The sequence below is a fragment of the Peromyscus maniculatus genome, chromosome 12 (assembly GCF_049852395.1).
Source record: "Peromyscus maniculatus bairdii isolate BWxNUB_F1_BW_parent chromosome 12, HU_Pman_BW_mat_3.1, whole genome shotgun sequence".
Lineage (NCBI taxonomy): Eukaryota > Metazoa > Chordata > Mammalia > Rodentia > Cricetidae > Peromyscus > Peromyscus maniculatus.
Window position 1 is genome coordinate 1,253,781 of NC_134863.1, and position 144,179 is coordinate 1,397,959.

The 144,179-nt window shown below is 41.0% G+C and overlaps 1 long non-coding RNA gene across 3 annotated transcripts; it reads left to right on the forward strand.

Annotated features, from left to right (window-relative positions):
* The first annotated feature begins 6,618 nt into the window (after positions 1 to 6,618).
* On the forward strand, positions 6,619 to 71,966 carry LOC143267994 (uncharacterized). 3 transcript variants are annotated; one of them, XR_013043577.1, is made up of 3 exons: positions 6,619 to 6,809; positions 7,460 to 7,600; positions 31,659 to 31,993. It is a non-coding gene; the product is annotated as an uncharacterized LOC143267994 (long non-coding RNA). The 3 variants fall into 3 exon arrangements; XR_013043575.1 differs by lacking the exon at positions 31,659 to 31,993 and adding an exon at positions 71,420 to 71,966 and having other exon boundaries at positions 6,620 to 6,809; XR_013043576.1 differs by lacking the exon at positions 31,659 to 31,993 and adding an exon at positions 71,431 to 71,966 and having other exon boundaries at positions 6,620 to 6,809.
* The last annotated feature ends 72,213 nt before the right edge of the window (positions 71,967 to 144,179 follow it).

Consider the following 144,179-nt stretch of genomic DNA (forward strand, 5'->3'; position numbering starts at 1 on the left):
ACCAAGAAAAACAAAACAAAACAAAACAACTATTACTAGGAAGCAAAGCAAGCTGCCAAGAAATATGTTTCTGTCACTATTAAGAATGCTTGGTTACTGAACAAGTCAACAGTGGGAGTCTAAATAAACTATCCTGAATCAATTAATAACATAAACCAAATCCCTTACTCCCATTGGTGGGGCTTAGATTGCTGCTATCCTAAAACTTCAAGTAATCTTAATTAGAATGACAAATTAAACAGAATATTGCCCCCTGTGTTCTCTGCTTCATTCCTAACAGCTCAAGGCTTTTGTTTTCCAAATTGGCATATAAAGTATCTGCATACTGTCCCAAACATAGAATCTGAAGCTCAGCCCCCAATTGAGAGCAAAATCAGCTACTGCTCTCTGTGGCCCCTTAACCTCTGATAGATGGCCATGTACAGGAAGTGAGTGGCAGTGTTTCCATATAACCCGATTCTCCTACAATGCCCTTCACCTCCACATCCGTGTCCTCTCACTTTGCATGTTAGTGCTCTCTTAGTTCCTGCCCAATGTTCTTTCCTTCTTATACCAGACTCAGAATGCTTGGCCTCTGGGGCTGGTCCACTGGGCATCCAAAAATGCACTGAACTTTAGTAGTCCTCCCCAATGGTCCCTCTGCTTTCATGGCCTATATATTTAAATCCAGATGCCACATGTTTAGTCCAAACATATTCCAAAATGTTTAGTCTTTCTTTCCCCATTCCTCACTCTTGTTTCCCTCCTCCTTCTTCTTTCCAATCCTTCCCTCTTCCTTATAGCCCTCCTCTACCCTTTCCTTTGTCATGTACACACACACACACACACACACACACACAGACACACACACACACACACACACACACACACACACACACACACACACATTTTTCTGAGTCTAGCTTTATAAATTTTTACTAGGTCTTTGAATATTTCATAAAATATATTTTGACCATATTTACCATATTTACTCCTTCCCATATAGCTTCTTTAGCTTCTTTTAAGAATTACTTTATTGTTTGTTTATTTATTATTTGGTATGCCACAGGTCAAACCCAGTTGTCTGCTGTATCATCCTGCCACAAGATACCTTATTTTGATTAAAATGGTGATCTCCATTCTTGTTCATTTTCCTTACATAATTTCTTTCTCCTTTATGACTAAATAGAATTCCACCATGTATATATATAATACATTTTCTTCATTCACTCACTTGTTGGTCCCCTGACTTAGTTATTGTCAAGAGCACAGCAGTCAGGTGGATGTGCAAGTGTCTCTGAGGTGTGCTTGCATAGAGATTTCTACATGGTACAGTGATGTCATATGGTAGATCAATTTTTAGTTTTATTTTAAAATCTCCATGCTGATTTCCATATCCATAACTTTAACTTTCATTTGTTTCCTAAAATAATAAGACAGATTCCTGCATATTTAATAAATGGTTGATAAAGGACATACATAGCGTATCTGTATTACATTTTGGAAATTACAGTCATAGTAACTGGTAACATTTCAAGTTAACTAATAAAGCCCTCACAACAGGCCTTGGGATTTCTTCCAGATTAAGATACATCAGGTTTCACCAGTCAAGACCCCCTGAAAGGTCTCCAATGACACCATGGCCCAGATGATCCAACATCCAGAGTGGTTTCAAGGCAACTGGTTCACACAATACAGCCTCATGGACTACCCCATAGGCCTAAAATTTTCTTTGTGTCCCCATAAGATACAGCGCCCCCTCCAGCAGGAAGTAGCAAGAGATGCTACGCTCAAATTCCCAAATATACCAAGCTGGCTTTAGAGGTGGAATTGGCTCACTCCCCCTCTAAACCCAGACATATTGTTTAAAAAAAAAAATGGTTAAGAGATTCTTGTGTCCCAAATATTTCCAATAAAAAAAGAGAAAAGAAATAATAGATGAAGGGATTGGGATGGAAGAAATAATAGAAAGAATATACATGAACACATACATACAAAAGATTATCTTGTTCTTTTTAAGTTTTACAAACCATGTGTGATTTATAAAAAAAATCATAATATGTTCTGACTCACAAGAAAATGATACTTAAAAGTTGAAGATCAAGGAACCCAGAAGGAATTGAACTTTTTGCCACAGACATAAAATGGTAAGATAGTGGTACCAATTGAAGTGTATGTATCATGAATTAGCAATCACTACAAAAATTATTCAAGAAACACTACCAGTAAATTAAGTGGGAATCAAGAAGTACTTAGTACAAGCAGTACTAAGTAACTTACAGAACAGAAAGAAAGAATCACAGAGGGAAACAATAAAGGTGGCACATTTAAGTATTTACAAGCAAACATCCACCTTGAATGTCAATTTTCTAAATATTTTAATCATAATCATAAATATAAGTTAGTAGACTACACAAAGAAACATTACCAACTAAATGCTGGTTGCTTTTCTTTTTTTAAAATTTAAAAAATATTTATTCATTTTTATTTTATGAACATTAGTGTTTTGCCTGCATTCATGTCTGTGTGAGGGTGTTGGGTCCCTTGGAACTGGAGTTAGAGAAAATTGTGAGCTGCCATGAGGGTGCTGGGAATTGAACTCAGGTCCTTTGGAAGAGCAGTAAGTACGCTTAAACTCAGAGCCATCTCTCCAGCCACCCCCACCCCACCAGGTGCTTTTCTTACACTAAACACAGAACATTGAAAACAGATGTATCAATAACAGAGTGACTTTAAAGACCAATTGTATCTATATTTGTATTGATAAAATAAACTTTAAAACAAAGAAAATCATAGAAACACAGAGAGATAATCTCTACCGATAAAATACCAAAATACAAGACACAACTGAAAGAAATATTCACATCTACAAAACTACAGTTGATGGTTTCAGTAGCCCCACAGCAATGACTGATCGCACTTCAAGACAGAAATCCAGAAGAAACAGGACCCAACAATGATGCCAACCAGCAGGTCATGACTGACATGCACAGAGCATCCTGTGTGACATTAGGATAGGAAACTTTTTCAAGTATGTTTGGTATGTTTTCTTATGTTGGGTAAAACAACAACAATAAACTTAGAAACATGAAAATCATACAGAACACCTTTCTTAGCCACAATAAAATCAAACCACAAATGAGTAACAGAGACATCAGGATATCTCCTAATAAATTTCTAAAGTATTCATGAGTTGAGAAGGATGTCTCAAAGGAAATTTGAGGTGAAAACATGGTATAAGAGAGTACAACCAGAAGAATATTTATCAGAAAAAAATGGGATGCAGTTAAAGTAGTGGTAAGGGAATACAATTCACTAAATTCTTAGAAATAACCAAAGACTCAAATTCCTCCCTCAAAAAAACTAGAAATAATAGCACAATAAATTTAAAGAAACGAGAAAGAAATAATGTAATAGCAGAAACCAATAAAGCTGAAAATATTTTACTGTTTTCAGGAAAGAAAAACAAATGAAACAAAATTCAACAAAAAAAACCCTTAATAATCATAAAGCTGACAAACAATAAAAAAGAATGGCAGTAGGAATTTAGTAACAAAATCGGAGGTCTCTCTGCTGACCTTGCTGTCACTATAAGGTAATAAGGGGACACTATGACAAGGCTTACACTCACAAATCCTTAAAGTTAAAACCACATGCTACACAAACTCAGCCTACATAAAAAGGATCATCTGAATTGTTCTGTAGCCATTAAAGTCATTAAATTCATAATTAAAGCACTACCATGAAGTTAATTTTAAGCACAATGGTTTTACTGGACTAGAGAATTCTACCAAAATTAAATAATACTAATTTTCCACAATCTCTTCCCAATAATGAAGTCGAAAGGAATATTTCTAAACTTACATAATAACACAGGCAAGTTCAAACACAGAGAAAAGGGAAGAAAAGAACTGCATGCAGAAATAATGAAGTTGAGTCTAAAAATCCTCAATAAAACATTAACAAATTAAGTCAACTACATATAAAAAAGTTTATAAGCCATGGTCAACTGAGTATGTAAAGGTGGTTACCTCAGCCTTTGAAAGGTGGCTGGTATATTCCCTCTGCTCAGCAAGCCAATAAGAAAAGTTGCATTAATTGATGCTGAGAAGAAATTTCAAAACCATTCATGATGAAAATAGAAATTAGAAATGGAAGAATATTACTAGACATAAACCAGTAGCTACCCAAACACTCACAAGATTTTACATTTCACATTTTTACTCTGTGTGTGTGTGTGTGTGTGTGTGTGTGTGTGTGTGTGTGTGTGTGCTCCTGTACCACAATTAAATTACGTCATCAGGCTTGTTAGCAAATGTGCTCACCTACTGTGACACCTCACTGGACCCAATATAATACTTAGTGCCAAAAGACTGGATATTTTCCCACCAAGATGGGGACACACTAAGGTTCTGTTCACTCTTATTTGGCACAATTTTAAAAGTTCTAGCCACTGCAAAAGAGATAAAGAAATAAAGGACATGGGTATTGAAAAGAAGAAAAAAAAGGCTATATTATCACATTATACAATTTATGAAGATTACCCAAAGGAATCTACATAAAAAAACTCCTTGAATAAATTAAGTTCAATAAGACCACAGGTATAAGACCAGTCTATAAAAATCACTTGCAATTCTCCCCAAAATGAACATTCAGTGATTGAAATAAAACTCAAATTACTATTTATAATCATACAAAGAAAGAAAAATACTTAAACATACATCTAGCAAAGAATTTCCAAGAACTCTATGGTGCAAATTACAAAATGTTGATGACGGAAATTAAACACACACATATCATGTATTAGAAGGAGACTATTGAACAGTAGAGAAAAAGTCAACCTCTGTAAACACTTTTATAGGGTAAGGACCTGGACAGTGAAACATTTGGCTCAGATAGTGATAATGCTTGCTTGCTTTCTGCTTTTGATCCTTGAGACAGGCTCTTGCTCTCTAGTTTGCCCTGAAAATCGCTAGATTCACTGCCACTGTCTTTGTCTCCAGGGTGCTAAGGATTACCAGAGACAGCCACCTTACCATGTTGGGGCAACTGCTTTGAAAAGGTGCTTGGGTTCCTTTTAGATTCTCAGTCAACTAAGCCACCACAGTAATCCTAAATAACTGGAGATTCCTCCTTCTCCTGTCAAAGCATGTAAGGCCAGGCCTGTACTAGCTCTGAGGAAAGAGACTCTAACCAGCCTCATTGCCACTGATTTTTATCCTGTCTCCATATCAAGCAGATCAGCTAATAGCCAATTTGCACAGTCAGACCCAGATTCTTTCCATCACTGTTCACTCAACTTTTAGCAAATTCATCAAAATATAGCCTGTGGGAAGAAAATGCACAAGCTCTGTGAATCCAAAGTACCAGTCTATTGCAAGGGTTTTGTGACTGAACCTTTAAAACAGATAGCTCTGATGCAGTGACACAGGAGAATTCTTTCCAAGGAAAATATCCCTGAAATCCAGAGCAGGACTCAGAATGCCTTGGCACACGTCAAGAAAGTCACAGGAAGCTGCAGTTCTGAAATCATCCCCGCCCCTCCCCCAGTACCAGGGCCTCCAAGCCGGCGGGACATCCCACCTCTGTTCTCCCAACTGGGCCCTCAGGGGTGCATACCCTTCTTCTGCCGCTTTTCCTTAATAGATTTGCACAAAGCCAGTCCTTACTTGACTGGTAGGGAAGTCCTGCCCTTATCCTAGGATGATTCCCTTAGTAGAAGTTTCTAGATGCGGCTGTTTAAATGGCTTGTTGCTGAACTGGAAACGCATCTATCTACATTTCATTTTAATTATTGGTGGTGACAGTCCAGGCTCTGCCATCATTTTGAATTTTCCCTCTCCACCGGCCATGTCAAAACAATTTTGTCACGGTTTTATAGTTGGCTGATTTCTACTTTCATGAACGTTCTGAAAGGGAAAGGCTTTAAGGGCTCAACCTGGCTGGAGTGGATCCCACAGCTCGGGTAAAACCGGGAAGACCCCAAATCACGGCCACGCCCAAGAAAGCCCAGAGCCCAAGGACGCAGCCTGCGAGCCTGGGCACACAGCATGAAGACCGTTGTTGAGTAGGCAAGTCCAACATTCTGCACAGAGACTCACACATGCCCTTAGCATCACGAACAGAAAACGCATCTTGTTTCCAATTCTGCTGTAGATAATGAAATTAGCTCCCAAATTACCAGAAACTGGAACAAGTAAACACACAAAGGCGGGAGCTGGGTTGCCAGGCTTCCCCTCCCATGCCCAGAAGAGATGGGTTGTGGCTTTGAGGCTGTTTAAATTCAAAGCAACGCTTCTGTTTTCCTAAGTCGCAATGCTGACCCTAAGCAGATAAAGGGCGCTCAGTGACATGGGGTTCAGAGAGGCTGTGTTCCTGCAGGGCAGCTCTGTTTACATCAGGAAATCCAGCCCCGGCGCACGGGGGCAGCGCGGAGGCGGCCCGGGCGCCGGCCTCCCTCGCGCTCGCCGGCGCGCTGCGCTGGCCCCTGGCGCTCCGCGGCTGACTCCATCCAGATGTGCCGCGGCTCCAGAGTGGCTGCCGCGCGCAGTAAATGGGCATCCGAGGCTCGTCAATCCCGGCCAGAGCAATTGCGGTCTCGCGGGCCGTCCCGCTGGCACGCGGAAACGCGCGCTCCAAAGGGGACCGTTGCAGGGGGGAGGGAGGGGGAAGCGCACCCCGGCTCAGAGGCGCGCTAATGACCGACCTGGGAAATGTGCCTAATGCATTTGTACATTTCCTTGTAAATGTTTTACACTTTGAAAGAAAGTAGAATGCTGAATATCAGTTGGAGATGTTGGCTGTCTAAAGGTCCCTGTGGATATCACGGGGTTAGTACCGCTTGTAACAAGAGAAAGAGAAACATAAAAAAGTTAGGAAACACAGCCAATTAGTCATTACCGGGAGACTGTAAAAACAAGAGAAAGAGAAAGAGGAGGGAGGAAAATGAATCAAAGAAGAAAATGTCCCAGGGGAAGAAAAGAGAAGAAACTAGATGATTTGGGGCGCGCGCGGGGGTGTGGGTGGGTGGGTGGGGGTGTTCTCGGAATTGAATGGGGAAGCAGAACAGCTGGTGGCCTTCTAATCAGGAGCGACCTGCAAACTAGCAAGTTCCAGGGCGCAGAGGCCCCACCAGCCTGGAGGCGGGGCTGAGACTTCCCAAACTATACCTATTTGCTGTCCCTGTAAAACTTGAGCTGGGTCAGTGGGCAGGCAGTGCGCTTTGGAGCGGAACCCAATTGTTCAAAATCCAAGTCAGACATTTATTTCTGATCTCCTGCCGTCTACACAGTCGTTACTAGCTGAGTCGTAATAAAAAGAAGACAGGAACCATTTTTTACAACCCTAAACTCTCACCAATCAGCCCCTAGCTCAAGCGGGCAGTGGGGCTGTGCCATGCTTGCTAGAACTGTTTTTAATTTTACAGTAATTCTGATAGTTGATCTTTTTTTTTTTTTTTTTTTTTTTTTTTTTTGGTCAGACTCAAGAATCTAAGAACTTACAGCATCACAATTTGAACAGGTCTGGTCGAGCCTTCCGGTTCTCCAGTAACTCTATTGACCAATCTCAATACCCACAAAACTTTCAAGTTCAAAAACAGGCTTGCACTGCTTCTTCCAAGGTATAGTAGCTGAACCTCCCTGGGAGTGGTAGAAACAGGTAGACTGGAAGCTGGGCCTGGTCCCCAGGGAAAGAGGCAAAAGTTTCTCCCTGCAGAACTACTTATCTCTTCAACAGGAGGGGACTCTGAGCCAGTCAGGCCTCCTTCAGCACTGAGTGATCTCAGTCCCCACCTCATCTGAGTCAGAACTGACTGCCACATGTGTCTCAGATCCACTTTCTGGCAAGGGTACAAGTTTGCTAATAAGCTAGGGTTCTTTCTAGTGTCTGGCCACAAGTCAGTAAGGGCACAGCTCAGCCTTAGCAGTACAAAAGATCTTGCATAAGACCTGCTTCAAAAATGAGCAGACAAGAGACAAGTGTGTGTCCTCTCTCTTGAGCACAAAGCACTCTTGCAGGTGAGCATGTGGAGGCAAAGTGTCCCAAGGAATCATCTCTGAGGTTCAGCACTTCAGGGATTGGATAGAAATGAACACAGATAAGTTTCTTATCTGGCAGCAACTTTGACCTTTTTAAGGAGGATTTGAAGTTGCCTGACTGATGGGAAGGCTACAGTCAGAGACAAACTGGAAAATTCCTGTGACCTGCAACCTTAATTTACCCACTCACATTGTCCATAACCTGGGCACATCTGACATTTGATAGTGCCCACCACCATTGTCTTGTCTCTCCAGAAGACTCAAAACATACCATCCAGCTGTTGGTGACAAGCCTGTTCTAGTAGATGGCATTACTGGGTGGGTTTTTCTCTCTGCAGAGTTCATCCTCCATCTCTGGCTTTACTTGCAGCTCACCTCTCTCCTTCAACTCTACCTGATCCTGGTTGAACCCACTGTCTGAGGCTTTGACTCTACTGCTCTCTATAAGTGTTGTCTTGGCATTGTCTCTCTCCTGATAGTTTTTACTAATAACACAGGATCTAAAGGTTAGACAGACAAAATCAGTACACTCTAACACTGCTATTAACATTTGCAAAGGAACTTTACACCCTCCTTTTTTAACCCTCCTGGCAGCAATAAGGATATTCTGAAGAGAAACATTTGTGCCTCTCTTCCTATCAGAGTTATTAAAAAATGGTCTCAGAGGAGTTGTAATGTTCCCCAAAGAGTCTGGTGGAAAGGGAGACGCTGAGAGAAAGGAAAGGGTAGACCTGGTGCCAGTCAGAAAAGGAATTTATTCCTCGGGAAGAGATTTCACACACTTCAGTGTGTCAGACCACCTTACAGGAAATACTAGAGCCAAGATGGTGATGGGTCAGTGCTGAGGGACCCACACCTTAATAACTGCTTAGTGATGCATACTTCCTACCTTCCATTTAAATAAAGCTTCATGTTATTAGCCTACAGATAGACTGGAGGTTAGAGGGTTTCTCTTCCCATCTTGTTATTTGTTTCTCTGACCAACATGGCCACATTGAATAAACCTGCTTCCTCAGCTTTTTGTTATTGTTAGTCTCTATAATTGGCATCTTGGGGCTGCCAGGGCCCAGGCTCTAGCAACTCAGATAATACTTGGAAGCTCAGTGTTTTGGCAAGCAAATGTATCCTCTTCCTTCCCAAACTGAACTTGTTTGCCCCCCCTGTCCTTCCAGTGTCTACCAAAGACAACATCACTGTCCTATCTCAGATGAATATCTGCAGAATTTCTCTTTAATTGATTTCCCTGTCTCATCACTCCTATGATAGCTCCCATAACACACCTCTAGGGATCAGACCCTATCTCTGGCTCTGAGGATACAACGGTGAAGAAGGCAGCTCACAACTACCCATGACTACTTGGCACAAACTCATCATGTCTACTACATAGCTTCATGCTATATCGTAATTTCCTTGCTCAGAGCCTGGCAGTTCTCTATCTTTGCTTTATAAAAAACCTTGTGCTCACAGACATTGAAATTTCCATATTCAATGCTTTCTTTCTCTTCTATTATGACTGTCATTGTCCAAAGCCTTCCTGTGAAGAGGCTGTGTCTTCCCTATGTCCTGCCTGCTGAGGATATTATACTATCATCCTGGAGAGTCACTCTTACTATAGATGGTGATTTCTAGAAGGAAGTTTGAACTATTCTTTACTCTCTAATAGTAAAATCTAATCAAACCTTAAACCACAAATCAAGTCTATAATTCACTGAGGAAGACCAGCTTTGATAGGGACCCTACATTCCAGTGAGATCTCACCATATTCTGAACCACCAATTATTAATATCATCAGGCATCAGGTCTTCCACTGTCTACCAGCTTTCAGCTTTCAAGCCTACAAAATTTTTAGACTTCCAACATAAAAATCTTCCTTTTTTTTTTTTTTGAGACAGAGTTTCTCTATGTAGCCTTGGCTGTCTTGGACCTCACTGTATACCCAGATGGCCTCAAACTCACAGAGATCCACCTGCCTCTGTCTTCCGGGTACTGGGATTAAAGGTGTGTGCTGCCACTGCCTGGCATCAAAAGCCTTAAAATCTAACTTTCTGCCTTTTCCCCTAAGTCTCTTCCTTCTTTCATAATTCTCATTAACTGTGGTAATATTATATTCACACTCAAATCAAAACTTGAGAATAACCCCATATTTTTTCTTTTCCTTAACTCTAAAGTATAGCCAGCAACTAAGCCCTGTCCTCTATGTCTTAGTGATGACTGAATGTATCCTTCAGAGGTTCATGTGTTAGAAGCTTGTCTACATGTATTTATTTGTTAATTTACATTCATTTATTAATTTAACCACCAAGATTCCAATCCCTGTTCCTGATCACTTGAACAAATACACTTACTAATTCAAGAATTACACTATGACTGGGTGGAAGCTTCTCTGGCTAGAAAAAAAAGCCCATTACAGTGATTCAGATGGAATGACAGGTCAAACCCATCTGAGACAAAGAAGTGTGGTCCTGAACTCAGAAGCAGCATTAAAAGTAGGACTGTTGTGTCCTAACTTTCCCAGCATTACAGACACAGAGAAAGGAAGACCTCAAGCCTGAGAGCCCTCTCCTTCCTTGTCTTAAGGACCTAGCAGCTACATTACAATTCTGTCTTCTGCAGTCCTTTCTAGTCACAGATCCTATTCTCCAACATTCATTTCCATCTTCCAGATACAATGAAGAAAGGTCCTGTTGCTGGAGGGCTTCTCTCCAGGTTCCCCAAGCCCCGCAGTCCCACAATCCACGTATAAAATAATCACTCAGACGCTTATGTTACTTATAAACTGTATGGCCGTGGCAGGCTTCTTGCTAACTGTTCTTATATCTTAAATTAACCCATTTTTATAAATCTATACCTTGCCATGTGGCCAGTGGCTTACCAGCGTCTTCACATGCTGCTTGTCCTGGCGGTGGCTGCAGTGTCTCCCCTCAGCCTTCTGCTTCCCAGAATTCTCCTCTCTCATTGTCCTACCTACTTCCTGCCTGGCAACCTACTTCCTGCCTGGTCACTGGCCATCAGTGTTTTATTTATATAGAGCAATATTCACAGCACTTCCCCTTTTTTTCTTTTTTTTAAAAAGGAAGGTTTTAACTTTAACATGGTAAAATTACATATAACAAAACAATTACCTAGCAAGAATTATAGTTACAATATTAAAGATGTCCTATCTATCTTATATTTGTGAGTTTAAGGTTTTATATCTAACTTATCTTTTATCATAACTGAGGAAATTACAACTATCTAGTTTTCAACCACATCAAAGACCTGAGAAGGAACATAATGGTACCTGAGAAATGGTAGATGGATGCAAGCAACTTTCAGGAATCTTGCAAAAGTAGACCAAGACAGCTGGCAGCCTGGACAGTCACCTAATGTTTCTCAGCATGTTGGTGCATTCAAATTGGCTAAAGGCCTACAATATATGACAGACCATTTTCAGAAGCAGGAATTCTGAGAGACCATCTTACCCTGTCTTGGCAGAGTACAGTGGTTGCTTTCCTTGTGTCCCGCTTGTCCAGAAAGGACAGCATTGCATTTGTACTGTCAGCCATCAAGGCAAGGGCAGTTCTTTGCCCAGTAGGCCATTTTGTGCCAAGAAGACAAACTTCCAAATGGAACTGTCTTAGAAGCCCAACATTCTCTCGGGATCAAATTGGTGCAGCCAGGAGCAATTGTGTCTCACGTCAACAGAATTTTAAGTTATTTAAATGCCATATTCTCTAGGTCTATGAAGTGTTTGAATATTAACTCTCTATCTGAAATATATCTCTGTATACCTAGAAGATTTAACTAACATGGCTACAGATATGCTTATCATAGATGACTAACTATTAATCTATTTTTTAATTATCCATTACAATTTTAAATGAGTTACATAAACATAATACCTCAAACAAGAATAGAAATATTTATATATATATACAGTATAACAAAATTAACTTCAAGTTTGTATCAATAAACTAAAATTTATACCAATGTAAAACATTTTAAACATAAACTAAAATCTATACCAATGTAAAACCTTTTAAACAAGTTGTTCTTTAAAAGTAGGTTCATTAATCTACCCTTTTATCTTATCATCTCCATATCCATATATATATATATATATATATATATATATATATATATATATCATATCCCCTTTTCTTTTTTAGAAAGAGATCACATTTATAACCAACCTGTTTTAAATAAAAATATTGGTTTTTCTCTGTCCCACACAAGAGGGCTCTTCTGATTTGGGACACAAGAATCTCTTAACCATTTTTTTTAAAGCAATATGTCTTGGTTTAGAGGGGGAGTGAGCCAATTCCACCTCTAAAGCCAGCTTGGTATATTGGGAATTTGGGCGTAGCATCTCTTACTACTCCCTGCTGGAGGGGGGCACTGTATTTTATGGGGACGCAAAGAAAATTTTAGGCCTATGAGGTAGTCCGTGAGGCTGTATTGTTTGAACCAGTTGCCTTGAAACCGCTCTGGATGTTGGATCATCTGGGCCATGGTGTCATCGGAGACCTTTCAGGGGGTCTTGGCTGGTGAAACCTGATGTATCTTAATCTGGAACAAATCCACAGCCTCTGGCTTTCTGTGGAAACAAAAGCAGAACCTCTTTTCCAAAGCAACATATCCTGAAATCCAAATTTTGAAGTCAAGGTAGCTTTAAAATATACATTTTGGCATAACTCAACAGCTTTTGCAATCAAATGTTTTTCTTTAGTTACGAATATCAAAGACAACATAATCCAGATTTTATGTGTGATAGCCATCTTTATGTGGCTTATTACCTTCACTGTTTTTTTTAAACACTTTATTTTTAGATACTATTTGTTTATTTTTTAAGCCTACGTACATTTTTGCATGCATTATAAACTATTTCATCTGATTCAGCCTTATTGCAAACTTATTGCTTTAAACTGTGGCCTTTTAAGCCTGAAACGGTGCTGTGGCTGCTGGCTCCGCCCACTTCAGCTTCCCAACATGGCGGTGGTAGTTTTCCACCAGTTCTGTGAGACATCAATTCTCAGAAATAGTGGGTCTATGCTTCTTATCAAAGCAGGGTGTAGCCCAGAAACCTCTTTTTAAAAAAAATACTAGTAAAGACTAAGTCTACCACACAGCATAATGTGCCGCTGGCAGATGCCTCATTTCCACCATACTGCCGGTCAAACCCACATGCCAGGAACCCGCCAGTGTTCAAACCTGCGTTTTGCGGTGTCTAGCTGCCCCTATGAGACAAGAAGCAGGAACCTGGTTTTGGCTCTGTTTAGAATTGGTTATTAAATATTTTCAGGTTTAAGGTGGAAACTCGAGCCGTTGGGCGCCATTTGTTGCTGGAGGGCTTCTCTCCAGGTTCCCCAAGCCCCGCAGTCCCACAATCCACGTATAAAATAATCACTCAGACGCTTATGTTACTTATAAACTGTATGGCCGTGGCAGGCTTCTTGCTAACTGTTCTTATATCTTAAATTAACCCATTTTTATAAATCTATACCTTGCTATGTGGCCAGTGGCTTACCAGCGTCTTCACATGCTGCTTGTCCTGGCGGTGGCTGCAGTGTCTCTCCCCTCAGCCTTCTGCTTCCCAGAATTCTCCTCTCTCCTTGTCCTACCTACTTCCTGCCTGGCAACCTACTTCCTGCCTGGTCACTGGCCATCAGTGTTTTATTTATATAGAGCAATATCCACAGTAGGTCCCCAGTCTACAAGAGGGAGATTAGTGTCACATCAATTTAGGGAGCCCCCCCCCAAATGGAAAGCTTCACCAGAAGGGAGCTCCCTGTGGATGAAGATGTCTCTCGGTTCAGTTAGCCCCCAGTAATAAGAGAATGGCTAGGTCAATAACAAAGCTCTGCATCTCCCATCCCCTCCTTCTGGTCCTCAACGATAGTAATGTCTGCACACTTGGATCTGAGAGAATTAGTAGCACAAATGACATGCCTGAGGCTCAATAACTGAAACCTCTATAAAAATGGTAGAGAGGCCCAGTAAGGCCTGGCACTGAAGTTATGGCTCATAAAGTATTGGGGTGGGGACTGGTGGGTGGGGGAATTTCCTGATGCATTCTATACAGATGTTTTTTGTTTGTTTGTTTTTTATCAGCATGTATCACAATCTACTAATTTTTGTGTTTGTATTCGAATGAACTTGTAGATTCAAAACAAAACCCATTTGAAACCTGCTGCATAAAACGATGTTATCTCTCTCTTTGCAACTCAGGACAATTCCTAGCTGCCTCTTCCCATACTGGATGGAAGGGATAGCAAGGCCTTCCCAGAACTAACACCCTCCAGTCTCAATCACACCAACAAAAAGAGACTTACACAGGAGCACACATTAACACACACATGTGAGTAGACAAACATTTATATGTGCAGATACACAAGGATACAGAGACATACACCAAAGACTTACACATCCAAACACGGGTAGAGAAACACAGACACATACTCTTAAATATACAAAAACAGATCTCCTTAGAAAGACACATAGCACGAGTATGTACAATCACAGTGACAGTGACAGAAGCAGTCACCACCAGTCTACAGGACACCGTTGATTATTGAAGGGTCAGCTTCTTTGACTTTATTCCTTTGACCTCAGTTCAGCCCCTAGGGAAAGGAGGATTTTGAGCACTGTAGACTTCTAAGAAGCCTGGAAGAAAGAACATGAACCACATGGTCTTGATGGGACCATCAAGTACTCTACCTATTCTGAGCCCCCCACCCTCTTTTTGGTATTTATTTCTGTTGGGTCCAGGGTCACACAATAATGAGGGACAGACCACCAAAGTCTATTAAACTAGAAGCAAACTTTATTCCAGGAAAATTAAAATTAAACATCAGGAAGAGAGGCTAAAACCTTTTTAGATTATGGATTAGCCTATAGAAAAATGTCTGTGGTAAATCAAACAGTGAAAGGGAAGATGAATAGTAATCTCACTTACACAACGTTAGTAAAACATAGCTCTCTGAACAGATGAAGATAGGTCTCTTCTGTATCCCAGAATCGAATCAATATTTATGTGTATAATTCAGCTACCACTTGGCTTAAAAGTACTTATTGGGAAATGTTATCATTTTTACTATTTTCTGCAGGGTAATTATTTTCCAGTTTCAAATAACCCTGGACTTTTTAATTATAACCTGTTTTTATGTTCAAAAAATAAAATAAAACACTGCAGGGCACAAAAGCTTATCAGCTAGCTGAGACCACAGCCATTGTTGGAATTCTGGGGCTGTGGCAATGGAGGCAGTTGCTGGGTCCCTTTTATAGTGTCAGGCACAGGTACTGATACTATAAAAGTCACGTAGGACCATCAGCCATGAGATGCATGCTAGAAATCACATAGAAACAACTATTAAAAATTAACTTTGGTCCAGGCAGTTGTTGGCTATAAGGGGCAAGGGGGTTAAAAGTTCACCCCTGGCTGCTGACAGAGGAGCTGGCTGTAAAGCCCTTGTCAGCAGTTAACCGTTAGAGCTGATGACTGTCAGTTTTTATCTCTTAAGCTTATAATTTTATATTTTTATATTCCTGGACCCTTCAATTCAATTCAAGGGAGACAGTATACAGAAGTGTTGAGGTTTCGATGTGGTGGGGGTAGGGTGTGTGTTACAGAGTGAGCTTTTTCAAACAGCAAGGGAAAAAGTCCAATCAATGTACCCTTGAATATTCAGACCTGTTCTCAAAAAAGCTGGAATTAATTGTTCTGGTTTGTTTTTTGTTTGTTTGTTTGTCCGTTTTGGTCAGCTATGCCACACTGTGCAGCCTTTTTATTTAGTGTTTTTAATTCAAGGGATTCCATCATGAACTCTTTCCTTCTCCTACCCCACGCATGGCCAGCTTGGGGCCCTGAAATCACAATCTCATATCAACCTGAAGAAGCTGAAGATTCAAATATGTAACCCAGTGGTTCTTGGTTCCATATTACAACATTCCCCAGACACATCAGCAAAATCTGGATATATTTGAGGTTGCCATGGGTCTAAGGGATATGTGCTATTTGCAGATAGTGAGTAGAGATCAGGCTGTTTTTCCTATACCCTATAACACACAGGTCATTTCTGTCACTCCAAACACAGAATGATCTGGCCCTGAGCATCAGTGGTGCCAAAGCTAGAAACCTCCTTTTTAACTTGCCCACCAAAAGCTTTTCAATGCAGCTGTCCCACGGTGTTCTCTGACTTCATACCACAGCAAGAGTCACTGTGGAACCCACAGCTTCCTGGCAGGCAAACCCAGCAATCACGACTATTAGCCAAAGCTAGAAGTCAATGCACACTACACAAGGCAAGAGCTTGAGTACAAACCTCCTGCAAAACTAAATTGAAATAAAATCAATGTCATCCTCAGACTATGGTCACCTTCTGCCAAGCAGTTAACAAAAATTACAGGCATATGATTTAAAAACAAAACCAAAAAAGAAAAAAGAAAAAAAAACTGAACAACTTTATCTGGTGTCTTTCATACTAAAGGATAGGAGGGCATCTTGCCCGTGAAGTAGTCCATTTGTGGTCTGTTTTGGATTTCCTTGGACAAAATGCAGAGCTGTCAGGACTCTGAGGTCAGGATGAATGACAGCTATGGCCATAGCCATCCCTGGACCCTGCTTGTACTGCACAAGCCTTTACTGACTACAGACTGGGAACAGAACTGGGGGCATTTCTAGGGGGAAAGGCAAAGGTCTTTCTTGGACTAGCAGCAAGCTGTCTGCAGTTTCTTGTCCTGCTGCTGACTTTGTGTGACTTATGAGCAGGTATCATGTTTAGGAGACAGTGTGGACAAGCTGCATTGGTGACCTTGGATAAGCTTGTTTCCTTCTGTACTTCAGTTTCTTCACCTGAGCTGCAGGCTGTAATATGCAAAAGGTAGTGAGCAAAGGAGAGGACTTGGCATGTGACAAGTGTTGTCTAGGTAGTTTTCACATGCCAATCTGATCTATCCCGACAGCCCCTGATGATCACTTATACTACAAACAAGGAAACCAAGTCTCAAGAATGATTGTACTCGGGGCACACAGATGGAACTAAAGTTTTCATGTTTTTAACTGTTATGTGTTTAACTGTGGTTCTTGGCTGAAACAAATGGTGTGATATTTGCATTATCTTTGAAGAAGTTTTAAGCTTTTAAAAGCTTAAAAGCTGGCAGCTGTCCTATAGGCCAAGCACTTGGTTTGCTTTTCTGGTTCTTTACGAACAAGTCTAGAGGGAACTGAAGGACCCATGTTCACACCAGAGAAGCACACAGTGGGTCCATCTTTTTGTTTTGTTTTGTTCTGTTTGAAACAGGGTTTCTCTGTGTAGCTTTGGTGCCTGACCTGGATCTCGTTCTGCAGACCAGGCAGGCCTTGAACTCACAAAAATCCACCTGGCTCTGCCGCCTGAGTGCTGGGATTAAAGGTGTATGCCACCACCGCCTGGCTAGTGGGTCCATCTTTAAGTGTAGCCACTTTGCACTCTGCAATTTCCTTGGAGGCTTAGCCTTTAGAAGACTGATAGAGCTGAAACTCTGTAAGTAGTGATAATTATGACTGAGTTTTTGTAGGGAAGGAGTCCTTCCAATGGTCTACCCTGACCCTAGAAAAACCTTAGTCCTTGGATGCTGACTCTCTAGTAGATTTGAGGAGCCCCACCCTGAGTGCCCATGGTTGTCACTCTCAAGTAGATTGTCTTCTTCACTTGCAATTTATGGCTAATAGACCTGCTGCATTTGGAACTAGATTACGGGTTCACATAGGAGCTGAGAGGAAAGCTCCAAATTCACCCCTGACTGTTGACGTTGGTGGTGACTCCTAATCTGTAATATTGGATACCCCATAGATATCTGTTAACTAAATTAGAGGCAAGGAAGTATATAGAGTGAAACTCCAGTGTATTGGTAGAAATACTTCTCAAAGAGCAGCACACAGGGTTTCACAATTTTCTCCCATCAAATAACTTACTTGGTTGCATGATTGCACATTGCCCATTGTCACAGAATCTATTGCTTCTCTGGATCCACAATGTGGAAACAAGCCCTCCATACACAAAGGTTAGGTAACTGCACAGGGTGACACAATTAGAACCTGACTTCCCATCAGTGGTGTCATCCTCCCAGTCTGGATTGTATGTGGTTTGTTTCCGGCATCATAAACCCACTGGTTGGGTTTTTGTTGTTCACCATTACTGGGCATAGAGCACAGCCACATCTATTTTTGATGCTTCCAACACCTGTAGAGGAATCTTATGAAATCTGCAACTACAATATTAAGCAATGCAATCAGTAAGTGTCAAAAACATCCTGTTCTTCCCACAGTATTTCTCTCTGTATTCACACATAATTGCAGTTGAAAAATAGCAATAATAATAAGAGCACCTGTGGCCGTGCCAGCCACACACAGCCTTGTTTATATTCTCAGTCTCTTCTGGTCAGAAAGCCTTACTTCTAACACACTTGACTAGAGACAATAAATAATTTATAGGGTCTATCAAAACAGTGGAGTAAAACTATGCATCTTATGAACACATGAACATAAAAAGAATTATCTTTGTGTGGTTTTGACTTTGAAAACCTCACAGTTTTCTTTTTATCTTTAACATCAGTGAACATCTACTGGACAATAAGGAATAAGCTAAGTGAACCCCAGGTGAATCAAGCTTGCTTTTTCACTTGTCTACACTTAAAAAGTCCCGGTATGGAGCAAAGGCCTTCCCACATGCTTTATCCAATGGAAATGGGTGTCTATCTAGAGCCACGGGATTCTCAATCAAATACAGTGGACTTCTGGCCAGGCCAAGGCTTTCTGGTGGCCCATGCACATTTATTTCCTTGTTCCTTATAGTGTGGAAGTCAAGGACTTCATTTTCAAGAATGAGCAAGTCAACTCCTTTTTTCTGGTGCAGGGAGTTTCTTCCTGATGCTTCTAGCATTAAGCACATTTTTATTTCTAGTTTCAAAAGCATTTCCCATAATTTCAAGTTGCCAAAATCCTGACTCCTGGATAATGAAATACTGTTATATTTCACATGTATGTATCTCATAACCACCATAAACCATTCACCCAAGTTCATGACATATTTTTGAGTACCTATTTGGACCAGATATTGTCCTAAGCACTTGAGAAAAACATTAACAAGACAGAAAATGTCTCTTTCATTATAACTCAGGGCTCATGTTCTGGGAAGTGGGAAGTAGTCAATGCATGAGTGAGTGAAGCTGCATGTAAGCAGAGTATGTGTGTGGGGGGTGGAATGGATCCTAAGAAATACTTGAAAACTAAGTTCTATGGTGGAGCATGTGCTACTTAAGCTGAGGCATGAGGGTACCTAAGGCTGACATATAGCACCTTCCAATGGAGTACTTGAGCTTTTTGTTCACATTTCATAAGCACCAACTGTGTGCTAAGACCACATGGAACTCAGAGGCTGCAAAATTAAACATGGAGCTAGTCTTTCGATTGTAAGCAAAATGTAGAGCTGCCAAGCCTCTCTCCTAGCTGAAGAGAGATTGTCCTGTCATCATGATATGCTTTTGATCAGGCCAGTATCCTTAAGGAGGAGGTTGATCCAGAGTGAGCTGTCTGTGCACCCTCTCTGCAGCTCAGCTAGAATCTTTACCCCAGATGGCCAAGTCCACGGCCTCCTTATCCTTTCAACAGGGCAGTGCTCTGCCAGCTCTGCATAAGCTGCATCTATACTTAAAAGGGATCATACTTGTTCCATGCATCTGGTGCAAAGATGTTCTTAAAACAGTGAAGGGACCACGCTTATAAGATTCACAAAGACAACTAGCGAGAAGCTTAGGAGAGGCCTCTTTTTGCCATCTCTGAGCATTAAAATAAGAGAGCAAGTACTCCCAAACTCACTGGGCCTGCCTTGCCACACCTCTGCATCCTGGATACTCCTTTCACTTTCTGCAGAAGAAGAGCAATGCAGTATTGCCATCAGCTGCACAGCTGCCTCTGAGGCCAGCCTTGTTGCCAAGAGAGAAACAGCAAAGGTCTCTCCACAAAGATCTGAAAATATGTCTGAAGAACAGGCCTTATGGAAATGAGCAAGGACATGAGAGCTAGAAGGAACGGTCCTCAGATGATTGCATTGGTCCTGTCTCTCCAACGTTGCTAGGCAGTGGTTCCTGAAGCCTAATACTCTCACAACATGGACTTAGCAAAGTAGGGGTGGGAGACAGTTGCAGAAGGCTTTCCATACCTAACTTCATATGTAGAGCATACTTGTGGCGTCAATGTTATCCCCATTCATAGACCTGAACGCTGAGGGTGACTTGCTGTGACTGGCATCTGATGTAAAGTAAGATAAATTACTTGCTGAATTCAAAAGCCTAAGCTTTAGCAAGTAGAATGGAGCCATTTAAAACCTCCACCTACAATGCTTCAGCAGCCTTCCTACTCACCATCAACACAAAACTGGCCTCCACTCCTATGGGTGATACCCAGGAAATCAGATCCCCCTCTTGGGCTTCTTAGTATCATTAATACAAATAAAAAAAAATAGGAACAGAGTCAAACAGAAGCTCAAGGACAATTTTATTAGTATGTAGAAGAAAAGCCCCAGAGCAGGCAGGTTTAAAATCTCTGGCAGCTGCCCAGAGGAGGAAGATAGGGAAGAAAAGAGAAAGCCATACCATTTGAGTTAAGGGTAGCCACATGTCAGGAAGCAGCGCTGTAGGAAAGAGTAAAGAGACCCAAAGTGCCATAGAAAGTATACTTAAACTCTGGGTAGTATCTGAAAGGAAGAACCAGAGTGAATGAATGAATAAACAAACAAACAAATAAAAATAAAAAGGTGGGCCGACATAGCTGAACTTAATTGCAGCTAGTAAGGAATGCAATGTGGAGGATTCTGAGGAGGAAAATTACAGTGTCTCAGTGAAGAGCTAATTATTCCTATCTCTTTAAAGTTTAAGGTGTGCCTTCCTGAGGATGGCTATGGCTGGCCAGTCCAGCTGAATTAACTCTTAAAGGAGGAGACTGGCAGTTTTCCACAAAAGGTAGATTCTATTGTTTTGGCAAAAGCTTTCCTTTGAAGGGCCCTCAGTACTAGTCCAGCACTGAGCCCTTGCTGGACCCAGTCATTTCACTGAAGTCTCTCCTGCTTTGCCCATTTGTGTTACAACCTTAGGCATTTGCCCAAGCCCAAGACTGAAGTAGGTGATAAGCTCTTGCTGGACAGATATACTGGAAGCAGAACCATTAGGAGGCCACCAACCACCCAAATCCTGTTCTAGAGCTTTCTGCACCTATGTTGTGCACCTGAATTTGCATAGGTACTCTGACTGTAGCATTGAGGACATTGTTAACCTGTTCATGTCCAGCAGACCCACTGCACTGCCAAATTTATCAAAAAGCCACTATCCTAGAACACTGTACCCAAGCTAGGCAATGTGGTTATAACTGGGAACACACAAAAGCTAGCAATTCATTTGTCATTCTTTTCCACACTGAGGAAGGAACTGGGGCCTTATACAAATTGTACAGATGCCTACCCGAGACTCACCCCAAGTCCAGCATGAGAGAGATCTGGGTACATTCAAGTTAAATTTGGGGCTTTGAATTAAAGTAAACATAATTCATTTTCAAGGACCACAAAGTAAAAGTATTTAATGTAGAAGAAATTGTTCCTTGAGCTATCAACAAACGCCTTCACACTAATGTTTCAAGTCAGTGGTCATCATATCTGTGAGCCTTAGGCTCCAAGCCAATATTCATTTCCCCCAAATCTTTCTTATGTGGAAGGCTGGTATTTGATTAAAATTAATATTGAATAAAGAGACCTCAGTTCTGTTATTAACTCTGGCAATTCCTTTCTTGAGACTTGCCTTGTAATGAAGCATCCATATAGGGATGCCTGTTTGGTGTTCCTCTCCTAGACCTACTTCCTCCCCCTTTCCCCCTTTGTATGCTTCTCTATTGTCTCTCTCTCTCTCTCTCTCTCTCTCTCTCTCTCTCTCTCTCTCTCTGCCTTTTGATTATAGTGTGATGCTCTTCTTCTATGAAGCGTAACTTGCTGGTGGCTAGTTTTATGTCAGCTTGACACAAGCTAGAGTTATCTGTAAAAAAGGACTTTCCATTGAAAAAAAAATGCTTCCAGATGATTTGATTGTAGGCAAATCTGTAGGACCTTTTATTGACTATTGATTGATATAGGAAGGCTCAGCCTACTGCAGGGTGGAGTCTCCACTGGGCAGGTTGTCCTGAGTAGTATTATAAAAACAGAGCAAGTCATGCAGAGTAAGCCAGTAAGCAGCATTCTCCAAGGCCTTGCTTCAGTTCCTGCCCGCAGGTTCCTGCATTGACTCCTTCAGTGATTGAGTGTGACCTAAGAGTTGTAAGTTGAAATAAACCTTTTCCTTCCCCAAATTGCTTTTGCAAGATGTTTTGTTATACCAGTAAAAAACCCTGAGTGAAACACACACCTTCCATGAGGGCCATCAAATATATCCACACAGATAAAATACATCATAACAGATTAAAATGGCTAATCAGAGAGAGAGAGAGAGACAGACAGACAGACAGACAGACAGACAGAGAGCTGAGACTTTAAGACAAGCTAGGTAGGTAGGTGTGTTCTTCAGCAAAGCAAGACTTTTGCCCTTTGTGTGCCCATAAAATTACTTTGTAAAAATTGACTCAAGCTGGTCATAAGGATAGATACCTTTTCTCAGCTACATCAGAGGCTAAAGTTAGAGATGGCCTGAGTCCAGGTGTTCAAGGCCAGCCTGGATAACATAGCAAGACTGTCTCAAAAAAACTATTTTCACTGTTTAATCAGTAAGGATGGTGAGGGAAGTCGGAAATAAAATGAAAACATGCACACACACACACACACACACACACACACACACACACAAATTCTGTCTAAATAGTTGTTAGTCAACAAAAACGACCTCTGCTCTGTTCCATTAATAGAATTTTGAAACCTTTTCAATAAACTCCATTCTTACAACCACAACAGAAAAAAATCAGTCCCACTGCTCTCTTCCAAAATAGCTTCAGATCTGTTTCCCTATATGTGATCCCAGGAAGGAAGATGGGGTGGGCAGAAGGAATAAGAATGAGAGCAGGGGAGAGAGCAAGAGAAGAGAGGAAGGAATGTATCTGTTTTCTTTAGAAGAAAAGACGCTTTTCCCTCTTAGGATCTTGTGCCCTTTAAGTACTCAACACCCCTAAGCATTTGAAGTCAGGAAGAGGGATTTGGGAGCCTTATTGTCCTGCACATTTTAGCATATTCCCCTAATCTTACTTAATCAGACAACCCAGAGAGCAAGCCTGACTACTCCCACAAGAGCATTTGCGGCCCTCATTTCTATGATGTGGCTTGTTGACAAATACTTCCTGCCGTCTGGGGCCTTGAGCAGCTTTTGTGTTCCACCTGGGACTGCTCTCTGAAACCAGGTCACTCTGAAAAGCTGTAGGGTATCTTGTAAACACTTCAGGCCAGCAGTCTGTGGCCTGATAAAGAACAGAAGCGCCATTCCAGGGAACTCCTGAGGAATTTCTCCTGTTCTGGAAGAGGATGGATAGCCATGTGAGCCTCTGGAAGAACAAAAAGACACGCCCTTTTGAAGACAACAGGAAGGTCCATTCTTGAAAGGCCTTCTGAGAATGTCTGCTCCAGGCACAGCTTGGCTGGTGATTGAGTAGATGAAGACAGGGTACTGTGTTCCCTAAGATTTCCTAAGGGCGAAAAGTCAGGGGGCATAAAATAGAACTGCTAATCTTTTTTTCCCCTCTATATGGATTTATTAGTTCTTGAAGAGTATACCTAAAGAACAAAGAGTAAGGCTATGTGTTTGTTTTCCTAGCAGGAAAATAAGGGCTGCACGGAGGCTTTGTTTATGTGTATGTGCTTTGTGGGAACAAGAGCTTCGTGGCCACTTGGATGATGTGAGAACCTCAGACAGTCTACACCCAACACCAGATGAGGAGACGGAAAACATGGCACATGTATAAAGTGGAATACACAAAGAATTGAGTTTCAGACAATCTGCACCCATCACCAGATGAAGAGACACAGAAAACGTGGCACATGTACACAATGGGATACACAAAGAAGTAAGTTTTGTCATTCATGGCAATGTAGATGAGAGGGTCTTTCATGATCTAGTATCCTTATATGGCAGACATGACCAAAGAACACAGACAATAAGCACAGAATTACCCTGGGGGACCATCTCAACACAGCCCCACAAGATGGCAGAAGAAATGTTTGAGAGGCCTTTATGATTTTTATGAGTGTATTTTAGTTTCACCATACCCAAAATACCTGACAGAAGCAACATACAAAACAGAAGGTTTGCTTTTGCTTAAAGTTCTAGAATCTGAGGTCCATGACATGTTAGAGTGCATGCCACCAGGCATGATGCCACCAGGTACATGGGACTGAGGTTCCTCACGTGATGGTAGAACAAGAAACATAAATATGGGGTTAGAATCAGATGTAGTCTTCAAAGTCCACCCCTAATAGCATACTTCCAGCAGATGGGCCATACCAAGAAGTGGGACCACCAGCTAGCATCGTCAACTGGGGAACAATTGTTTACACATGAGCCTGTAGGGGGACAGGTCAGACTCAAACTATAATGATGACAATCTCATAATCAAAATTTCTAAACACAAAGAAGTTTCTGTCATGAATGATTAGCAAATAGAAACAATAAATCCCAGGAAATTTAAGTAATAAAACAATAAGAATGACATGAATTATAAAAATTATTAGATTATTAAAAGGTAAAGAGTTTCTATAAGAAAGATAAGTCACTTTAATCCCAGCACTCAGGAGGCAGAGGCAGGCATATCCCTGTGAGTTTGAGCCCAGTCTGGTCTATCTACAAAGCAAGTTCCAGGACAGCTAGAGTTGTTACACAGAGAAACCCTGTCTCAAAACATTAATTTTAAAAAAAAGAAAAGAAAATTTATTTTAAAGGAAAATAGGTAGCTGAGAAAAAAATTTAAATTTCAGAGAAGAACAATAGCAATAGTTACTAGAATTAATAATTTTAATAAGTAGGATATTATTACTAATAACATTAATAATAATTCATATTTGCTTACAACTCACATTAGATATAAGTGAAGAAGAAATGCGTATTTGAAGAAGTCAGACCGAAAGGGGAATGACACGAAAGCATTACTGAGAGACAAAAGATGCTGTTCAAAGCCACTCACACAGGCAGGTCCTGCCTACCAATACCATCCTGACATCTTGACTACAGAGTACTGATTTGTTTGGGGTGACATTATTCCCACTAGAAAACAAAAAAAGATTTCCTTGTTTCCCAGGGCAAAATGGTTACCCAGATGACATAGTTATGTCCAATAAAATAGATGCAGCAATTTCCAAGTCAAGTTTTGGAAGTTCATCTCTTTCCTTCCCAGTTCTCTGTGTGGAACATGGACAGAGTACAAATGTTGGAGTTGCTATACAAAAAGGAGGGAGCTAAGAGGTCTTCAGGCTGTGAGAAAACATAAATAAATAAATTAATAAAGAAACAAATCTCTCTTATTTATTCAGTTCACACTAAGTTGTGTTTTCTATGTGATGTGGCTGCATGTAATGCCTTTAGTTGATAAGCTGTATAAGAGGAGTATGACAGGGGAAGACAGAAGCAGAGTGAGATAATATTTAAGTAGAAAGTCCCTAAGAAACTTCCAAATCAAATGAAAACACTCCAAATGAAGAGTCTCCTCCTTTCAACCAGAAAGTTTAAAAATAAATCTGTGCTGAGACACACTCAAAACGCTAACAGGCGAGAGGAAATCATAAAACTACCCACAAAGAAAACATGCTCAGATTAAAAGCAGATTCCTCCTCAGAAGGAGGCCAGAGACAATGGAATAATTTCTTCGTGTTGAGAGGAAATCATTGCTGGACAAAGTTTTATACTTAGCTAATTATTGTTTAAAAGGAAGAGAAAGACTCTCAGATAAAGAATTTGTTGTCACAGACCTACAATAAAATGTGTTGGTCAGGAGGAAGACTAGAGGCCCAGCCAACAAGACACCACGGAGCATGTGCATAAACCTGAGCAGCCAGTCTGCTAAATGTCCAGGGCCAGTTTGTAATAGAAAGATTGTCTGGAAGGAAAGATGCAAAGCACTGTCAGGTGCCAATTTTTTTAAGCTCTAGACTCTATTATTTTACACACAGACCTCCAAGCCTGTCTCCATTCATTTCCTATTAAGCACACTTTCCCATCACACAGAGAACAATGGACTTTCCTTGTGTTTCTTGGAGTTCCCTGGAAATCTCTGATAATTGACATGATTTTTTTTTAACTTTTTATTGATTCTTTGTGGATTTTACATCAAGCATCCTGATCCCACTCATCTCCACATCCCATTCCTTCTGCCTTCTGTCCTTGCAACCCACCCCCCAAAAAATTAAAAAGTGAAACCAACCAAGAAACAAACCAAACCAAAAAAGAAATCTCTCAGAGTGGAAGCTGTAGTGTGGCCCAGTGAGTCATACAGTATACCGTTTAGACCATAAAGTTTTCCTTCTAAGTGTTCACTGCAATGAGTCACTGGTCTAGTACGAGGCCTCTGTTTCTGTTACACTATTGATATTGGTCCTTCACTGGACTGGTCTTGATCCTATTGTTGCCTTGTGGCATGGAGATCATGGAGCTTTGAGTCTGCAGATCTGTTCCCTTCACATGCTACAGTGTTTATATATGAGGTGGATATTGGGATGGGCTATCTTGTTGTCCTGGTTCTGGGCCTGTGTGGTAGCTCGGTTGGTCACCCTGCCAGCTTTCCTTCATTGTCGCACCCAGGCAAGCTCTCCAGCACTTCCCGGGCTACTTCACCCAATGTAGTAGACAACAAGGAACTGGGCCAGTTCTCCTGCTCTTACACCTCAGGTTCAGCCCACTGGCACTCACACCACCATGGCTAGCTCTACTGTTTTGCCTAAGCAAGGTGCAGGACCTGGTCTCCAGATTGGTGCACTTGGTTAGGGGTTGTAGATGGAGAGTTTCTCTTTGGGTCCTGCCAAGCCCCGCAGTCCTGCAGCCCACTTATAAAATAATCACTCAGATGCTTATATTACTTATAAACTGTATAAGTAATACAGCTTCGTGCTATCTAGTTCTTTTATCTTAAATTAACCCATTTCTATAAATCTATACCATGCCATGTGGCTTGTGGCTTACTGGTATACATACATCATGTTTCTCATCCTGGTGACTAGCAGCATCTCTCTGCCTCAGCTTTTCACTTCCCAGCCTTCTTCTCTCTCTTTGTCCCGCCTATACTTTTTGCCTGGCTATTGGCCAATCAGCACTTTATTTATTAACTAATCAGAGAAACACACTCAGAGCACACAGAATATCCCACAGCAAGGGGCAGGGCCAGCTCTTCTGTTCTCATGTCCCCAAGGCTGGCTTTCCTGCCTGTCCCAGGTGACAAGGGGTGGGAGAGGAGGGCATATTTCCCTTATGTTTGCCACCAGTGACAAAGGAGGGAAAGGGTGGGGCAGCTCCCCTGTTCTCACACCCACAGGCCCAGCTTACCTGTGCCCCCACCATCAGGGTCAGCTCTAGTGTGCTGCCCAGGCAAGATGCCATGCCTACTCTCTGGTGTGCTGAAGCTGGTGAGGGGCAGGACCTGTTCTCCCACTCTCATGGCCCCAGGGTCAGCTGTCTCACCTGCTGCAGGTAGCAAGGGACAAGGGGAGGGATGGCTTCTTTTTCTCACCCATGCTACCACATAGCAGACAATGGGGTGGGGGTAGGGAACTGATAAGATTTTACTTTACAATTTCAGGCAGGAAAGGAATATATTTAGTTTGTATAGCATAAGCAATTTGTTCAAATGCCTACCTGATCCCATTTATTCACCAAATGCCACCTCCCCCTTGAACATTACCATTCTCACCATCTCACCTCCATTCTGTCAAGGTTTCTTTCACTTTCCCAACACTAAGACAGAAATGAGCTAGCCCTGCCCCTAACCAAGTACACAGGGAAGAGTACTGAATTTCATTAGGACAAGTGTTGCCATCATAGCACCTAAGAGTGTACATTGACAGTGTGTAATAATTTAAGAAGCCATTTAGTTCTATTTGTTTGATATTCTCCCTTTGTGTTGAGATTTACTTAATTGACTTTCCTTAAACAAATAAATCATCCAATTCTAATCATGTAATATTAAAAACTCTTCCTAGGTTTTCAAAAATTGAAATTTTGAAGTAAGGGAGAAATATTTTGCTTTTCTTTTTTTAATTTTGCTTTCCTTATGATTGATTTTCTTTAGTCTAACTATTTAAAAAGACATCTATGAATTTCTCTGACATTTGTCAGAAAATTCTCAACCCCAAATCCAGACCAAGTCTAGCAACTTTGCACAGAATTTGATAACCTTGCATTACAAATTTCTTCTTTCTCCTTCCCAGATTAGAGACTTTGAATTATTGAACTCATTAGAGAAATATACTAGGAGTTGACAAAATATTCCTGAGAGGAAGACACACATACACACACACACACCACCACCACCACCACCAACAACAACAACAACAACAACAACAAGTTATTCCTTTCCATCCTACACAGCATGGGAACAGAACCTATTCCCCAATGCACCAGCTCCTAGTGGTCACATTCTTTCTCAAGCCTGGTTGATGAGGTGGTCTGGGAAGCATTCTGACTGGGAGGGATCACATTGCTGAAAGGCATGCAAAAAGGAATGTGGTTTCCAAAAGGTTTCCAGCAAGTACATGAGAATGAGGCTCTTGAAAGAGCCTCAAACTGGAACTTCCCCTTCTGAGAAACACTTCCAGTCCCCACAGAGCCAAGTGTAATAACAGTCCTGACATTATTACGGAGGAAAAAATCATTCATGCAAACTTAATGCTGTAATTTGGATATTTATAAGCCATACCCGCTTTGCAACTTTACAGTTCCTAGGTCCAAAATGGAGCCCACAGAAAAGCAGGACCACGAGTCAAAGTCATAAGGCAGTTAAGGTCCAGTTTTTGAGGGTGTCAGGCAAGAATAGCTATTTTTAAGTGTTTTGAGGTGATTTAAAAAACTTTGCCTCTTTTTTTCTACATGATATACATATATATACATATCACATACACACACACATTATATATATATATATATACATATCACATTGTTTTTTACAAAAATTTTCCCCTTTGACCACAAGATAGAGTTCCAGACATGGACAAAGAGCCCCTGTAACCAAAGCTCATGGTTAGGGGAATTTAATACAATAATCATGTGTTCAGGACAAGGTTTTGCAACTGCAGCTCTTTTTTTTTCCTTTGAGTGGATCTGCTTTATTTAGAATGAGCCAGTGGCTCCCATTAGCCCCCATGGCCTCCCACCAGGCCCATGTGTCATCAGTTATGCTTGGACTGACTTCCTCAGTGGTCACAGACAGAATGCTACTTCAGCAGACTCCATCTCATGCATTGACATGGCAGTTCCTGTGTAACAACATGACGATTATTTTAAAGACTGTAATAGAATGTATATAACATAAAACTTATCATTTTAGCTATTGCTACGGACATGGTTCAGTGGCATTAAATACATTTGAATTGCTGTACAGACAGCCATCACTCTACCCATCTTCAGAGCCACTAAAACCCTTTCCCTGTCAAGCACAAGGCCTGTCTCCCTCTTCCTCTGGTCCTTGGCAATCACCGCTGTTTTCTGTTCATAAATCTCCTGTTGAAGATGCTCCATCTAAGTGCGGGTTGTGTATCATTTGGACTTTTTCATCTGGAATATTTCAGTCAGCCTGACAGCTCATGTTCACTCAAGTTGTAGCATGTGTCTGAATTTATTTCCTTTTTAAAGTTGAATAATATGCTATTTTGTTTATTCATCCACCCACCATTTATACACTTAGGTTGTTTCCATCATTTGCTATTGTGAGTAATGATTCTATGAACATGTACAAATATCTGAGTCACAGAAAGAATTATGGCTCATGTGATGAATCTATGTAATTTCTCAAATAACTGCCATATTCTTTTCACTGCATTTGTGTCATTTCGCTTCTCCACCAGCTACCATCAGCATTCCATTTCCATATCTTCACTAATGCTTGCCATTTCTAGGTTGTTGGGTTTTTTCTTTCTTTTTAATTTTAAGGTATGTGTGAGTACTGGCACACACGTGACTTGGCATGTGTGTGGAAGTCAGAGGACAACACCAAGTGTTGGTCCTTCCTTTTCAATGAATGAGACCAGATCTCTGGGTGCTTCCTGCTGAGCTGCATACAGGCTAGCTGGCTGGGGATGCTCATTCTCTAACACTAACCTCTTCATAGGAGAAGAGCACTGTGATTCACAAGCTCTGGTGCCTGGTTTTAACAGGTGCCTGCATTCAAACTCAGATCCTCAGACTTGTGTAGCAAGTGCTTTATCCACACAGCTTCTGATATGTAGCAATAGGGAGCATTTTTTCACATACATTGGCTATAAATATTATCTATTCAAGTCTTTTACCTGTTTTAAAACTAGGCCATTGGTTATAGAATTATTTTCTCTTTAGGTGACTGCTTTTGGAGCCAAATCAAGAGATTATTGTCCAATCCAACCATGAAGTTTACTCCCTATCTTTTCTATCAAAATATGTTTCAGTTAATTTTCAATGAGATATGGAGTACAACATAATTCTACTGTACACGCAGGCCCCATTTCTCTAGCACTCTTTGTTGAACAAAATGTCCTTTATCTTTTGAAAGGTCTTGATGCCGTTGCTGCAAGTATTTAGGCCTTATGTGGGGATTTATCTCTGCATTTTTGAACATATTCTATTTGTCCATGTGGGTGTCTGTCTGTAAGCTCACACCACACAGCTAGGATTATTGTAGCTTTATGATAGGCTTTGGAATCAGGAACTGTCAATGTCTCCAATCTGTACTTTTTTTCAAGGTTCTTTTTCTAACAGTTTTATGTTTCTTGAAAAATATTATTGGTGTTTTGATTGATGCTGCACTAAGTATCACTTTGAATGGAACTCTCTATTTTGCTATTAGCTATAAATTAAATTAACAAAACCAAATCTTCTAATCTATGAATATGTGACACACTTTCCTTTATTTCTGACCTAAACATGTTTTTACAATATTCATAAGTTTTCTATGGATAGATACTTGGTTACATTTTATTTCAAAGTATTTTTCTTTCTGCTGTTATTATAATGTCTATTTTTTCTTCATTTCCCCTTCAGCTTGTTTATTGTTTCTATTCAGAAGCATAGCTACATTTCTGTTTATTAGGATGACTTCCTTTTAAGTATTAAGAGATTAGGTATCACCTAATTTTAATTAGAAGCAAATTTTAAAATATGCTATAATCACTTTATTTGTTGGTATGTATATTTATTTCCTCAGAGCTTTGATGATAGAACTGTTGGAGAACAAAGAACTGAAGGAAGATTTTTTTTTAAAAAAAGCTATCCTACATGAGAACTCATATGGGACAGGCAGGGTGGCACATGCTTGTAATTCCAGAACTTGTGAGGAATAGGCAAGATGATCAGGAGTTCAAGGTCATACTCAGCTTCATAGTGAGTTTGAGGGCAGCCCGGGCTAAGTAAGATATTGCCTCAAGGGGAGGACAAAGAAAAGATAGACAAGCTGTCTCTGTTTGAGGAAATAACCATGAAAAATTCCTTTTCACTTACTAGACTACATTGTATCTCAAACTTTGTGCAGAGGCTTCTGCAAAGCATGAAGTTCATCAATAAGCTTCTAGCCTGGAAGGAAGAATCAAAAGCCACAAACAACTGTGTAAAATGTAGGATATGGGGCTGAGAGATGGTCAGTGTTAACAATACTGGCTGCTCCTCGAGAGGACTCTGATTTGATTCCCAGCCACCCATATGGCAGCTTACAACAGGCTTTTAACTCCAGTTCCAAAGGGATCTGATGCTCTCTTCTGGCCATTAGGCACTGCACACAGGTGGTGCCCAGACATCCATACACATAAAATAAAAATAAATGTGGTGGTATTATAATTATACTGAAATGTGATTTTGATTGTATGTTAATAAATAAAGTTGCCCGGGGGTCAGAGCTATTAGAGCCATAGACAGAGTGTGGCGGTGGTGGCACACGCCTTTAATCCCATAGATCTCTGTGTGTTCAGGGATACAGCCATCATTGGAGACATATGCCTTTAAGACCTGGGGGCTGTACATACAGACAGTGATGAGGCAGTCATGTTTTTGGGTTTACAACCAATGAGAAGGCAGAACAAAAGACTATGAAAAAATGGACAGACAGGAAATATGTCTCTATCGGGAAGCTAGGAGCACGCAGGAGGAAGGGTGAGATTTTAGCCCTGAGCTCTGACCCCTCGGCTTTCTCTTTTACATTGGTTCTGTGTTTCTTATTTAATAAGATGGTTGGTTACATCTACAAATAAATGTCAAACAAAACAAAAACTTAAGAAAAGTAGAATATGTTTTCTACACTATGGAAACAACAAAGTAAAAGGGAAAACTGGAGTATACTTGCCAGAGGGCTAGGGGTCACCAAGAAAACAAGGCCCTCTAAATCAATATGAACAAAGCTCATATGAACTCATAGAAAATGAGGCTGCATGCACAGGACCTGCACAGTTCTGCACCAGGTTGTCTGTGTATATATTATGGCTTCCAGTTTAGGGCTCTTCTGGGATTCCTGTGTGTGTGAAGGAGAGGGTATCTGATTCTTGTGTCTTCTCTTAGATTCTTTTCCTCTTGTTGGTTTTTCTTATCCAGCTTTGGCTTGGTAGTTTTTGTTTTATTTTATTTAAAAAAAAAATGAATGAATGAATGTAAACCTAGCCACTAGGGTTAACAACTTAACTGTTTTGCCTGTTGAGTGAGGGAAAATCAGCTTTCTGCAATAGAGTAACACTGGGTACATCAACCACTCCAGGGCAGGCCTCATGTTCAGCAGTACTTAACCAACATATAATGGACTCCACAGTTTTTTGCTTGCTTTTATTTGGTTACAGTTTGGTGTTTTGTTTTTTGTTTGATTGTTTTTTTGTTTTTTTGGGGGGGTTGTATTTGTGGTAGTATTGTGTTCCCCAAAATATTGTGCACCCTAATAAACTTATCTGGGGTCAGAGACAGAACAGCCACTAGATACAAAGGCTAGAAAATGGTGCACTCACACCTTTAATCCTAGCACTCCAGAGGTAGAAATCCCTCTGGATCTCTGTGAGTTCAAGGCCACATTGGAAATGGCCAGGCATGGTGACACATGCCTTTGATCCCAGAAAGCGAGCCTTTAATCCCAGGGAGTGGTGGTAGAAAGCAGAAAGATATATAAGGCGTGAGGACCAGAAACCAGAAGCATTTGGCTGGTTAAGCTTTTAGGCTTCTAGCAGCACAGTTCAGCTGAGAGCCATTTGGATATGAGGACACAGAGGCTACCATTCTGAGGAAACAAGACTAGCTGAGAAGTTGGCCAGGTGAGGTTAGCTGTGGCTTGTTCTGTCTCTCTCAGCTTCACCCCAATACTTGGCTCTGGGTTTGATTTTATTAATAAGACTCTTTAAGATTCCTGCTACATGTATTAGAGTCACAGAAATTATGGAATATATATATATATATATATATATATATATATATATATATATATATATATAGAGAGAGAGAGAGAGAGAGAGAGAGAGAGAGAAGGAGAGAGAGAGAGAGCGATATCACCAAGAGCTGCCCTAAAGAATCTCGTATACTCCAGACATAATCTTTCTTACCTCCATTGTAGAGAGGCAATCCAATTTCCCAAAGGTAATCTGGACATTTCACCCCTCCTAACACTGTTATTCCTTCATAGCCTGTCGGTTTAAGGGCATTAGAAGCCCAAAGTGACTAGGGAAAGTCTTAAGTTTTCAGTTCAATAAAATGTTTGTTGTGGCTCCTAGCAGGAGCACTCTCCCCTCTGGAACCAAAAATCCCATCAGAATGTAGGGTTGCAGAAACAGGAAGCAAAAACTTTCCTTAATCCAGCGCCTTAGACCTCTCAGCCACGCTACCAATGCAAAAAACTTTCCTAGTGGGTCACTAAGGGTGATGATAGTGAGTGGAAATATTCCCTTTTCCACCCCTTGATTCCTGAACCCATGGATCCTGGCTATGGGAGAAATAGTACCATATAGTGGATGCTTATTCAAAGCATATACAGCCTTCTGGAGAAATCTGCACCAGCCCTCCATGCTGCTGCCGCCTAACTGGAGCTGTAACTATATCTTCAAAAGGCCATTCCATCTTTCTATCAGGCCAGCTGTTTCATGATGGTGGGGAACATGGTAAGACCAGTGGATTCCATGATCATGGGCCCACTCTCACTTCTCTGTCTGTGAAGTGAGTTCCCTAGTCAGAAGCAATACTGTGTGGAATATCATGTTGGTGGATAAGACATTCTATAAGTCCACAGATGGTTGTTCTAGCAGAAGCACTACATTCAAAAAAGGTAAATCCATAACCAGAATAAGTATCTACTCCAGTAAGGACAAAGCATTGTCCTTTCCACTGAGGAAGTAGCTTAAAGTAGTCAACCTGCCACCAGGTTGCTGGCGGGTCACCCCGGGGAATGGTGCCATATCTGGGGCTCAGGGTTGGTCTCTGATACTGGCAGATCTGGAATTTAGCAGCAGCTGTAACCAGGTCAGTCTTGGTAAGTGGAAGTTCATGTTGTTGAGCCCATGTATAACCCCTGTCTCAGCCACCATTACCACTTTGTTCATCAGTCCATTGGGCAATGTCAGAAATGGCTGGGGAAAGAAGCTGACAGTCCACAGAATGAGTCATCCTATCTACTTGATTATTGAACTCCTCCTCAGATGAAGTCACCTTTTGGTGAGCATCTACATGGAACACAAGTATCTTCACATCCTTTGCCCATTTGTAGAGATCTAGCCACATACTTCTTCCCCAAATATCTTTCTTACCAATTTCTCAATCATGCCCTTTCCAAGTCCCTGAGCATCCAGCCAATCCACTGGCTACAGCCCATGAATCAGTGAATAATCAAGTATCTGGCCATTTCTCCTTCCAAACAAACTATAATACCAAATGTACTGCCTAAAGTTCTGCCCACTATGAAGATTTCCCTTCACCAGTATCTTTCAGGATTGTCCAGAAAGGGGTTGTAATGCTATAGCTGTCCACTTTCTGGGTGGTGCCTGCATAATGTGCAGAACCATCAGTAAACCAGGCCCTAGTTTTCTCTTCCTAAGTCAGCCAATCAAAAGGAACACCTCATGAGGCTATAGGTGAATACTTGTCAGCAGATAGCATTGTAACAGGAGCATAAACCATAGGCACTTGCACAAATTATTCATGTCGCTTGCTTATGCCTTCAGGACCTGCTCAGGCCCAATCTCATATATACCACTTCCATTTGCTAATAGATTGCTGCTGTGCATGTCCTCATTTATGAATTGGTGTGTCAGATAACACCCAGCTCATGATGGACAGTTCAGGCCACATGGTAACTTGGTGGCTAATTGTCAAATGTCCAGTTTCCACTAAGGCCCAACAGCAGGCCAAGAGTTGTCTTTCAAAGGGAGGAGAATTCTCTGCAGATGATGGTAGAGCCTTGCTCCAACATCCCAAGTGTCTCTTCTGTGATTCACCTATAGGGGCCTGCCAAAGGCTCCAACCAGCATCCCTATCTGTCACTGACACCTCAAGTATTATTGGGTCTCCTGGACCATACGGTCCAAGTGGTAGAGCAGCCTGTGCAGCAGCCTGGACCTGCTGAAGAGCCTTCTCCTGTTCCAGACCCCACACAAAGCTAGCAGCTTTCTGAGTCATTTGGAATATAGGTTGGATATATAGGATAGGGAATTTGTTGTCTCCAGAATCCGAACAGGCCCAGTAAACATTGTGCTTCTTTCTTGGTGGTTGGAGGGGCCAACAACTTATCCTTTACCTTATACTGAATATGTCTGTAGGCCCCACACCACTGGACTCCTAAGAATTTCACTGAGTAGAAGGTCCTTGAATTTTGGTTGGATTTATTTCCCATCCTCTGATACCCATATTTATTACCAATGAATTCAAAGTGGTTGCTATCTCCTGCTCATTTTGTCCAATCAGCATAATATCATCAATCAATATGGTGTACCAATATAATATTTCATGGAAGAGACAGACAAACAAGATCACTTCTAAGTGAGTTATGATACAGGGCAGGAGAGTTAATATATCCCTGAGGCAAAAGTGTGAAGGCATACAATTGGCCTTGCTAACTCAAAGCAAATTGCTTCTGATGGTCCTTATGGAGAGGTACCAAGAAAAAGGCATTTGCTAAATTAGTAGTTGCATACCATGTACCAGAAGATGTGTTAATTTGTGTAAGAAAGGACACTACATCTGGTACAGCAGCTTCAATTGGAGTTTTCTGTAGTCAATTGTCATTCTCCATGATCTGTCTTCTGCACTAGACAGATAAGAGAGTTAAAGGAAGATGTGGTGGGAACTACCACACCTACATCTTTCAAGTCCTTGATGGTGGCACTAATTTCTGCAGTTTCTCCAAAGATGCAATACTATTTCTGATTCACTATTTTCTTTGGCAAAGGCAACTCTAGATGTTTCCATGTAGTCTTTCCAACCATAATAGCCCTCACTCCACAAGTCAGGGAACCAAAGTGAGAATTGTGCCATCTTCTAAGTATATCAATCAAAATTATATATTCTGGAACTGAGGAAATAACCATAGGATGAGTTTGGGACCTACTAGACTTACTGTGAGTCAGATACCAGTCAAAACTCCATTAATTACCTGGTCTCCATAAGCCACTACTTCAACTGGAGGGCCACAATGTTTCTTGAGATCTCCCAGAATCAGTGTCAATTCAGAATAAATATTCAACAAACCCCAGAAAGATTGTTTCAGTCCTTTCCCCCAGTGTACAGTTACCTTTGTAAAAGACCTTAAATCTCTCTGGGGAAGAACTGAAGAAAGGCTAATTGTAAAACTCTTAGGTATTTTACAGGGTCCTTCCTCGGGGGAACCTGGCAATCCCTTCATTCAAGGGGTTCTGTGTCTGCAAACTAGCTCAAGTCTGGAAATTGATTCATGGGCCAAGACTGTCTTTTGCCATGATCCAATTCAGCCTTTCTTTTCATTTGTTAGAGAATTTTTTTGGCTTATACAGATCAAACACAAATGCAGTAGGTTTCTTACATCTTCTATTTCATGCTTGAAACCCCACGATTGATTATCCAGTCCCAAAAGTCAATACAAGTCATTGACTTGTGCTGACCATTACAGGGCAGGCCATTATGAATATTGTCTTGTCTATGTTACCCATTGTGCATTATGATAATTATGATCACCTTGCCTCTTGTGATCCAATTCTGCCACCTGGCCCCTGTTACCTCAGGCCCAATTAAACCCATTGCATTTAGTTTGTCCAAATGAGCATCATCATCTCCAATCTTAAGGTCTGGCACAAGGAAAAGGGTGACAACAAAACTCTTTAAATGTGCCCCTCTCACCATTTTGCATCTTATAGGATTTGTGAAGGGCATGTCTTCTGGGCCTTCCCATTGTGGAGGATTGGGTTTTACAGTACCAAGTCTAGCATTGCAATTTCCCTGAGCCTTAAAAATCCCTCCATCAACACTAAGGCAAAAGACAGCAGGCATCTCCAGCTCCTTTTCAGTAGGCCATCTTTTGATAAACGCTTGGGCCCACAGACCTTTGACACCTTTCCTACCTGTATGATCTTCCATATTAAACCTAGAATCACCACCCAGAGGGCCCATATCAATAAATTCAGCCTGATATATTTTAATGTTCCTTCCATCATTATCCCACACTCTTAAAATCCATTCCCACTGTTATTCCCTAGACTTCTGCTTGAATGAATTAGCAAAACCATTAAGCTCCTTAGTAATGTAGAGCACCTCCTCATGGACTACACTTTCTACCTCCCCTCTAGGAGCCTGCCTTGCCTTGAGTCTGGTTATAGGCCTAAAGACAGCAAGAGGTGGGCCTTGAGAGACATCAGTATTGTCTTGCCTGGCATTTCCTTCACAAAAAGTCACTGCTAGTTTAGCAGACACTGAAGGAATAATTTCCTCAGTGAAAGGTGAGAAGGAAAATATTTCAAGGGGTGGGGCTGAGGGTACAACTTCAGGTGAGATAAACCCTTGAGAATCTTAGGGTTCAAAGTTCTTAGCTTCAATAGGGTCCTGCCAAACATCCCCATCCCAAGTTATAGGATCCCATTCTTTACCAATTAATGTTCTTACTTTCACCACTGGTACCCTCTAAGGTTGTCTTGAATTTTTGCTATAATTCAGACAACCTTATAATGAGGACTTCGGTTTGATTTTCCACAACTCAAGGTCTGTGGCTTCTGGAGAGAAGTTTCTCTTCCAGGGCACACTTACAAACATTTAGACTGTTTATTTTCATCTGGAGCTAATCAGTTTTATCACTAAGTTCATTGTTGTCCTTCACCATATTCTAAAGTTGGTTAATTTTATATTGTAGCTCAGTTCTAGTCTTTATCAATTTTTCCAGAGATACTAAGAGCAACCAACCAGCAGCATCATTTTCCTTATTTTCCCCAAAACTATGAAAAGTTTCAAATATCAAGTCACTAAAACCAATGCCACTCATTATTGGTGAATCAAGATAATCAAAGGCATCTATCTCTTTAAGTCTGAAATATAGTTTACACCTGGGCTTTCAGTACTTTCCAAGCTTCCAGGAGAGAGTGTGACTGAAGACACTTCAGTAGTTGAAGGTGATGGTAAATTTGAAGGTGCTGGTGATTTAAAAAGTCTATTCCAGGTACTTAAAAGATTCATCCTCACACTTCTGTTTTTCTAGAACCACTCTGGTACCAAAATCTGTATTAGTCAGGATTCTCTAGTCACAAAACTTATGGTATGAATATATATATATATATATATATATATATATATATATATATATTCATGAATGTGTGTATGTGTGTGTATGCACACATACGTGCATGCATGTGTGTGTGTGTGTGTGTGTGTGTGTGTGTGTGTGTGTGTGTGTGTGTGTGTATGAATTCTTGGAATGATTTACAGACTGCAGTCCAACTAATTCAACAATGGCTACCTTTGAATGGAAAATCCAAGAATCTACAGTTGCTCCATCCCATAAGGCTGAGTGTCTCAGCTGATCTTTTGTATTTGCTAGAATCCTGAAGAAGTAGGCTCCAATGCCAGTGAAGGAATGGATGTGCTGGCCAGGCAAGGGCAAGCAGGTGAAGAAGAAGATCCCTTCCTTCTTCCATTGTCCTTATATAGGCTTCCAGCACAAGGTGTGGCCCATATTAAAGGTGTGCCTTCCAGCCTCAAGATCAGGATTAAAAGTGTGTTGTCTTCCTGCCTCAAGATCCAGATCACAAACGTACCCTCCATTTCTGGATTGTAGTTCATTCCAGATTTTGTCAAGTTGACAACCTAGAATAGCCATCACACAGGGGTATTGATTTGTTTTCTTGGTTTGGGGAGGTTTGTTGTTGTATTGGGTTTTTAATACCTTAATACCCCACAGCCTCCAGCCTCCATCTTAGTACTCACATAGCTCAACTCTTAATACCTACAGAATCTCCACTTTAACACCCACACAGCCTTCAACTTAATATCCACAGAATCTTCATCTTAACACCCACATAGCCTCCACCTTAATATCTACAGAATCTCCACCTTAACACCCACACAGCCTCCACCTTAATAACCAGACAGCCTCCACAGTCCCCTTTCTGGGGGGAGATATGTCCTGCCTACTGTTATAAATATATATATATTTTAGGGGATTGTATTTGTTGTATTTGGTTGTTGACACTGAGGGACCGGAAGGAACCAAGTGTGGAGTGGCATGACCATTTGGATATTGTGACACTGAGCATCTACTGTGTGCTGTTGCTGGTGTTGTGAACACAATCCCATTCAGTAGGGCCTACTTGCCTCAGGACACCAAGGAGTCTAGTGTGAGGAAGAAACTTTTTCAGTGACAGAAGGCAGAAACTAAATGTTCTTGGCTACCAAGTATTTCTAAACACATTAGTCAAATCTGGAGACTTTGGCTGCTGGTTGCTTAATAATGCCTGCCTACACCTTTGCTTCCCTTAAGCATTGCATTTCTCCATAGTTGCCTGTGTGAATCTGAGACTAGAATGTAAGAAAATAAGATGTTGAAGAAATCACCTCTAATTTTATTTTAGAGCTCTGAAAATGTTCATTTTGTTTGGTTAAGATAAACAAAATCAACATTATTAAATCAAATTATGACTTTTCCAAGATCACTGATTGCCAGTGTTTTCAGGGAGAACATGTACATGGTAGGGAACCAGCCTACATTCCACATATGGGGGCTGCTCTATGCATGTGTACTCAGAGAGTGTGAGAATCCAAGGATAAATGAATTCAGCACCAGGTTAATTTTAACCCACACACTCAAAATCTGAGACTGGCTAGGTCAGAAAAGACCCTGGTAGCCCTAGTCATGTTGTTCTCCTAAACAGTCTGACTGTGACTGGACAGTTGATGAGGAGTCACAGAGCACACAGTGGGTCTTCTCTTGTCTCCTTCCACCAGCCTCTGGTAACCCAGGGCAGCCTTGGGAGCAGTGCTGTCATCAGCTTTTGTCTTAAGGGTATTAAAGATCTGAAACCTTGCCTCCAGGGAACAAACACCCACTGGAATACACAGGACAGAAGGCGGCTGTCTTTCAGTAACTCTCATCTTGAACAGCCCAGCCACAGCTAATTAGGTGGGGTTGGGTAATTAAACTCATAGGCTTTGATCTTTTCTTCAGATATTTCCAGATATTCTGTGTCATTCTCCTTCAGACAACATTAACACTTCTTCCCAGTGAGCAGATGCCTCCCTTGGTGACCTTGGTCTCCCCCACCCCAAATAAGCCAGCATCCCTCAAGGGCATGGATGTAAAGTCATTCTTCACTTGCCCAGGCTGGCATCCACCCCAAAAAGCTTCATCCCTCATGTTTCTGCAGACTGTTCTGATCTTATACCTAATAGATCAGGCTTCCTGAGTATCAGAAGTTATGAGGCTGAGTCATCCACCCCTCATAGAAATTGGGTGCCTCAGACAAGAGTGGGGCACTGGCCAGATACATCCCAGCTGCACCTTGGACAGACTCATCATGTGACTCCTTTTTACAGTACCCGTCCCTAAAAGGATGAGACTCAACTAGAAAGCCCAGTACAATGGAATCTGTCATCTAAGGTGAATCTGTGAAAAATCTTTCCCAAATTACTTTATTTTTGCCTATGTCTTCCATGTATATTAAAGTACATCCATTTGTAATAATATAAAAGTTGTTATTTAAAATGTATAACAAGATACTTTCTCATGAACTTGCAAAAGTCTCACAAGCAAAGCTGAATGAGCTTGGGAAGTCTCTCAGAGATAAGAAACTAGCTCTAAATTTGTTACTTTAGTTTTTGTGGTGTTTGGAGGGTAAACCTAGAGCCTGATGCATGCTAAACAGCCGTCCAAAAGGTAAGGTGCACTCCCCACCCTCCCCTTGTATTTCTTCTTTTGAAATTTTTCTTAGGAATATATGTTATATGTTGAGCATACCCCCCAACCTACATACTCTCTTTCCTGCTTCTCCCTCCAATTACCAAATTACTTCAATTATATAGTAGATGAAGATAGAATACTGTTCCTGTTCACCAGTCCTCTACAGTCTGAAAACGACAAGCCCTTTCCTAAGGAGGATCTTGGAGGCAGCACAATTCTGTTTCCATCACCCAGGCCCCAGGGCACACTGGCGGGAAGCACACCCATAACACACAGACACACCACTGTATTCATGATGGTCTGGTTTTCAGAGCCATCCTACCCCGAGAAAAGAGGCAAAGGTCTGAGGACCCAGGCATTTCTCTTCTGGATGAGCAGAAGCATCCAGTTCCATGCCTCCTGGCAGAAGCAGCTATTTCATTGCCAGTTGCCAGCTTCTGTTGCATGACACCCCATGTGAGGCCTTACAAAATATTCAAGAGCAGTGTAGAGTTTGGAAAGAACTGGATCTTTTGAGTTCCAGGCCTTCAGTCTCTACCCCTTCTGTGCAATTACGCTGGCCAATCAAACCCTCCTGTCTCTGAGGGGGCACAGTATCCTGAAATTCAACTTCAAATGGCTGGTCAGCATGAACATTCCATCACCTCCTAGAAAAACAGCCCTTCTTCCCCTACTCAGAAAGTCAGTGAGCTCTAAGAGGAAGTGGCTACATGGGGGGTAGGGGAGGAATCGACTTAGTGAAATCAGAGCCTACTCCAGCCCTTGCTTCAGTCAATTTCCAAATCAAGCAGGAGCCTGGATGTCTGAATGTTTCTATGACTTCATCTGAGTGTACAACACAATCAGTAAATAAGACAGCCTTTGGATGTGAAGCTTCAAACAGAGGGAAGGCTGTTTCATGACTTTTCCATCTCTGATTCAGATATGGTGAAGCTCTTCTGGGATGACACTTAACAGGAAGTAGCAAACACCTCAGAAGAAACAGTCATAGAGGCTTTTCCAGGCCATTTTAGCAGTCTGTTGGAGACATTTTCACAAGTTTCTGCTGAAGACCCAAACAAGTGGATGCTTATCTGCACTAAACTAAAAACTTTGGAATTTTATACCTCACTTCTGAAAACCTTGCCGCATGCTCCAACTTGCAGCTCCCTTGGGCGCTGTCTCCTAAAGTCAGCCTCACTTTTATATACACCTGTTCCGCCCAGGCAGGGTGTTGGGAAGCCAGTGGCAACCACTCACTGCTTCCTCCTCTGACTTTGTCTGTAATTCTCCATTTCATTCTATATGGCCTGTGAAACCACCACATGTTCAAAGCAAGCCCACTGGAATGCTTCAGGGTTAGATGATCATAGGAGAGCTTTATAATAAATCCACTTAGAACAGCTCAGAACAGGTATCAGCTAGACAGACAATTAGAGCTCATGTTCTGCCAGGAAACTCTGCCAGTTTTTACCTGTTAAAGCAATTGAGAAATAGACCTGTGCTTACTGAAGAACCATACCTGTACATGCATGCATGGTGTGGGAGGCTGAGCAGGTGTTTGCAAGCCACAGTTATATCTTCAACAATGCTGTTGTCAATTTAAAAAGAATTTTGGTGCTCAAACTCCCTTACAAATGTGGAAGGAAATGAGCTCAAGAGGCTACTGGGAACACTGGTATTTCAGAATGGAAGAAAGTATTTATTTTTTTAGTGTGAATTCCACAGCTAACAAGTTCTGAAAGTTTTAGTTAGTTATTATTTTTACAGCTATCAGCCTTAGATTCTTCTATCTGACTCTTCTTTCAAATAGTACATAGAGCTAGTAAAGAAGCCCCAGAGGACACCTCTAGTCACTTCTTTACCTCCCCTGGGGGGTGGTATTTGCCCAGCAGTAGACCTTTTTCCTTATGTCCATATAAAGAGACCACTAGAGGAACAAAGAGACAAAAAAGTAATTTATTGAGTAATCTTGCTGAGAAATGAATCCTGTTTGAAGCCAAATCTAATTGCACACAGATACTAAATTAGTGGCTAGGTGATAATAGATAAAGAATGCTTTCATTATGTCACAATGTATGAGCAAGGCTCTTCAAGAGTAGGCAAAAGCTGTCTGATAATGCTCATGGAAACAGATGAAACACAAAGCATGTTTTTATAATAAAAATAATTTGCAGTTTCTTTCTCACTCCTCTAGCTCTTCCTTTCTTGTCCTAGGTTATCAGCTGCACAGTTTGGGCAAAATAGGGGATCTTTGGTTTCCCCTGCACACATGAACAGCTGCTTCCAGAAGAAATCTGAAACCTAGTTGTTAACAGACTGAGAATGCTCAGCATTCCACACAAGCCAGAGCTCAGGTGAACCCCATTCTTGTTCTCTGCTACTTTCCCAGTTCTATCAGCAAAGCCACTGTACTTAAGGAAGTTGTGGCCTGTCTATTCTTGGTGTATGGTCTGTGGTCCAGTTTATTGTGGTCAATACTGTGGTTTCTTCCTAGAGACCTGTTACATGAAAGGACCATCTCACTCAATTACATATGGCTCCTGTCAGCACTTCTCACCCCACCCTGTCCCCTAAATCTCTTCAGCCTAGGGGCTTTACTTCCCTCCCCCCAGCTTATGATGCCGTTTCAGCCCTGTGCTCTCTTGGGTGGCTCTTGTTTCTCTTGATCCTCTCCTTTTTGGTCCTCTCTTTCTTCTCCTCCTTTCTAGCTCTTCCCTTCTCTCTCTCCTTTCACGTCCTAGTTCAGTCTGGATCTTCCAAATGCCCCTCGCTGTGCCCCCTCCTACCTACAATAAAATCCTTTCCTCAACCCTACCTTGGAGTAGCCATGTCCTCATTTCATTCAAGCAGGAACTATCAACCTCGTTAACCAACCTTGACTGCTGTCCTTTGGAAATTGACTGTGTCTTTGGTTATCATTGTACTGCATGGCTTTCTAACTTTCCCAGAAAGTTTAATATTAATTAAAAAATGGCCTGTGTATTCGTAGCAACCCTGAGAGGACCTACAGTTGAGAAATCCAAGAGGATAGCTACATTATTTCCTGTAGCTTAAGACAAACATATTTATTAGCATAAAACTTAATTAGGGTCTTAAGTGGTCAGTTATAGGCAATGTTGAAAGGGAAGTATGCAAAGATACTGGTGTCTATTCCTTCCTTATATGCTTATCTCAACTCAATTCTATCTTGGACAAGCAATGTCAACTACCTTTCAGCCATCACACTCAGGCATACTGTCATCAGAGCAGCACAAAGTGTACTAGCTTCCTATTTTCTTGTCCTCATCCTACAGTTCCATGCTGTAGATAATCTACAGAAGCCCCCTTACTAAGGGAGCCAAAGTGATTAGGTTTATTCAAAATCAATAGGACTTAGTGAACATTATAAATAAACCCTTTGGAACAAAAATCTCTGTCAGCCTCCAAATCCTAACCAAATAGGGTTTGTACGTCTGGTGGGCCTTCTCACAAGTAGTTTCACAGTGTCAGTTAGTCTCAAAGGGCTTTAAAGTTTTCCATCTTTGAGGTAAGTAGGCTCATGACAGACTATCTGAATTTTGAAAGGTGCAGTGAAAACACGCTTTTGAGCCTATAGCCCTGCTGGCATTTATTGCCAGTTTCACAGTGCTCTGGATTCTTTGCAGGCATCACCACCTTTGCCCTTATGAGGCAAATGACATCTCCAGCTTAGTCTCCTGGATAAGGAAATGAGTTACTGAGGGGTGAAGTCACTGGCACTGGTGACAACAGGAAGTGGCAAATCTGACATCTGACTCCTCAGGAAGCTAAGCACTAACCCATTTTGTGGGCCCTGAGGGATTCAGGATGAACACTATAGCAGAAGTCCTGCATCTCTGGTTCCCACAAGGTAGAACACAGAGACCATGCAGATGTAAATAGGATGTTAATCATTTCAGGAAAAGCAGAAAGAACAGATTACTATGGCAACCCAAATCCTGAGGAACTGGGTAGTTTCCTTGTATGGAAGCATAAAGTGCACTCTCGGTGGGGGCGGGGGGGGGGGGGGGAGGGGAGGGAGCATACAACCAATTCATTTTCTCTAATCTGGCTTCTAATCCTTACCTGGAGCAGGTTAGATTTTAAATTAGAATACAAAGAGCTATTTACAATGCCCCAATTCTTTTTTTTTGTTTGTTTGTTTGTTTTGTTTTTCGAGACAGGCTTTCTCTGTGTAGCTTTGTGCCTTTCCTGGAACTCACTCCTTAGCCCAGGCTGCCCTCGAACTCACAGAGATCGACCTGCCTCAGTCTTCTGAGTGCTGAGATTAAAGACATGAGCCATCACCACCCAGCAACCCAAAATCTTTCATCCTTGGCTTGGTCTGATCTAAAACTCAAGAAGATCACTAGTACAAACAGCTTAATTTTTTTTTTTTTAAGAAATCTAAAAGCATCATCATTTACATTTTGCTAGGATAGTATATGTTGCTGGAGGGCTTCTCTCCAGGTTCCACCAAGCCCCACAGTCCCACAATCCACATATAAAATAATCACTCAGACGCTTATGTTACTTATAAACTGTATGGCCAAGGCAGGCTTCTTGCTAACTGCTCTTATATCTTAAATTAACCCATTTCTATAAATCTATACCTTGCCACATTGCTTGTGGCTTACCAGAGTCTTCACATGTTGCTTGTCCTGGCAGTGGCTGCAGTGTCTCTCTCTCCTTCTTCCTGTTTCCCCAATTCTCCTCTCTCCTTGTCCTGCCTATACTTCCTGTCTGGTCACTGGCCATCAGTGTTTTATTTATATAGAACGATATCCACAGCACTTCCCCTTTTCTTCTTTTTTTAAAAAGGAAGGTTTTAACTTTAACATGGTAAAATTACATATAACAAAACAATTATCGAGCAAGAATTGCAGCTACAATATTAAAGAAGATGTCCTATCTATCTTATACTTGTGAGTTTAAGGTTTTATATCTAACTTATCTTTTATCATAACTGAGGAAATTACAACTATCTAGTCTTTAACCATACCAAAGACCTGAGAAGGAACATAATAGTACCTGAAAAATGGTAGATGGATGCAAGCAACTTTAAGGAATCTTGCAAGAGTACACTAAGACAGCTGGCAGCCTGGACAGTCACCTAATGTTTCTCAGCATTGTTGGTGCATTCAAATTGGCTACAGGCCTACAATACATGACAGACCATTTTCAGAAGCAGGAATTTTGAAAGACCATCTTACCCTGTCTTGGCAGAATACAGTGGTCGCTTTCCTTGTGTCCCGCTTGTCCAGAAAGGACAGCATTGCATTCGTACTGTCAGCCGTCAAGGCAAGGGCAGTTCTTTGCCCAGTAGGCCATTTTGTGCAAGAAGACAAACTTCCAAATGGAAATGTCTTAGAAGCCCAGCATTCTCTCAGGATCAAATTGGTGCAGCCAAGAGCAATTGTGTCTCACATCAAAAGTTATTTAATGTTATTAATATTTAATGTGCCATGTTCTCTAGGTCTATGAAGTGTTTGAAGATTACCTATCTATCTGAAATATATCTATGTATACCTAGAAGACTTAACTAACATGGCTACAAATATGATTATCATAGATGACTAATTATTAATCTATTTTTTAATTATCCATTACAATTTTAAATGAGTTACATAAACATAATACCTCAAACAAGAATATATATATATATATATATATATATATATACAGTATAACAAAATTAACTTCAAGTTTGTATCAATAAACTAAAATTTATACCAATGTAAAACATTTTAAACATAAACTAAAATCTATACCAATGTAAAACATTTTAAACAAGTTGTTCTTTCAAAGTAGGTTCATTAATCTACCCTTTTATTTTATCATCTCTATGTCCTCCTATATATCTATATCATATCCCCTTTTCTTTTTAGAAAGAGATCACATTTATAATCAACCTGTTTTAAATAAAAATATTGGTTTTTCTCTGTCCCACACCAGAGGGCTCTTCTGATTTGGGACACAAGAATCTCTTAACCATTTTTTTTAAAAGCAATATGTCTGGGTTTAGAGGGGGAGTGAGCCAATTCCACCTCTAAAGCCAGCTTGGTATATTTGGGAATTTGGGCATAGCATCTCTTACTATTTCCTGCTGGAGGGGGGTGCTGTATCTTATGGGGACACAAAGAAAATTTTAGTCCTATGGGGCAGTCTGTGAGGCTGTATTGTGTGAACCAGTTGCCTTGAAACTGCTCTGGATGTTAGATCATCTGGGCCATGGTGTCATTGGAGACCTTTCAGGGGGTCTTGGCTGGTGAAACCTGATGTATCTTAATCTGGAACAAATTCACAGCCTCTGGCTTTCTGTGGAAACAAAAGCAGAACCTCTTTTCCAAAGAAACATATCCTTAAATCCAAATTTTGAAGTCAAGGTACCTTTAAAATATACATATTGGTTTAATTCAACATCTTTTTTGATCAAATGTTTTTTTGCAGTTAAAAATCTCAAAGACAACACAATCCAGATTGTCTGTGTAATATTCATCTTCACGTGGCTTTTTTATATTAATTTATCTTTTTTTTGTCTCTTTTAAGCCTACGTATTGTGAATCTATTGCTTTAAACTGTAGTATTCTAAGACTGAAACGGAGCTGTGGCTGCTAGCTCCACCCATTTCAGCTTACCAACATGGCGGTGGTACATTTTCTCCAGCTCTGGGAGTCATCAAGTCTCAGAAATAGTAGGTCTACGCTTTTATCAAAGTAGTGTGTAGCCCAGAAACCTCTTTTCTTTTTTTAATACTAGTAAAGACTAAATGTACTCAGACGCCTCATTCCGCACACACCAGGAACCCGCCAGTGTTCAAACCTGCATTTTGCGGCATCTAGCTGCCCGTATGAGACAAGAAGCAGGAACCTGGTTTTGGCTCTGTTTAGAATTGGTTATTAAATATTCTCAGGTTTAAGGTGGAAACTTGAGCCATTGGCTGTCAGTAGAGCATGAGACTCTTAATCTCAGGGTCGTGGGTTTGTGCCCCACGTTGGGCACCATTTGTTGCTGGAGGGCTTCTCTCCAGGTTCCACCAAGCCCCGCAGTCCCACAATCCACATATAAAATAATCACTCAGACGCTTATGTTACTTATAAACTGTATGGCCATGGCAGGCTTCTTGCTAACTGTTCTTATATCTTAAATTAACCCATTTCTATAAATCTATACCTTGCCACATTGCTTGTGGCTTACCGGCGTCTTTACATGTTGCTTGTCCTGGCAGTGGCTGCAGTGTCTCTCCTTCTTCCTATTTCCCCAATTCTCCTCTCTCCTTGTCCTGCCTATACTTCCTGTCTGGTCACTGGCCATCAGTGTTTTATTTATATAGAACGATATCCACAGCAAGTATATATTCCTCTAAGGTTAAATATCATTTCTCCAATGGTTAGAAAACAAAGTGACTACACATAAATGCTTTCTGTTTCATACAGTTCTTCCTTTTTAGAATTTGCTTCTCCAAAGAACATGTAGTTCTAAGCAAATAGTTTCCCTCCTATGAGATGGGAATGATACAGGGAGGTGTTGACAGTGAAATAGAAACATAAACCATAATAAGGAACCCTGATTGATCTGCTAGGCTCACCATGATACTTTAAATTGATCTGTGGAAAAGGGCATTGATCCTATTATTCAGTCTAAAACAGTTTCTGTGGTGGTTTGAATAGGTATGGCTCCCATGGACTCATGTGTTTGAATGCTTAGCCCATAGGGAATGGTATTATTAAAAGGTGTGGCCTTGTTAGAGGAAGTGTGTCACTATAGAGGCGGCTTTGAGGCCTCACATGCTTAAGCTATGCCCAGTGTGGGACACAGGTCTATTTTGCTGCCTTTGAATCCAGATAGAGAACTCTCAGCTCCTTTTCCAGCAACACGTTTGCCTACATAGCACCATGCTTGCCATCATGATGATAATGGACTAAACCTCTGAACTGTAAGCCAGTCCCAATTAAATGTTTTCCTTTGTAAGAGTTGCCATAGTCATGATGTCTCTTCATAGCAATAGAAATCCTTAGTAGGACAGTTACCTATGAACGTGAGTTAGTATACTATTCTCAAACAATGTCTGTGGTTGTATATTGAGCATGAGTCATTACACTCCAGGCAGAAGATAAGATTCTTGATATTTCCACCTTTTCAAGCAGATATTCATAGAATGCCACAGTGAGCACTCTTCCTGACTGGAATGAGCTAAATTGACATTATTCATCAATGAGTAGCTCAGCATTAGAATCTGTTAGGTTTCAAACCTGGGACAAATGGCAGAGGTTCCTGCTTAACATATCAAATCTATGCTGGCTGGATGACAGCTTGCCACTGCCCTACCTGTTACAGGGCCCTCCTGGCTGGCATACCCTACCCCTTACCCTATACTTTTCCAGCCCAGGGTTGGACTGCCCTACCCCCAGCTGTGCTTCCCTATATAATTAACCATCTTGGTTACCTGGTCCCTTTTTGTCTACTATTTGGAGCTCTTGGCACCTGGTCCCCCTCTCCTCTGTCCCTTCCCCTCCCCCTCTCCTCACAGGGCTCGGGGTAATGTCCACTTTGAACTCTCCTAGATGTCTCTGACTCTGGATATGCTCTACCACATATCTACAAAAAACCTTCTCCTCCACCATACCTAGGAGCAGTCATTTCCTTTCCTTCTTTCTTTTTTTTTTTATTCTGAATCTCCATGGAAGTTTGCTCCCTACTCTTCAGTTGGGCTATTGCATCCATAAGACTGCTCCCTTACAGAGTAGCAAGTCTCCTTTGGATCCTCAGTGACCTTGTATCTCTACAGCAGCCTCAGACAACTGACCATGGCTTAGAAGCTGTCAAAGTCCAAACTTCTGGTTCAGGTCACGTTTAAATGTACTTTTCCAACTGTGCTCTACTCCCTTTCCTGCAAGCTTATTCCCTGCTTAAATAAGCCAGTGGTCACATTGATGTTTGCCAGGAAGAATTCTCAGTGAAGCACATGGATTATATAATTTACTCCTCAGAGCAATAAATCTTTGGCCAGGGATTCTCATTATGCTCATCTTCCTGACAAGAAACTAAGACACAGAAAGAATTAACACTATACTCAAGATTGCATAGCTCAATTGTAGAGATGTTCCAGGAGTTAAGAGTACTTGCTGCACAAACATGAATATCTGAGTGGGAATCCCAGGACCCACATAAAAAATAAGGTGTGGCCATACTTGTAAGCAATAAGCAGTGTGGTCCTCTCATAAAGGCTAAATATTCCTGAACCCACCTGATCTACTGTATAGCACAAAGGAGGCCACTAAGTCAGTGAATATTTTTTCTTTATTCATTAAGATTGGAAAAAAGAATGCATATTTGCATTGACTAGAGTGGAAGAAAGAGAACATCTGGTAAATCATTGCCAGTGTAACCACCATATTTTGTGAATTTATTGTTATTAAATACATTTTGACAACTGTAGAAAGACATAAATGTGTTTGTGTGTTTCTGATCTAGTATATCTCAAATATAGATTGACTCTGTCACTTTGGGCTAGTATAATAAATTACTACAGACCATGTAGCTTCAACAAAAAATAGTTCTTGCTCTTCTGGAGACTGGACAGATCAAGCTGATGATGATGTTGATGTTGGGTGGGTTCTCTTCCCAGCTTGCAGATGGCTCACATTCTTGTTATTAACCTCATTCAACACAAAGCAGAGATAGGAAGATCTCTCCTCCTATGAGAGCATGAATACCATCATGATGCTCCACCTTTATGACTTGACATAAATCTTATTAATTCTCAAAGGCTGCATTTCCAAATACTATCATGTTTGGGGGCTTTGATACAGGAATGTGATGACTTCAGTCCTGAGCACTCACCTTCCACGAGGGTTTTGTTTCTCTACAAGGCCTTATTTTTGCTGTGTTCCATGACAATGTGTTCTGACTAACCATAGAGAAGATGCACCTTTGTTACTCAGAAGGCACTGCAGAAGGCAGGGGATTTTTCTCTTGTACCAAGAACAATATATGGTGGCATCAAGAAGAAATGCAAAATAAATATCATGTGTGCTAGATCACTAGATCTTCTCAGGAACAAGAAGACCTAATGCATTTGTGTAAAATCATGGTAGCAAGGAGGATAGAGGAACTAATTCACCAAGTGATTACTAGGCTATATCATAGCCACATTCATTTGACCTCTGTTACCAGTAAGAATGCATCTCAGAGTAAATGGACCTAGATTCAGCCCCTGGCCCCTAGATGTCTGAGTTTATGACTTTGGTCAGGTTACCCTAAGTTCTTTAAGGTTTAGTTTCTTCAGCTATATAATAGGGAGTTTAAAAAGCACTTACTCCCCCAGATTTTTTGTTGGTTGTTTTGTTGTTGTTGTGTTTCTTTTGTATTTTTGAGACATTTGTATTTTCTGTTATAACAGCTCTGGCTGTCCTGGAATTCACTCTGTAGACCAGGCTGGCCTCGACTTCACAGAGATCTATCTGCCTCTGCCTCATGAGTGATGGGATTAAAGGCATGCACCACCACTACCTGGCTCTTTTCCAAGTTTTTTTAAATGACCCCTTAATCCTTCCTTCCTTCATGGAAGACCAAGAACTCTATTAACATCAATTTCTCTCACAAATCCATAGCTATTAAAAAATAAATAAATAAACCACCACTAAACTACAGTGAAATAAGACAAGACCCCAAGTCCCAGATATCCTGGATTATTAGAAAAGGTCTATTTCCAATTATTTTTTCAGTTACCTTTTTGAGAACTGATGAGTTCAGTGATTGTTAAAAACCTCAGGAAGGAAACATTCATACTAAATGTAAATAAGTTTCAGCCAGGGTTAACCTGAGTAGACATTTTATTTTCATGTAGGTCTTTTCCTCCAACATTAGAGCTAATGAAAATAATCAAATATGCTACAATCTCCTGCTGCCCAGTGACCTGGCTCCATGATAGTCCTGTGATGTGTGGTTCTAATGCTGTATGATGGAAGGTAAAGTGTACTGCCTTGCTCTCTCATGGCAATTCAGTAATAGGGTGGAGCCAGCAATGATGAAATCATGAATAAAATAGAAGTAATGTATGAAGACATATTAATTTTCCATCCTGTTTCACAGAAATTGAGAATAGCTGAACCCCAAATTTTGTGGGGCTTCAAGACAGTGTGAATTTCCACAAATAATGCAGAAATGAACACATTCTTCTAGGCAAAATCACTTGCACAAGAAGAACCCTACATCACCTCCAGGTCAGCACAGGCATGGCTACCCATGAATGCTTCAAACCAACTATAGGGGTTTGGTAGCTGAAGGCCAATAGATCATCCACGGACATGGTTGGAGACTTATAGTCACCAATTTCTGGCAGGAACCTGTCTTATAGAGGGGGACTCTTGAGAATGACAGAGGAAACTGGTAAAAAAAAAAATCACCCAAGGGTGACATGGTAATCCACACATTGCATTAAGTCTTCACAATCATTGCATTTAACCCTCACAAACATTTTTACATATGTAAATGGGCTGGTATTTCTGAGAAAAGACACAAAAATATTCATCTATTGAAGAATGAGTTTCAGATGACCTTGATATTCTGGAGTCAGATACCTAGTCGAAAATTTAGGAAGACATGAGAGAATTCAAAACATTTCCACTAAAATCAAGAACAAGATAGGGTGCTCACTCTTTCCACACCTGTTCAATATAGCAGTTGGAATATTAGGTGCAGCAACAAGACAACTGAAGGAGATTAAGGAGATACAAATAGAAATAGAAGAAATTGGAGGATATTTATTTGTTTATGATATGATTGTATACATAAATGATCCTAAAAACTCTACAGTCAATAAACACTTTCAGCAAAGTAGTAAGATACAAAGTTAACATGCAAAAATCAATAATTCTCTTATATACGAATGACAAACAAACTGAGAAAGAAATCATGGAAACAATATCTTTCACAGTAGCCTCAAAAAATATCTTGGGGTAGCTCTAACCAAGCAAATGAAAGGCTTTTATAATAAAAACCTTTAAGACATTAAAGAGAGAAATCAAAGAATAAATCAGAAAATGAAAAAGATTTCCCATGTTTATGTATTAATAATGTATTAATAGGATTAATATGGTAAAAATGGCTATCCCACCAAAAGCAATTTACAGATTCAGTGAAATCCCCATGAATATTCCAACACAATTCATCTCAGAAATTGAAAGGATAATTCTCAGCTTCACATGGAAACACACACACACACACACACACACACACACACACACACACACACAGAAAAGCAAAAACAATCCTGAGTAAAAGAATTGCTAGAGGTATCACCATCCTCCATCTCAAACTGTACTACAGAGCTATAGTAATAAGAACATCATCATAATGGCATAAAATAGACATGTTAATCAATGGGTAGAATTGAAGTCCACATACCTACATAAGTCCACATACCTACAGACACTTGACTTTTGGTAAAGAAGCCAGAAATATACACTGGAAGAAAAAAAAGGGGGGGCATCTTCAAATAATGGTACTGGTCAAACTGAATGGCTACATGTAGATGAATGAAAATATATTCATACCACCCTGAACAAATCTCAACCCCAAATATATCAAGGATCTCAACATAGGGCCAGATATCCTGCATCTGATATAAGAGAATGTAGGGAATATCCATCAACTCTTTGGGACAGGAAAAGACTTTCTGAATAGAACACCAACAGCACAGGCACTAAGAACAAAAAATTAATAAATGGGACCTCATGAAACTAAAAAGGTTCTGTACGGCAAAGGACACCATCATTTGGACAAAGTAGCAGCCCATAGAAATTGGAAAATATTTTTGCCAACTAGATAATCAATGGAAGACTAATATCTCAAATAGATACAGAACTAAAAAAAATTCTCTTTAAATTGAAAACAAAAACAAAAAACTTGACATCAGGAAAACAAATAACCCAATTTAAAAAATAGGCTGCAGAGCTAAACACAGTTCTGGAAAAAAAGAAAAAAAAAACACAAATGGCTGAGAAACAGTTAAATAAATCCTCAACATCTTTTGTCATAAGGAAAATGCAAATCAAAACTATTTTGAGGTTTTATCTTATGCCAATCAGAATGCCCAATACCGATAAAACAAAGACAGCTCATGTTGGTAAGGATATAGGACTAGGGTAACATTCATCCACTGGTGTTGTGAATGTAAACTTGTATAGCCACTATAAAAAATGGTGTGGCAGTTTCTCGGGAAGATAGTAAATAGATTTACCTCAAGATCAAGCTGTATATATCCAAAGGATGTATATATATCCAAATGATGCTTCACTATACTGCTAATGTACATTTATACAACCATGTTCATTGTTGCCTTATTCATAATAGTCAGAAATTGGAATTAACTTAGATGTCTCTCAGCAGATGAATGAATTAAGAAAATGTGGTATATCTACACAATGGGGTACTACCCAGCCATAAGAAAGAGCTGACATCATGAAATTTGTAGGAAAATAGAAGGAACTAGCAAAGAAAATCATCCCGAGTGAAGTATCTCAGACCCAGAAAAACAAATATGGCATGTATCTAAAACTTAAATGTGAATGTTAACTATTATGTCTTTAATAAGCAACCTATTATTTGTATAACCACAGAGGTTAAGTATATAGTACAGGACTAGTGGGGAGAAAAGGATTTTCCTAGGAAGGGGAAATAGAATAGATTGTTACATATTGGGGGGGGGGTTGTGACTGGAATGGGAAGATCAAATAAAGAGAAGGAATGATATGGGGAGGAAATGAGGGAATACAGGGAGGAACAGCTTAAACTAGGGTCATTTGAGAGGCAATATGAAAACAATATAGTAGAAGCTTCTTAAAATATATGCATATATGAATGAAATCTAAATTAGAATCACCAAATGAGGGGAGACAAAGCACCAACTAAACATCTCTAGCCACCAAATGTAATCTCCACTGCTGGAAATGGGTTACATCTAATCAAGTTATTGACCAAAGGAGCCTCATGGAAAACCCCAAATATGCCAGGCTATTGCCAAGGCTACTGGTTGCTCTTTACAAACTGACAGTTAAGGCCCTGTTGCTGAAGACAACACCTACATAGCTCATTGAACAAGGAGAGGTCACGCCGGTACCTACCTAGAACCTTTACCCATACTGAAGACCAGAGGAAAAAGGTAAACACCAACCCAGTTACAAATACTGTGATCCACGGTGGTAACCTGCCTACAATATATGCTGGTATGATAGTGGCAGAAAATTATAGGAGTAACCAATCAATATCTGAATGGATTTAAGCTCTACTCCATGAAATAAAACCCATGTCCACACTGCTTGGGTTGCCAAACACCTGTGACTGGATAGGCTGTAGTGGCTGGTTTTGTGTGTCAACTAGACACAACATGCTGACTAGAGTCATCGGAGGATAGAGCCTCCATTGAGAAAATGCCTCAACAAGATCCAGCTGTAAGGCATTTTCTTAATTAGTGATCAATGTGGGAAAGTCCAGCCCATTGTGGTGGTATCACCCCTGGGATAGTGGTCCTGGGGTCTATAAGAGAGCAGGATAAACAAGCCATTGGAAGCAAGCCAGTAAATAGCATCTTCCATGACCTCTGTATCAGCTCCTGCCTCCAGGGTCCTGCCCTGTTTAAGTTCCTGTCCTGGCTTCCTTCAGTGAAGAACAGCAATACTGAAGCATAAGCCTAATAAATCCTTTCCTCTCCACCTTGCTTTTTGGTCATGGTATTTTGTTGCAGCAATAGAAACCCTAACTAAGGCATAGGCTGTGGACACGGGAAAACCAAGTACTATTATTCTGCTAAAAGAACATAGCAATAAAATGATTCCTAATGAGTAGTCTCTAGTTGGAAGTTTTCCTGTGTCCCACTTGGTCCTGCAGCTGCTCAGACCCAATTAAATATACAGAGGCTTATATCAATTACGAATTGCATGGTTGTGGCTTATTGCTGTGGGATGTTCTGTATGACAAATGTGTTGCTCTGATTGGTCAATAAATAAAATACTGATTGGCCAGTGGCTAGGCAGGAAGTATAGGCAGGACTAACAGAGAGGAGAAAAGAAACAACAGGAAGGCAGAAGGAGTCACTACCAGCCGCCACCATGACAAGCAGCATGTGAAGATGCCGGTAAGCCACGAGCCACGTGGCAAGGTATAGATTTATGGAAATGGATTAATTTAAGCTATAAGAACAGTTAGCAAGAAGCCTGCCATGGCCATACAGTTTGTAAGCAATGTAAGTCTCTGTGTTTACTTGGTTGGGTCTGAGCGGCTGTGGGACTGGTGGGTGACAAAGATTTGTCCTGACTGTGGGCAAGGCAGGAAAACTCTAGCTACAGCCTATGGCTCAATTTTCTTGTTAGCCAGTTCTTATAACAAAACTCAGCCCATTTCTATTGATCTATATGTCACCACATGTTCTGTAGCTTTATCTGTGTACCATTACATGCTGTTCTCTGGATGGTGGGATGGCATCTTTCCTGTCTCTCCTCCTTTCTCCTTTCACCATCTCCCTTGAATTTTCCCACCTGGCTCCATACTGTCCTGCCACAGGCAAATGCAGCTTTACTTATCAAGCAATCAGAGCAACACAAATTCACAGTGTACAGAAAGACATCCCACAGCAGTAGTCATTTGGAATCATTCTGCTATATGCTGTATGTATAGATCAATGTCTTGTTCAGCCATCATCAGAAAAGTTTTCTCCTTCAGTAGATGGGAACAGAGACCCACAATTGGACAATTTTCAGAGAGTGAGGTACTTGGAACACTCAGTCATAAATGGGATATCTCCATCAAATCCCTCCCCTCAGGGCTCAGAGAATTCTGTGCAAGCAAAAGCAGAAAGATTACAAGAGCCAGAGGTGATGGAAGACACCAAGGAAACAAGGCCCTCTAATTACAACTGGGTTGACACACATATGAGTGCAGAGACTGTGGCAGCATGCACCAGGTCTGCACAGGACTGGGCCAGATGGGATCCAATAGTTGAGAGGGGAAGTAGACACAGGTCCCGATCCCTAGTCCATAATCTTCACTTGATCTTAGCCAAAAGGCCGAGAAGCGATCCTAGTCCATAATCTTATCTCTAGTTGATGACCACTCACAAGGTAAAAATTCATTTTCTCCAACAGAGTCTCACCATATACATAAAACACACTTTAGGGCAGGTCGCATGCTCACCAGTAGATGGCCAACACAAAATGAACCAAGAGTATTGTCCCTGTTTTCTGTTTGTGTTTGGTTTTATTGTCTTGTTTTGAATTGTTTTGTTTTATTGTCTCACAATGCTTTGTCTGCTCATTTTTTTTTGTTGTTGTTATTTTGGTTTCTTTTGTTTTTGTTTGTTGGTGTTACAAATATGTCCCAGGCATTTCCCTTTCTTTCTGCCTCATTCTCTCTTCCTTCTTCTCTCTAGATTCTTCCTCCTATTTATTCTTTCTGCCTGCCAGCCCCACCTATCCCTCTTCTGCGTTGCTATTGAACATTCAGCTTTTATAAAACCGGTCAGGTCCCCAGGCAGGCAAGGTGAACCAGCAACACATCTTTACATAATTGAACAAATGCAGCATAAACAAGTGTAACACATTTTTGCAGTGTTAACAAAGGCAGCATAAACAAATGTAACATCTCTTTACATAGTTAAATATTCCACAATATTTCCCTCTTTTTGGTTAAATAAAAGAAAATGTTTTAACTTTAACATAGTAAAACCATATACAATAAGAACAATCACCAAGTAAGAATTACATTTACAATATTCAGTCCATTTGTATTTAGAAAATTCAGAGAAATCACTCTATTATCTATTCTATCTTAATGAGTCCAAAGCTCTGTACCTAATTTACCTTCTAGCATAACTAAGGTAAACTGTAACTATAAATATCTAGTCTTCAACTTTGTCAAAGACCCCAGAATGATATAATATAACCTGAGTAAACAGAAAGTGAAGAGCAAGCAACTTCCAGAACTATAGAAATGACAGAGACATCTAGCTGCCTAGACAGTCACCCAAGTTTCTGCTGCAATGCTAGGGCATCCTTCATTAACCTACAGACCTGAATATCTAGCACACTTTTCTATGAAGCAGGAATTCTGAATGACTGTCCTGCCTTGTTTTGGGAAAGTTCAGCAGTCACTTTCCTTTGTGTCCTGCATGTCCAGTTTGGACAGTATACTATCAGCAGTTGAAGCAAGGACAGTTTCTTTGCCCTGTGGCTAATGTTGCCACAATCAAAGCAAATTTCATATGGCATTTCTTCAATGCCCATCATCTTCTCTGAAGTAAATTGGTGCTGCCAGGAGCAAACATGTTTCCTTGTCATGAAAAGCTTTAGGTTATTAAGTATCTTAAATGCCATATTCTGTAGGACTCTAAAGCATTTGAAGAGCATCTATCTATCTAAAATACACCTGTTTAACCTTGAAAACATACTTAATATGACTACAAGTTTGATTGTTATAGATGACTACTAATGTGAATTTCTTAATTATACATTACATTTTTAAATGAGCTGCATAAGCACAAGGCCTTAAACAAGAGTAGAAACATACATACAGTGTAACAAAAATAACTTTAAACTTATATCAATATGCCAAAATCCATGCCAATGTAAAATATTTAAGGTTATTAGCTGTCTTGTTATCTAATTATATTCCTATATCCATACTAAATGATAACAAACATCCATAACCCACAGAATGACCAAAAACCACCCACCCCATTTCTTGGGATTGTGGGCCTTGTCTTCTCTAGACTGCTTCCTGCTTGTGAGCAAGAGCATCTTAGGGAACCCTGAGAAAATTGAGATAATGGACAAGTCCTAAGAAAACTAGATATAACATTTGTTGTTCAGTGGGAAAGTACAAGTATTACTTGAAGTCCTATCTAGAATAGTCTGTGAGGCTAGACCATCTCAGGCAGCAGCCTTGAAGCTGTTATGGATGCAGAACTCTTAGGAAATTATAACAGAGGCACTCTGAGAGGCTAGGTCACCTGAGCCGCCAACTTTCATTGGTGTTTGGTCCCCTTGCTCTGAAAACACACAAACTTTCAAAGATAATATACATCTGCATTAATGCAAGTATGGACTGTGCATTGAAAACAAGCCAGGCAAAGATTATTTTTGTTTTATGTTTGAACAGGTAAAATATATGTCAACTGTTTTGTAGTTATTCTAGGTTTATTTCTTTATATCTGTAGTCAAATTTTTCTGGAGGTCTTCCCAGATCAGATGTGATCTCTATTAAACCTGAATGAATCCACAGTCTTTCGTTTCCTATGGAAACAAGAACATAACCTCTTCCCCAATGCAACACATTTTCTGATTTTTATTTTAAAGTTAAGGCATCCCCAAAGTATCTAGGTTGGTTTAATTCAGCAGTCCCTGTTACAATCCATTGTTTCTTAGCAGCTGTTGTTTGTTAATTAGCATTCAAAAAATTCAAAATCAACAAGGTACCATACAGGATCCAGTCTCCCTGTGAATTTCCCACGTTTACATGGCGTATCCTTTTTATATTACTTGACTCTTTCTTTAAATACTTTATTAATTTTAAACTGTTTATTTTTTTCTGACTGTCTATATCTTTCTTGAGCCTACAAACATTTTTAAACACACTGTAACCTGTTTAAAGGGTCTTGTTTCCCCTGTCTGTTCCTGCTTGACTAGGTGTCTGCAGCTGTGCACTGGCAGCATTCTCTGATGTGGGAGACAAACTTTAAATTGCTAAGAGGCAGTGGCTAGACCATCTGCTGGTGGCTCTCATGGCTGGCCCACCCCCTTCTCAGATCCATGAAAGCCAAGCCTAAGCCTGCAGCCCAGTTAAGAGCTGCATTTGACTGGGAATCACATTCAACCACCACAGCCCTAGGAAGTGGATGCCCATACTGTAGCAGGCATTTTTACTTAGTTTGCTGTATCTATTTAACATACCACTTTGGCAGAGCGTCTTAAAGAAGCCATATTCATTTTTTGTTTTGTTTTGTTTTGTTTTGTTTTGTTTTGTTTTGTTTTGTTTTGTTTTGTTTTGTTCTGTTTCCAGCTTTCTTAGGCCCCATATGAAAGTTCAGGCCCCACATTGGAATGCCAAATGTAGCAGGCTTTATTTTTTTGGCCACCAACTAATTCCTAAATCGTGAAATAAAGATTTCTTATTAGTTATGAACACTCAGCCTTATCTTATATTTGTCCCACTAGCTCTTATACTTAAATTATCCTGTTTCTCTTCATCTGTGTTTTGCTTCAGGGCTTTTTTATTTTCTTTCTTTCTGTATGTCCTACCTTCCTGATTCTTGTGCCTAGCTGACTGGTGGCTGCCTGGCTTCTGGCCCCAGGCATGTCCCTCTCTTTCTCCCTTGTTCTCTCCTCATCTCTAGAATCCTCCTCCTATTCATTGCCTCTGACGGCCAGCACCACCTATCCCTCTTCTGCCTAGTTATTGGCTGTTCAGCTTTTTATGAGATCATTTGGGTTCCTTAAGCAGGCAAAGTGAAACAGTGACACATCTTTACATAATCAAATAAATGCAGTATAAACAAATGTAACACATTTTTCATTATTAACAAAGGCAGCATAAATAAATGTAACATACCTTCCCATAGTTAAAGTAATATCTGAAATGTAACACATCTTTACATAGTTAAGCTCACCAAACTATGAATGATGATGCCTTATGAACACTGTATCTTCAGCACTCTCTGAAGGACTATCAGGCATTAGCACTGATTGAATAAACTCTCTAGTAGTTGGTGCAGCTTCTATAGCCTTTGCAAGAGCCTTCAAATTCTGTAAACTTGTGGAGCCTCCTGAGAATTCTGAGTTGTTACTTCCTGAGCCTAGTAAGTTCTGTTTACTTCTTGAGTCTTAAGGAATCCAACTCCTGCATGCAATGTTTCAACTTGAGTAAATTGTTACACAAAAAATAATAATATAACCGCTTGTTATCAAGTATTATGTACTGTCCATAACTGAACATGCAGAATGTTATACAGGGCACCACTGTAGGTTTGTTCTCATCAACATCACTGCACGATGTGACTGATTTGTTTTGCTACAGCACTGTAATGACTATGGTCTCATTTTTTTTTATTATTTCTTTGTATGGGGCATTATCATTCATGCATCTATCACTGTCATTTTCCTTTCTTTTTAAAAATGTTGCCATTATTTGTGTGTGAGACAGTGCATGTGTATGCAATAGCATGTATGTAAAGGTCAGAGGACAACTTTATTGATGTCAATTACCTCCTTCCACCCACACATGTGTTCTGAGGGTCAAACTCTGCTCATCAGGCTTATGTGGCAAGTGTTTTTAATCTGCTGAGTCACATGATCAGCCTCTGACTAGTGTTTTATTTATGCTGTGAATGGCTTTGTTTTTAAGAGAAAGCAGACTCTGGAGAGTCCCATAACATAACATACAGTCTACTTTCTTTAGTTTTATTTTTCTAGCCACTGACATTAATTCCTCTTTGGCATTTCCCCTCTCTTGGTAAAATTTTCACACATTTGTCATATAACCATACAGTTCTGTAATAAATTCGAGGCTGTCTTTAATAGGAATTCCAACCACACCCCCATGGTCATGCATGCCCCAACGAGACACTTAGTCATTTCTGGGTTATACATCCTGTATAACCCATGCCCCATGTATTGCATGGTCACATAATCATGTGGCATGACCACGTGATCTATGTGCATGTGTGGAGTAGCCACATGGTCCTGTGTGCACAGGTGAAAGCTGGCCCTTAAAAAGGCAGGCCGTGTCTGCCCCTGCCCCCCCCCCTTTCTCACACACATGTCCTTCCACAGGCCTGACCACATCTATCCCTTTCTCCTTGTCTTAATGAAACTCTTGTTAGTAGATTCTGTCATGTTTCATGACTTTTCCTCGAAGGGTAAGAGTGCCACTAAAAACCATCATTGGTGCCATGCATCTTTGCATTTCGCTTCTCATGGTGCCAGCTAGCAGTGTCTCCACTGTTCTGCCTTTCTCCTTCCTCTTCTCTAGCTAGAATGTCACACCTATTCTGCCTCACCATTGGCCAAACAGCTTTATTTATCTACCAATCAGAGCAACATATTTTCACACCATACAAAAAGACACTCCCCCATCACTTCCCCTTTTCTTTCTAAACAAAAGGAAAGTTTTAACTTTAACATAGTAAAATTACATATATCAAGCTAGAATTGCATTTACAATATCTAGTCTATTTGTCTTTTGTAAAATTAAAGAAAATATTTTATCTATCCTATATTTGTGAGTCTAAAGTTTCATACCTAATTTACCTTTTATCATAACCAAGGAAAGTTATAACTATCTAGTCTTCAACTACATCAAAGACCCCAGAAGGATACAACATTATCTAAGTAAACAGGAAATGCATTGTAAGCAACTTACGAAAGTCTAGAATGACAGAGACAGCTGGCTAACTGGACAGTCACCTAAAGTTCATCTGCATTGTTGGGGCATTCATCTTCAGCCCACATGCCTAGAGTCTCTCAGTCAACTCTTCCTGTGTCCTGTAGAATGTCTGGCAGTTTCCTCTGGGAAGCAGGAACCTAAAAGACCATTTTGCCTTGCAAAGTTCAGTGGTCACCTTCCTATGGGTCCTGCATGTTCAGTCAATACATTTTTGCAAGCAGTCCAGGCAAGAACAGTTTCTTGCTAAGTGGCTATTTTTGCCAAGAAGAAGATAAATTCCTTATGGAGTGTCCTCAATGCCCATCTTTTTCTTTGAAGTAAATCAGTGCTGCCAGGAGCAGAAATGTCTCACTATCCAGAAAGTCTAAATTTTCAAAACATTTTAAATACCATATTCTGTAGGTCTTTGAAGTTTTTGAAGATTACCTATCTATCTAAAATATATCTATTTATACCTATAAAACTTAACATGACTATAAGTTTGACTATCATAGAAGCCTAATTGTTAATCTGTATTTCTTAATTATCCACTACAATTTCAAATGAGCTGCACAAACATAATACTTTAAACAAGAGTAGAAATATATATAATAACAAAATCAACTGTAAATTTGTTTCAATAAACTATAGTCCATAGTAATGTAAAACATTTTAAACAAGTTGTTGCTCTTTAAAAGTAGGCTCATTAATCTACCCGTTCATCCTATCATATCTATACTATCCCCCCTTTTGTTTTTAGAAAGAAATTGTATTTATAATCAATCTGCTTTAAATAAAAATAAACATTTATAAACAATATTTTGGAAATTTCAGTGTAGCTTCTCATACTACTTCCTGCTAGATGAAGGCACTGGTAATCTAATGGGGATCCTGAGAAAATTAAGAATTATGGTCAAATCCTGACTGTTATAGTCTGTGAGGCTGCATTGGCTGAGCCAGTTGCCTTGAAACCATTCTGAATGTTGGATGAAATGGGCCATGGTGTCATCGGTGACCTTTCAGGTGGTCTTGGCTGGTCAAACTTGATATATCTTAATCTGGAACAAACCCATAGGCTCTTGCTTCCTTTGGAAACAAAAGCAGAGCCTCCTTTCCAAATCAACATATCCTTAGACCCAAATTTTGAAATCAAGATACCTTTAAAATATATATATTGATTTAACAGAACAGCCTTTACAATCAAATGTCTTTCTGCAGTTTAAAATATCAAAGATAGCACAATCCAGATTCTCTGTGTAATATCCATCTTTACATGGCTTATTTTTATATTAGTTTTTCTTTTTCTTTAAATACTTTAGTTTTTAAAACTATATTTTTTATATAACTGCATATATTTCTTTTCTTCTCTTTCAAGCCTACATACATTTTTACACACATTGGAAACTATTCCATCTGAATCTGCCTTATTGTGAACCTATTGCTTTAAACTGCAGCATTACTAGGACTGAAAAGGCAGCTGTGGCTGCTGGTTCTGCCCACCTCAGCTTTCCAATGTGGCAGAATTTCATTTACCATCATCTTTGGAGGAACCATGCTCACTGCTGGACTTTGGGAGGCAGTGGGTCTATGCCTCTATCAAATCAGCATGTAGCCCAGAAACCTTTTTTTTTTTTTTTTTTTTTTTTTTAACTAGCAAGAACTATATCCACCATGCAGCATAGTACGTAGCTTGGAAACACCTCTGTGTAATATGGTGTAGGTCAAGCCCACACGCCATGAGCCTGCCATAGAGTAGCTCAAGCTTACATATTGCAGTGTCTCACCACCCACATGAGACATGAAGTAGAACTTAGGTGGAAACTCAAGCCATTGGGTGCCATTTGTAGCTAAAAGTTTTCCTGTGCCTGCCCAGCTCCTACTGCCTGTGGTCCTGCAGCCACTAAGCCCCAAATGAGCACACAGAGGCTTATATTAATTATTAACTATATGACCTACTGGAGAAAACTCCAGCTACACAGTTCCTTTCTCTTGCCAGCCTCTCTGGTAGACCCAAAAGTCTGGGACACGCAGAACCCTTCTATCACTAGGCACCATCCACCTATTACTATGCAGTTATACTCCAAAGGCTAAGAAGACTTAAGCCTATCATTTCTGACTTTCTCAGGCAAAAGAGGCTCTGCCCAAACTCTTCATCTTTTAACACCCCTATACTTACAGTTAAAAAGTCTAATGGAACCTACCACCTGGTTCAAGACCTCTGGCTCATTAATCCTGCAGTGGACTGACCCTGACACTCATCTGTCCACATAGCTGACCTGTACTATTCTGCCACAAGGATTGAAGGACAGTCCATACTTATTTGGTCAGGCTCTGGCCTCTGACCTGCTTTCTTTGTCTCTTCCTGGCTCTAAACTAAAACAGTGTGTAGATGACATTTTACTCTGTATCCCATCCTTACAGTTTAGCTAAACTAACACCTCTGTTCTCCTAAATTTCTTATAAAGCTGAGTTTACAGGGTGTCCTCTTCTAAAGTTCAGCTGTCCATTCCCCAGCTCATCTATTTGGGTCTAACCATTACTCCAACCTACAAGGCTATTACTGTAGACAGAAAGCATCTAATACAGTCTCTTGCAGACCCTTCTACTAAACAGGAGATTCTGTCTTTCCTAGGAATGGCTGGTGTTGCTGGAGGGCTTCTCTCCAGGTTCCACCAAACCCCGCAGTCCCACAATCCACGTATAAAATAATCACTCAGACGCTTATAATACTTATAAACTGTATGGCTGTGGCAGGCTTCTTGCTAACTGTTCTTTTATCTTAAATTAACCCATTTTTATAAATCTATGCCTTGCCACGTGGCTGGTGGCTTACCGGCATCTTTACATGCTGCTTGTCCTGGCAGTGGCTGCAGTGTCTCTCCTCCTTCTTCCTGTTTCCCCAATTCTCCTCTTTCTTTGTCCCGCCTATACTTCCTGCCTGGTCACTGGCCATTAGTTTTTTATTTATATAGAGAGATATCCACAGCACTTCCCCTTTTCTTCTTTTTTTAAAAAGGAAGGTTTTAACTTTAACATGGTAAAATTACATATAACAAAACAATTATCGAGCAAGAATTGCAGTTACAATATTAAAGAAGATGTCCTATCTATCTTATATTTGTGAGTTTAAGGTTTTATATCTAACTTATCTTTTATCATAACTAAGGAAATTAAAACTATCTAGTCTTCAACCACATCAAAGACCTGAGAAGGAACATAATGGTACCTGAGAAATGGTAGATGGATGCAAGCAACTTTCGGGAATCTTGCAAGAGTACACTAAGACAACTGGCAGCCTGGACAGTCACCTAATGTTTCTCAGCATTGTTGGTGCATTCAAAGTGGCTAAAGGCCTAGAGTACATGACAGACCATTTTCAGAAGCAGGAATTCTGAAAGACCATCTTACCCTGTCTTGGCAGAGTACAGTGGTTGCTTTCCTTGTGTCCCGCTTGTCCAGAAAGGACAGCATTGCATTCGTACTGTCAGCCATGAAAGCAAGGGCAATTCTTTGCCCAGTAGGACATTTTGTGCCAAGAAGACAAACTTCCAAATGGAAATGTCTTAGAAGCCCAACATTCTCTCGGGATCAAATTGGTGCAGCCAGGAGCAATTGTGTCTCACATCAACAGAATTCTAAGTTATTTAAATGCCATATTCTCTAGGTCTATGAAGTGTTTGAAGATTACCTATCTATCTGAAATATATCTATGTATACCTAGAAGACTTAACTAACATGGCTATAAATATGATTATCATAGATGACAAATTATTAATCTATTTTTTAATTATCCATTACAATTTTAAATGAGTTACATAAACATAATACCTCAAACAAGAATAGAAATATATATACAGGATAACAAAATTAACTTCAAGTTTGTATCAATAAACTAAAATTTATACCAATGTAAAACATTTTAAACATAAACTAAAATCTATACCAATGAAAACATTTTAAACAACTTATTCTTTCAAAGTAGGTTCATTAATCTACCCTTTTATTTATCATCTCTATATCCTCCTATATATCTATATCATATCCCCTTTTCTTTTTTAGAAAGAGATCACATTTATAACCAACCTGTTTTTTTCTGTCCCACACCAGAGGGCTCTTCTGATTTGGGACACAAGAATCTCTTAACCATTTTTTTTAAAAGCAATATGTCTGGGTTTAGAGGGGGAGTGAGCCAATTCCACCTCTAAAGCCAGCTTGGTATATTTGGGAATTTGAGCGTAGCATCTCTTGCTACTTCCTGCTGGAGGGGGGCGCTGTATCTTATGGGGACACAAAGAAAATTTTAGGCCTATGGGGTAGTCCATGAGGCTGTATTGTGTGAACCAGTTGCCTTGAAACTGCTCTGGATGTTAGATCATCTGGGCCATGGTGTCATTGGAGACCTTTCAGGGGGTCTTGGCTGGTGAAACCTGATGTATCTTAATCTGGAACAAATCCACAGCCTCTGGCTTTCTGTGGAAACAAAAGCAGAACCTCTTTTCCAAAGAAACATATCCTTAAATCCAAATTTTGAAGTCAAGGTACCTTTAAAATATACATATTGGTTTAATTCAACATCTTTTTCGATCAAATGTTTTTTTGCAGTTAAAAATCCCAAAGACAACACAATCCAGATTGTCTGTGTAATATTCATCTTTACGTGGCTTTTTTATATTAATTTATCTTTTTTTTTTTGTCTCTTTTAAGCCTACGTATTGTGAATCTATTGCTTTAAACTGTAGTATTCTAAGACTGAAATGGCGCTGTGGCTGGTGGCTCCGCCCATTTTAGCTTACCAACATGGCGTTTTCCACCAGTTCTGTGAGTCATCAAGTCTCAGAAATAGCGTGTCTAAGCTTTTATCAAAGCAGCGTGTAGCCCAGACACCCCCACCTTTTTTTTAATACTAGTAAAGACTAAATCTACCACACAGCATAACGTGCCGCTGACAGACACCCCATTACTGCCATACTGCCTGTCAAACGCAAACGCCAGGAACCCTCCAGTAGTTCAAACCCGTGTTTTGCGGCATCTAGCTGCCCGTATGAGACATGAAGCAGGAACCTGGTTTGGGCTCTGTTTAGAATTGGTTATTAAATATTCTCAGGTTTAAGGTGAAAACTCGAGCGGTGAAGACTAGCAGTTATAGTTACAACTTAGTATATATAATATCTTAGATAGAACATATTAAGTATTAATTCAGGTTCTTTAGGATAGGACACCTTTTGGAATGATCTTTATAACGTGCCATTTACCTATGCTCTATACTTCTCTGGATTTTAGTATGTGTTTCTTGCTTGATATTGTTTGCATTGGTTGTAGTTCCATCTTATCTAGGTCATTATCCCTCATTATTCCTGGACAATATTTGATAACCATTCCTTTGTATATAGTCTTGTACTAGTTTAGAACCTTCTTATTTAGACAAAAAGGGGGAGATCTAGTGGGTAGCTATTTCAGCTTGGTTCTGGAAGTTCCAACCCCCATTAAGACTCTGGCAACTGTCACGCCAACTAGGCGGGGCCAAGGGAGGCATCTGGAGACCCAAGACCTGGATGGGCAAGCACTCTCTCTGTTCCTGGACCCTGGACGGTGGAGGTTGACTGAGCAGAGCTCCAGAGAACACCGCTGGACTGCGATACACCTTCCCCAGACTCCCCCACAACCTATCTATTCCTTCATTTGTAAGTCACCCACTAAATAAATCTTCCTTTTAACTACGTGGAGTGGCCTTTATAATTTCCCCAATAAGCTGGCTTCCTATGGTCTTGGGTTTCATCTTTTTCTCTTCTTGCTTGCCCCTTATATGAGGCAGCTCAAGGCTCCCCACATGAGCCCCTCCTTCACCCTGTTACTTAACCTTTCCAGAAGCTCCAACAGGCTCTTTTCCAGCCCCCAGCGCTTTACCTCCCAGACCTAACCCATCCCTTCTCCCTCTATGTAGCAGAGAAGGAGGGATTTGCCCTCAGAACCCTAGGGCATCAGCTGGGACTCTCCCTTTGCATCTGTAGCATATCTGTCAAGGAAGCTAGACCTTACCAGTCAGGGCTGGGCACCTTGTATCCGTGCTTTAGCAGCCACTGAGCTCCTTATTTGGGAATCAAAGAAGCTAACCTTTGGGTCATCTATTACTGTTTTCTCTCACCATAACTTGTCCTATCTCTTAACTTATAAAGGCTTACAAACTTTACCTCCTTCCCGGGTTCTTTCTATCCAGGTGGCATTACTAGAAGGTGCCACACTTACTTTCTAGACCTGTCTACCCCTTAATATTTCAAGCCTCCTCCCTCAACATAATGCTAACTATTCTCCTTCTCATTCCTGCACTGAAATCTTGGAGGAACTGTTACCTCACCCTTCACACATACAGGAGGGCACATTGCCTCAGGCTACTTATACCTGGTACATAGATGGCAGCACCTTTTTACATGAAGGGACCTGTAAAGTGGGCTATGCCATAGTGTCAGATACTGATGTAATAGAGGCACAGGTATTACCCCCCCACACACACACACACCACTAACCAACAGGCTGAGCTGATAGCTCTCACCTGTGCCTTCCAATTGGCACAGGGACAATCTCTAAATGTTTACACAGACTCCAAATATGCTTTTCATATCCTCCTGCCCCATGCTGCTATTTGGAGGGAGCGTGGCCTTCTCACAGCAAAAGGGGGATCCATATCTAACTCAGGCCAAAAAATGGCCATGCTAAAGGCTTTCCACCTCCCCAAGGCTACAGGAATTGTCCACTGTGGGTCTCATCAGACCAATAGCTCCATCATCTCTAGGGGAAACAACCAGGCTGACCAGGCTGACAAGGCAGCCAGGATAGTGGCCCTCCAGGGCCAAGTCTCACCCCACCCACCACAGGGAATCCATATAGTGCAACTCACACCCTCACAGGGAACCCCTGACACTAGGCAAATTCTGTCCTATCTACACCAGCTCTTTCACCCTAATAGTCTTGCTCTCAATTTGTAAAAGCCCACCTGCAGCCCACCTCTGAGGACCTACAGTTCTTAAGAACTCTTACTGCCTCTTTTGAGATTTGCCAAAAAACAGACCCTAATACCAAATACAGAAGTCAGACTTTTCGCACCCACCAGGTTAGAGGTTCCCTTCTAGGGACTGACTGGCAGCTCAATTTTACCCATATGCTCACCATCAGGAAAATTAAATATCTCCTCATGATGGTTGACTCATTTTCAAATTGGGTGGAGGCATATCCTGTTTCTAATAAGCAGACTCAGACAGTTGCAGATCTCCTTCTCTGAGTAATTATTCCTCGGTTTGGGGTTCCTGCTTCCCTTCAGTCTGACAATGGTCTGGAGTTCACCTCCCATGTTTCCCAGACTCTAGCTAAGGCTCTTAGCATTCCTTGGCATTTTCATATCCCATACCGTCCTCAATCCTCAGGAAAGGTGAAGTGTACCAACCAGTCTTTAAAATCTATTCTTACTAAGATGTCACAGGAACTTTACCTTGACTGGGTAAGATTATTGCCTCTAGCTCTTCTCAGGCTCAGGGCTCTTCCTAAAAAGCCTCTTTCCATTTCTCCATTTGAACTAATGTATGGAAGGCCAGTTCTAACACCACATCTTCTATCCAACTCTTTGACCATTCCAGACAGCCTGTTAACCCCCCTGCTATGCCACCTAAGGTTTGTCCTGTGGAGCTTTGCAGACCATTCCTTACCTCAGCCCTGTGACAGTCCTTGCCCACCCCCAATCCACATCAAGGATCAGGTTCTTCTTTCCCCTCCAGGCCAGCACTCTCTACCTCTTTCCCCTAAGTGGCAGGGACCCTTCAAGGTAATTCTTGTGACTCCTACAGCTGTTAAACTCGAGGCTTTCCCCACTGGGTCCAACCTGTCTCATCTGAAACTTTTTATCTCACCTCCATCTGAGAAAGAAAAATCTCTCTTCATACACAAAGACACAGACATGGTCCTGTTCTCTCAAGCTCCAGAGGACATTAGGATCCACTGCCTTGTCACCAATTCCAGAGGAATGAGGTATCACCCCATAAGCTCTTCCTTTCCTGATTAGGGCCACCACAGAGCCAGAGGCAAAAAGGACCATCAGACACATCCAGGCAGTAAGGAAAAAAAGAGTAATAATCAAAAGGTATTTACACCCCCAGACCCAAAAGTATCTGGGCTCTGCAAAAACAGACTCTAATGCAACAGTCTATCACTGTTGAATGGTCTCAGCAATTGATCACCTGTGTCTCCTGAATGCTAAACTAATAAAGAAAACAGGTGCCTTAAATAATCTACTTCTAATAAAGCTTATCTCAGGTAAAAATTAAGTGGAGTACTAAACACTACAACGATAACTAATTTTCTCATGGCTGCTTCTTAACATGTTCAATTCTTTACCCAAGCTCCAGAAACCAATTTAAATACACCTGGACAGGCTGGCTCTACTTCAGATAAGTGCCAACTCCCCTGGGCTGGGAACACTCCAAAGAAAATAAAAATAATAATGATTCTTTTTTCCTTTTCTCACCAGTATCCTGTCAGCCAAAGAGTTCTGAGCCAGAAAGGATGGACAACTCCAGGGCAGCAGATGACAGACAGCCCACCATCCCAAGACACCTGCCTACCTCAGAAACTCCCTTCCCTATCCCTCCAAGAGCCAACCGATGCCCACCAAGTCAGCTGGAAGCAGTTTTCAGAAGAAACAACACCCCATACCCACTCATTCACCACCTTTTATGAAAACAAAGAGTCCAGGATGATAGGAATTCCAACCACACCCCCATAGTCATGCATGCCCTGACGAGACACTTAGTCATTTCTACCTAGTCATTTCCGGGTCATACGACCTGCATAACCTATGCCCCATGCACTGCATGGCCATGTAATTGTGCAGTGTGACTACGTGATCTATGTGCATGCGTGGAGTAACTATGTAGGCCTGTGTGTGTAGGTGCAAGCTGGCCCTTAAAAAGGCAGGCCCCATCTACCCCTGCCCCCCTTCTCACATACGTGTCCTTCCACAGGCCTAATCACATCTATCCCTTTCTCCTTGTCTTAATAAAACTCTTGTTAGTGGATTCTGGCATGTTTCATGACTTTTCCTTGCAGGGTAAGAGTGCCGCTAAAAACCATCAGTCTTAGTCACTTTTCTATTGCTATAACAAAACACCATGACCAAGACAACTTATAGAAGAATTTATTGGGTGCTTCCTTACAGTTTCAGAGTGTGAGTCCACAATCATCATGACAGAGAGCATGGAAACAGGGAGGCACTCACGGTACTGGAGCAGTAGCTGAGATCTTACATTCCTGCAAGTAGGAAGCAAAGAGAGCTAACTGGGAATGACATGGGCTTTTGAAGACTACAAGCCACCCCCACAGTGACCACATGTCCTCCAACTGAAGGAGCTGGAATATGATGCCATCTTAGACATGGAACAATTCCCCAGCCAAGTGTAGATAGTCAGCTAAACAGTTTAAAATCTGGCCTCATAAGGCTGGGGGCAGGAGGGAGCAAAGTTACAGGATATGGCTGTTATTGACCATATATGACAAAAGCCCACAATGGGTGGGACTGTTACTGGCCCTGTCCAACCAACATGTAACCCATGCAACTGCCCCTTGACTGCCCAAGTAGAATAGAGATTAACTCATCACACTAGAATTCCCCCAAGTTCCCTTTTAAAAGGGCCCATGAGCCTTTGTTTTGAGTCATCATTGCCATTTTGTGTGGATGATTGACCCCTGCATGCTGGCTTTTCTGCAGAATAGACGTTCTTTGTGTTTGCATACTATTTGAGTCTGGGGTCTTTCTTCAGTGATTCTTGGACCCTTACAAAACAAGGCCATACTACTTAATCCTTTCCAAACAGTTCTACTAAATGGGAAACAAACCTTCAAACATATGAGCCAATGAGAGGAATTCTAATTCAAATGGAAACGGGCCTAGAGAAAAATTAGAATTCATAAAGTTTAGAACAATTTCTAGCCAAGTAGCTGACCAGGAAGCAGGTCAATGTGCTCAGATTTCAGAGGTAGGCAAGGCAGTTAGAGGAGATAACTGAAGTCATAAATTATATAGAAAAAGTCTACCAGTGGTTAATGGGGGAGGGGGAAAGAAATCTACACTCATCACTCAGGGACCCAAATGGCCAAGCCTCTTCTACTCCTTCTAGGACAAGAGAGATAAATACTGTTTCATTCCATCTAAAAGCTCTCTTAAGCTAAGTATCCCAGCACTCAGAAAGTAGAGACAAGAGGAACACAAGTTTGAGACCTGCTTGAGCTACATAAGCAAGCAGACTTCATCTAAAAAAAAAAAAAAAAAAAAAAAATCTTAATACAAAGAGAGAACTCTCTGGAGAGTCTGTAGCTCTCACTTTGTCCTAAGCAGAATGCTTTCCCACAGTGCAAACATGCTCATTTTAACCTACGAGTTTCTTAAATAAAAAGCCATTGGGATGAGTGCAGTCACTCCACACCTGATTTTTCAAAGTGATATTAGAGTCCTGAGTGACCAGCAGCCATCCCTAGAAAGTGACAGCATTAATGTTTGGGCAGGCCAAACTGTAGTGAAATTAAAGCCTATGAAGCAATCATCTAACTCATCAAAAGGGAAGGACTTCGTGGAAATTATGTGACCCATAACTTGCTGAAGCATATTCAATAAGCAGGTTTCACAATATGTCAAAAGCCAAGCAGAGTGCAGTATATTTGGGAACATTGCCCTGTGGGTCCAGGGCTCCAAGGCATGAACTAAGGAAAAGTGTGAGGGCTCAGAAGGATGGGCCTGCCAGTAGTCAGGTGACAAAGCTGTGTAGCAGGTTTGAGCTCCCAGCAGGTACTCAGCTCATGGAACACCCTCAAAATGTTTCTCACATTTTTAATTAATTATTTATTGGGGGGATGAGATATGTGCCATGGCAAAAGTATATGTGAAAGTCAGAGGACAACTTGCTGGAGTGGTTCTCTCTTTCCACCATGTGGATTCTGGGAGTTGAACTTAGGTTGTCAGTCTTGGCAGCAAACATCTTTACAGATGAACAATTTTGCCAGTCTTTAAAATTGATCTTAACCAAAGAATGTGAGACCTTGAAGAGACTAAGCAGCAGACCTCTGAATATCAGTGCCATGTGGATTTTTGTTTCTAGTCCACATTATTGGCCTTTCTAATGTACAAATTATGTGTACATATTATAAACATTAAAATGTGCATTGCTGTGATTTAAATGTCCCCATTTAAATGTCCCTAAATATATGTTGAGATTTCATCTCCACTGTGATATATTGAGATAGGACAATTCTAGATAGAACCAAAAGCTTTTTATTTTCAGTATAATAAATAAATATATTTTATTCTAAAATACACTAATTAACACTGACTTTAAAAATGGGGGATGGAGGGCCGGATGGTAGTGGTGCACACCTTTAATCCCAGCACTCGGGTGGCAGAGCCAGGTGGATCTCTGTGAGTTCCAGGCTAGCCTGGTCTACAGAGTGAGTTCCAGGAAAGGCACAAAGCTATACAGAGAAAACCTGTCTCGAAAAAAAAAAAATGGGGGATGGAGCTAGGTAAGATGATGATGTTAAGAGATAATTAAGTCTTGAGGTCTCTGCCTTTATGAGAATGTATTAATGAGTACTGTGAAGAATAGTCATGGGTAACAGCCTCTCTCAGGCTCCCTTGCTCTTGAGGACCTCTGGCATGTCAGAGGATTATTAACTATGAATTATTATCATTCTTTTTAAGCTTGTATGTTGCGTTTTTTACAAGAAACTGATTATATGATACAAACTAGTATACCCAACTTTGAAATACCCAATCATTTCAGTGACTGCCTAACACATTAAAATAAAACTTGATTATGAGAAGGGGATGTAGATATAATTCCAGAAATTTCACCAATTCTTCTTGCCAAAACATACACTAAGCACTTACCACACAAAGACCAAACAACTGGCCCTAAGGCTGTTGTGTACTCAACATTTTCCCACATAGTATGGGAACCCCAGGGGAGCAATTGTTCAGCCTGAGATTGTCTTATGAATTATTCTTGCACCTCAGCCATATCTCACCCCCAAGATATCTTTCTGTTGGCAAAGTGCTGACCTAACAAAGAGAGAAGGCAGCCTGACCTTCCCTGGATGGAAGAGTCCCAGTCAAAGGAGTAGCAATCCCTTCTAGTCTGAGCCCGCTTTTAATTGTGGGACTTTGGAGGAGGCTCCATCTTGCAGCTTGTAACTCTGGGACACTACCAACTTTGGATTGTTGGATCTGATGGAAAAACCTTAATTAATGGACAGATGCTGTGTAATAGCTCTCCAAGTTCCAGAGCAGTGGAAAATGCCCTGGTGACCTCTTCTAGGCAGCTGACATGAGGGCCTGCCTGTCAGTGTTTTGTGAAGATCAGAGGGCCAAGGAATACCACAAAATCATCCTACACCAGAGATCTCATGCAAGAGATTTGTTGAGCAGGGGGCAGTACATGCAAAAGGCCACCTCTGAACCAGGATACAAAAGGGAGAAGGCAGACTGTGATGGTGTGGGCTTTATAAGAGGTATAGAACATGCACATAGGGAAAATACACAACCACAGGAACAGTGGAAGTGTGTCACATTGGCTGCTAGTGATGAAGAAGCCACTGGCACTGAGTCACTGTAGCTGGGGTGGGGGATGGAGGAGCACCTAGTTCTGAAATGTGCATGGTTCACAGTTTACCAGCATTCCTCTCTTTTGCTTATTATAAAAGGTCAAAGAAATAGGAAGGGATGACTGGTGAGGCAAGAGTGAGGGCGCCATGTTCTTTAGACTGCCTCCTGCTCTCTTCAGGTGTCTGTATCTTCCAGGCACTTTTTGGTCCTCACCACCAGAACATATTCAGTAGTCATGAGCCTCTAGCTCTGTGAGTAAGAATCCTAACAATAACTTGTTAGTTATTTGATTATAGCTTTTTGAATTTGTCATTGAAGAAACGCATAGAAGAAATTGATAAAGCAGAATATAATTAGTAAAAGCAAGAAAATGAGAAAGAGGGGATTCAGGAAGGGCAGTATCCAATTCCATATGGGGTTCTCAAAGGCCCAGAGGCTGAAGGCATCGAGTTGTTCCTTAAGTGTTTTGGAGGTCTGTTTGAAGTTGTTGTATTTTGTTTTTTACCATACCTGACTGATTGACATAGAAGCAGCACTCCTCTCAGAGGAAGCAACAAAGGCTGCTTTTTTCAACTGTAAGGAGATGTTGTCACTGTTGGTTTTGGAGTATACCGCTACCAAGGAGTCAATTTGTTCTTGAAGGGTGAGGATGGTTTGGGTCACCTGTTGAAGGTACTGGATGAACTGGAAAGAAAACTGATGATATGTGTTCAGAGAGATGGTCAGTCCCACAGTCCCAGTGGTGACACCACAGTTATTCCTGTAATAGCCAGAAGGGTCAGGATTTGAACCACCCTTTATTATGACAAGAAGCTATTGAATCCATAACCAGAATCAGTATGGTCTCTTCTTCATGTATCACCCCCAACTTGGGGAAGAGAAATACTAGTGCACAAATTCCATTTGGCAGGTAGGCAGTGGTAGACTTAAATACCACAGAGAATTGAGGCATTGTGGACATTAGAGCATTTGGGGCTGAGAGACAGTGCTGAAGGTTAGGGTTTTTTGAAAGCTAAGAAATTTAATGCACCTACAAAATGTGTTCCAGATGTCTTAAAATAGTTCTCCATGACAAAAAGGGTGATATGAAAAAGGTAGAGACTGGTGGCAAACCTGGACTTGGACTTGGAGCAGTTGGTGAATGGTGAGGTAAGGTTATTTGACAAGGTTACAGGAAAGGCTGTATGTAGAAGTTGTAAGCTAGTCCCAGGAGGAACACATAGCCAGAAATCCCCAAAACAGCCAGGTTGGGTTACACTAGGAAGCTGGTAGGCCAGGTCAAAGTATGAAGCAGGAGAAAAAATAACAGGTTTGCATTTAGGAGAGAGAATGACATATCTTTGGACTCAAGGAAGTATTTACACTGACCAAAGGGGGAAAATTAGCAATTTCTGCTGAGAGATGTGGTACAGAGCAATAAAGGGTAAGTCTGTTGAAGGTGGACCAGAGATGACAGCATCCCAGTGCATCTCAGACCTCAAAGGGGAGTGCAGGTACCAAGGGAGCCTATCCAAGACACAGGACCAATGTAAGTGTTTTGCAGACATCAGAGGGCCAAAGTATGCCACAAAATCACCCCATGCAACTCACTTGAGATGGAAAAGAGAGAGAGCAGGCCATGATGGCTGGGGCTTTGTAAATGGTACAGAGCATGCACATAGGGAAAATATGCCACTGTGACAACAGTGGAAATGTGTTACATTGGCTTCTAGTGATGATGGAGCTGTTGGTGCTGAGTCATTGAAGGTGGGGTGGGGGAGAGTGGAGCACCTGGTTCTGGAATGTGAGTGGTTTCAACAACACTAGCTGCCCCTCTCCTTTGCTTGCAGGAAGGAGTCTGTCTTGTTTGCATAGGCCCTGGAGCACCATTGTTCACAGAGAACTCCCTGATATCAACTTGCTTCAGTGACAGTCTGAATTTTAGTAAGTGTAGAAGAGGAGCTCCTGAGTGAACAAGCCATCACAGCCACTGACTTGCAGCTTCTGATGCCAGGGTATAAAGTGAAGTCATGACCTCTCCAAAGTATGGATGAGGAGAAGGTTTTTATTGTGGATATGAGGGAGAGTTCAACCAAAGGCATCTAGAAGAGACCAGCACAGGGAGCAAAGGTAGTAGATTAAACGGGAACAGCAGACTGAACTGGACCAATGGCTGGAGTGGGGAGGGGGGTTGCAAGAGAAGAAGACCAAGAGAGAGGGGGGCAAGAGGACAAAGAATGCTCATGGCCAAACTGGTAAGGTTATATAGGAATGAGAAGCTGGGGGAAGGGAAACCCATGAGCTAGAGAAGTTTAGGGTAGAGGGCAGGGTGAGAAGGGCTGAGAGGAGTCTCAGGTACTGAGCCTGGAGGCCAGCATGTGCTTTGGTATGCTAATAGGCACCTTGTTTTTGAGAATTGTCCTTAGTTTCTCTTGGACCTGATAGCCAGCATGGCAAAATTAGTTCTATTTTCTTCATTTTGTTTATGCTAATAAAGTATTAGTATAAGAATTAAGACAGAATGAAACAAAAACAAATAAAGAACAACAACAAAAAACTTTTTTCTTTTTGAAACATACACAAAGGCAGAAAAACACATCCAAGTCTATCAGGGCCCTTGACATTACTGTCCAACCATGTGGGCCACACAACACAGATACCCCAAGTAGGACTTTTGACATGAGTATCCAAATGTGTGTGTGTCTCCAACAATATAAATATATTGTCAATTTGATGCAAGCTAGAATCTTGTGGGAAGAGAAAACTTCAATTGAGAAAAAGCTTTCATCAAATTGGTCTATGGTATATTTTCTTGACTGGTGACTGATACAGGAGGCCCAAGTCCAGTGTGCATGGTAGCACCCTGGGAAGGTGGTCCTAAATTGTATAAAAGTTATCTGAGCAAGCCATGGAGAACAAGTCAGCCTTCCTCCACAGTCTCTGCTTCAGTTTCTGCCTTCATGTTCCTATCTCAGATTCCTTTCATGATAGATGTCATCCTGTAAGCTAACATAAACCCTTTCCTTCCCAAATTGTGTTGGTCATAACTTTTTCACAGCAACAGAGACTCAAACTAAGATATCTTCCAAGCAGGGCCCTGTCAACCACATGGGTCATACCACACACTTCCCCCAAGCAGGGCCCTTGACCTATCTGTCAAATCATGTGTGTCACACCATGCATGCCCTCCCCCAAAGGTCCTTGATCTTATTGTCCAATCATTCTACACAAGCCCCACGGTTTCTGCAGAGGTGAGCCAGTCTTATCACTGGGCATTTTTCAAGGCCAGCTCTGAGTACAGGAATCATGCCCACTGCTGCCTTATTGATGGGTCTCCTAGGACATATCTTTTTTTTTTTTTTTTTTTTTTTTTGGTTTTTCGAGACAGGGTTTCTCTGTGTAGCTTTGTGCCTTTCCTGGAACTCACTTGGTAGCCCAGGCTGGCCTCGAACTCACAGAGATCCGCCTGCCTCTGCCTCCCGAGTGCTGGGATTAAAGGCGTGCGCCACCACCGCCCGGCTCCTAGGACATATCTTTCATGCCTACAAGGTCCCTTCAGGAAAATGGAAGGATTAATGATTACAGTGCACCACACTATATTATTACTTACTCTCTTTTCTGATTATATATTCTGATTAGAAATATCAATTCAGATGATGAGTTAATAATAATTAAATTTATTTTTAATCATCATTTTCCTTTTACAAAGACATCACCTTATGGACTTTTTTCCATTACTACTTTAAATCATTTTCTGGCAATACCTCTTCTTCTTGAATTATAAATAGGGGACATTTTCCTTTGGGGGGGGTGACATAATTACAAACATATCAATCTGAGAGTGGAATCATCTACCTTTTTGACTTTAGAATTCAACTTATAAACAAACAAGGCTAAAAGGTCTCTAGATTTCTCCCTGGTTACCACCTGTGTCCCATAATTGGTGATACTTGTTAAGAGACAAAGCCTAGAGCATTTTAGTACTTTTCATGGGTCAGAATCTTGAGGTGAGTTCTGGGCTCATCCCTTTTCAACTTGTTTCCTTAGCTGTTTTTATGCTCACTAATGTTTGATAATTTACTTAGAGTACTTTCTGCATGTCCTTTGTTTATTCTGTTTTATGGAATAGCTTCTAGGCTTAACTCTGTCCAAAATTCCCAAACTACTACTTGAATATAAAGGTGCTAAGCCAGGAGCACATTCATTTTGTTAAAACATGCAATGAAACAAGTTTGTCTCTCCACAAAATTCATGTCTACGTTTCCTAACATATCTATTAATGAGAAGGTAATGGTCTTCAGGCAGTGAGGAGTCCTTCAGTGTAAAGATGTTGGGGTGGGCTTTGGGAAGTAACAGGTTCATGAAGGTGGAGCACACATAAATAGAATTAGTACCTTTTGAAAGGCAACCTCAGAGACCCACGTGGCATAACTTCATTTTAAAAATATACATGAAAAATGTGATTCTTAAGTCTTTTTCAAACATCCTTAGGGTTATTTTTCCATACACCTTTTAAATATTTTATTTATTGTAGTGTGTGTGTGTGTGTGTGTGTGTGTGTGTGTGTGTGTGTGTGTGTGTAAGTCAGAAACCACTTTGGGGAATGGTTTCTCCATTCACTGTGGCTTGTAGGAATTGAACTCAGGTTGTCAAGCCTGTTGTAGAGTGCTTTTACCCACTTTTCTAGGGTTTTTTGTTTATTTGGTTGGTTGGTTTGGTTTATTTTTGTTTGTTTTTGTGTGTATGTGTGTATATATGTATGTGTAGGTGTGGTGTGTGTGTGTGTGTGTGTGTGTGTGTGTGTGTGTGTGTGTGTGTGTGTTACTATGACCAAAAGCAACTTGGGGGAAGAAAGAGTTTATTTTACCATACACTTCCAGGTCACAATCTATCCCTGAAGGAAGTCAAGTAGGAACTCAAGCAGAAACCATGGAGGAACACTGTGTACTAGTTTACTTGGGGCTCATGCACAGCTAACTTTCATACAGTCCAGGCCACCTGCTTGGGGATGGTGCTGCCCCTAGTGGCCTGGGCACCCCCACATCAATTAGCAACCAATATAGTGCCCCACAGATATATCCACAGACCAATCTGATAGAGGCAATTCTTGAACTGAGGTTTTTCTCTTTCCAGGTGACTCTAGGTTGTGCTAAATTAAAATTTAAATCAACACAACAGCTGAGCCATCTCACTGGCTCCCCAGAGGCTTTCTTTATTCCATGTGAGAAGAGCGTGAAAAAAAGAAAACTGATGGAAATATGGGAGAAGGCCCTCAACATACTCCAACAATGCTATCTGTCCCCTGACCTTGAACCTCCTAGAAACAAGAACTAAGAAGGAAATTGATCAGTGGTTCTTCTTGATTATAAACATTCTACACAATCTTATCAGGCAGATTAATACCTAATTGCGTACTCTTTCTGTTACTGTAAGAAAAAAAATATTCCTGATATAGCCAACTTAAAAAATAAAATAAAATAAAATAAAGAAGGGATTGATTTTGGCTCCCAGACTCTGATTTTTGCCTATGCTCAGTTGAGTCTGTTGTTTTAAGACCTGTATTGAGGCTATATAGCTTGGCAAAGAACAAATCATTCACTTCCTGATGGAAAAACAAGGAAGAGAGGAAGAGGTGGAATCATAATATCTGTATTTGAGGGCACAGCTTCAGCAACTTCCTTCTACTAGGCCTTACCTCCTAAAGGTCAACCACTTCCCAATAATGCTAAACTGTAGTTCAATCATTTAACACAATACTGACAAAGAAGTGACTTTATTGTAACTTAGGGATATTTGTCTAAAGGTTCAAGCTAGAAAAATACTTTAAATTTTAAGACAGTCTTTGAGGGACTTACTATGAATAGCCATATTTTTCTCCATTAATTTTCTCTGTCTCCTTTGACAGTCATGCTCTCTGGTCAGTCATTTGTGATGAAGTTTGGTACTGCTCTAATAGCCTCTACAATTAGAAAAGAAGCTACATTATACAGGAAGTCAAATTCCAGACTCCTCAAGAACCTGACATTCTGCTACCACCTGGCCAAGTTTCCTTCTAAGATCTCAGTTTCCCTACAGGAAAGTGTCAGGTTCCAAAGAAACTCAGGACAAATGGCTAACTATGCCAAAGCACATTCTGGCCTCCAGGCTCACTCAATACCTCCCCCCTCTCACTCTGCCCTCTGCCCTAAACTTCTTGTAGGACTGATCAGTTAGCCAATGTGTACTAGGCTGAAGTTGAGGGAAAGAGTTAGCTTGTTTCTTCAATGTTCCCTTTTATTTAAAGGATATGTTCATGTAGTATGGTGGTTTGAAAGAAAATTGTCTCCAAAAGGAGTGACACTATTAAGAGGTATGGCTTTGTTGGAGTGGATGTGGCCTTGCTGGAGGAAGTGTGTCATTGCAGAGGTGAGCTTTGAGGTCTCATATATGCTCAAACCACACCCAAAGTCTCAGTTCAATTTCTATTGTCTTTAAATCAAGATGTAAAATCCTCAGCTCCTTCTCCAGCAACATATCTGCCTGCATGCCACCATACTACCAGCCACCATGCTGCTTGCCATGATGGAATAAACCTCAATTTGAAACTGCAAGCTGCCACCTCAATTAAATGTTTTCCTTTATAAGAGTTGCATGGTCATGGTGTCTCCTTACAGCAATAGAAACCCTAACTAAGACATGTAGTCAAACTCATTCTTCAAAAACTCAAAAACTACTGAGAAATAACCTGGGAATTATCTCTTAAAATGGCTAGATATAGAGATGCTATATGTGAGGATTGCAAGGGTGTATTGTCATTACCGTGCCTTGAACACTGGTTCTGCTTCTAATAGCCATTTGGGTATTGGATTTTTTACCAAAGAATAAGACAATAGGTTAGAGAAAGGAGAAGGCTCTGAAGCCAAGCTCTGTGATGGTAGATTTTATATATGCCATTCCTCTACTCCTAAGACATAAGCTAAGCATTAAGGTTGGGACAGTGATGCACAAATCAAAGAGCAAGTTGTTCAAAAGTGACACAGACAGCGATTAGTAATGGACTAAGACCTGTCTGAGGGTGAGGTTCCTGAAACCCAAGCCCATCATTCTCATGGTTGATGTCTGTGGCCTCTCAGTACACAATGTTTTCTTAAATTTACCTCTGTTTATACTCTGGTTTTGTAGAATCATCAGAGAAGTTTATAGAGCTATATGTCACCACAGAACATCAAGATAGCATAGGTGCCTCTTAAATTGAGGAGCTACATTAGATGGTAGCTGTGGGTTCACTTGACACAAGCATTTTAGATGTGGTTCTGTTCTATTCTAGACTGCTTCTGGATCTAATCATTGTTGCCTGCCTACCAGCCTGCTTCCTCTCTCCCTTTCTTTCTCCTACTCTCTCCTTCTTCCTTTCTTATCCTTTCTTTCCCCCCTTCCCTTTCTTCCTTTGACATAATTCTCTCCTCTTCTCTTTAGATTAATACTTTTTTCCTATCCTACTCTGAATCAAGCAATCAGTTCATAACTACCTGAAAGTTCCACAGACATTGACTTATTGTGCACTTGTGTTTGTGTGCTCCTATATCTTGAAACAGCTATCAACTACCTCTGCCTAGAACAATGCAATGACTCACACTAAGAAAGCCTGGCCTTACTCAAAGGATGTGATCACTATACAACCTTTAACATGACTTATTCAAGATGAAAAGACTCCTTTGGAAAGATACAGCAAGAAAAGAGTTTTAAATTTTGTTTCTTGTTTTATTTTATATTTGTGCTTATGATAATTAAATGTATGGGTCTGACATTTGCTAGTCAAGTAACCTAGATGCCCAGCCCTTGAATAAATAATGTTTAAAATAAACATGAAACAAAAGCTCATTGTATTAAACAGATAAAGTGTGATTTGATGAGGCTGGGAAAATAGCTCAAAGTGTAATAGTTCTTGCTCCACAAGCAAGGGGACCTGAGTTTGAATCTCTGCCACTGCTGCCACATAAAGAGCAAGCACATGCCTGTACACCAAGCACTGAGGGGCAGAGACAGGCTGCCACCCAGCTGAGGCAAAATGGCAAGCTTCCAATTCAATGAAGGACTTAGTCTCAAGAGAATAAGGCAGACAGTGATAAAGGAAAACATCTGACAAACGCTTCTGACCTCTGCATGTATGTCCACATTCATGTGTTCACACACACACACACACACACACACACACACACACACACACACACACACACACACACACACACGTTTCTTTGTAGGGCTTTTATAAAGATCAGTGGTTAGGAGCATTTATTGAGCAATCTCAAGGACCAAAATTCAGATCCTGGCAACCAGGTCACAAGCCTAGAAGTCCTATCCACACCTATAACTCCACCTCTGAGAAGCAGAGAGAGGAGGATTGCCAGAACTTTCTGAATTCCAGCTTATCAATGAAGATATAAGTCGAGGGTTTAGGGAGAAATCCTACCTAATGGAGTAAATAGAGACAGGAGAATACCTAACATCTTTTGGCTTCTTCATGCACATGGCCATATATATCTGCACACCTGTGCATAGGCACACACAGACACAAACATCCATGGACTTTGCTTTAGACTAGACTTTATTTAGGGAAGAACTAGAGTCTAACTTGAATATTCTTTGGCCTTCAAAAGTGAATGTGTTTTGGAAGTTTCCTGTAGATTCCTTGGGTTTTTCCCAGTGCCACTGTGAAGCTACTGTCAAATAGAAGAACGCAGGAAAGAAAAACATGACCCTCCAAAGACCCAGTCCTCAATAAATACAGTAAGTACATTGGGAAAAAATTCAAATCACTTTTTTTCTCAATTCTAGAAACTGACCAACAACTACAACAATCCACCAAAGAAATAAGTGTCCAGGTGCTGGGCTGTCTATTGCAGCCCCCGCTGCATGTCTCCTAGTGATGATATAACAGCTCCACATGCCTTCTGACCTGAAATAAAATGAAGTCTTAATTTTCTGTCTTTAGTGTCTATGTGAGTCTCACCGGACTATAATCAAATGATGACAGAACTTTAATTCATAGTAAACTATCCCCCACCCTGACCATTTTTGTTAGTTCTTGAAGAATTTGAACAACATTCCTCCCATATTGATTCCCACCTTCCCTACTCCCCCAACTTTGTGTTCTCCTAGGAAAGATTTCTTCAGGTTCCCTCAGGTATCTTGTCACAAACAAATCTTCTATGTCCCCAAATACTTGGCAGATATTATTTTTCATTTATGCAAATATGTTGATTTCTCAAGATAAGTTATTTGAGGAAGAATCACTTTTTAAGAAAAAAAATCTTTTTAAGCTTCTGGCTTAAAAAATAAAAAGTAAAAGCTGTTTACTGTGAAGCACAGTACTGTGTTACAGCAGTAGCGCCAGCTAGCCCCTGTTCACCTATCTGCTAACACAGTTTATGTTCATTTCAAGCACCTAACTTCAAGAAACTTAACCCAGACCTACTGGCTCTGGGATGTTTGCGCAGGATCATCTAGTAATGCATCCTTGGTAGGGTGTCTTCATTATGTGTCACATGAGTGTGCTACTGAGCACAAGTTAGTTCTGGAGCCCAGAGGGTCAGAGTCACAAACAGAAAGCTGACTTTAGTATATGCAGTCACAACTCTGCCCTAAATGCCATCCCCGGGTTCATTGTGTCCTCTTTTAACTTTCACAGTTTCCTCTCCTCAGCTTGCCTCAATCATAGCACTTATCAAACTACTTTGCCACTTTCCTGCCTTCCCAATTAAGCTACAAACTGAGGCAGGCTTTATACTGAAGTTATAGTAACCTGGTTTCTTATTATTTCTGTGTCACTGTGACAGAATATCTGATATAATCAGCTTAGAGGTTTAGACGTTTAGAGGTTTCATCATTTCAAAGGCTGAGTTCATTACTGGTTAGTCTTATGTGCCTGTGCAGAGCACTGCAGTAGCTGCGGCATATGTGACAAGTTGTTCACCCCAGGACAGGCAGGAAATAGAAGAAGGAACTGGGAACTAGTTCAAAACCTTCAAAAAGGATGCCTCTAGGATCTATTTCCTCCATTTAGGCCCCACCCCCCTAAATTTTCCAGTATAGCCTAAAAACATATCCCCATCTGAGGACAAAGTTTCAGCACACAAGCCCATGGTGGTGATTTCATGTTCTAACTGTAATGCCTGACACAGCACAGTAAATACAGGGACTATCCTAGGAAACCAGTCTTATAGGTAAGTGGCTTGTCTGAGAGGGATTCCCCAGAAGCCCAAGAGCCCTGAGGAGAAGCAGAACAAGAGAGGAAGTGGAGCACTGGGAACTTCATTCTATGACTGCATCCCTGCCTTCCTAAAGCCTGCAACATTTGCTTTCCTGATACACCCACAGCCAATTTTTGTGACATCTTTCAGTTATTAGTTGAAGTTTAGTTGAATATTTCTATGCATGTTCTGTACACTACAATTTTTCTTGTGTACAGTAATACCTAATTTTATCTGGACATCTCAAGAGAAGCTCAGAAGATTAGACTGTCTATTTCACTATAAGACAAGACCTGAGAGACACTTGACACAGACATTGGTCAGCACTGACCACAGTGATTCATGTGTGTATATACCTGACCCCACCAAAAAAAAAAAAAACAATAACAACAAAATTTTATCAAGGCTAGAGAAAAGTGTTTGGGCATCTTGTCCACCAAGTGGGATGTGAGCATCCTTGGATATTAGGGGAGCACCCACATGGACAGTACCAATCACTCTTAGAAAGCAGACTATCACTTCATTTGAAAGCCAGGGTGAGAACTCTAACTGAGCTCTCATCCCCCATTCTTCATACTTTCAAGTACCCACACAGTCCCCTACATCTTGGTTTCTCTGGAAATGGTATAATGATATGACATAATGCTTTGCTTGTCAGATTTGCCCACTGTGATGGATTTTCCTTGTACATAAACTGTGCATTTGGTCTTTCACATTCACAATCACAGCTGCTTAGCTTTGGGAGCATTCAGAACCCATGTATTCTTTTGACCTTCTGGCAAGCTTATAAACTAGGTGTTATCATCCTCTATCCAGAGATGAAGAAACTCCCACAACAAAGAGTTCAGAGACTGACCCAAGGTCCTACAACTACCAAGGGGCAGCACTAGGGGATACTTGAAAAGCAAATTTACCCATGGTGACACTGCCCAAAGTAAGAAATGTGATAATTTTTCAGTATTCCTGGGTAAAAGTCCTGTCCAGCCACCCCATTCTTCCTGAGTGCATTGCCTAATGTAATTTAGTTCCATGAAGTTAATAAACGTATTATTTTAACAGAAAGAGAAAACATTCCAGAAGAACATTTGAGTATAATACCAGGCTCAAAAGAACACAAGGATCACTTTACAAAAACGTTCTAAAATGAATAAACTCTTCATGGGGGGTGATGGGAAAAAGCAGGAAAAATAAAGTTGGATTTCTTGGGATCAACTCAACTCCTAGTTACTAACAACACATTCTCTTCTCCCACCTTCATCCCACAGGGAATCATGGGAGCATTTATCAATGCCCATACTTACTCTTTTCAAACAAATCATAAACTTGTCTATTGTCCTTTCAAGAACATTTTAGGAAAGAGAGAGGGGGAGAGGAGAGAGAGAGAGAGAGAGAGAGAGAGAGAGAGAGAGAGAGAGAGGGAGGGAGGGAGGGAGGGAGGGAGGGAGGGAGGAAGGAAGGAAGGAAGGAAGGAAGGAAGGAAGGAAGGAAGGAAGGAAGGAAGGAAGGAAGGAAAATAGAAAGAAAATTAACTCCTAGAACAAAACTTAGTGACAGTTGTTTATTGTCAACTTGTCTTCTGAAAGAAACTTCAGCAGAAATCTTTTCTAAATGCTTACATTTGTAACAGTGCTTTCAGCCTATTAGAGAAGCTTCTTTTTGCAGTGGGCAGTGGTTACTGCAGAGTCATAGAATGTTAGAGCGCTTGAGTAAATGACTGTTGAGTTCTGGGCCCTAGACAGAGCATCTATATCACTCTCTCTAAGGCCCAGGAAGCATCACAAAGGAGGGGACAGAAAGAATGTAAGCCCTTGGGAGTAGGAAGCAGTGCTGTGAAATGTCTTAGCCAATGTGGCTGTTGTCCAAAATTAAGACCATCAACATTCTATCATGGGTGGGTAAGGAGTTCATGAGTTATTGGAAGTTAGTGGTTTGAGGGGAAGAAGATGACATTTTCTCTAGTGGTATAGTCAGTGATGAGTTGCCCATGCTCCAGTAAACAAATCCCTACTAAATACTCATGTAAGCAACCCTAATTAAATTCAGTGGGTTAAAAAAAAGAAGACATGAAAGTCATTTTTGAAAATAATGTTGGTTTCATTGGGAGAAGGAGTGAGAATGAGGTGGGAGAAGAAAGCTCCATTGAGTATACAAAGCATATTTTGTTTATCTGTTTATCTACTGATGGCATGTAAGCTGCCCATGACTTGGGTATGTAAATAAGACCACAGCAGACATGTATGAGCAAGGGCCTCTATAGTACTCTGACTTAGATTCTTTGGTTATATATCCAGGAATGAGATAATTCAATTCCATGGTAGTTTTAGCTTCATACAACAATATTTTTTAACATGAAACTTTTAACAGTTGAAAAAAAGGCTACCAGGACACTCTCCATTTGCCTTCACTACATGAGCCTGTCCTGCAGATCTCCAGAGTGGCCAGTTCAGCCCATTCTGAAGGAGTACCAGGGATACTGACAGGGAAACAGCTCTTCTGAGAAGAAATGAGCCGCTCAAAGTTCCAGTATTTGATTGTTTCACTGTTTGGTGTCAAAAATCAACACAGCCATCCTTATCACTGTCTTCACAAGCAGTAGAGGCTTGAAAGAGATCATTGATGGGATTCAGTGTTTCAAAAGTTAGCATATGAAATCTCATTTATGTGGAGCAGTGAGGAGATCACACTTTGGAGACATGGTCTGCTTTTATTGTGTACACAGATATAAGTTTGAATAGACTGATACAAGACTAGTCCAGTGCCCATTTTACCTCTGAGCACCAGGTGGAAGAAGATGATAGAGATGCTGCTATGGGTCGTCTGTGATTTGTCCCCCAAAGGTTCATGAACATCAAAAATGGTCCCTTGAGTAGCGATGTTAAGAACTGTGGGACCTTTAAGGAGTGGAACCTAGAGGTCAATGGATCACAGGAGTGCTTGCCCTTAGACAGATAGAGGTAGTTCTCCTAGGACCTTGTTAGTGTTCATGGGAGAGCTATTATGAAATAGAAGCCTCCCCCTTCTCTGGACCCTCCATGGTCCTTTCCTGGCTTTCTATACTGTTATGTGATTTCTCTCCTTTATACATTTTCCTGCCATGAAGTCAGCCACCATTGTGAAACAGCTAGGGGAGCCCACCAGAGGAAAGCAGATTCCAGTGCCAAGCTGTAGCTCCCCAAGCTATGAGCTAGATGGACTTCTTTACAAAATATCCACTTTGGTTACCTTGTTATAAAAACTAAAAACGAAAATGAAAAACAACAGAGTAATAAAGAATAACATAGAACCATGCTTACTGCAGTCAATTGAAAGGCTGGTTGTTTTACTCACAGGCTATAGCATCAACTCAGTTCTGAAACCATAGACAAATCCGTATGCAGAAAAGAGACAAAAGGGAACATGACAAGGTGAAAATAGACAAAAAAACTTTTCTAGCTTCACAAATCCTGAAATCCCACTTCATTTCTCACAAAGACACCATAAGTCAGAGCACCTTGGTGCTCTGTGGATGTTGACCCAGAGTGGGCCACTCAATCCTCCATCTTGTGCAGGGTCAGGCTCTATATCACCCATTGCAAAGAAGAAGATTCAAAAGCCAGGAGGTGCCAGGAAGGGGCTAGCCTAGGCTGGGAAATATGCTTGTTTTGGTTTGATGTTCAGTTTTAATTTTAGTATATGTTTAAAATTTGTCATATAATTTCATAAACTTGTGGGCCCAGTGTGACATTTTAGTTGTGTGGTCAGATCAGGACCATCATTTCAGATAACTGGGGGTTTTGTGTGTGTGTTCATTTCAGCCTCTGAGATTTGGGATTCCACTTGCTTTCTAGAGATCAGCATTTCAATGCTGTCTTGACCCAGTTCCCAGGACCAAGACAGAGCTGGGCTCCCCTCATACTGCCAGCAAGCTCTTACCTCACAGCTTCCTTTGTCACACTCTCACACATTAGGCAGCTGTCCAGTATCCTAATGTCCCATGGTCAGGTTCTAGACATTCAGTACCAGCCCCTATTCTCAGTGCCAGAAATTATTTGAACTGCCCAATTCCAGACTCTTGCATGTGTCTCCTTCTCTAGAAGCTGAATGTGTTAGCTACTGTCTCATTGCTGTGACAAAATATCTGGCAGCAACTTAAGGGAGAAATAATTCACTTTAGTGGGAAAAGCAGAAGCTCCTGGCTGTGACAATAGTAGCAAGATGTCAATTTGTGTTGGCAGTTACAAGCAAAAGAGGAACTTGAGCTGGAAGCAGTCCAGGCTATAATGTGTAAGGTTCACCTGCAATAACCCACCTCCTCTAGCAGGGCACCAAGTCCTAAAGATATCACCCACATCTTCCAAAGTAATACTGACCGCTGGGGACATGTTTAAACATATCAGTCCATGGAGTGCATTTCACATCCAAACTGCAATACCACACCACAAAGACTCATACTCTGTCTTAGGTACTAGTGATAAAGACCTGCACAGCCCAGGAGCTACAGCCACCATCATCCCCAATGCTTTCTAGACCAAGGGACTTTCTAGATAAAGATGTGACATTGCTTTCCCTTGTAGCACAGTTGCTGCCATCCAGTTCCATGAGAAGAGAGAGTAGTCTCATTTGGGGCCAGTTAGCTAAATCTTGCTTTGTTTTTGTTTTTAGAATAAGGTCTCTCTGTGGAGCCCATACTATGTATTAGAGGTATGCATTCCCAGCATTTTCCATCCAACTCTGGAGTTGTTAAAATGTGCATCAAAAGCCAGTGTCTTCTCCCTGAGGGAAACTCCCAGGGATGGGTGCTGGTCTCATCAGAGTGAGCATTCAGACCCTGCCACTGGGACTGGGTTGCTTCACTGACTCAAGACTTTTTGTATTTGAAGCAATGACACACTCTAGGAGGAGGCTGCCCTGAAGTGAAGTCAGGTTACTTTCCTGTGCTGGCTGGAGGCTCCATTCTCTCTGCCTTCTTTGGCTCACGGATGTAGTGGCTTCAGGCAGTTGTGCACACAGTGGGTGAAAATTCCTGGGATTCCAGGGCTGTTTCCTGCTGAGTGGCATACCAACCCTTTTTTTCCTTTTCTAACTCAGAATGGATTTTATGTCTATAGCGTCCTTTCCCAGAACATGTTTGAGTGCATAGCATGATCCTCAGATGTAAGAATATTTGACAGCTTCTTAAAAAAAATCTAGTTACCTAAAATCAAGACTTTCTGTAACCTAATCTGATTACTAAATCTTCTAAAAGAAAAGATAAAGATGAAAAGTTGTTGTTGGGAAGATACATGGTAAAAGAATAATCTTTCTAAACGTGTGGAAGGTTTTACTTCTGAAAAGTTAAATGTATATCCAGAGATTTCAATATCCTGAGATGTGTTTTTTATTTGAAAAGTGACTGAATTGTTATAACCATGTTGGAGTTTGGTTAATTGTGAGAATTACCTTCTGGTGATGTCTTTACCCAGGGAAGAAAGAGCTATGGGTCATTTGCTGTGAAGGACCCTAGGTTTTGGCTATGATGAGGAATGTTTTACTTGAGGAAGCAATTTTCTCCATGAATAAAGTCAGAGAAGCTACAGGGCTGATGAAAACCTTTAAACAGCTCTTTCTATTATCATAAGAAGATCACAAAGAACTTAGAGCATCACAAATAATTGGTGATCAATAAACAATAATCTTAATTTAATAAGGAAAGTATTTTAAGTGTTTTTTAAAGATTGTATTTTTATTTTAATTTATTTTAAATTATTATTTGTGTGTTTGAGGGTTGATTGGTCCACTTGGGTGCAGAGCACTTGGAAATCAGAATAGGGTGCTGGAGTCTGTTGCAACTAGAATTATAGGCAGTTGTGAACTGCTCTGATGTAGGTACTAGCAACAGAATTTATATCCTCTGCAAGAGCAGCATGTGCTTTTAACTGCTGAGCCATCCCTCCAACCCCAAGTATGTGTTTTTTAATATAATTTTGTTGGCTTAAAATATAAAGACCATTGTGAGTTTTACATAAGCCAGTTCCCTTGGAAAATGATCCAAGAATAAGTATTGGCAAAGGAGCCCTCTTCCATACACTGGGTAAGACCCAGCTCTAGCCTTTCCCAGTGACATAATGAGGCCAGATCACTCCTCACTGATTGGGTGCCCCTTATCATCCCCAGGGGCTCAACCACCACAAGTCTTGTGAGCATTTCTCACTCAGAAACCTCCACACTATAAGACAGTCTGTCTCTTTGTGTGTTTGTTTGTCTCTATTGGTGCTGTGGTTTAGAGAAGGCCTTGAAGTACTGATGAAGTCCCCTTTCATATGACAGGTCCCTGTGCTCTATTTCTGCCTTGCTACCTAGGGCCCCAATCCTGAACTTAAGGCTCTTGCTCATCAGTAGCATAATAAGCATCTACAACCAACAGAAAGAAGCCAGCTCCTCTCTGTGGGTGGTGACTCTGCAGCTTTCCTCCTGCTCTGTACTTCTCTTTCAACAACTCCCCCTCCTTTTAATGTGTCTGTAATCCAGAAAGGCCTCAATTTCTCATTCTGAGTTTTTACACAGGCTTAGTGATCTAAAATCCAACAGCATTTCTACTACATATTTGTGATTATGAAAATGTCCTTCATATTTAACCAAATGGAAATGTTATTTTGACAAACTTCCTCTCAACTGTGATTCTGAATTTTATGTTGTACAGTATGACAACTTAAAAATAGTTTCCAGGTTCTTTGGTAACTTTAAATTAGGCCTGATAGTACATGAAGTTAGTTAATGCATATTCACCAGGTATCAAGGTCTTTTCAGTTTGACCTCATTGTTACCAGAGTGCAGAGTCTGTACCTGTACCTTCGGGGTTTGCATCTATTAGGCATTGTCCCTATAGGACTTTGCATGATCATGGAGACTACTGCAAATGATGATCTGTGGTAGACAGTTCATCCTTTTCTGCCTTTTGGTTTTCTTTGGACAGTTGCTTGAGGACTACAATCAATACTGAGGAGTGAGATTTTACTAGAAACAGCAACAATAGACACAATACCTTTGTATACAAGCTATACAGTTTCCAGGGTATCCCTTAAATAAAATGACTGCTAATTTTAGAATATTAAAAAGAAAAGTATGAAATAAAACCTTAAGGAAACAAAGCTTCATCTGGACTGCTTGAAAGTGGCTCAGGTTTAATGGGCTTGTTTATGAAATTGTCAAAAGGGGCTTGTATTTACATTTTTGGGCTGTGGGTCAGTTCTCTCCGGACTGTGGAAGCTTTCCTTCCCCTGCAATGGTCTGCCTGTCTGGCAGTCCTATGTAGGACTTCCTGCTTTGGATTGACTTTGTCACATCAGTCTTTTGTCATTGAAGAGAGATAAATGTTGTCACTTTTAAAAGTGTTTATGTTCATGTTGTATCTTAGTTAGGGTTACTATTGCCTTGATGAAACACCTTGACTAAAAGCAACTTAGGCTTGCAGGGAAAGGGTTTTTTTTCACTCACACTTCCATCTAACTGTTTATCATTAAAAGCAGTGAGGGCAGGAACCTAGAGGCAGGACCTGAAGCAGAGACCCATGGTGGAGTGCTGCTTACTGGCTTACTCCTCATGGCTCACTCAGCCTCTTTTCTTATAGAACCCACACTACCAGTCCAGGGATGGCATCACCCACAGAGGCTGGGCCCTCCCACATCAATCACTAATTAAGAAAATACCTTTCAGCTGGATCTTATGGAGACATTTTCTCAGTTGGGGCTTCCTCTTCTCTGATGACTCTAGCTTGTGTCAAGTTGATATAAAACCATCCAGTACATGTTATGTTGCCTCCTACATTTCTTTTAAAACACTTTAGTATCATAGCTCAATAGAGAACTATATACTGCCTCTCAGCCACCATGGTTAGATCTTAAAAAAAAATGTGCAAACCTCCTGGCAAATTTTGATATTTTGCTTTCCCAAATCAAATCTCAAATGATATATTTTTTTCACTTAAAATTTACACCAAACCTAGAAAAATGATTTAGTCTCTCAAAATTCAAAAGAGAGAGAGAGAGAGATGCAGAGATGAGAGGGTGAGAAGAAGGAGGAGGTGGATGACAGGGGTACAGTTAGGTAAGTAGGATTAGTTCCAGCATTGGTGACTAAAGTCCTCAAAAATTTATCCAGTATTTTAAAAACAGAATAAATTAATGTTTAAGGAGAAAGAAATACTTATTACCCTGATTCAGTCATTGCATTCTAGATATGAGTATCAAATTACTATACTCTATCACATAGATACATACAACTGCTACGCCTCAATTAAATTGGTGCTAGATTAAATTGGTGGAGAGTGGTCCTAGAAACCAACTAGGTTTATTGATTTGTACCAGCTGAGTTGTCTGGGAAATATTGTCAGGTCAAAAGAAATTCATGGTCTTCCTTAAGTTGAATTTGTATGTGCAAAATGGTATCTACCTGGGGCTTTTAGAAACTGCACACTGCCAAGTGAGCTGTAGAGATACATGGCCATTTGGGAGACTGAAACTTTATGATATTAAAACCAAGGCCAACCTGGGCAGCAAATAATGCCCCCTCTTAGGTGGTACTCAAAGCCCCAGTAGCCTACTGTGAATAGAACCCTAAACAGTCCTGCTGGGAACTCACCAGTGCTGTCCATCATCTTTTAGTTATATTGCAAATGTAACACATGACTTTATTTGCCACAGACTGGCCCATGGGGGGTACCATGACCATAGGGGAACCAGGCCTTGGGTAGTCAGGAAAGCAAGGATTCAGCGAATGACAGACAGACAACACACTCAGAAGTGGTTTGAATCTGTTGTAATTTTACTTTTGTAAATCAGTAGTTTATATACAGAAAAGAAAACTATCAAGTCATACAAGGAACAACAAGAGCTTGGCAATAATTCAATTACATCATCTTTAAAAAAACAGCAAGCACACAATTATTAATCGGCGCTAGACATATCTCTTTACCCACAAGAACTTTATGACCCAAAGAGCAGTCTGTGTTTTTTAAACTTAGTACGGTCCCTAGACTTGTGTAGACTTTTTTGTGGTTGCAGCTGTGTCCTTCATCTTATCTCAGCAGCTTTTTAGTTTATTATGTACTTTTACTTTTTTGGTTTTCATGACCCATTTAGCCAATTTGAATATTGTAGACCCTCTCTAAGTCTTTCTTTAGTTTTTTTTTTTTTATCACATATCTCTTTTAATATAAAACCTTTTAACCTGTTGGAATATGGACTCTTGTACTTTTACGCCTATAAGGGGAAGGGGTTCTGTTGTAGTCCTTAAGTTTACCATGTTGAACTTCCTCAACAGAGGGGCCCACCATCTGCCTCCTATGAGATAACATCTTCTGTCATAAATCACTTTAGTTGGGATTTCTAAAGGATTCCTAGTGGGTGAGTGTTTATTCCCTAGAAGTACCTGAACCTTTATACTTTATCTATTGCTTGGGGTCTTAAAAAATAGCTCATTCTGCTATATATAATTAAGATCCATGTCCAGCTTTTCCTTTCCTCCATAGTTCACAACCCAAGCATTCATTAATTTTGGCTGTGCTTTATAGATTAATTAGAACATTATCAGAAAAGCAGTTATATAGAACCTGTAACCCAGGGAGCTCATGATCTGTGACGTACATCTTTTTTGAGAAGGAAGCATAATGGGGCACTCTGCCAGGGACCTCCAGGGAGCTTAGTCCCACGGGACACGTATCTCCTGTCCAATATTATAGACATAATTGTTTATGTCACACGGATGACACTGGAGTTGGTGTGGCATTTATATATATATATATATATATATATATATATATATATATATATATATATATCAAATATATATATAAATACCAAACATATATATATATATATATTTGGTTTTTCGAGAAAAGGTTTTTCTGTGTAGTTTTGGTGCCTGTCCTACATCTTGCTCCAAAGACCAGGCTGGCCTTGAACTCACAGAGATCGGCCTGGCTCTGCCTCCCTAGTGCTGGGATTAAAGGCGTGAGCCACTGCCACACAGCCCAAGACACGGCTTTATATTTTTAATTTAAATCTAGGGCCATTTTTGCCAGTGGATCTCTCCTGTGGCTTCTCACCATAGACCCACAAGGTTTATCACTCTAGAGGTATTACAACCTATTCTTGTCTTCCTGGATCTCATTACTGGGTGTGCCTCATATTTTTGCTAGATTCTAACTATATGCTTGCTATATGGATTGTATAGTATCAGGATTATTATGTTAATATCCAAGGATGTACAATATAAAGATCATGTCCATTCATTTTAATTAGTGACATAAAAACATTCTTCTTTGAAAACAGTTATTAGCTTATATTGATATTTGCCTGAGCTGTTTTGTTGTTGTTGTTGTTGGGTATTATCTTGTTTTACACATCATAGCAACCATCAAATTTCCCTAATTGATTGTACTACTTTTGTTACAAACTTTTATCAGACAAAACAGAAATGGGGGGAGGGGATCAGGGGCACAAAACTGTCCAGCAGAGACCTGGGCTGTCCTGAGAGTTCTGGACAGATGTTTGTGCAACAAGATAAGGAACTTAGTTATAGATAGAGATTGGAATTAAGAAAACAAATTAACAGGTTGAAGGAAAGGAAACATTGAAAAGGAAATGATGCATGATACAGAATTAGAAAAGACTTGAGAGAATGGACATAAGCTTTCCTGGAGTCAGGGAGAGAGAGAAAGGGAAGGAGAGAGGCCAAGACAGAGACAGAGAAAGACAGAGAAGGAGAGGGGTGATATAAATATTACCTACAAAAGTGTTTGGGAACAGGGATACACTAGTAACACAAACTGTACCTCTTGGCATCCAGATAAGCTCCTTCACTACTGAAAGGAAACAAACTCTGAATAAATACATGGCCCAGGGCTGAGAAGTGTGAGATGAGCCTAAAACATACTGCTGTGCCAGGAAATAAGAAAGCCTTTATAACAATAATCGGGAGATGCCCAAAAGACACAGACACCAGACAGAAGGGAGTCTCAGGGACAAAATTCAGACAATCTAATAACCAAAACAATAATAGTAAAGAAATATAATTGCAGAATAAAAACCCATGAGACATCCCAAACATATGACTTTTGGGGGACAGAGAATTCTCCCTTAGACTAGATGTCAACTGCTGAATAATAATAATAAAAAAAATCATCCTTTAATAGTCATTTACTCTGCTTAGGAAAACATAGGATTTAAAAGTACATGGTGAATGGACAGAAAACAAGATGCCAAACAGCTTTAAAATTATCTCCACACCAGATACAGATTGCAAGAAAAAAAAGTAAATTTATAATGGGCATAACGACATAGCACCTTCATCATTTGATCAAATCATTGTCACAAGTTATAAGAAACATCAGTATCAGTTTGCAGAGTGATAAGGTGTCATGACAAGAACATAGTGCCTCACCTGTGATATTCTGGTCAAACATGTAATCATGCAGCACTCTATCCCAAACAGACAATTATTCTGCAAAATTATTAACCAGCAATTTTCAACAGTGTCAGGGAGGACTGAGATGCTGTATCTGTTGGGAGAAGCTGAATGATGCAGGGTCAAGGACAGAGGGAGAGCTGACTACTGTGGGAAGCAGGACAATTGGAGTGTATCATTATTTGTATTATTCTTAAAATTTTTCTGTAGGTTGGAGATTATTTCTAAATATATGTTTATAAAGTCATTTGCCCCTTCTTATCATTGCCAGTGACTAATAAAATCATTTTTTTTTGTATTTATAGGTAAATTTATACTTCACAATGCAGGTATGTCTGTAATACCAAGTTGTTGCTGTTGATATGTAGGAAATAAATAGGAGATATAGCTAGATAATGGATCTACATAGGAGACGTAGAAGACAGAGACATAAATAGGTAGGCAGGAAGATAATGTATGTATAATGTATAGATGATACATGGGTACAGAATGATGATAGGTAGAAAACTGATAGTAGATATAGATGATAGGCATTAGAACTTAGCCATCAGTTAAATATACACTGTACAATACCCCACAGACGTTACATACATGACTTAATATTCAGCTATATCTTTTATCTAACAAGTAAAAGATATCCATGGCACACAGATATGACCATATTTTAACATAATGTTATCTTCTGTCTTCAAAACAGCTTTCCTAAACTGCAGTTAATCCTGACCTACAGAAAATCGAATTAGTAGAATACTCCAGCATGAAGCAGGAAGGGGCTCTCTATGTCCTGCTCTTAGCAGAAGAGTTAGTTACAGCTGTTGACTAATGAAGGACAGAGTCCTTTTTCTTTGTGGGGATGCCCATTGATAAATTTCCCATGCCCCAGTGGGTAACGCCACACCCATGGGCATATGGACAATACTGATTAGATTCAATATGTTTTATGTATATGTAAAAGGACAGGAATTTGGAAGAGTCATGTTGAGAAACAGGAAGGCCTCCAAAGAGAGTTGGAGAGAAGAAGTGGGAGGATGGATATAATCAAAAAACATTGCATACGTGCATGAAACTTTCAAATAATAAAAAATGAAGTATAAATTTCTTTTTAAAAAAACTAGTTGAGTAGTAAATTGAAAGTGCAAAAGCTGTGTTTTAAGAAGTCATGTGTACCGAGTTTTCAAAATGTAACTCCCAAGGGTGGATGGTTTTCATCAGGGATAACCTTTCATTTAAAAAAGAATAATATGCATGGGAAGGTCCTTATCTCCCTGTCAGGACCCCTCTTATGACTATTTCCAGCTCCTGGCTTTCAAGGATGCTATCAGAGGTCCCATTGATATACACATCCAATGCCTTCCTTATGCCCCTGAGGGAGACCAGCTCCCTCTTTTTCCCCCAGAGTACTCTTGAGCAGGGAGAAATAAGGAATATGTAGATAGAAATATAGAGGAGAGAGACAGTTAGAAACACAGGATAGCCTCTGGAGAGCCTGAGTCAAAACCCACTGGCCCCTTCTGTCTCTACTAAAGGAATGCTAAGGGGTGGAGCAAAAGACCTCCCCACCCCCCTGCACAGCCAAGTGCAGACAACCCAGACACCTGGTGACCATGCATGTGGTCAAGCCATCCCCTAACGCAGCCCTGCTGTGTAAAGCAAGCTCAGAGCCCACTAGAAAGCTTTTGTGGGCTCCCACATGCCCCATTGTTCTTCACAGCCTGCAAGAGCGAAGCCGACTCTGGCACCACTGTTGTTCTTTCCAGGATGGATCACCTTCATGCTATGCTCTCTGCTGCAACATATCTTCTTCCCCCACCATTTTCCCCCAGAAGTCCTGTCTAGAATGTGAAAGCCTGAGTGAAAGCCTCAGAACATTTGGTAAACACATCAATGCAATTATCTCTATAACCAATCCCCAGGTAATAAAGGCCTAAAGACTGTGACCCAGAATCTTAAGCACAGCAGCTTAACCACAGAGACAATCAGTACCTTCATGGATGCTCTCCTTCTGTCCCTAAGTCTTTGACTTTCCTCCACCATAAACTGCTTTCTAGTGAACAGAGTTTTCATGGAGTAAAGATGAAAAGAGTCCTTCTGCAGGGCAGAAATGTAGGATGACATCCTGGCAGGGTCTACACATACTGAAGACCACAGTGCATCTGGGACACAGCTTTTGAACCTGCTAATGGATAAACCTCTAGAGGCACAGCAGATAGTGAGCACACTTGCTCACAGTAAGCTCCAATGTGGTACTTCAGCCTCACCCATAAAGAAAGATATTTGTGATTTAATATTTTTGCAATCAATGTTTTTATTATCTCACCCCAAACACTTTTTTTAAAAAGATGCTGGTGTTAGCTGTGAAGGAAGCAGGTCTCGTGGCTGAGGAGGCAGAAGCAAGAGGCCCTTGTGCTTATGTCTAAATTTGTTTACAGGTCCTCTTAGCTCAGACTTGAGGGTTTGCAATCCTGTACTAAAAGGCTTGAAAGAAGTCTTTATATGTTATTCAATCATTTGAGCCTTGGGCCTAGTCCACAAGCCTGGATATTTATTTTCATATCTGGACCAAAGGTTAGCTCATTTCCATAGATGTGGCTGTGACTTATTCTTCAGAGCCCTCCTCTGTGTAACTCATTATGCCTTAGCAAAGAGACAGAGCCTGAACAAGCATTCACATGGAAATTCAAAAGAAATTTCACACATAACACCTTCAGAAAGCCTCAAAATGCAAGTGTCTCTGAAAAGGGCTTAGGTCAGAAGGCTCCCAGGCAGGACCTCCTGATGAGCTCATGACATTTCTGGGGAGGGGGTGGAAATGTGCAGGCAGTCAGCACCTTGAGCACTTCCAGGCCTCAGGGAGCAATCAGTCCAGAGAGAAGTTGGGAAACTGGCTTCCTGGAGACCTTGCTCCAGACAAGCTTCCCTGAATGCCAGGACAAATGGCCACAGCCAGGCGCCTGCTGCCTACTCGGACTTGGCCACCTTCCTTCTCTTTCCTGCTTTACTTATTTTAGTCCAGTTTCACATTCATTACCAGCCTTTTTTCGTGTTCTTCATTTTTAAGTACATTTACATCAGCTGCTGCATTGACACAGAGGGGGAATTCTGTCACCCACCACACTCAGACCCCTAAGAAAAGAGGAGGGGCAGTCTCAGATTCCATGCAGCAATTCATAGGTCAGGACAGGAAGGGTAGACTCAGGACAGGCAGTGCTTGTCTGCTGTATGCCACAAGAATAGGACAGAAAAGATATGTGTGCTGCTTTATTTAGGACCTTCACAGCAATGGCAGCAAGCAATGATGGTGGCAGGAGAGCAACACTAAGAACTGGCCATGCAGGACTCCCACCAGTGTGGAAAGACACCGTTATCATCATCGCTGTAAAGTACAAATGCATCTTCAAAAAGAAAAAGGAGTAACTTCATTACCCACTAATGATTTTACTTACTATCTACATATTGAGAAATCCCAAATGTCACTAACACCTGGTGCCAATGGGATACTTAGTTGTCCCACAGGTGTATTGGATACACCACAGTTCCTTCTGTTCCCAGAATTGTAACATAAAGAACTTCTAACCCATCACCAGATCCTTGTGAATGGATGGTTCTCTTTCTGGGCTGAGCTTTCACCAGACCAGGTTTCCTGCTCCAAGCACCTAGATTCTTCTGCATTGCCAACCTCACTCTGACATGCTTCCTCTCTATTGAACCTACATCCTTTGAGGTAGTCAAGACTGACTGAACAGGTGCTCTTCCTTCCAACTCTCCTATTCCTTCTGATGTGCACTTTGCCTAGCCCATCTCTTACCCTCCTTTATACCCAACCAAGACGGCTCTTCCCACTTTCCCACGTCCCACCAGGTCTTTATTGCCAGTTAAGGCTGTTTTCGTCCCATCAAAAGGACCTCTTTTTCTTAGATTGATCCCTAAATGAGTCCAACCAAAATCAGCCAACAGACTGAAGCTCAAATGTTATGGTCTTGGTCCTGTCTTGCCACCAACTCAAATGATGTAAAAGAATATGTAGTATTCCGTAATCTTTAGAGGCATTCATCAATTTACATGAAATTATATATTTCATGTTGGGCTTCTTTGGTTATTGTCCATCTCTTTCAACAGGCCCCTTTACTATGCAGTTTTGCCCAACTATAGCATAGCACAGGGCCTGCCATATACCCTGGACTCATAGTGTAGGATAACCACATTCATAAATGACACAAAGATGTTTTATAAATGCATAGAAACCTGCTGGAGTTTAGAACATGGTTCTAAGTCATATTGCTTTAGGTTTGAACAAATGTTTTAAAAAGATGTTAAAATATTCTATAGATCAGGAAGCAAAAGGAATAAGTGTGTATGTCATTTTCATATCTATTAGCTTTCCATAGAGTTTTGGCTTTATTTTGGGAAGTGTTGTCCTGATGCCAATATGCCACAGTGAGCAATTCTTTTTAATTATCACAGGGTGAGAATTTGACTTCATTCAAGTATGTGCAAAGGGTTAGATGGATAGACTATCAGAATCATGTTCATGTGACCTGAACACCACTTCTGTACCTGTAGAGAAGTCTTGATGGCAGAGCAGAAACTGGCATCCTCAGGATAATCAACTCACCAAAAGTGGCATAGGGTTCCTCAAGCCATCACTTTCCTGTCATGTATATTCTGTGCTGTAGAAATGATGCATTACATAAACCCCTATCTTCTGGCTGCTCCAGAGAATTTCTAATGTTGAAAACTGCATGGTCCCTACAAGGCAGGTGAGTCATGGCAGGTAAGTAAGCAGGCAGGTGATAACTATAGGAAACACCTACTAGGAACAGCAGCCCTCAGAGTTCAACAGTTAGGAAAGGCACCAAACAGGATCAAGATGGATATAGTTGCATAAAAGTCATAGGGTGTCATGCAAGTATTTGAGTTAAAGATAGCTTTTGCTGCAAGTAAAACAACTTCCTCCTACCACACCCGGTTTTCAGGAAAGCAGTTTCTCTTCATTAGGGTTTTTATTACTATGATGAAACACCATGACCAAAGGCAAGTTGGAGAGGAAAAGGTTTATTTCAGTTTACACTTCCAGGTAACAGTCCATCACTGAAAGAAGACAGGGCAAGAACTCAAACAAGGCCAGAACCTGGATGCAGAAGCTGATGCAGAGACCATGGAGGAGTGCTGCTTCCTGGCTTGTTCATCTTGGTTTGCTGAGCCTGCTTTCTTATTGAACCCAGGATCATCAACCCAGGGATGGCACCACGCACAATGGGCTGGACCTCCCTCATCAATCACTAATTAAGAATGTGCCCTACAGCTGGATCTTGTGGCGGTGTTTTCTTAACTGAGTTTCTGTCCTTTCAGATAACTCTAGCTTGTGTCAAGTTGACATAAAGCTGGCCAGAACACATCCCCACAACTGTACTGCTAAAAGCACTTCAGGGCATATCAAACTGCCTTCTAATACCATCTTTACACCGTAGCTCAGAGTAGCTCTCCGCCTTGGTCAAAGAAGCTTCCGTTTGCAGTAGACTCAATTGGTCAGTGTGTAGAGAACACCTGACTGTGCAATATTCTGCCCTAAAGGGACATCTACATTACCCCACCCCCACCCCCCACCCAGAATGACTGACAGTTATGGCAGCTAGGGAAATGGACACCACTTTCTTCAGTGGTGCATTGATAAGTTGCCCAGTAAGTAACCCATCATTCTGTGCTCCTGCAAGCAACCCTATTTGAACTCAGTGGGACACACACACACACACACACACACACACACACACACATCAAAAAAAGTAGGAAGGGGACTTGGAAAGAAAAAGGGTTTCAGCAGGAGGGAAAAAAAGGTAAGACAGAAATAGGGGTGAAAAGGACTAAAATTCATTATATATATATATATATATATATATATATATATATATATATATGAAATATATATATGAAACTATCTATGAATAAAAATAAATTGGTTAAAGAAAGATAGAAATAGATAGATAGATGATAGATAGATAGATAGATAGATAGATAGATAGATAGATAGATAGATGATAGATAGATAAGAATGAAAGAAAAAGAAAGAATCCTAGGTTGTTTCAGCTCTCTGGCCCTTGGGTATGAATAAGGGAGCATTCCCAAGCTGATACCCACCCTGACCTTAGCTCTAAGATGTGGCCACACCCACCAATGATTTTAAGAAGGAAATGGGGGGGGGGCTATGAGGGTAAATACACACACCTGCCTTCTGCCCTTCTTTGAAAGAGCCCAGCAAAGCACCATGCAATTAACTACTACACTTTGTCATCCAAATTGTCCTGCTATCCCCTAAAGCCTTAGGTCAACATGAGTGTGAGTACAACACACATGCACAGTAGCCCAACACACCATCTGACAAAGCCACAGCTGTGCCTTGGGTGATGACATGCCTTATTAGGCTGTCATTATGTCCATCAGAATTGTCACTGTCCAGGACCCAGAGGCAGGATAGCTCAGAGACCCAGAGTAGAACCAAATACAATGCGGGAGGGGAGTCAATGAAATGATTCCTAATGATATTCTGCTATACTCATAGATTGGCGCCTAGCCTAATGGTCATCAAAGAGGGTTCATGCAGAAACTGGTGGAAACAGATGCAGACCCACAGCCACATATTAGGTGGAGCTCAGGGAATCCTGCGGAAGAGTGGAGGAAGGACTTTAGGAGCCAGAGTCGTCAAGGACACCACAAGATAACTCACATAATCAACTAACCTGGGCTCACAGAGGCTCAGATAATGAGCCAACAATCAGGGAGCCTTCATAGGACTGACATAGGCACTGCCTATAGGTGTCAGTTGTATATCTTGTTCTTCTTGTAGGACTCCTAACCATGGGAGCAGGGGCTGTCTCCAACTGTGTTACCTGATTTGGGGACCCTATTCCTCATACTGGATTGCCTTGCCCAGCCTTATTAGAAGAGGAGGTGCCTAGTCTCACTGCAACCTGATATTCCATCACTGGTTGATATCCACAAAAGGCCAGCCCTTTTCTGAAGAGAAATGGAGGAGAGGATGGGCAGTTGAGGTTAGAAGGGGAGGGACCTGGAGGAAAAGAGAGAAGGGGATCTTCAATTGGAATGTAAAAACAAACAAACAAATACAAAAAAGTTCCCACAGTCCTTAACAGTTCAAACATTTTAAAAGTTTAATTTCCTTAAAATATCCAAAATCTCTAAAATATCCAGTCTCTCTAAAATATCCAAAATAACTCTGAAATTCAAAAGTCTCTCCAAAAATCTGAACTATGTTTAAAGTTTCAAACTCTCTAAGTTACATACTTTCTTATTCCAAGAGAGAAGAACCAGGGCACACAGATCAAAGCAACACCACAGATCAACCGTGTGAAGCTCAGTGTGAAAATTCTGGGACTCATAATCTCCTAGACTCCAAAGGGCTTGTACAGTGCACACAGCACTTCTAGGCTCAACCCAGCTCCACTCCATGACTGCTGCTGTCCTTGGCAGTTGTTCCATGGTACCTGCATCTCCAAAATGTTAGGATCTCTGCTGCAACTGGGTTGCACCTTCACCAATAGCCTCTCCTGGTCTCTCTTCAAGGACACAGTGTAGCTGAAAGTTTTTTGGTGTTCCTCACCTGGTGGCCCTGTGGTCCCACAGCTGTTCAGACCCAAGTAAACACAAAGAGGCTTATATTAATTAAAACTGCTTGGCCATTAGCTCAGACCTACCACTGACTAGCTCTTACATTTAAACTCAGCCCATTTCTGTTAATCTATATGTTGCCACGTGTTCTGTGGCTTTACCTGTGTGCTGCAACATGCTGCTCCCTGGATGGTGGGCTGGCACCTACTCACTCAGCCTTCCTTTTCCCAGAATTCTCCTTGTTTGCTTATCCTGCCTATACTTCCTGCCTGGCTACTGGCCAACCAGCATTTTATTAAACCATTGTACAAAAGCATTATCCCACAGCATTTCCCTACTAGATATTGTAACTATAATTCTTGCTTGATAATTGTTTTGTTATATGTAATTTTACTATGTTAAAGTTAAAACCTTCCTTTTTGAAAAAGAGAAAAGGGGAAGTGCTGGGCATGTCTTTCTGTGTGCTGTGAATGTGTTGCTCTGATTGATTGATAAATAAAATGCTGACTGGCCAGTAGCCAGGCAGGAGGTATAGGTGGGACAAAGAGAGAGGAGAATTTTGGGAAGTGAAAGGCTGAGTCAAGAGATGCCATGAGAAGAAATATGTAAAGATACCGATAAGCCACATGGCAAGGTATAGATTAATAGAAATAGGTTAATTTAAGATATAAGAACTAGACAGCAAGAAGCCTGCTATGGCCATACAGTTTATAAGTAGTATAAGTCTCTGTGTGTTTACTTGAGTCTGAGCAGCTGCAGGAGCCAGGTGGACACAGGAAAACTCCAGCTACACTCCAGCTGCCATACAGTGCCAAGTCTCAGTTGCTCTCCAAGACCCCTTCGATGCCTTCATAGCCAGTGCTACCTGGGTGACTCTTACACTACCAAGTTTTGCTGCCACATGATATGCAATCTTGGCCCTCTCTGGACCACAGATTCTGTGTGCTGACCCTCAGGAAATAGCTTCAGATTTACTAAATTATGTTGGTCTTCTCTTAATCACCATTAGTTTCTCAGATAACCAGCGTCTGCTGTCCCAGTAGAGCAAAGCATTTCCTTCAGTGTTGCTGGTCTCATGTTATCATGGCTAATTTTTTAGCTCCAACTAACCAGAACCATGATTCTTAATTCAAAATATCAAAGCCCTAGATAGAGTCTTTGCTTCCCCCTGAAACTTTATAAGCCAGACCTCTGTCTGCATTGATCTCAGGTTTTCCTCCGAGGTTCCACAACAGTCACTATGCCCTGAGCACTCAATGGCTTTTCTAGCCTGCTCACCATGCTTTGAATACTCACTGGTTTTTCTAGCACAAAGTTCCAAATTCCTTCCATTATTCTCCACAAAATATGGTCTAGTCTGTCATAGAAATACACCATAAACCTGGACCATTTTTTCTATTCTTATGATAACTCACCATAACCATAAACAACTTGGGAAGAACTGGATTTATTTCACCTTACAGTAGTCTATCATCCAAAGAAGTTAGGATCAGAACTCAAGCCAGGAACCTGGAGAGAGGAACCAATGAAGAAGCCATGGAAGGGTGCCATTTACTAGCTTGCTCTTCATGCCTTGCTCAGCCTGCATGCAAACCAGAACCACCAGCCCCTGGGGTGGCACCTCCCACGGTGAGCTGGGCCCCCCTAAATCAATCATCAATCAAGAAAATGTATAACAGGCTTGTACAAAGGCCAGTCTGGTGTGGACATTTTCCCAGTTAAGGTCCCTTCTTTCAAAATGATTGTAGCTGATGTCAAGTTGATATAAAACTAGTCAGTATAGTGAAAGTGGCCAACACTTCATTTTCTAGGGGCAACTTCCGGAGAAAACACTGATTGTGGAATCCCATTCTGTCTCCATCACAGCGGACATGCTGCCCTGTGTTAAATTACTACTGGAGCCTTTAGGCAGGCACTGCGTGAGAACAGCTAAGCTCAGAGAATCACAAACAGCCCTGTGAGCCACTTCCTGGCCATGTCACTGAGGGAGGGCAGAGTGAAAACAAACCTAGTCCTGAGCAGTTTTACTGTGTGTAGAAGGCTGGAATCCTGTTTCTGTTCCCTGAAAGTTAAGCTAATGATGCCCAGTGACTGGGTAATCACTGCACTGCCAAGTTGACATCTTAAAAAAAATCCTCAACAAAATAAATGTTTTTTTTTTTGTTTGTTTGTTTGTTAGAAAGCACAACCATGTTTCACTTGCAAAAGGAAAGGATGATAAAGAGGGGGACAAGAGAGGAAAGGCACCAACACAACCATAGCCACCGGAGATGGCTTTGGATTTGAATTCCCTGATTCTGGGAGTACACAATGTCTTCCTCTTAGCTCTCCCTACCTCACAGGGTAGCTGGGACATCTTCTCTCAGGTATCTAATGCTTTTCACACTTCCCAGGGAGTTCCACTCTGCAGAGCCTGCCAGACCGTGACATAGGGGCCACAGAAAACAAACCCTCCTAACACATAGAGATAAAGGATGCCAGAGAAATGTGTTTATTTTTATAGTATCACTTCCTTACTCCCTTAAATAATAACATTTGAACTACTTATTATTTGATCAGAGGGGACATAAGCCTCAAATATAATTTCATTTGAAATTTCATCCATCTCTAAGTCTGAGAAACTCTAAAATAAGAACCTGGCCATTCATTTTACTTTGTGTCAAGAAGTTTTAATGCACTTTTCCCCAGCCATAGTCATGTAGAACTGAGATGTAAAGGGCTCTCAAGGCTTCTGCTCCTACAAATAGTCTCAAATGCAGAAAGGGAAGCCCCTATGGAGTGTGTAGGAAGTCGCTTCTCAGGCATGACTGAGCTATTCAGAGTGAGCCTGTGCATCAGAGCTGTCAGACCAATGGAGACTCTGGCCTGGGAGGCTGAGGCAAGCATGGCAATCTATTAGGTTCAAACATCGTCTGTTCATTCATTCCTGTGATGCATGGTGGAGCCAGGCGGGAAAAGCTAAGGAAATCAGCCAGCATAGGATGGGGAGGAGGAGGCAGGTGGGTGATGGGAGGGGTGGGGCAGCAGTCCTTCTGCTTTCTGCAGTCCAGTTACCAGTAGTTAATCATGGCTAAACATTTTAAATGGAAATCCCAGAAACAAAGCCAGCCAAAAATCTTAGCCTTTACCTTGTGAGTGAAAAGACCTGAGCTTGATTCCTTGAACCTTAAAAAAAAGTCAAGTATGGTGGTGTGCTCTTATAATCCCAAAGCTGGGGATGCAGAGACATCCTGGGATTCCCTAGCCAGCCAGCCTAGTCTGGTTGGTGAATTACAGGCTGATCCCATATCAGAAATATAAAAGGTGGACAGACCTGGGGAAAAACACCCAAGATTATCCTTTGGCCTCCTCACATAACCACATGCACTTGGACCCACACAATATATGCACCTGCATGAATACATACATACTTATATACTTATAGACAAAAGTGCATCTTTCTGAGTACATGATTAAATGTCTTGTTGTGTGGCCCCACCCCCTCACCTACAAAGATATGACTCATCCTATTATCCAGTGTGTCCACTCTGTATGCATTACTGGCCTGTTGGCCACTTAATGTCTCAGTTATCTGGTGACTTGGCAATATCTCAGTGTATGTTCAGAGAGCTTTTGTTTTACTCAATTATAAGCACTGGAGTATGGATGCTGGCCATTTGACCATGCCAAAGAGAAGAAAAGGTAAAAGTTTATCATAGGTGTGTGTAAGTCAGAAAACAAAACCACAAAGGAACCAGTATTATTCCGTTCCAAGCCAGCACTGGTCTTGGAGCACAGCCTGTAGTTGCACTGCTTTTTCGGTGGGGCTTGCAGAGCACCCATCAGTTTAGTCAAGAGCTAGAGAGCACCGGGCCTGTATTCACCCAGGGCATCTACAGAAATGATGTCAATGTGACTGCTCCCACATCTGCCCCTGCGTGTGTCTGGCTGCACAGTGATATTCCAGCAGGAACTCGTGTACATTTGGTTACCATTCTCATGCTCAGCCTCAAAACTGACCTACCATCTTTGCCCTCCTCTGCTAGTAGCCAAACTTTCAAGAACACCAACTTGGCAGCATCATGGAGCCACATTTTCCCTTCAGTTCTCATCTCCAATTCATCCTTCTTACCTAACACGAATCAGGGTTCCTTTCAACAGTGGCCTAATCTTTCCATCCTACAGCTGCGTGGGTGATTCAGGGTTAGTATCCAATAGGCAGCCTTGGATGAAGAAAGGATACATCTCTGGCTTTGAACTAGTGTTCCTCACCTTATTTCCTAACAGATTTTATCTGTAAGCTCAAGTCTGAGCTTGTTTATTCATCTGAATTATCCAATGATACAATTTGTTCTTGACTGGATTGTGAGGAACAAAACAAAATTTGCAGAAAATACTTTGTAAGATAGTGTTATCAGTCTTCTTAAAGACCACCTTGGTTAAACCAATTTACCAAACCTACTCCACAGAAGCTACTTCCTCATAAAGCCCAAACTTTCACCTCATAACAAAGGTTTCTTCTTGCTTGGCACTGGAGTTCTCACAGGGTCCTGCTCCCACTACAAGTCACTCTTTTGAAGACCAGCAAACCACAGTCTGAAGCCCTCATACTTTTCATGATTACTCTTAAATCACCACTTCCCATCCCAAGCCTACCTCTGTGAAATCTGCATCTTGGGCACAGACTTTTCTAAGAGTATTTTCCTGTCCTTCAGACTATATTCACCTCTCCATAGATGCAGTAATTTCTATTTGCCAGGCTTTACTTCACTTTAAAAAGAAATGATGGATTTCAGTGTTCCAACTTTATAGATGTAGCAGGCTTTCTTTGACAACCAACCAGCCCCCAAATCAAGACACAGAGACTTATGATCAATCATGAATGCTTGGTCTTGTTTATGTTTGTCCCTCTAGCTCTTATAACTTAATTTAACCTCTTCATCTATGTTTTGCCTTGGGGCTCTTTATCTTTCTTTCATTCTGTGTATCTTATTTCCCTGCTTCCTCCATGTATGGCTGACCGGCAGCTGTCTGCCTGGCTGGTCCCAGGCATCTCCCTCTCTTTCTCCCTCATTCTCTCCTCCCCTTCCTCTCTTCATACTTATTCTCTCTGCCTGCCAGCCCCACCTATCCCTCTGCTGCCTAGATATCGGCTGTTCAGCTTTTTATTAGACCACTCAGATGCCTTAGGCAGGCAAAGCAACACATTTTTGTATCATTAAACAAATGTAGCATAAACAAACATAACACAACTTTACACAGTTAAACAAATGCAGCATAAACAAATGTCACACACCTTTACATAGTTAAAGTAATATTCTACAACATAAACAAATGTAGCACATCTTTACACAGTCAAAGCAATGTTCCACAACAGACACAGAAAATTTTCAAGCTCTCCAATAAGCATGTAGCAGAACAGAATCTGGCAGTACTCCTGCCCTGTATCCAGCCTGAGCAATAGCTGCTAGGCTCTGCTGCATAAGTGAGGATGTTCTTAGAGCCACATAGTTTATTCTTTTTCAGCAGCTTTTTTGCATCTGTTCCTTGAAGAAAAATGTAACCTTTCTTAGGCAAGCTCAGTAATGAGAACATGGCAGCTGTCACAGCAAACGGAGAGAAATTATGTTACCAGGTCTCACTGGGGGTTACGTGTGGGCCTCTACATGTGGTCAATTCATTCATAGATAGCTAAATGAGGTCTTTCCACCTTTATCTATGCCATAGCAATTTAGACTATCAAAAATTACAATTTACTCACTGAATTAGCTGGAATGCAGTAAGAGTTTCACACAGAAAACTTCTTTGAAGGAAGAACTGAGAGACTTAGCCTGTGACATGTCATTCCTCCATATCAGACCAGACTCTCACTTCAAATGCAATTGGTGGTAAAGTTAAAATTTCCCCAAACAATCCTTGCTAAACTTGTGTACAGTGGTGTGTGTGTGTGTGTGTGTGTGTGTGTGTGTGTGTGTGTGTGTACATGGTGTGGTATATGTGTATTGTGGTATGTGCATGTATGTATGTGTACAGTGTGTGTGTGTAAGTGTGATATATGTATGTGGTGTGCATGGATGTGTGTGCATGGATGGTATGTGCATGTATGTATGGTGTGGGGTATGTGTATGTATGCATGTCTTCTGAACACTTAAGGCTGCTACAGAACCCTAAAGTAATATCTATTCAGAGACTGTATGAGTGTATGTGTTACCATGGCAAATCTTCCTTACCATGAGGATTTTACTCATGGCTTAATATTTGGAATTTAGTATTTAATTAAAATCTTAGGGGCAGAACATTAAAGATATGCAAATACATGCGTGATCTCATTTGAAGCTGGAACTATTTGTGTTATTCTTAGACTTCTTTTTTTTTTAATGTTTCTTGAATTTGAACATAAACCTGATCTTGGAAATGATCAGAATACAAAAAGAGCCCTGAATGAGGAATTGTGTGAAATGGATCTTCACTGGCTTCTCCACAGTGCGCACTTGAAGAAGCAGGTGGTTGAGACTATTGTCCTTCATCAACTGAGAAAACTGCTCTTGCTACTACAAAACAGAAGTCCTTAGTAATGGAAACACTGTGTATGAGATATTTTAAGCTCCTATCATATTCCTCCATGTATTGTTCTCACCACCCAACAAAGACCATGAAAAATAGACAGAAGCTACTGAAAGTTTAATCCCATCCAAATGCTTGTGAAAAAGATTAAAAGGTAACATGGGGGCCAGCAAGATGGCTCAGCAGGTAAAAACAAACACCAGACCAAACCAAAGCAAGCAAACAAACAAACAAAAATGCACATACCACACAGGCTTGTCAATCTGAGTTTGATTCCAGGAACTCACAGTGGATGAAGAGAACTGATTTTCCAAAGTTGTCCTCTGATCCTCACCTCCCCACACAGAAATAATAATAGTAATAAATAAGATAAAAAATTTGAAAAATTATAAAGGTAAATAAGATTGGGAATGCAAGAACAACAATGAATGGAAAATAAAATCTCAAGGTCCAGAAACTTGCATTTGAATATCAAGGTATACATAATATCAAGCCATAATATAGCCCCCAAAATGCCCAAATCAGCTACCTCACCCTTATGACCACACAACATGCCCCATGCTTTGTGTACCACTATGGCAGCTCTATGAAACAGGCAGGATTGTGGAAAGGCTCGGCACAGCCACACACAAAGTAGGGAGAACAGTGGGCAGATGTTTGCTTCAGGGAAGAGAACAGCATTGCAAAACATGCCTGCAGCCAACCATTTCCTACCCTATCTCCTAAAATACATCACAGTAAAACTCATGTGGGTAACAACAGCCTAGACAGAAGAAAACCAATGAGTTGTGTACAGAAAATTTTGCACAAGAAGGCAGGAATTGAGGGATATATTTCACTCTGTCAGTAAAGAAGCGTTTAAACTTAAATGGTGCTATGAAAGGGATTAAAATCTCTATCACCCAAAATTAATTTCCTAGAAAAATTTGCCCATCATATGTATAGATGACTGGTGTTTTGTTTGGTAATAACCTCATTTTCTTAATGAGGACAAAATTCTGGAAGATTCTGTAGTTCTGACATCTTAGAAGCTGCTCACCATTGGCCTTAAATTGGCTAGATGCAATCTTCAATGTGTGTTTACCACAGGCCTGGCTATGCTACACATTTTTAAAGGAATTATGACTGGGAAGTAGGTATTTCTATTGCTCCCAGGTAACTAACAAAACTGAGGCTTAAAAAAAGATATTCTGGAGATCAGGGGCCAGCCACCCAGTTACACAGCAAACCACAGAGTAAGAAGTAAAGAAAGGGGAGACAAGCAGACGCAGGTAGGCCTGTGGCAGTGGCCTGCGGAGGTAGACTGGTCCGGCGGCAGTGGCCGACAGGGACATTTAGGCCTGGCGGTAGCCAGGGCGGAGACATTCAGGCCCAGCGGCGGTCCACAGAGGTAGACAGGCCCTGCAGCGGAGATAAGCAGATGGAGGTGGACAGGACCAGCGGCAGCGGCAGACAGAGACATTCAGGCCTGGCGGCGGCCCACAGAAATAGACAGGCCACGGACGGAGACAGGCGGACGCAGGTCGGCGACTCGCGGAGGTGGAAGGGCCCGGTGGCAGCGGCCGACAGGGACATACAGGCCCGTTGGCAGTCCGCAGAGGCAAGACCCAGGGGCAGCTGACAGGGACATACAGGCCCAGCAGTGGAGACAAGCTGACGCAGGTGGGCCTGTGGCGGCGGGCCACAGGGCTGGACAGGCCCGGGGACGGAGAGGGGCGGACGCAGCTTGGAACGGGGACGCCCCTAGCCCCAACACCTGGGGAAGAGGCTATCTCCATGGGTCGGAACCAGGGTGAGTCTGGGCACTCTGTCTGGGGACAACCCAGGGCCCAACTGCTGATCCTGTGAAACCCAACAACTTGGAGGTGTTGGTGAGACTACCCTGCTCAGCTGAAACCCATCTGGGAGAGGATTCAGATGCCTACAGTTTGAAGCCTGAAGAAACAAGATCAGCTGAGGAGGTGACAAATGAACAAAACGTGACCTGGGAACACAGAAGAAGGCGCTACCCAGCCACTAAACCAGATCACCAGAATCATAAGTATATAATTCACCGACTGAAATCAGCTGTCCCTGAAGAAACAGCCCAGTAGCACCAATTTAACCAAGAACCCCTACTAAACCAAGACTAAAAATCAGAACAAGAGAGGCACTCTCAGACACAGACACCACCTGCACCGCACAGAGGAAAAGATGAGTAGACGCCAGTGCAAAATACAGGCAAAAACATAAAGACCTATACGGCAACATCAGAACCTAGTGATTCTACACCTGCAAGACCTAAACATACCATGACAGAAGAAACAGAAGAGACCAACCCTAAAAATGACTTTAAGAAGATGATAGAGGCCCTTAAAGAAGAAATAAAACATTCCCTCAATGAGGAAATAAAAACTTTCCTTAAAGAGGAAATGAAAAACTACCTTAAAAAGGAAATAAAAAATTTCCTTAAAGAGGAAATGAAAAACTCTCTTAAAGAGGAAATAAAAACTTCCCTTAAAGAGGAAATGAAAAACTCCATTAAAAAGGAAATAAAAAACTCCCTTAAAGAAATGGAAGAAAAAACGAACAAAAAATGGGAAGAAATCAAATCAAGCCAAGAAAAGCAATTAAACAGATGAAAGAAACATTCCAAGATCTGAAAAATGAATTTGAGACAATAAAGAAAACACATGCTGAGGGAATGCTGGAAATAGAAATCCTGACAAAACGAACAGGAACTACAGAAACAAGCATAACCAACCGATTGCAAGAGATGGAACAGAGAATCTCTGACACTGAAGACACGATAGAGAAAATAGATTCGTCAGTCAAAGAAAACACTAAAGACAAAAAAGTCGTAACACAAAACGTCCAGGAAATTTGGGACACCATGAAAAGACCAAACCTAAGAATAATAGGGATAGAAGAAGGAGAAGAATACCAACTCAAAGGTACAGAAAATATATTCAACAAAATCATAGAAGAAAACTTTCCTAACCTAAAGAAAGAAATACTATGAAGATACAAGAAGCTTACAGAACACCGAATAGGCTGGATCCAAAAAAAAAGTCCCCTCGCCACATAATAATCAAAACACTAAACACACAGAACAAAGAAAAAATATTAAGAGCCGCAAAGGAAAAAGACCAAGTAACATATAAAGGTAAACCCATCAGAATAACACCAGACTACTCAATAGAGACTATGAAAGCTAGAAGATCATGGACAAATCTCATGCAGACACTAAGAGACCATGGATGCCAACCCAGACTATTATACCCAGCAAAACTCTTAATCACCATAGGCGGAGTAAACAAAATATTCCAGGATAAAACCAGATTTAATCAATACCTGTCTACAAACCCAGCCCTACAGAAAGCACTAGAAGGGAAAATTCAACCCAAAGAAGCTAAACACATCCATGAAAAATCAAGCAATAGATAATCCCACACCAACATACCCCAGAGAAGAAACAAGCTGGTGTAGCTATCCTAATATCTAGAGAAAAAGGATGTTTCAAAAGAGAAGAAGTCTTGTGGCAATGCCTCAGTGGTCCAGGTAACTATCAGAACTCAGAAAAGTTGGTTGAACTTGGGATTGACTGGGAGGCCAAAGATTTAAAAAGCAGAAGATTCTCTCAAGACACAAGTTGTGTGATAATAGTATGTTTTGTGTGTGTGAATGAGAATTTGTAAATGTTGAATTCTAGGCTTCGACAATCATTGTCAGTACAGATTAAGCTGCAAGTATTTATGCTTTAAAACTTAAATTATAAAGCTAGTTACGTCTTTCTAACAACTAGTTTTAATGTTTATGAGCATATTTTACCTACATTACCTTTTCAGGATGTTGAGAAAGATGCATCACAAGCACAGGCTGGAGGCTGGGGGCTAGATGGTTTTGAGGAAGAGGTCTTGGTGGACTCTTTCAGAGAGCAAAGGGAAGCAATGCCTTCTGGGAAATGAGCTAAGTTTTAATCTAGTCTTTAAGATTAGAAGTCAAAAACAAAAATATTAAGGAAAGGAAAACCTAATTGATCTTTGAAGTATTGTTATGTGGAATTGAGTGGGACTTTTGAGGCCTTTCTTCCAGAAAACAAGGACTTGGTTGTCAGGCCTATACTAGGCCTAAACCTTGGTGCCATGTAGTTGTACTTAAATCATTTCAATGGAAAGTGTCTTAGTGATTGGAACTTCTAGTGCAGTTTGGAGTTCTTCCATTTGAAAAATGTGATATTTGCATGGGATTGTTTGAATCTTGTTTTCTAGTCCCTCCCCATCACCACCCTCATAGTCAGAAGGTAGATTTTTCTCTTGATAAAGGAACAAAAAAGGTGAACATCTTGTTTGTAAATAGGGATCTAGTAACTAGTGGTAAACTTGAAATGGTAGAATTCTTTAAAGCCTAATTCTAGATAGCCTCAAGAAAATGTATCTTAATTACTTTTGAACCTGTATTCACCTTGTTTTTTTCAAATATCTTAAGTTATATTTTCTTTTTCAGAGCTGCTTGTTATTTGGGGCTACTTTTTTTTTTAAATTGAGGCATAATTCATAAAAGGGTATATTGTTTTGATGAGACTTTTTACAACTGTGGCTGGATGTCTTTCTTTAGTCTTCCAAGAAGGGCCATTTTACTTTTTTAGAGTTACTTTTAAAAGTCATGAGGTCAACAACTTGGACTACTATGCATGTAAGTGCTAATGCAAATTAAAGCCCAAGTTGACCTCCAGCAACAGTTCATTCTATGTTGACAGTGAGAGAACACTTTGCCTGTTAGGATACTGTTACTTGTGGACTGAAATGCTGAAGAAACCCCTCCCCCTATTTTGTTTTTTTGCAAAAATCAAGGTATATTCTAGGGTTTCCTGGTTGACCTCAACAGATAAACTGAGATGATAGTCTTAGTTCAGAAATGATCTGAATGTAGATTTACAGTCTACATGTACAGCTGGCTAAGTGAGATCGCTTTCACAGTTCTGCATGTATCCCATCGGCTCCCCATTAGTCACTGAACTCTTAAAACTGGTATTGTAACATTATCACAATGTTTTGCGCCAATTTTATAAACTTTACAGTGCAATATGTGTTCCTTTTCTGAGGCAAACCAAAGGTATATTTCTCAAGGTTCTGCTGCTATCAGCAGTGTTGATGGAGGATTTTTTATACATTTGTAATAGATAGAAATAAACCAGAAAAAAAGAAGAAAAAAAAAGTGGTGGAGGAAAAGGTGAACACTGCAAGAATACTCAAAAGGGCTGAGAGTTGCAAACGCCAAGAATGGCTTTGCATAGTAAATGGAATAGAACAGCTCTGAACTATAGCTTACTTTTCCTGGTTTGGTCTGACAGAATGATTGAATGCTTTTGTACAAAAATCAGAGCCTTAAAAACAAGGATTTGGTGAGATTGTAAAATGGTGTGCCACTTTGGCAAAACAGTTTGGTGGTTGGTCAAAATGCAAAACATTGTTACTCTGTTACTCAACAATTCTACCCTTAGGAATATATCCTCAAACTACTGAAAATGTGCACCTATGAACCATGTACATGAAGGTTTACAGTACTGTGTTGCTAATAGTAAAAAAGTTAAAACGACTCAAATAGCTATCAAATACTGGAGAGAAATAAAATGTGGCTTATTCATACAATAGAATATTATTAAGACATAAAAATGAATGAGAAACTGACAGATTAAATGACTTTGGTGAACATTCATAATTTCATTTGTAGATCTTTCCATTTCTAATTTATAAATACATTTGGGGTTATAAATTATAAATGTACTGCCTCCTGTCAACATTATATACTTCTATTTGATGATTTCTGTGTCAAACATTATATGGAAATGTTTCCAAGTTAAAAAAAAAAAAAGATATTCTGAAACCAAACAAGGATAGTGTCAAAATCCAAATCCATGTCCTGCTGGCTGGTCTAAGCATGCAACTGCCAGATGAAGCTGCAAAAAAAGGAAGCCAGATCAGAGAGCTAAGATAACTTGCAAGCATACTGGTTCCCATGAGAAAGACAAGCTGGCTGTGGTACTAAAAAACAACTTTTTTCTCTGCTGGCATTTTGACACATAAGACAAATTTCCACCTATCCTTATACCATGAGTCCTGTCCCTAAAGGGACCCTGATCCCTTCCTCAAAGGTTGCAATTTTACAGAAGTGGACACTCTTCTCATTTGTCCCTAAATTTCAGAAAACAGAAAGTTAAGTGTCTACAGTCTGGTTTATTTCACTTCAGATCTGTTCCACATAGGCTTCAACACACTCTGGAGGGCCTCAGGGCTTGGCAGAAAGAATCCAAACCAGTGTTTCCAAAGGGAGGAGAGAAGGAGGCTGTGGGAAAGCCTGCCTCACAGCACTGAATACTGGTGATAGATGTTGCTTCTCAGATTCTAGTCCAAAGCTTTGGTATTTAGAGAATGATTCTCTAAGACTCTTAGAAAGATGGTCCCATCATCAGCTTCTGCTAGCTTAGAACATTGGTCACTGTAGACATGAAGCTGTTCTTGTAAACTCAATGTATCCAGGAAGCTATGGAGTACAGAGGCTGCAGAGGCTGCCTAGACTACAGTCCAATGCTTGAACCCAGTTCTGAGCCAGAAAATGTTACAGAAGCTCAAAACTTCCACTTTTAGCTGTTTCTAAATTTTGTTTGTCTGTGGAAATGGGTGAAAAAGAAAGGGAAGTATTGAAAAATTAGTAATGCTCATTCCCAGAGAAGACTGCCCCTAGGTCCCATCCCTGGGCACCAGCCATTCTGGGGAAGACCTGCCCAACTTGGCTCCAGGTTCTGGCTATCTGCCAGGATCCCTTCCACCCCCACCTGGAAAGTTTCCCTTCTCCAAGACCCCTGGCAGACCCTGCAATCTCCACACCCTGCCCCCACGACCATCCACCCAAGACCCCAGCTACTTCGTGAGACTTAGAGACCAGCCCCCAGCTCCCATCCTGCCCAGGAGCTCCCATCTAGACAAGAGAGCTTCCATTTGGACCAGAGAGAGGCTTCCTGAATCTGTCAGCTGTGTCTGGTCCAAGAGTGCTGATAAGACCAAGAACAAATCCTCAAGGAGATGGGCAGATGTCAAAGCAGAAGTACATACAACAAAACGAAGAGCAATACAGCATCACCAGAACCTAGCCCTCCTCCAACAGCTAGACCTGAACATCACAAAATGGAAGAAGCAGAAGAAAGCAGCCTTATGAATAACATCATGAAGAGGCTAGAGCCTTATATAGAAGAGATCAAAAATGAAATTGAGGAAAAGACAAACAAAAAAATGGGAAGAACATTATAAAATACTAAAGGAAAGGACAAATAAACCAGAAGAAAGCAATAAATTCCTGAAAGAAAATCATGAAAAAGCAATGAAACAGATGAAGGAAATAGTCCAAGACCTGAAAAGGGAAATAGAAAAAAAATGAAGAAGACACAAATAGAGGGAATGCTGGAAATAGAAAATCTGAGTAAAGGAACAGGAACTTCAGATGCAAGTATAACAAACAGAATGCAAGAGATGGAAGAGAGGATCTCTGGCATTGAAGATATGGTAGAAGAAAGAGATTCATCAGTCAAAGAAAACACTAAAGCCAACGAAGTCATGAGCCAAAATGTCCAAGAAATGTGGGACACCATGAAAAGAACAAACCTATGAATAGTAGGGATAGAAGAAGGAAAAGAATACCAACTCAAAGGCACAGAAAATGTATTCAACAAGATCATAGAAGAAAACTGTCCCAATTTAAAGAAGGAAATGCCTATGAAGAATAAGAAGCCTATAGAACACCAAAGAGACTAGACCCCCAAAAAAGTCCCCTTGCCACATAATAATTAAACAATGAAACGTACAGAATAAAGAAAAAATATTAAGAGCAGCAAAGGAAAAAGGCCAAGTGACTTATAAAGGCAAACCCATCAGAATAACACCTGATTTCTCAGTGGAGACTCTGAAAGCCAGAAGGTCCTGGACAGATGTAATGCAGACACTAAGAGACCATGGATGCCAGCCTAGACTAATATACCCAGCAAAATTTTCAATCATCATAGATAGAGTAAACAAGACATTCCAAGACAAAGCTAGATTTAAACAACACTTATCCACAAACCCAGCCCTACAGAAACACTAGAAGGAAATTTCCAACCTAAGGAAGTCAGATACACCCTCAAAAACAGAATGGATACGAAAGCAGGACCCATCTTTCTGCTGCATACAAGGAACACACCTCAAATTTAAAGATAGACACTACCTAAGAATAAAAGGCTGGGAAAAGACTTTCCAATCAAATGGTCTTAAGAAACAAGTGGGTGCAGCCATCCTGATAACCAGCAAAATAGACTTCAAACTAAAATCAATCAAAAGAGATCAAGAAGGGCATGACATACTCATCACAGGAAAGATCCACCAAGATGAAGTTTCAATTCTGAACATTTATGCCTCAAACACAAGGGCACCCACATATGTAAAAGAAACATTACTAAAGCTTAAACCACATATAAAACCCCACACATTAATAGTGGGAGACTTCAACACCCCACTTTCACCACTGGACAGATCTCCCAAATCGAAACTTAACAGAGAAATAAAGGACTTAACTGATGTTATGACTCAAATGGACTTAATATCTACAGGACATTCCATCCTAACAAAAATAATATACCTTCTTCTCAGCACCGCATGGAACCTTCTCTAAAATCAACCACATACTTGACTACAAAGCAAATCTCAACAGATACAAAACAATTGGAATAACCTCCTGCGTTCTATCAGACCACCATGGTTTAAAGTTAGATTTCCACAACAAAACTACAGAAAACCTACAATCTCATGGAAACTGAATAATGCTCAACTGAATCACCAATAGGTTAAGGAAGAAATAAGGAAAGAAATTAAAGACTTCCTAGAGATCAACGAAAATGAAGATACCACATACCCAAACTTATGAGACACTATGAAAGCAGTGCTAAGAAGGAAATTCATACCACTAAATGCCCACATAAAGAAGTTGGAGAAATCTCACACTAGTGACTTAACAACACACCTGAAAGCTCTAGAACAAGAAGAAGCAAACTCTCCCAGGAAGAATAGATGCCAGGAAATTATCAAATTGAGAGCTGAAATCAATAAGATAGAAACAAAGAGAACAATACAAAAAATTAATGAGACAAAGAGTTGGTTCTTTGAGAAAATCAACAAGATAGACAAGCCCTTATCCAAACTAACCAAAAGACACAGAGAGAGCATCGAAATTAACAAAATCAGAAATGAAAAGGGGGACAAAACAATAGACATTGAGGAAATCCAGAGAATCATCAGGTCATACTTCAAAAACCTCTACTCCAAAAAACTGGAAGATCTAAAAGAAATGGATAATTTTCTGGATAGGTACCACATACCTAAGTTAAATCATGACCAGATAAACTATTTAAATAGTCCAATAACCCATAAGGAAATAGAATCAGTCATTAAAAGTCTCCCAACCAAAAAAAGCCCAGGACCAGATGGTTTCAGTGCAGAATTCTACCAGATCTTCAAAGAAGAGTTAATACCAATACTCTTTAAATTGTTCCACACAATAGAAACAGAAGGAACATTACCAAACTCCTTCTATGAGGCTACAATTACCCTGATTCCTAAACCAAACAAGGATGCAACAAAGAAAGAGAACTACATTCCGATCTCCTTCATGAACATTGATGCAAAAATACTCAATAAAATACTGGCAAACAGACTCCAAGAACACATCAAAACAATTGTCCACCATGATCAAGTAGGCTTCATCCCAGGGATGCAAGGATTGTTCAATATATGAAAGTCTGTCAAGGTAATACACCATATAAACAAACTCAAAGGAAAAAAAAAAACATGATCATCTCACTGGATGCAGAAAAGGCATTTGACAAAATCCAACACCCCTTCATGATAAAGGTCTTAGAGCAATCAGGAATACAGGGAACATACTTAGACATAATAAAGGCTATTTACAGCAAGCCAACAGCCAACATCAAATTAAATGGAGAGAAACTCAAAGCGATTCCACTAAAATCAGGAATGAGGCAAGGCTGTCTTGTCTGCTCTCCCCATACTTATTCAATATAGTACTTGAGGTTCTATCCAGAGCAATAAGACAACATAAGGAGATTAAGGGGATACATATTGGAAAGGAAGAAGTCAAGCTTTCCCTATTTACAAATGACATGATAGTATACTTGAGTGACCCCAAAGATTCAACCAAGGAACTAATACAGCTTAAAAACACCTTCAGAAAAATAGCAGGATATAAGAACAACTCAAAAAAAAATAGTAGCCCTCCTATATACAATTGACAAACAGGCTGATAAAGAAATCAGAGATAAATCACCCTTTACAATAGCCACAAATGATATAAAATACCTTGGGGTAACACTAACCAAGCAAGTGAAGGACCTATATGACAAGAACTTTAAGTCCCTGAAAAAAGAAATTGAAGAAGATTTCAGAAAATGGAAAGATCAACCATGCTCATGGATAGGCAGGATTAACACAGTAGAAATGGCAATCTTACCAAAAGTAATCTACAGATTCAATGCAATCCCCATCAAAATACCAACACAATTCTTCATAGACCTGGAAAGAATAATACTCAACTTCATATGGAAAAAAAAAAACAGGAAAGCCAAAAGAATCCTGTACAATAAAGCAACCTCTGGAGACATCACGATCCCTGACTTCAAGCTCTACTATAGAGCTACAGTAATAAAAACAGCTTGGTACTGGCATAAAAAATGGACATGTGTACCAATGGAATTGAATTGAAGACCCTGACATTAATCTCCACACCTATGAACATATAATTTTTGACAAAGAAACCAAAACTGTACAATGGAAAAAAGAAAGCATCTTCAACAAATGGTGCTGGCATAACTGGATATCAATGTGTAGAAGGCTGCAAATAGATCCATATCTATCACTGTGCACAAAACTTAAGTCCAAATGGATCAAAGACCTCAACATAAATCCAGCTACTCTGAACCTGCTAGAAGAGAAAGTAGGAAGTAGTCATGAACACATTGGCATAGGAGATCACTTCCTAAATATAACACCAGTAGTTCAGACACTGAGAGAAACAATCAATCAATGGGACCTCTTGAAACTGAGAAGCTTTTGTAGAGTAAAGGATACAGTCAACAAGGCAAAGCAACAGCCTACAGAATGGGAAAAGGTCTTCACCAACCCCACTTCTGACAGAGGACTGATATCCAGAATATAAAAAGAACTCAAGAAATTAGATTTCAAAATGCCCAACAGTCCAATTAAGAAATGGGCTATAGAACTAAACTGAGAATTCTCAGCAGAGGAAGCTCAAATAGCTGAAAGACATCTAAGGAATTGCTCAACATCCCTAATCATCAGGGAAATGCTAATCAAAACAACTCTGAGATTCTACCTTACACCTGTCAGAATGGCTAAGATCAAAAACACTGAAGACAGCTTATGCTGGAGAGGATGTGGAGCTAGGGGAACTCTCTTCCATTCCTGGTGGGAATGCAAGCTTTTACAACCACTTTGGTAATCAATATGGTGCTTTCTTAGAAAATTGGGAATCAATCTCCCCCAAGACCCAGCTATACCACTCTTGTGCATATACCCAAGGAATACTCAATCATACCACATGGGCACTTGCTCAGCTATGTTCATATCAACATTGTTTGTAGTAGCCAGAACCTGGAAACAACCTAGATGCCCTTCAACTGAAGAATGGATAAATAAAATGTGGTACATATGCACAATGGAATACTACTCAGCAGAGAAAAACAATGACATCATGAGGTTTGCAGGCAAATGGATGGATCTAGAAAAAAATCATCCAGAGTGAGGTAACCCAGACTCAGAAAGACAATCATGGTATGTACTCACTCATAGGAGAATACTAGATATAAAACAAAGATGACTAGACTCCTGCTCACAACTCCAGGGAGGCTACCTAGAAAACAGAACCCCAAGAAAGACACAAGGGTCACCCAATGACAGAGAAATGGATGAGATCTACATGAACAGCCTGGATGTGAGTGGGGGTAATGAAGGGCAAGGGTCGGGGGAAAGAGAGCTTAGGGGAGTGGGAGATCCCAGCTGGATCAAGAACAGAGAGGGAGAACAAGGAATAAGAGACCATGACAAATGAAGACCATATGAGAATAGGAAGAAGCAAAGTGCTAGAGAGGCCCACAGAAATCCACAAAGATACCTCCACAATAGACTACTGGCAATGGTTGAAAGAAACCCGAACTGACCTACTCTGGTGATGGGATGGCCAAACACCATAATTGTTGTGCTAGAAACCTCAGCACAGGGACAAATAGCCAAATGAATGGAAACACATGAACTATGAACCAATAGCTGAGGAGCCCCCAACTGGATCAGGCCCTCTGGATAAGTGAGACAGTTGATTAGCTTGATCTGTTTGGGAGGCATCCAGGCTGTGGGACCGGGACCTGTCCTCAGTACATGAGCTGGCTGTTTGGAACCTAGGGCTTATACAGCGACACTTGGCTCAGCCTGGGAGGAGGGGACTGGACCTGCCTGGACTGAGTCTACCAGGTTGAACTCAATCCCCAGGGGAGTCTTTGCCCTGGAGAAGATGGGAATGGGGCATGGGCTGGGGGGGAGGTAGGGGGGAGGGGGAAGGGGGAAAGGGGGGAGAACAAGGGAATCCATGGCTGATATGTAAAATTAAATTAAATTATAAAATTTATATATATATATATATATATATATATATATATATATATATATATATGAAAAAATTAGTATTGCACAGGCTCTTATCCGCTGTTCTTTACCATGGGAGACTTGTTAGTTTACTCTTGAGCAAATAATGGTCCTTCCACAAAGTCCCTGGGAAACACTGTAGGGAGCTCTCAGGAACGTTGCCCCCAGACATGTATCTAGCATATCCCAGAACCACTAACATTCAGCTGTGAGTTCCAGAGGCAGTTGCTCCCTTACCCTTTCTTTAATTTTTTTCATTGCTGTAACATAGTTATATCATTTCCTCCTTTCTTTTTCCTCCCCAAATCCCTTACATGCTCCTCTTTTTTTCAATAATTGTGAGTCTTTTTTTAATTAAGAATTTTTTTCATTCATTTTACATACCAATCAAAGATCCCCCTCTTCCCTCCTCCTGCTCCCTCCAATCTACCCTCCAAATCCATCCCCCACTCCCTCCCATGTGGAGGCATATTCAGGAGAGGCAAGTCCAAGCCCTTTTCCCTGCCTCAAGGCTGCACAAGGTGTTCCATCATAGGTAGTGAGCTCCACAAAGCCCACTCATGCACCTGAGATGGATTATGATCCTACCGCCAGGGGGCCTCTCAAGCAGATCAAGCTACACCACTGTCTCGCCATGTACAACCATTGATCCAACTTTCATGAGTTCCCACTAGTTTGGTTTATTCATCCCTGCAGGTTTCCCCATTATGATCCTGATGTACTTGCTCATAGAATACCTCTTCTCTCTCTGACTGGACTCCTGGGGCTCTGTCTAGTGACTGGCTGTGGATTTCTGCATCTGCTTCCATCAGTCATTGGGGAAAAGTTCTGTGATGACAGCTAGGGTATTCTCTGGGGCAAGCCACTCCTCCACTGTTGGTGGGAGTGCAAACCGGTACAGCCACTTTGGAAATCAGTATGGTGGTTTCTCAGAAAATTGGAAATCAATCTACCTCAAGACCCAGCTATGCCTCTCTTGGGCATATACCCAAGGAATACTCAATCATACCACAAGGACACATGCTCAACTATGTTCATAGCAGCACTATTCATAATAGCCAGAACCTAGAAACAACCTAAATGCCCCTCAACTGAAGAACGGATTTAAAAAAAAAGTGGTACATATACACAATGGAGTACTACTCAGCAGAGAAAAACAATGACAGCATGAAATTTGCAGACAAATGGATGGAACTAGAAACTGTCATCCTGAGTGAGGTAACCCAGACTCAGAAGGACAAACATGGTATATACCCACTCATAAGTGGATACTAGATAAAAAGCAAAGGTAATCAGGCAACAACCCACAACTCTAGAGAAGCTAACTTACAGGGAAGACCCAAAGAGGGAGGCATGGACTGCCCTGGGAAGGGGAAATCGATGAGATCTCCATGTGTAAACTGGGAATGAGGGGTGGGCAATGGAGCGTGGGGGATAGGGAATGAGAGTATAAGGGAATGGGATGGTTGAACTGCAACAGGGAGGGAGGGGGAATGCAATGAAAGAGATACCATGATAGAGAGACATCATGGGAATAGAGAAAAACCCGGTGCTAGGGAAGTTGCCAGGAATCCCCAAGGATGACCCCAGCCTGGGCTACTAGCAATAATCATGAGTCTTAACTCTGTTTGAGAGGCATAAGCAACAGGAAGGTGAAGACATTTGGGGGTCTCAAGCCCCTGGGCAATGTAGATTTCAATGATGATTGAAAGAGAAAACCTAATCTGAGATAGTAGGCCAAGGCCACTAACACTGAATAATTCACAAAGAAGCTGACTTGGTTTCAAGTCACAATTAGCTTCCAGCAGGTAAGATGAAAATGAAAAAGACAGAAACGCATGCCACAGTTCCTACTGCTTTGCACTGCCCCACTTGGAGGGATCTCATCTTTGGTGCATCTGTAGAATTTTCATGTCTTAGGTTATGCTGGTAATTAGACAATACTCAGGCATTTCTTCTCAGTCTGGGACTGTCATGGCTTCCTCAATCAGCAAGGAAAACGCAACACCGAGCCCTTCAAGCTGTTTATTCAGGCCGTTAACAAGTGTCTTCTCTCTCCTGGAGGAGCTCCGTCCCAACCTTATATAGGTCCTGCTCTACCAACCTCCTTACGCCATGTGGGGCTATTGAATTGGTACACGTCTGCCTGAGAAAACCATGACATGATGCCAAGCCAAATATAGAGTTGTTTTTCACAGAGAGCACTCACCGTCGGGAGGGTGGAAGGCGGAAGCCAGCGCCATTTTGGGGTGCGGCTGTACGCTGCTCTCTACATGGGACTGTTTTAACAATGGACTCATAGTGAAAATCTCAGAGCCTCAACCACTGAAATGCTTCAAAAAACATTGTAGTCTTGGAAGAAACAATGGTGTGTTGTCTCAGCAGATAGGCTATCAGCACTGGTTGCCATAGATTTATTCTTTATTCTTATAATATAATTGTCATGTACCCTGCTGGCTAACAAATTTTGAACTGGATCAACATATTTTAAGCCTATTAGTAAAGAACAAGGAAGATGATGTACCATCTCCCTTGCCCTATATACAGGGGTTAGTGTGGTCCTCAGTGTTAGGTTTCAAACTGCTCTTCCCTAGATAATCCCACCATTTTGGTAGCCCACTCTCTTTGTACCTGGTTCCACTCTCTTCTCTTTCTTTTCCCCTTCCCCTCTACCAACATGGCACAGTTTAGTCTGGTCATGTCCACTCTGGACTTCCCCAGAGATTCCTGTCTTCGGCTATGCTCTCCCACATATCTCCAATAAACCTACTTTCTAACCTCTGCTCTTATCTCTCTGAGCTCTGGTCTTTTTATGGCCTCAACATGGGTCCCTCTGTGGCTTCTGCAGACTGCTATGCCTCTGTCCTCTACACCCTCATGGACATCTCCCTTTTCTCCTGCTCTCTCCCCTCCTTTTTTTTCCCTGTTTCTTCCCACTTTGAACTCTTTAAGTGTCTCTTTGGCTCCTGTAGCCTATTCCTAAGCTCTTTTTGGACACCCACCGTGTGGGCAACTTTCTACACCCATCTGGATCCTTCTAAGAACACTTACCAGCTCCCTTTTCCCCTGCACTCTCCTGCTCAGCTACACCCAGCAGTCAGGCAGCTTGCTTCCCTTTTAGCTTCCTCTTGGAGTTTATAGGAACACCCCTATCTGTCAAGCTTTCTGCTTTAGGACTCTATCTTCCTCCAAGGACTCAGACTTTATTACTGCAGCTTGGCCTCAATAGAGATCAATGGTCAAAAATTAGCATATTTGATTTCCAAATTCTCACAGACTGCAACAATAGCACAAATGATCGCCCAAAAATCATATCTAAATTTGCTCTGTTCTATACTTCCAAAGTCTCTTATCTCTAAGGTTCTACAACTTCTCACCCTTAACAATCTTTTATCTCTGTGAGAGCACTCTGCTCTCAAAAAAAAAAACCTCTTAAAATTATGCTGTAAACTATTTTTTTTAATTTTACATACCAACCACAGTTCCCCCTCCCACCCCTTCTTCAGCTCCCCTTCTACCTCTCCTAAGCCTCATCCACTCTGAAAAGGGGGAAAGACCTCACTTTGGGAGTCAACACAGTTTGGCATACCAAGTTGAGGCTGGCCCAAGCCCCTCACTCCTGCATCAAGGTATCCCGCCACAGGGAATGGGCTCCAAAAAGCCAGTTCATGCACCCAAGATAAGTCCTGGTCCCACTGCCAGGGACCCCACAAACAGATCAAGCCAACCAACTGTCACCTACATTCAGAGGGCCTAGTTTGGTCCCATTCAGGTTCCCCAGTCCAGAGTCCTTGAGCTCCCACTAGTTCAGCTGTCTCTGTGATTTTCCCCATCGTGATCTTGACCCCTCTCCCTTGTTCCCATAATCGCTCCTCCCTCTCTTCAGCTGAACTCTGGGATCCCAGGGCAGTGCTTGGCTGTGGATTTCTGCATCTGATTCCATCAGTTGCTGGATATAAGCTCTGTGATGACAATTAGGGTAGTCACCAATCTGATACCTCTATACTATTGCTAGGAATCTTAGCTGGGATCATCCGTGTGGGTTCCTGGGAATTTCCCTAGCACCAGATTACTTCCTGACCTCATAATGACTCCCTCTATCAAGATATCTCTCTCATTGTTCTATCAAGATATCTTTCATTGTTCACCCTCTCCTTCCCTCCTCCCACTCCACCATCTCAATTCCTCATGTTGCCATCCCCCATCTCCTCATCTCCTCCCCTCAAAACTCCCCACCAAGTTTACCCAGGAGATCTTAGCTATTTCCCATTCCTTGGTCAATCCATGCATATCCCTCTCAAGATCTTCCTTTTTACCTAGCTTGTCTGGGGTTATGGACTGTAGCCTGGTTATTCTTTACTTTGCATCTAATATCTACTTATGAGTGAGTACATACCATGTTTGTCTTTCTGGGTCTTGGTTACTCCAGTCAGGATTATTTTTTCTGGTTCTACCCATTTGACTACAAATTTCAAGATGTCATTTTTTTTTTTTACATATGAGTAGGTCTCCATTATGTAAATGTACCACATTTTCTTTATGTGTTCTTCCATTGAGGGGCATCTAGGTCATTTCCAGGTTTTGGCTATTACAGATAATGCTGCTATGAACATAATTGAGCCAGTGTCCTTGTGGTACAATTGAGCATCTTTTGGGAATATGCCCAAGAGTGGTATACCTGGGTCTTGAGGTAGGTTGATACCCAATTTTCTGAGAAATTACCATACTGATGTACCCAGTGGCTGTACAAGTTTACACTCCCACCAGCAGTGGAGGAATATTCCCCTTACTTCACATCCTCTCCAACATAAGCTGTCATCAGTGTTTTTTGATCTTAGCTACTCTGACAGGTGTAAGACAGTATCTCAGAATCATTTTGATTTGCATTTCCTGATGGCTATGGATGATGAGAAATTCCTTAAATATCTTTTGGCCATTTGAGATTCTTCGGTTGAGAATTCTCTGTTTAGATCCATACCCCATTTTTAATTTGGTTTTTTACTATTTTGAGGTCTAGTTTCTTGAGTTCTTTATATATTTTGGAGATCAGCCCTCTGTCAGATGTAGGATTGGTGAAGATCTTTTCCCATTCTGTAGGCTTCCATTTTGTCTTTTTGACTGTGTCCTTTGCCTTACAGAAACTTCTCAGTTTCAGGAGGTCCTATTTATTAATTGTTGCTCTCAGTGTCTGTGCTACTGGTGTTATATTTTGGAAGTGGTCTCCTGTGCCAATGAGATCAAAACTACTTCCCATTTTCTCTTCTGTCAGATTCAGTTCAACTGGACTTATTCGAGGTCTTTGACTTGTGTTTTGTGCATGGCAATAGAGATGGATCTATTAGCATTCTTCTACATGCCAAAATCCAGTTATGCCAGTACCATTTGTTTAAGATGATTTCTTTTTTTCCATTGTACAATTTTGGCTTCTATGTCAAAAATCAGGTATTCATAGGTTTTGGATTATTGCCAGGGTCTCCAATGCAATTCCATTGATCCTTGTGTCTATTTCTTTGCCAATATCAAGCTGTTTTTATTACTATAGCTCTATAGGAGATCTTGAAGTCAGGGATGGTGATGCCTCTGGAAGTTCCTTTATTGTGCAGGATTGTTTTGGCTCTCCTGAGTTTTGTTTGTTTGTTTGTTTGTTTTTCCATATGAAGTTGAGTATTGCTCTTTCTGGGTTTGTGAAGAATTGTGTTGTGATTTTGATAAGAATTGCATTGAATCTGTAGATTGCTTTTGGTAAGATTGCCATTTTTACAATGTTGATCCTACCTGTCCAAGAGCATGGGAGAGCTTTCCATTTTCTGATATCTTCTTCAATTTCTTTTTTCAAAGACTTAAAAGTTCTTATTATACAGGTCTTTGACTTGCTTGGTTAGAGTTACTCCAAGATATTTTATGCTATTTATGGCTATTGTTAAGGGTGATGTTTCTCTGATTTCTTTGTCAGCCTGTTTATCATTTGTATATAGGAGGGCTGTTGATTATTTTTTAGTTAATCTTTCTTTTCCTATTTTTTATTGAAAATGGATTTTTTTCTCACATTATATTCTGCTTATAGTTTCACATCTCCCAATTCCTCCCAGATCCTCCCCACCTTTCCTCTCATCCCATCCAAATCTACCCCCTTTCTGTCTCATTAGAAAACAATCTAAATCTAAAAAAAGAAAGTGTCTAAAGAATAATGATAAGATAACATAAAACAATAACAAATAAATCAGAATAAGACAAAACAAACAGAAGAAAAGGAACCAAACAAAAAACACAAGAAACACATATAAATGCAGAGACATACATGTTGACACACACAGGAATCCCACAAAAACAAAAATCCTGAATATATTATATATATGCAAAGGACCTGTAAGGTAAAAATCATTTTTAAAAATGGGCCCTCAGCTAAATCACAGGCCATGTCTGCCAGAAAACTAGGTAGGCTGTCTACAGACCTTCTGCGCTCTCTCTCTCTCTCTCTCTCTCTCTCTCTCTCTCTCTCTCTCTCTCTCTCTCTCTCTCTCTCTCTCTCTCCCCTCTGTTCCCCTAGACCCAATCCCCCAGTCTCCTCCCTAGCACTGCAACAGAACACCAGCTGCAGCCTTCCCTACTCCTGCTGACATCCCACAGACCATCACCTCCTAGCCACCCTCTCCCACCTCCACTCAGTTGACATATCACAGGTGCCAACTCCAGCAAGCACTCCCTGCTGAACCACAGGCCACACTTGCCAGAAAGCCAGGTGGGCTACCTTTAGAACATGTCTTGTCTCTCTTTTGTGGCAGACCCAATCCCCCAGTCTTATCCCTAGCTCTTGCTGCAGAATACCTGTGAAAGTCTTCCCTGCCTCATGCCCATCTCCTGTGGATCCCACAGATCTTTACCTTCTTGATTAATCTTGTACCATGCAATACTATTGAAGGTGTTTATCAGCTGTAGGAGTTCCCTGGTAGAATTTTTGGGAACACTTATGTAGACTATCATATCATCTGCAAATAGCTAACATTTGACTTCTTCCTTTCCAATTTGTATCCTCTTGATCTCCTTTTGTTGTCTTTTTTGCTGTAGCTAGAACTTCAAGTGCTATATTGAATAGATATGGAGAGAGTGGACAGCTTTGTTGTTTGTTTGTTTTTTTCCTGATTTTAGTGGAATCAATTTGAGTTTCTCTCCATTTAGTTTTATGTCAGTTCTTGGCTTACTGTATATTGCCATTAGTATGTTTAAATATGTACCTTGTATCCCTAATCTCTCCAAGACCTTTATTATGAAGGAGTGTTGGATTTTTGTCAACAGCTTTGTCAGCATCTAATGAGATGCTTGTGTGGTTTTTTCTTTCAGTTTGTTTATATGGTAGATTACATTGACAGATTTTCATATGTTGAACCATCCCTGCATCTCTGGAATGAAGCTTATTTGATCATGGTGGATAATTTTTTGATGTGTTCTTGGATTTGGTTTGCCAGTAGTTCATTGAATATTTTTGCATCAATGCTCATAAGGGAGACTGGTCAGTAATGCTCTTTCTTAGGTGCATCTTTGTGTGGTTTGTGTATCAGGGTAACTGTAGCCTCAAAAAAAAAAAAAACGAGTTTGGCAATATTCCTTCTATTTCTATTATGTGAATCAATTTGAGGAGAATTGATATTAGCTCTGCTTTGCTATTTTGGTAGAATTCTGCACTGAAACCAGATGGCCCTGGGCTTTTGTTTTTGGTTGAGAGACTTTTGATGACTGCTTCTACTTCCTTAGGGGTTAGAGGTCTATTTAAAATGTTTATCTGGTCTTGATTTAATTTTGGTATGTAGTACCTATCCAGAAAATTGTCCATTTCTTTTACATTTTCCAACTTTGTGGAGAACAGGTTTTTGAAGAATGACCTAATTATTCTCTGGATTTCCTTAGTGTCTGTTGTTATGTCCCTTCTTTTATTTCTAATTTTGTTAATTTGGATGTTCTATTTCTGCCTTTTGGTTAGTTTGGATAAGGGTCTGTCTGTTTGTTGATTTTCTCTAAGAACCAACTCTGTATCATTGACTCTTTGTATTGTTCTCTTTGTTTCTATTTTATTGATCTTAGCCCTCAATTTGATTATTTACTGTTGTCTACTCCTCCTGGGTGAGTTTGCTTCTTTTTGTTCTAGGGTTTTCAGGTGTGCTGTTAAGTCACTAGTGTGAGATTTCTCCACATTCTTTATGTAGGCACATAGTGCTGTGAACATTACTCTTAGCATTGCTTTTGTTGTTGTTGTTGTTGTTGTTTTTCGAGACAGGGTTTCTCTGTGTAGTTTTGGTGCCTATTCTGAATCTTGCTCTGTAGACCAGGCTGGCCCTGAACTCACAGAGATTCTCCAGAGTGCTGGGATTAAAGGTGTGCACCACCACCCCTCGGCTCTTAGCATTGCTTTCATAGTGTCCCATAAGTTTGGGTATGTTGTGCATTCATTTTCATTGAGTTCTAGGAAGTCTTTATTTATTTCTTCCTTGACCCATTGGTGATTCAGTTGAGTGTTTTTCAGTTTCCATGAGATTGTAAGCTTTCTGTATTTTGTGTTTGTGTTTAATTCTTCCTTTAAGCCATGGTGATCCTATAAGACACAGGGCCTTATTCCAATTTTTCTTTGTATCTATTGGGATTTGCTTTGTTATCACATGTGTGGTCAATTTTTTAAGAGAGAGTTTCATGAGGTGCTGAGAAGAAGGTATATTCTTTTGTGTTTGGGTGAAATGTTCTATAGATGTCTGTTAAGTCCATTTGAGTCAAAACATCTGTTATTTCCCTTATTTCTTTGTTAAGTTCCTGTCTGGCAGACTGTCCATTGGTGAGAGTGTGGTGTTGAAGTTTCCCACTATTAGTGTGTGCAGTTTGATATGTGATTTAAGCTTTAGTAATGTTTCTCTTACAAATGTGGGTGCACTTGTATTGGGGGCATAAATGTTCAGAATTGAGAGTTCATCTTGATGGACATTTCCTGTGATGCATGTGAAATATCCTTCTTGATCTCTTTTCATTAATTTTAGTTTGAAGTTTATTTTGTTAGATATTAGGATAGCTTCACCATCTTGTTTCTTAGGTCCGTTTGATTGGAAGATCTTTTCCCAGCCCTTTACTCTGAAGTGTGTCTGTCTTTGAGGTTGAGGTGTGTTTCTTGTATGCAGCAGAAGGATAGATCCTATTTTCATACCCATTCTGTTAGCTTGTGTCTTCTATGTGAATTGAGTCCATTGATATTAGGAGATATTAATAACCTGTGATTGTCAATTGCTGTATTTTTGGTTTTGGTGGTGGTGCTGGTGGTGGTGGTGGTGGTGGTGGTGGTGGTGGTGGTGGTGGTGGTGTGTGTGCGTGTGTGTGTGTGTGTGTGTGTGTGTGTGTGTGTGTGTGTGTGTTTCCCTCCTTTGGAATTAGCTTGTGTTAGATTATCTATTGCCTGTGTTTTTGTGGGTGCAGCTAACTTCGTTGGGTTGGAGTTTTTCTTCTATACTTTCTATAGGGCTGAATGTGTGACTAGGTTTTGTTTAAATCTGATTTTGTTGTGGAATATCTTGTTTTCTCTGTCTATGGTGATTGAAAGATTTGCTGGGTATAGTAGTCCAGGCTTGTATCCATGGTCTGTCAGTATCTTCAGAACATCTGTCCAGGACTTTCTGGCTTTCAGTGTTTCCATTGAGAAGTCAGATGTAATTGTGATAGGTCTGCCTTTATATGTTACTTGGTCTTTTTCCTTTGCAGCTCTCATTATTCTTTTTTTATTCTTATGTTTAGTATTTTGATTATTATGTGGTAAGGGGACTTTTTTTTTGGTCCAGTCTATTTGGTGTTCTGTAAGCTTCTTGTACCTTCATAGACATGTCCTTCTTTAGTTTGGGAAAGTTTTCTTCTATGATTTTGTTGAATATATTTTCCGTGCCTTTGAACTGAAATTCTTCTTCTATCTGTATTATTCTTAGGTTTGGTCTTTTCATGGTATCCCAGATTTCTTGGGTATTTTGTGTTAAGAACTTGCTGAATTTAACATTTTCTTTGGCTAATGAATCTATTTCCTCTATCATATCTTCAACACCTAAATTTCTTTCTTCCATCTCTTGTATTCTGTTGGTTGTGCTTGAATATGTAGTTCCTGCTTGTTTACCCAGATTTTCCATTCCCAGAATTTCCTCAGTTTGTGTTTTCCTTATTGCTTCTATTTCAATTTTCAAGTCTTTCCTTCACCTGTTTGATTGCTTTTTTCTTAGCTTTGTTTAAGAGATTTATTGATTTCTTCCAATTTTGTGTTTGTCTTTTCCTCCATTTCTTTAAGGGAGTTTTTCACTTCCTTTTTAAGGGCCTCTATCATTTTCATAAAGTTATTTTTAAGGTCATTTTCTTCTGCTTTATCTGCATTGGGATGTTCAGGTCTTGCTGTTGTAGAACCACTAGGATCTGGTAGTGCCATATTACTCTTTATGTTGTTGAATGTATTCTTACACTGCTGTCTATGCATCTCCTCCTCCAATCAGTGCAGGTAGAGCCTGTGCCTCCAGGGTTCCTCTTCCTACAATTGGTACTGGTAGGGCCTGTGGCTCCAGGGGTTGATGATGCCAAGGGGGATGGTTGGTGGGAGGAGAAGATACTGCTACCTGGCCCCTGGGTCTGCAGTGGAGTGGGCAGAGGCACAGGATGTGCCCCACCTTGGGGTTAAGGTCTAGAGAACAGGGCTTGCCCAGCAGGGAGCACAGACATTCACCTCTTCCTCCAATTGGTGCAGGTGGGGCCTGGGACTCTGGGAGTCATTGATGCCATGCGGAGATGGTTGGCAATAGGGAGTTGGAGGGGAGAATGCTGCTGCCAGGTCACTGGGACCTTTCTCAGTACAACATGCCCATCTTGCTTCTCTCTGTGTTTTTTTGCAACTCCCATGCTGTCTGTAAACTTTTATCTCAGTATTTGTAAGTTGTTCATTGATTATATTTAAAATCGATAAAAAAAAATTTGGCTTAAAACTTATAACAAAAGGCTTATAGTTAAAACTTACACAAAGATAATTTTAATTTGCTACAACATACTAATACATGATTCAATTCAGTATTAGAATATACTATTTATGATGAAAAAAATTTAAGGTTATAAAGCTCTTCTCAGATTAACAAAAGCTGATCTAAGATGTATGTCTAACTACTTATGTATTTGTTAACTGTTCAACACTAGGCTACTAGAAAGTAACAGCATATGTTTAATGAATAAAGTAATCTAGGTTTATAAATTCCAACGGTCTACCCAAGTTCATAGTAATAATAGTTATCTAGCTTCTTTGTCTTTGTTCAGTTTGTTAAGCTCTAACTATTTGAATACACTAAGTCATACAAAAAAAAAACGGTGACATTCTATTTTGATGCTAAAGATTTTTCAATTAAATCTTCAACTCAAAGTTTAAGGCTTAAACGTAATAGGGACAAAGCTATAAAATCCTAACTTTATACAAGCTACTTTCAAATTCTTCAGAGATATACTAAATATGGCATTACAAATACTTAAGCTTCCATAATAAATAGAACTGCCTCTTCCTAGAGGAAACTCTTAAGGTATCCAAAGAAGATAGATAGCGCATGACAACTCCACCTGGATTGTGGCAATGCTAACTACTGGGCAAAAGTGCCCCATGCCCCGCCCCCCAAAAAAATCTGGGCAGTGGTGGCACATGCCTTTGATCCCAGCATCTGGAGGCAGAGCCAGGTGGATCTCTGTGAGTTCGAGGCCAGCCTGGTCTACAGAACAAGATCCAGGACAGGCACCAAAACTACACAGAGAAACCCTGTCTCTTAAAAATAAAACAAAACACAAAGTGCCCAATGCGTTGCCTGTTTCCAGTGCTCTGCTCAAATTGTGAACACTTTTTGGGTTGAGTGCCCTATGTTGTCTGGTCAAAGTAAGGTTAGTCCCCTGAATTGCTCCTCTACAGAAAAAAATCGTATACTTGGCTCTGGCATACAAAAGCTTATGCTGCTCTGTCTGACAGTTAAAGGTTAAATGTTGGCCTATGACTGCTGCCACTAGTGGAGACTACCAGAACCTAAAGTAATCCCTCTAAGGTAATGGGAATGTCTCTGTCATTTTAATTAATACATAGATCATTTAGATTATACTTCCAGCCATAGTTTATCCTTCTCAGATCTCTGGTGATTTTTGACTGACTGTATCTTTAGCAGCACCAAGCCTACCAACTTCATTTCCAAGGTTACAACAGCATTCTCTTCGTATATAAAAATCTGGTCTCAGACCTTACTTACCTAGAGCTTCTGGGCCTCCAGCTAAGAAAGACAAACAGTTTACCTTGCTACCAGACTCTTAAAAGACATAAACTCACAAAACAGATATCAAAGCAAACTTTTACTATTCTTTTATTTAAAATAAATTGCTTTACAATGACTGCTGTCAGTAATCAACCACTTGACCTGTGTCTCATTGTAAACATTTATTTTGAGATTTATTTATTTATTATGTATACAGCATGCATGACTGTAGGCCTGAAGAGGGCACCAGATCTCATTACAGATGGTTGTGAGTGACCATGTGGTTGCTGGGAATTGAACTCAGGACCTCTGGAAGTGCTCTTAACTGATGAGCCATCTTTCCAGCCCCAGTAAATAATTTTTAATAATTTAAGGCATACAGAAAATAAGAAAAAGGCTTCGAATTTCTTTTCCTTGCTATGCTGTTGTTATACTAAGACTTCAAAAGTTCAGAGTTTTGAGATTAATCAATAGAGTTCTGATAAGCTATAAATCTGGCTCTGGTAATCACTGACTACTGCTATTATCATAGTCACAAGCTCAAGATTTTAAATTTCCTTTGGTTGTCTTTAAGTATAGACTTAATAGTGCTTTTCATTGTGCTAAAAACATATGTCTAAACTATATACACCCAGTCTTCTGGATAGAAGAAAGTATTAATGCTTTTAACCCAAAATCATTTTGGGTTCCCAAGCATTTTACTATAACTCAAAGGTGTGAATCTACTACTTTTTCTACAATGTGGATTTTAATACAGATTGCAAACAGTGTTAATGCTACCATATCTGAAATTTTGTCTCTTTTTTAAACTTTAAAAAATTCTTGTTAGGATCATGGAATCGACTTGGATCTACCTCTCACAGGTCAAATTGACTCCAGATAAGTACTATCAATAAACCTGTTCCCCACCTGCCTATTCCACTTATTCCTGAAGCTGGGATCTCTCTCTCTCTCTCTCTCTCTCTCTCTCTCTCTCTCTCTCTCTCTCTCTCTCTCTCTCTCTGTGTGTGTGTCTGTGTCTGTGTCTCTCTGTGTCTCTGTCTGTCTGTCTGTCTCTCTCTCTCTCTCTCTCTTCCCTAGTCTTGGGAGTCCCCAACTACCAGGCCTGAAAGTTTCAAATGTGCACCCAAGCAAAAGTGTTCCCTAAACTCCTTTTCTTTACCTTCTCTTCCTACTCTACCTGTTCTAGCAAGTTTCAACAACTGCAGACTGCTCCAGCAACAAGGTGTTCCCTCAAAATCTGCATCCCTGACAGCTTCAAAGCAAATATCTGAAGTGGTCCAGCCTCACAAACTGCTCCAAAGCATGTAGCCCTAGATGGTCCCAGCAGAGTTTGGATAGCAACTAAAACAGGCTGTTCTATCTGGACCAGCATTCCAGCTTTTCTGCCGCCGATCAACAATGATGCTCAATGTCATCAGGAAGCAGTGATAGAGAAAATTACATGTCACCTTTTATCATTTGTTTATTATCAACAAAAAAGTTGGGGTGTTAGGGACAAACAAAAGTTGGGGTGTTAGGTGCTGGGACAAATGGCTGAGGTGCCAGTTAACATATCAAAGCAGACCTAGCTGGCAGGGTCTTCCTGCATCCCCCTAGTCCCTACCTGTTACAGGGCCCTCCTGGCTGGCATACTCTGGCTCCTACCCTGAAGGGGGCTGGGCTGCTCTTCCCTATAATCCAACCATTTTGGTTGCCCACTCTCTTTGACCATTTGGGCCCCATGGCTGCTGCACCTGGCCTCCCTCTCTCTCTTCTGCCTTTCCCTCCCCCTCGCTCCACAAGGAACAGCTCATTCTGATCATGTATGCTCTGACTTTCCCAGAGGTCCCTGCCTCTGGCTATGCTCTCTTTCTATCTACAATAAACCTTATCCTCCATCATACCTAGGAACAGTCATACTCCCTTTCTTTTCTTTGCTTTTTTATTTCTTTTTTTATTTTTCTCATTCATTCACCTACCCTGCACCAAATGTAGAAGCTAGTGGAGACAGAGCTACAGCTCCATCCTCATGGATTCCAAGCTAGAAGGCAAGTTGGCAAAAATCTAAAAATATTTTTTGTTATTTTTTTTCTTGAGTTTTAAATTCCAAGGAACATGGCTTGGTGGTTAATGGTGCTTATTATCTGATATTCCTCCCACTAGCAATTTCAAGCCCCTGGCTCCATATTTCAGTGTCCTTTGTTTTTCTTTCCTTCTGTTGGGCTGAGAGTTAGTTGTGGAATTCTGATCAAATGTAACTGGAGTGCCCAAGAATGCCTCTATGTGGATCAGGGTTGCCACCTCCAAGTTGACATCAGATTGATTTGTACCCTAACTCTGTGTTCTGTGTATGGCCACTGCCATCACTAGAATTTTAGAAAGTGCCCAGAGGCTGGTTGCATATATTTTGTTTTCTTAGTACAGCAACCTATGGAAGCTGTTTAGTCATCAGCTTGCTGTGGGTATATAAAAGTGAGGCAGGGAAACAGCCCTGTCACAAAATAGATGACACTCTAAATCTCTGCCTTATAAATTCCTACTTAGAGGGGATTACCTAGGGATATATATATATATATGTACATGCACATATATGCACATAACAACCAACGAAAAAAGGCAAATTTTTTTTGTGAATTTGGAAGAAAGCAAAGAAAGGAATATGGGGAGCTTTGGAGGGAGGAAAGGGAAGAGAGAAATTATTTAACTATATACTACATCTCAAAAACTTAAGAAAGAAATAGAAAAAAATTTAAAAAATGGAGGCCATATATGTGAGAGGCTTTGGAGGGAAGAAAGGGAAGAGATAAACGATGTAATTATGTTATAATATCAAAATTAAAAGAAGAAAAAGAAGTCTTGCTTAGACAGGCAAGCAGATGATCTCTCAGGTAGTGAAAAAGCTAAGAGAGGTATGACCTCAGCCTCACACTATTGTAACAAATTCCTTAGGAAAGGAAGGCAGGCTAGTTTTGCATCAGTCCAAGCAAGGATGCACATCACAGGTCAGATAGCAGAAAGAGGCAAAAATCATCCATGGTCCTACAATATCTTTCACTCTAGGGCCCAATGGACCTCACATTAGACACCACCTCCTTTAACTCCAAGTCCTTCCCAATACAGCCATCCTGGGACCAAATGTTTAACACATTGTCTTGGGGATACACTCATCTTACTCACACCATATCAAGAGGCACAGAGATTGCCAATGCTAGGGCTGTTATTTTACTTAAGATTGTCTTTAGACAACAGGTTGGATAGTTGCTTGGGGAGAGCAGGTCACTGACCCTGCCAAGTTGAGCATTGGCAGACTTTAAAAGCCTTCAGTGAGTTCTCAAGGGCTGAAATGGGCTGGACTCAGAAAACGCACAATAGACAGAGGCCTTGCACACAGGCTGGATGCAGCTGGACTTGGGCAGAGAAGCTGAGTAGAATAAGAGGCCTGGTCTTTGGGTATATATATTTTTTGGGGAAGTGAACTAAATGTGTGATGAACTAGATGAGAGCTGTGAAAGGAAATGATGAGTCAAGCGTGACTTCAGTGCTGGGCAGCTGCAGCCCCACCCTAACCCCCAAGCTTATCAGGGCTGCTTTCCAAACAAAGGGTCATTTAGTTCAGCAGCTCTTCCAAGAGAAGGATCTCCCACCACATATCTCTGGGCTCCACCTCCCCTCCACCCTCAGCCCTCAGGGGAAGGGAGGCTGACAGAGAGATGGAGTCAAGCTATCCTTCTGGCAGGAAGACATTCAAAGGGAACTTTTTCCTAGAATTGTAACAGCAAGCTGCTAAAAATGAGGCCTGAGTTTACAGGGCACATACTGGAAATGAAGGCTATTAATAGGACCCTGCAGGCTGGCTGCCATGCTAGACAGGCTGTGAGGCAGAAGCCCGCCCTGCAGTGTCCGCAAGTGGGGAACAAAACCGATGCTGTTAAGTAGGGCAGGGAAAGAAAATTATTTCACAAATGCCTTAAGAATGCAAGAAGGGTTCATAATCATTTTTCAGTACATGGTAACTCAGAGCTGTAAGCTAGTGTGCTCATATTTAAGACACACACACACACACACACACTTAAATGCTCAGGGAGGAACAGATGAGTCAGAGCCTTCTGCCTCAGCACTCAATGACACCTTGTGTAGGCAGGGACTAGAGGAGCACACACATTAGAGCAGCATCTCTAAAAACTACATGCTGCCAGAACAAAGCAGAAAAGAGTTGCTGAAAAACTGCCCATTTCTGTTCAATGGAGCAAAACCCACCCGCCCCATAAAGAACCCTCCAAACCGTTATTTCCAATAATGTTTCTTTTCTTCTATAGTCAATGCTTTGGAAAAATGTAGGGGTTAAAGGACACCCATCTCATTTTGACAACTGAGCTTGGCAAGCAGACATACTCTTTTTGAGACAAAATGAGTTTCCCATCAGTAAAATGGGCACAAGCTTCATTCACCACAGTGTTGTGAGAACGAAGTAGGATGATGTGTGCTTGGTCCCTGTCACTCAAAGCAAATATGAGTTTGCTTTTCCAGATGCTGATAGAAGAGGGACATAGGGAACTCACAGCCTATTTATTGTATTTGCTCATTGGTTTGTTTTTTCAGAATTTGCATAATCTGGACAAGGGAAAGGAGATACAGAGCCAAAACCTATCAGCTTGTTCTCTTGAACACTTGTTCTCAAGCCCCTTGTGATACTAGGCAAAAGGATATGAGACCTGGCCACAGGCCCAGCAGGTTGAGGGTATTGTGTGCAGATCCCAGGGATGAAGCCAGTTGTATTTGACAGACCTCTTCCCATGAGCAGACAGATGAACCAATGGCATAGAAATGTCATCAGATGTGTTAGGCAGCTGCTCCTTTCTGCCCAGACAGTGCTTCAGACACCCTAAGCCAGCTCTGGCCATCAGAAAGAGCTCTTTCTGAGTCACACACCCAGGAAGCTATTTCTCATTTTTAAAGGCATATTGGAAGTTCAAATGATGAAGTATGTGTTTCCAATGGGTTTGAGAGCACGTAGTGTTTCAGTCTCTGTGGCTGTTGAATGAGTATGCCATGCCACAGGTTTGGATAATGCGGGCTAGTAAACAAGCAGACTCTGCCTGGTGTTCCTCAGCACCTGTTCTTTCCATGTTCCCTGTGAGGGGAGAGTAGAGCTCAGAAACTATTTCCTCAACACTATCTGATCTCGTTCCTCCCCACTTCAAGCAGTTGACTGAGTATCTGGCTCCATGTGTACAATTGGCAGGCACTCATTAAATGTTCTTGGATTAACACACGTTCTTAGGATAAGAGGTTTCCTCTCCTCATCTTCCTATCTTCCCTATCCTCCACATTCTATACATACCCAACGTCTCCTTAGGAGGCTCAGGACTCAGGGTCAGCCTCCTATAATGTCACAGCTGCACATGCAAGTCATATTCTTTCTCACTAAGTGGGTCTTACTGCTATGGGCTATAATTCTATTTCACCTAGCTAGTACATGTATTTGAACTTTAAAGAAATTCTGGCTTTATCATACAGCCTTGTACTGTCAGTACTTTATTGCACTATCTTGAAACCTTTTCCTTCTTTCCCTCTCTGTCTTCCTTTTCTTTAAGAGCCTTGTCTCCTGGGAGGATGTGATGCGGCTCCACTTCTGGCCAGGCTCCCACAAGGACTTGGAAAAGGGCCTTCAGAGGGCACTTGTCCCCACTGGCTTCCATCAGATGCTCAGGAATGTCTGCCAGCTCTTCTGGTCCATCTCTGTCCTGTACATTGACAGAAGTCCAGCCATACATTTTACCCATCAAGAATTTCACTCAGGGAAAGTGAACATCCACCTGCACCACAGCAAAGGAAGGGGATGAGATCTTCCCAGGAGGCAGAAAAATCAAAGGGACTCAGTGCTGAGCGTCCCTCAGAACATCCTCTGATTTCCCAAGGCTGAAGGAATTATTCTGAAGGTATTAATAGAATGCAGATGTTGGAGAATGTGGCTTCAAATTCTGCTGAACAAATGACCCTGTTGGGAGGTCGTTTTCAGTCTCCAGGGACATTCCAGAGAGGGCCCAGCTGATTGTCTCATATTGAAACAACATGTCCAAGACACATTCCAGCCTGAAGCAAGCGGAACAGGGCTACTCTGACCAAGTATAAATCATGAGGCAAAGGGCAACTACATCCCTCAGTGCTGCCCTCCTCCTTCCTGGTTTCCTCCACCTCCTCCTCCTACCCCCAAGGAAAACAGAGGCTGAGTAACAGGCTGCCAAGCCAGGCTGCTGAGGCGCCGACTGGCTGGCGGCACACATGCGGCAGTTTGGGAAGCTTGCAGCTTTCCATGCTGGGGCCCGGATGGTTTTGCTTCAGCACTTTGTTTCTGATCCTCAGTCAAGTCCTAAAACACCCAGCTCCTCTAGAGAATTCAGTCTGACCTTAATAAGAGTTAACACCAGATCACCCTGGAGGGATTGGGGCAGATAAGAGAAATTCTCCTGGAGGGAAGTATGTGCCAGAAAGGCAGAGTGGGGGATTTCTTTAGAAAGTGAATGCATTACTTGTGAAAATATTGGCCATCCAATAAAAAGAATGAAGTGTCTTTCAAGAGACAGTTTGCCAAATGGAAAGAAAGTCTTCTTTCAAAGACAGCCAGACCTGGCAATGCTTGATGAGCTGTGTGTTCAGGACAGGACACAAATTAGCTGGGCTAGGGTAGAAGGCATTCCCCAGCAGCCTTTGGCTGGCCACTGCACTGGATTGAACCTGGCCTTTGTAAGCTTGGTGTGTTAAGAAAACACAGACAAGCCCACAATATCCTTTGCTGGGGAAGTCTAACATCAGGCCCAGCCTACCACCCACCCCACTGGGCAAACCCTGAAGCTGTGGTCTAGATTTCCAAGGCCACCAGGGATGCTGATGGTGACCTGAGAGGACACCAGGTAGAAAAGGGAGGGGCATCTGTTCTCACAACTCAGAGGACTCATTGGTAATAGGGACAGGACATAGGCAAAAGCTGAGTGTCAGCCAACATGGTAATACCCTGCATGGCTTCCAGACCTGATGGGTACTGTCCCTGTGTCCCACCCAGCCAACCAGACTCAGGAGCAATGCCCCAGTAAATGCCCCAGTAACACTTGATGATTGTTACTGTTGAGACAGAGCTACCCAAACCAGATGTCCTTCAAAATGCAGGGCCAAGCATGGACTCTGGTGCAGGAGACAGAACGAGGATGCCAACCAGATGGGGCATGTGCTTACTGCAAACCTCCCATGTCTTCAGCCTGCCAGTGGATGATGTGGCATTATGTGTGATTGTGCACATGGTTTTCTGTGAGAAGTCTTGCTCCCATGAAGACACGGGCAGAGGAGTTCCCAGAGGGCTGTAGGCATCCCATCTCGCTTAGAAATGGTTTAGAGCAGAAGTATTATTAGAAAGGCTTTGCCCATACATGGGTGGGTGAGCAAACATGGGGGAGCCAGGCCAGCCAGAGGGCTGAGCTTTAAAGGGAGTTCTGAATTGGAAAGAAATCATCAAATTATCTTTTCCCTCTCAGAATTTATCAGAAAGCAAGATTGCTGTCCTAACATGCCAAATGTTTGACTTCCTTAGGGAATAGAGGATGTATTTTAGTTCCCATGCAAGTCTAGCTTTGAGGTGCCCAGGTGGCTTTCCATGCTTTTGCTACCTCTAGGGAAGGACAGAGTGGGAGCCATCTGCACTCTCTGCAGGGAGCAGAGGGCATTACAGGAGTCAAGAAAGAAACAGAGTCAAGTTTGAGGACCCAAAAGGTTGGGATGAGGAAGTAGAGTAAGGACTGCTTATGAGTTACCCAGGTGATGGCCACAGGAATTTTACTTTAGGCAAAGGGAGCAGGTAGAAGATGGAGACAGT